Source organism: Cynocephalus volans, chromosome 1 (genome assembly GCF_027409185.1).
Source record: "Cynocephalus volans isolate mCynVol1 chromosome 1, mCynVol1.pri, whole genome shotgun sequence".
In the NCBI taxonomy this organism is placed as follows: Eukaryota; Metazoa; Chordata; class Mammalia; order Dermoptera; family Cynocephalidae; genus Cynocephalus; species Cynocephalus volans.
In genome coordinates, this window is record NC_084460.1 from 302,376,262 (window position 1) to 302,498,157 (window position 121,896).

A 121,896-nucleotide genomic window follows, 5' to 3' on the forward strand; every position below is an offset into this window, starting at 1 on the left:
ACCTCTCACCGTATACTAAAATCAACTCAAAATGGATTAAGGATTTAAATATACACCCTGAAACAATAAAACTTCTTAAAGAAAACATGGGAGAAACACTTCAGGAAATAGGACTGGACACAGACTTCATGAATACGACCCCAAAAGCACGGGCAACCAAAGGAAAAATAAACAAATGGGATTATATCAAACTAAAAAGCTTCAGCACAGCAAAAGAAACAATTAACAGAGTTAAAAGACAACCAACAGAGTGGGAGAAAATATTTGCAAAATATACATCTGACAAAGGATTAATATCCAGAATATATAAGGAACTCAAACAACTTTACAAGAAGAAAACAAGCAACCCAATTAAAAAATGGGCAAAAGAGCTAAGTAGACATTTCTCTAAGGAAGATATACAAATGGCCAACAGACATAGGAAAAAATGCTCAACATCACTCAGCATCCGGGAAATGCAAATCAAAACCACATTGAGATACCATCTAACCCCAGTTAGGATGGCTAAAATCCAAAAGACTCTGAACGATAAATGCTGGCGAGGTTGCGGAGAAAAAGGAACTCTCATACACTGTTGGTGGGACTGCAAAATGGTGCAGCCTCTATGGAAAATGGTATGGAGGTTCCTCAAACAACTGCAGATAGATCTACCATACGACCCAGCTATCCCACTGTTGGGAATATACCCAGAGGAATGGAAATCATCACGTCGAAGGTATACCTGTTCCCCAATGTTCATCGCAGCACTCTTTACAATAGCCAAGAGTTGGAACCAGCCCAAATGTCCATCATCAGATGAGTGGATACGGAAAATGTGGTACATCTACACAATGGAATACTACTCAGCTATAAAAACGAATGAAATACTGCCATTTGCAACAACATGGATGGACCTTGAGAGAATTATATTAAGTGAAACAAATCAGGCACAGAAAGAGAAATACCACATGTTCTCACTTATTGGTGGGAGCTAAAAATTAATAAATAAATTCAAACACACACACACACACACACACACACACACACACACACACACACAAAACCGGGTGGGGGGGAAGAAGATATAACAACCACAATTACTTGAAGTTGATACGAAAAGCAAACCGAAAGGACATTGTTGGGGGGGGGAGGGAGAAGGGAGGGAGGTTTTGGTGATGGGGAGCAATAATCAGCCACAATGTATATCGACAAAATAAAATTTAAAAAAAAAAAAAAAAGATTTATTATTCCTGATGATTTTCAGAATTGTGTCCCCTGTTGTCACAGCCTATAAAATAGTCTGAGCAGCTCCAGTAATGGTTGTATCACAGAAAGATCCTTTTCACAGTTCAAAATTGGCAGATATGATTTGCAATTTTGCATTTGCACAATTGACTGATTGTCCTCTCATTTAAATTAAGAAGAAAGGAACTTGCTAGAAATTTAAATTTTGATAACATGATAAATTTGCAGAAAAGGGAGCCCGGAAAATCGTTTGCTTCATCAAGATCTCTCATTAATAAACTCGTATCTATCGTTTACATAAAATCACAGCAAAAACACATTTGCAACGTGAGTTTAGTTTGCTGCTCCTGTGCCACTGTCACTCTACTGCGTCTGATCAGCAGAAAGTTACTTTAAAAGTTTAGAGGCTTTCTACGCTAGCATGTCAAGGGCACCCCTTCCTGCTTTTCCAATGAGGCCCCTTTCATTTGGTGCTGGGCCTGGTGTGGTACACAGGCCCTGTGGGGGATTCCACTCCCCCAGGGGCACCCCTGTGTCCTTGCCAGCCACGGGGCCTTCTCGCCTACCTGGCGCAGTCGGGGGCGGCCAGGCCGCAACATGTGTGGCGGGTGGCGGGGGCCAGTGCAGGCTTCAGCTCGTAGCCCAGGATGGGCCATGTGGAGCAGCATGAGCTGGGGGTCGTGCCCTGCGCCAGGCACCATGCCATCCAGTGCAGAAGGTAGGGGAGGGCCAGGCGCTGGTTGGTGGGGAAGGCCACCATGTCGTCCAGGCCCCAGCGTAGCACGTCCTGCACCGGGGACTCGTCCAGGTGCTCAGCCATCAAGACCAGGTGGAAGTGCTCAGCCACCTCCTGCATCACCTGGGCCAGGCAGCACCACGTGGGGGTGGGGGTGCTGGTGGGAGCCGAGGTCGAAGGCTGCCGGGCTGCAGGAGGCTGCAGAAGGTGCTGGTGTCCTCCAGGAAGTGGCCCACTCACTGAGCCTGGGCAAGGCTTCCTTACAGTAGGAGGAGGCTGGCTCCAGGACACGGGTGGGGACTGCAGGCTGGCGAAGTAGAAGGTGTCTCTGGACATGACCCGCCACACCTGGGGAGGGAAGGGGGCGTGCTCACTGAGGACAGCTGGCTCTGGGGACAGCTCCCAGGGCCCAGCGTCACCTTGGGCTCAGCCCAGGGGAGCTCCCTTCCTGTGGCTCGGCCGCCCTGGCTGAGCATCTGCACACTCAATCCAGAGGCACGTGGGGAGGCGGAACCACATCATCCAGGGCCGCCTTCTGGGTCCTCCCTGGACTCGGGGTCCACCAGACCACTTCCCAGGACCTCCAGGAGAGGAACGGCCACCCCGCGGCTCTCTGCCCTGCAGCTGCCTTCACCTCCAGCAGGCAGGCACCCAGCTCTGCAGCAGAGAAGGGGGGTCTACACCACTCTGGGCAGAAGGGGAGGCTTTTCCAGATGTGTCCCTGTAGGCAGCCTGGTGTCTCCTGAGGGCCCCTGTGCAGGTGGGCTGTGCGGAATGTGCACAGAATAGCAGGTGTGCAGGTGGCATCTCATCAGTGTGCCGTGCGTGTCATCCCCCCACCTCCCACATCTCAGGGTCCAGGGCTCATCTCCGTGGCTGGACCCTCAGGCACTGGCACGTGATGTCACACTGAGGGCTCAGGCCACTGGAGAAGCCCTCGGCATCACTGGCTGAGAAGTGGCAAGGACAGAAGAAACGGGGGCTTGGTGGGAAGGGAGAGGCGAGGTGAGCCGCGCTTTATCCGAAGCGGAACAGGACAGGGGTGATGCTGCTGTTGGGGCTCTTGACCTTCAGGAAGAACAGGTGGGTCCTGGGCCTGCAGTCAGCTGCTCGAGAAAACTCAAAGAGGCCGGGGCTGCCGGGAGCCAGGGCTGCGACCCCAGCATGGCCAGAGCTCAGAGCATGGCCCTGTGGTGACATCGCATCTGCCCTGGGCATCTGGGCTTCAGTTTGTCACCCCGGTAGCTGTGTCTGGGCACCACCCGCTGGAGTCATCAGCAACTGGCCTGGATCATAGTCTGGGCTATCTTCCAACCAAGCTGTGTCTGCAGGTGGCTCTCCACAGGTACTGCGTGTCACTGTCCACTGTGGAGTCAGTATGCCCTGGCCAGGAGGGAGCTGACCCCAGGTTCCCCATTACACTGGTCATTGCCCTTGTGGGGTGCACTGATAGTTTCCCAAAGTCCCACTCTCCAATGGGGTGAGGAGTCTCCCCTGGGCTGCTTAGAAGCCTGACCCCCCGGAGTTCAGTGCCCAGCCCAGTGGGGCACTGCTCTGTGTCCAGGGGCTGTTTAGGGTGTTATGTGTTTGCTGGAGTGTGTGGTGCACAGTGTCCTGTTGATAACTAGCCAAGAGCAGAGGGGCTGTGAGGTGTCATCTCCTCCCCTTAGAGCACCTCTCATGACCCCAGGTGCCTGCCCCTCACCTCTCCTCATGCCTCTGCTGGTTCTCCTGTGTGGACTCCCCCACTCTCTGCATCCCTAAACATGGTACATACTGCATAACACAAAAAATATATGTAAATAATGTGCAAAGCAGAGACCAAACACACCTATCACAACAATAAGTGTAAATGGATTTAACTCACAACTAAAAGATGCACGTTTCCAGAGGCTCACAAAGAAAACCCAGTCCTATCCCATGTACAGAGACATGTTGGATAGGGTAAAAACAAAGGGATGAGAAAATGAAAATGTAAAGGTTGAGGTCGATATCCCAATACATGATAAAATAGCTCTCCACCCAAGTGTATTAAATGAGACAAGAAGGATACTTCACAATGTTAAAGGCAACCATCTGCAATGCAGATATAATCGTTATGAACATCTGTGCATCACATAACCGGTGGGCACCATCATGAACCAGGAGTGAAAGATGCTCAGAAAAATAAAACCATTCTAATCAAAGGGACTCCACACAGTACTCAGAGGAAAGTTAAATGTTTTGCATGTTTGCATCAATAAAAATAGAAGAATGAAATGAAATAAATCAAACATTTACTTCAAAAAGGTAGAAAAGAATAGCAGTATCAGCTGAATGAGAGCAGAACTAGTCTGTTGGCCATCCTGATTTGATCATCACATACTGTGCACCGCACTGATAGTCAACTCTCCCCACAGGGATGCATAACCAATTGCGTTTCAATAAAAAACCAAACAGAAAAAGAAAAGCAACAAAAGCAGAAAGTACTGAATTAAAAGACAAAGAAATAAATTAAGAACTGGTTCTTTAAAAACTTATAATAGATAAGATATTAAATTACAGACTAATTTTTCCTGTGATTAATGCAAAAATAATAAAATGATTAGCAAATATAATCCAAAAACATGTAAAATAGGAATGTCCCAAGACAAGAATACAGGAATGTTTCAATGCTGGCCATTCTCTAAATAATTCACTTCGTCAACAGCTGCGGTAATAAAATCATGGAAGTATTTCTATCGATGCTAAAAAAGCATCTGAGAAAATACAACATCCATTCGTTGTTTTAGAAAAAGTTAACAAACTTGGAACTGATGGATCATTCTGTAAACCACAGACACAGCCCAGCACACGCAGAAGCACATACCATCCAGCATGTCACTTAACGGGAAAAGAGCCCAGTTGCTCCTGCTAAGTCAGAAAGAAAGCAACAACTCCAGCCATGTTGATAGTCAGCGTAACCAGACAGCAGGAAACAATTCGAAGCACGTGAACTGAAAAGAAGAAAACACATCAGTCTCTATTTGCAGGTGATATGGCAGATCATATATCGGTAATACTGGAAAAAACAGAATTAATGCAAAATCTAAAACAACTCAATACAGTAGCAGAATATAAAATTAATAGTCAAAACACAGTAGGCTTCATCTAACAAACAATAAACTAAGAAACAACAATAACAGCCAAACTGTAGTATGCCTATAAATAACTTCACAAGGACTATGCAAAGCCTATACAATAAAAACTTAAAAGCGTTCTCGAAAGACACAGCAATAGACTTGACAGGATGGAAAGACATCGCTTGTGCTTGTATAAAATACCCCAACGTCCTAAAGGTGCCAGTTCTCCCCAAGTTAATAGATCAATGTTACATGATCCCAATAAAATGTCAGGATTTTTTTTTTAAGCTAGACACTAGATTCTAAGATTAATACAAAAAAATAAACGAGCAGGAATAGGGTTTTTTTTAAAAAAAAGCTCTACATAAAACAAGCAATAAGGTGGGATTGGCCCATGAGACCTTCCAGCGTAACTCAGAAGCTTCCCCAGCACAGAAGGGGGTACTGGAGAGTGAACAAAAAAGACATTCCATAGCCGGGCCCTGCACGTAGGACACTTAGTGTCTGAAAAAGGGGGCACCTCCCATCACGGGGTAAAAGATGGATGTTTTAGTAAGTGGCACCAGGTGATAGCCATTTGGGACAAGATTGGATCCATCCCTCATACCAGATCAAAATGGATCGGAGACCTAAGTGTGGAAACTTGAAACATGGGTGAAGTTATTTTTAAATTTGGGAATAGGGAAGGCCTTTCCAATCATGACACAAAATCCGGAGGCACGTTTTAAAAATCAACACATTTAACTACATCATCATAAGTTGTGTATATGGGAAAAACACTATAATAAAGTCAAAAGACCAAAGGCAAGCTAGGGAAAAAAATTGCATTCCTTATTGCAGACAAAGAGTAAATACCCCAATGTAATAAATAAATACATAAATAAATAACATAAAAACTTTTAAAAAATATTTTAAAAACATGGGCAAAATAGAGCAAAGCACAAACAGAAACTTCAGAGAAAGACACGTACACGTGGCCCTCAAATATATCAAAATGTGCTCAAAACCACTCACAGTAAGACTTACATTAAAACTATATTAAGATTCCAATTCTTGTCTCCCAGGTTGCTAAACAAACGAAAAGAATGCGCAGCTTTTTTGCACACTGTGTGCGCAGCCTTGGGGAGTGCAGCGCAGGCGGACATCGAAGGTGTCGGGCAAACAGCTGCAATGCTGTGCGGATGTGGTGCCTTTGACTGCAACATGTTTCCTTGTTTCTTCATGAACTTTGTGATTTATTTTTTAAGTTTTTGCTGAGTTTTATGCATTTGAAACACAACCTCTCTTGCAGTCTTTATGGACTGGCTTCGTAAGGAGAAGACCTTCACCAGTCAGCCCGCTTAGAGATGCTGGGACCCCCTGGAACCTTTTTTGGTGGGTGCGGCTTCTCAGGGCCTGCGCTCGGACCTTCCCAGGAAGAGGCCTGCAGTTTCTCCTGCAGGAGCTCAGGAGCCCTTGCTCCCTCTGGTGTCTGCTGCGGCGCTGCAGGCCCTCTGGAGCAGCAGCAGCAAGCGGCCCCAGCTCTCCTGTGCTTTCAGCAGCCCGCAGGCTTCCAGCCATGCTGCAGGGTCAGCAGAGACAAAGGCAGTCCCTGGGGCCGCCCTTGAAAAGCTGGAACGTTGGGTGCCTGTTGCAACCTTCTCTCCCACATCCCCCCACCCCGAGGGAGAGCCCACGGGCTGAGCAGAGCTGTGCCAGCTTGGGCGAGTGGCCATCGAGGGGAAAGGGAAGAGGCTCTTCATGCCCAGTTCAGTGCGGCCTTCGTAGGCTGTGCGCACCTGGGTGCTGCAGCGGGCGACTGGTTTCTGCAGCTGTGCCAGCTTGGGCGAGTGGCCATCGAGGGGAAAGGGAAGAGGCTCTTCATGCCCAGTTCAGTGCGGCCTTCGTGGGCTGTGCGCACCTGGGTGCTGCAGCGGGCGACTGGTTTCTGCAGCTGTGCCAGCTTGGGCGAGTGGCCATCTAGGGGAAAGGGAAGAGGCTCTTCATGCCCAGTTCAGTGCGGCCTTCGTAGGCTGTGCGCACCTGGGTGCTGCAGCGGGCGACTGGTTTCTGCAGCTCTCATAAGGGCGTTTTGGTGCGTGTCCTGCTGTGAAGTCTGTTTCTCTGTGGGCACATGAGGACCGGGCTTTCTCCCGCACTGTCTCGCGGACATCACACGCCTCGTGCTTATTTTCAGTGCCCCTCACAGTCTCGGGAAGGTCCCTGTCTGGATGACAAAGGGTCACCCTGCTATGAGGGTGAGCGGGAACGGGGCAGGGCAGGGGCGCGGGCAGGTCTGCTCCGAGTGCTCCTCCGCGTGGAGCGCTGGTCTCGGAGGACGAACAGCGGTGTACAGTCCGAAAAGAAATAAAGGGAAAAGACAGAGCAAACCCTCAAGTTGAACAGGAACGGACACCAGTGGTGCCAACTGCACACCCACCGTGGACGTAACGGCAAGTAGAGAAGAGCTGTTTCAAGCAAGTCCGAGCTCAGGTCTCCGACTCCATCCCCATGAGATTTGTTCTGAAAACCGGAGTCTTCACCAAACATGCTGATCGTTAGTGGAGACGTTACTAAGCGTTTTGAAACAACTTTAGGGGCTCGCAGGTTAATGATAAAGCAAACATGTTAATATGCTAGTGTATTACGAACCAAGAAAAACTATACAAGATTGGAATCAAAGAACTTGATGAATGATAAATTTGAGCTTGAATTGAAATGTTAATAAAAGCTGAGGATTAAATGTAGGCCTGGTCCTGTCCTCTGAAAGGTCAAGGGCAGCCTAGCAGCCACGATTTCGGTTTCTCGATCCCAAGCCCCGCTGGGAAGAACCACAGCCCCTTGGACAAAGGGCTGGTTCCTGGTCCAGGGCAGGACAAAGTGAGCCTGGACCTTGTTTGGTCCCGGGAAACACGAACGTTGCACAGGCTAGGGTCGCGTCACAGGACACGGAACCCGGCTGACGGGCCCCACTGTCCAGGGACAGGACAGGGGTGTAACGGTGGCATTTTACAAACCATGAGTTCTCAATAATACTCAGAAGGAGGCACGGGGGCGCGAGGGCACAAGGGGAGTTTGTGGGGAGCTCTGCTGTGCTGGAGGATGGCACAGGTCAGCACAGAGGAAACGGGACATCTGGAAAATGCAGCCTCCCCACCTGCGCTGCCACCATGGGCTCTGGCAGGATTGTCGCATTTCTAAAGCCTGAATGAAGGGTGCTGGGGGACCAGGACGTCACACTCATCAACCCATGGCCCACAGGTCACTCATCGATGGTGGAGGGGAAATGTCCCTTTACCGAGGGGCCTCTGACTGTCACCTTCGTAACTGCCCTGACCATGGCACAACTGGATGTGCTCCTGCCGGAGCTGCCCACAGCACGCCCCACAGCACTGAGGCCTTCCTGCCGCGTGGGTGTGACTCACAGCCATGGAGCCCCCAGCCACCCTACTGCACCCTGAGGCATGCAGGTGCTAAAGGACAGGGTGGGACGCCCCCACAGAGACCGGGCACAGCCAGGGCACGGACACGCTCCAAGGATGCTGGGCTGACCCCTGGAATGTCAGGCTCATGAGGAAAAGCAACAAACCCTGGTGCGGGGTGGCGCCGCTCCATAGGAGGGGTGAAGAGATGCTGGTGCAGGGGGCCGTGTCGGGTCCTGGCTCGGCAGGACACACTTCTGAGGTGACTAGAGGCCGGGACTATGGGCCTCTCCTGGGTTACTGCTGGTGTACTTGGGTGACAAGGACACTGTCTGAGTTGAGAAAGTGGACGTCAGAGCTTAGAGATGTGACAGCAAGGCCTTGCAGTTGCGACTGAGTTTAACGGAAAAACCTCAAGTTGAGAAGGTATCTGTGCACCTCTGGATTAAGTGACAAAGGGTCAGGAGGGTGCGCTGCGTGCTCCAGGCCATCACCCTTCTGACATGGCTTCTGTGACAGCCGCAGAGTGCATGATCCTTTCTGTCCACCACATCCTTCGCTCCTGTCAAAACTTGGAGCTTAGGGACAGCAGCAGCCCTGGGAGTGTCATTTGCACCTGATGAAACTCACTCAGGCTCACAGTGGAGCAGCATGGGTTGGGGGATGAAGACCCTGAGCACCTGTGGTGGGTCACAGGGGAGCCCCTCACCTCTGATGAGCGTGCGTACCCTCCTCCCAGCCCGCACACCTCCCAGGCAGCTGACTGCCCGTCCTGTGCACTGGGGTCCTGACACCCCCCAAGCCCGGGGCATCCTTGAGTTGCTGCGGGGCCCGACCACGCACCCTGGGGGCTGCCCCAGGCTGTGTCCACCCCCTCAGCCCCTGTCCTCCTTCCCCAACTCTGACTCCGGCCTGGCCCTTCCCTGGTCACCCCCCTCATTCAGGACCTGGCCTGGGGCTGCCCTGTGGCCGGGCCGCCAGAGATGCTACTGGGAACAGGGCTTGGGGCTGGTGAAAGGGAAGGGACAGGGGGCCCACCTCCAGTGGAGGACGGTCCCCACCAGCTGAAGAGACACGTAGAAGATGCTAAGGATAGACAGGAGGACGCATGGTCCACCCAGGGGGCTCCCGAGCATTGACCCCACCCTTCAAGGGGAAGAAACCAAAGCCCGGGCAGCCCTGAGTCGCTCCTGGCCCAGAGCTGGGATCACAGGTGCAGGGTCTGACCCCCGACTGGGGACGCAGTTGGCCCTAGCTTCCTCAAGTGGGAGTGGTGACCCAACTAGGACAAGCGCTGCCTTTGACTGGGGGCTGGGGTCCTGGAGCCAGACCCCTGGGGAGATGCCCCAGCTGGAAGCTGTTTAGCTGGGGGAGGCGGTTCCTGGGACCTGCACCTAAGTGGGGTGGCTTTGTCTCCCTTCCTAGTTAGTGTTGAGGCAGGATGGGAGCAGGGAGGGCGGGGGACCCTGAGACCCCACTGGGGAGGACCCCATCCCACCCCACGCCCGCCACGTGATGGGATCCACAGGGGCTTTGCTTCTGAGGAGATCCAGGTGGGCTGCACAGCAGCCTCCAGTGGCGTCCCCAGGAAGGTGGTGGATGACTGGGGAGAGCTGCAGGGGCCCGGGACCGGGGGTCTAGGGAAATGGGCTTAGAAGCTGCGCACGTCCAGGCTGCTGAAGATCCCGCCCTGCAGGCACTAGGATCCTCTTCACTGTTTATGTCCTGGCCCCGGGTCAGGGTCTGCGCACCACGCCCCGCCGGGTCCTTCTGGCTCCTGCCCCTGCCCTCTGGCTGAGCCTCCTCGGCTGCTCAGGAGACCCTTCCTCCCACCTCCCTCGGGCGGTGTGCATGACCGCACCGTCCTCCTCTGCACCGCGGCCACCCGGCCCAGCTGCCTCATGTTACCCTGAGGGACATGCCACAGTTACCCTGAGGGAGCCCCAAACTCTGCGCAGCCCAAACTGAACCCGGCCCCCATGCATCTCCCCCTGTTCCACCACTAGCCCCTACAATGTCCCCTCTAATGTTCCGTGGCACCAGGAGGATGTCCCGTGGCTCCAGGGTGGGAGGACTGCTGTCCAGGCATCCAGGCCAGACACCTGGAGGCCTCCCTCACCCCCTCTCCGAGCCTCCCCCAAACCTCATCATTCCTAGAGTTCTGGGGTCTTCCCTCCTCCGTGTTTCTATAGCCCCCCTTCTCACCACCTGCTGCCAGCCCCTGGCCCAGGCCCCCTCTTCCCCTGGAGGTTGCAGTGGAGTGACTTTGTCCTGGGACCCAGCCTTCAGTGACCCTGTGCACAGAGCAGGGCAGGAGGGACTGACACTGAACACAGGGCACCCACCCGTCCTGGGGGCTGCTTAGGGAGGGCACCACAGTACAGGGGTCTCAGTGATGTTTGGTGGGAGCTGAGGAAAGCCTTGCAGGGCCGTGCCTGCTTCTCCTGGGGAATCCCCCTCAGGGTGGGCTACAGGATGAGGTCCCTGCTCAGGAGCCACTGTGGATGGATGCAAGGGGCATCCTGGTTTCCAGGCAACAGCTGAGGGAAGAAAGGGACCCTGCTTGGGGACAGGACATGGGGGCAGAGTTCAGGGCGCAGTGAGGAGCCTGCCCTCTGTGAGGCCTGCAGGCACAGTGCTGGAACTTTCTCTGCAATCCCCCAGCAGCCCTGTGACAATCTGACCTGCCTGCTTTGAAGGCAGAAAGTGAGATTCGGAGCAGCAGAGTGGCTTGCTCCAGGTCTGTAGCAATCAGGGCCAGTACTAGGGGGTCCGAACAGGGGCTCTGAGCCCTCCCCGCCACCCCTCCATCCTGTCCCAGCCCATCCTGCCTATCGCAGCCCACACTTGCCGAGGACTGCAGGGGCAGGGGAGGGGGTGCAGCCAGACCCAGACCCAGCCACACCCACCCACCCACTGGGGTCACCATCGCCACCTGCAGCCGACCTTCACTGCCTCCTGCTCCCAGGTCCTGCCTGCTGCTCTGCCACTCTCCACAGACCTTGGACTCTGGCCCCCTGACCCCCACCCCCAGCCCTCCCACCCTGACCCTTTGCCTTCTCCCCAGCCCCCCAACCCCAGCCCTCTATCCCACCCCACTCTCCCTGACACCCTGCAAAGACTCTCTGGTGCCCCCTGCTCAGAGCCCCCCTCCTCCACCCCCAGCTGCCTGACCCCTCCTCACCCCAACCCACCTCCTGGACCCTGTCCCGGGGAGTTTTAAAATCTGTTGAGTAAATACCTAGGACTGTGATGCTGGGTCCTGTGGTAAGACTGTGTTTAGTTGTGTAAGAAAGTGTCCCACTGTCTTCCAAAGTGGCTGTGTCATTCTGTGCTCCCACCAGGACGCGTGACCAAGAGCTGCTGTGGGTCCACACCACCTCGTGGCGCCAGCTTCCTGGACTTTCGCCACTCTAGCAGGCGTGTAGTGGTATCTCATTACTTTAATGTGCGATTCCCTGCTAACATATGATGTGCAGCACCTTTTCATGTGCTTTTTTGTCACCTTGCCAGAGCCTACCACAGAATTAGCCCTAGAAAAGCCACTTTGTGGAATAAAAATGCTAGCCATAAAAAAAAAAGTATTTTTTGTAATTTTTATAACTTTGGTTCACAGCATGGCTCATGAGAAAGTGCACCAGAACTTAGTGCTTGGGGAAGTGAGAGAGCAAGAGCTAGTCAGGAACTGGCAGAACTAATCATTCTTCCTTCGGAGTCACAGCTGCCTGGGAACAAGACGACATCCTGCTTGTGGGAGCCAGTTAGCGCCCACGTGCCGAGGAGGAGCTGAAGAGTTACAGAAGTGACCACGAGACAAGAAAGCCTGAAGTCTGCAAGACTGCTCACAGACGGCAGCCCCTCGTTGGGAGCAACCTCCCCCTGTTTCCCACACTTTTCCCTTTAAAACCCTTTGCTCGGGCTCCAGAGACTTTGACATGGTTTACAGTCTGACTGTCTCCCAGGCCTGCTAATGAAGCTTCCACACCTTACATCAACCTCGGACTCTTGAGTCCTTTGTCTCTAGCAAAGACAGCAGCCATACTTGGCTGCAGGTTACAATCTGTATATCTTCATTGGTAAGATGTCTGTTTATATTTTTTACCTATTTTTTTAATTGGTGGAGTGGGTTGAATTATGTCCCCCAATTGTGTCCCCCAAGTTTTATGCATTAGAAACTTAGCCCCCACTGTGACTGTTAATGGGAATCTTGTTATAGTCATTGAAAGGTGGAGCCTTGAAGAGGTGACTGGATTGTAGGACTGTGCAGTAGTGAGTGGATTAAAAGTGGTGGTCAGGGGCGTGGTTCTGAGGGCTTTAAAAGAGGGCAAGAGACCCGAACATCAGGGCCCTCCAGACCCAGGCGCCCCAACAAACTTTATTGTCACCAACAAAGAAAGCCTTCACCGGATGTGTTCCCCAGACTTTGGACTCCCGGCCTCTGAAACTTAGGAACTTCTGAGATGGACTGGGAATCAGCCTAGAGGTGGGGATCGAATGCAGCAGCCTTCGTGGACCTGATTCCCCCGAGACCCGACCTCGGACCAGCTTTTTCATCAGAGAGGTGGTTGTACAACGAGCCGAGACCACACGCTCTGTGCTGCCTCCACGCATCCCAGCAGCACGGGCCAGAGCGCACGGAACAGGGAGAAGTCCAACACGGGAGGTAGAAGCTCAACAGACACCACACACCCTGCGGTACTGCCCCGTGACCCAGCAGCCCGGCAGAGTCCAAGCTGACCAGAGAGGTGGCTCCCCGGAGAGGCCCAAGACCGGAGGCAACCACACACACAAGGCACTAGTGGCCAACTGAGTAGTTACTGAGGTAGCCATACCAAATTGGCAACCACAGCAACATCTCAGTCAGTTAATAGTGTCAAACCTGTGGACTGTGAAACCCCCTGCCACAATGAATAAACATCAAAGAAAAGATTCCAGAAATATGAAAAATCAAGAAAGTACACCACCAAAAGATAATAAATCTCAAGCTCTAGATCCTATAGAACATGAAGCCCTTGAAATGACTGACAAGGAATTGCGAGTGATAATTCTAAGGAAACTGAATGAGATACAAGAAAACTCAGCTAGACATCATGATGAAACGAGGAAAAGTATACAGGACCTGAAAGAGGAAATGTACAAGGAAATCAATGCCCTGAAAAAAAATGTAGCAGAACTTGCCGAACTGAAGAAGTTATTCAGCGAAATAAAAAACACAATGGAGAGTTTAACCAGCAGGCTTGTCAAAGTTGAAGAGAGAAACTCTGAACTTGAAGATGGGCTGTTTGGGGCCGAGCCCGTGGCGCACTTGGGAGAGTGCGGCGCTGGGAGCGCGGCGACGCTCCCGCCGCGGGTTCGGATCCTATATAGGACTGGCCGGTGCACTCACTGGCTGAGTGCCGATCACGAAAAAGACAAAAAAAAAAAAAAAAAAAAAAAAAAAGATGGGCTGTTTGAAATAACACAAGCGGACAAAAAAAGAAAAAAGAAAAAAGAATCAAAGGCATTGAAGAAAATCTGAGAGAGATATCAGACAACCTTAAGTGCTCAAATATCTGAGTCATGGGTATTCCAGAAGGGGAGGAAAAAGGGGATTGCATTGAAAACATATTCAACAAAATAGTGGCAGAAAACTTCCCAGGTATAGGAAAAATCACAGATCTTCAGATCCAGGAAGCTCAACGATCTCCAAACATATTCAACCTAAAAAGGTCTTCTCCAAGACATGTTATAGTCAAATTGGCAAAACTCAAAGACAAAGAGAGAATCTTAAAAGCTGCAAGAGAGAAGCGTCAAATCACTTATAAAGGAGCCCCAATCAGGCTAACATCAGACTTTTCATCACAAACCCTAAAAGCCAGAAAGGAATGGGATGACATATTCAAAATACTAAAAGACAGAGACTGTCAGCCAAGAATACTCTACCCTGCAAGGCTATCCTTCCGAAATGAAGGACAAAAAGTATATTTCTCAGACAAACAAAAACTGCGGGAGTTCACCACCACACGACCACCCTTACAAGAAATTCTCAAGGGAGTACTGGGTTTGGTTCCTGAAAAATAACTACCACTGCCATAAAAACCCAAGAAAAATCAAAACCCATTAGTGTAATAAAAATGGCATCCATGAAGAGAAAACAAACAAATAAAAATGCTATCTACAACCTAAGGAACCAACAAACACAGAAAAGAAACAGTAAATCAGAAAGCAAGGAATAAAAGACACCTAAGACAACCAAACAACAATCAATACAATGCTAGGAAGAAATCAACACCTTTCAATAACAACTCTTAATGTAAAAGGCTTAAATTTCCCAATCAAAAGACACAGACTGGCTGACTGGATTAAAAAGGAGGACCCAACTATATGCTGCCCTCAAGAGACCCACCTCACCCATAAAGACTCACATAGACTAAGGGTGAAAGGATGGAAAAAGATTCACCATGCAAACAGAAAAGAAAAACGAACTGGAGTAGCTATTCTTATATCTGACAAAGTAGACTTTAAACTAAAAACCATAAAAAGAGACAATGAGGGACACTACATAATGATAAAAGGACTGATCCATCAAGAAGACATAACAATCATAAATATGTACGCACCCAATGTTGGAGCAGCCAGATTTATAAAACAAACTCTATTAGACCTAAAGAAGGAAATAGACACTAACACCATAATAGCAGGGGACCTGAACACCCCACTCTCAATATTGGACAGATCATCTAGGCAAAGAATCAGCAGAGAAACACAAGATCTAAACAATACTCTAGACCAATTGGACTTGGCAGATATCTACAGAACATTCCATCCAACAACCTCAGAATATTCATTCTTCTCATCAGCACATGGATCATTCTCCAGGTTGATCACATATTAGGTTACAAATCAAGTCTCAACAAATTCAAAAGATTTGGAATTATCCCATGTATTTTCTCAGACCACAATGGATTAAAACTAGAAATCAATAACAAACGAAACTCTGGAAACTATACAAACACATGGAAATTAAACAGCATTCTACTTAATGACATATGGGTCCAAGAAGAAATCAAACAGGAAATTAAAAAATTTATTGAAAATAATGAAAATAATGATACATCATACCAAAACATGTGGGATACTGCAAAAGCAGTATTAAGGGGGAAATTTATTGCATTAAATGCTCACCTCAGAAGAATGGAAAGATGGCAAGTGAACAACCTAACACATCACCTTAAAGAACTAGAAAAACAAGAACAATCCAAACCTAAAGTTAGCAGACGGAAAGAAATCATTAAGATCAGAGCAGAACTTAACGAAATTGAAACCCAGAAAACAATACAAAAGATCAATGAATCAAAAAGTTGGTTTTTGGAAAAGATAAATAAAATTGACAAACCATTAGCATGGCCAACAAAAAAAAGAAGAGAGAAGATTCAAATAACAAAAATTAGAAATGAAAAAGGTAATATTACAACTGATTCATCTGAAATACAAGGAATCATTCGAGACTACTATAAACAACTATACGCCAACAAGTATGAAAATCTGGAGGAAATGGATAAATTTCTGGACACACACAAGCTCCCAAAACTGAGCCATGAAGATGTAGAAAATCTGTACATACCAATAACAATAAAGGAGATTGAAGCTGTTATCAGAAGGCTCCCAACAAAGAAAAGCCCAGGACCAGATGGATTCACAGCAGAATTTTACCAAACATTCAAAGAGGAATTGACACCGATTCTTTACAAACTATTCCAAAAGATTGAAACAGGCACAATCTCCCAAACTCATTCTATGAAGCAAACATCATCCTGATACTAAAACTAGGTAAAGACATAACCAAAAAAGAAAACTACAGGCCGATATCCTTGATGAATATAGATGCAAAAATCCTCACTAAAATACTAGAAAACAGAATACAGCAACACATACGTAAAATTATTCATCACGATGAAGTGGGATTCATCCCAGGGATGCAAGGTTGGTTCAACATACGCAAATCAATAAACGTGATACACCATATTAACAAACTCAAACACAAGGACCATATGATCATCTCTATAGATGCTGAAAAAGCATTTGATAAAGTTCAGCACTCATTCATGACAAAGACCCTCTATAAGTTAGGTATAGAGGGAAAGTATCTCAACATAATTAAAGCCATATATGACAAACCCACTGCCAATATCATCCTGAATGGGGAAAAGCTAAAAGCTTTTCCTTTAAGAACAGGAACTAGACAAGGATGCCCACTCTCACCACTCCTATTCAACATAGTGTTGGAAGTACTAGCCAGAGCAATCAGAGAAGAGAAGGAAATAAAAGGCATCCAGATTGGAAAAGATGAAGTCAAACTTTCCCTGTTTGCAGATGACATGATCCTATATATCGAACAGCCTAAAACCTCTACAAAAAAACTCTTGGAATTGATAAATGATTTCAGCACAGTAGCAGGATACAAAATCAACACACAAAAATCAGTAGCATTTCTTTTCTCCAATAGTGAACATGCAGAACGAGAAATCAAGAAAGCCTGCCCATTTACAATAGCCACCAAAAAAATAAAATACTTAGGAATTGAGTTAACCAAGGAGGTGAAAAATCTCTATAATGAGAACTACAAACCACTGCTGAGAGAAATTAGAGAGGATACAAGAAGATGGAACGATATCCCATGCTCTTGGATTGGAAGAATCAACATAGTGAAAATGTCCATACTACCCAAAGTGATATACAAATTCAATGCAATCCCCATCAAAATTCCAAAGACATTTTTCTCAGAAATGGAAAAATCTATTCAGACATTTATATGGAACAATAAAAGACCACGCATAGCCAAAGCAATGCTGAGCAAAAAAAATAAAGCTGGAGGCATAACACTACCTGACTTTAAGCTATACTACAAAGCTATAATAACCAAAACCATATGGTACTGGCATAAAAACAGACACACTGACCAATGGAATAGAATAGAGAATCCAGAAATCAACCCAGACACTTACTGCCATCTGATCTTTGACAAAGGCACCAAGCCTATTCACTGGCGAAGGGACTGCCTCTTCAGCAAATGGTGCTGGGATAACTGGATATCCATATGCAGGAGAATGAAACTAGATCCATACTTCTCACCATATACTAAAATCAACTCAAAATGGATTAAGGATTTAAATATACACCCTGAAACAATAAAATTTCTTAAAGAAAACATAGGAGAAACACTTCAGGAAATAGGACTGGACACAGACTTCATGAATATGACCCCAAAAGCACGGGCAAGCAAAGGAAAAATAAACAAATGGGATTATATCAAACTAAAAAGCTTCTGCACAGCAAAAGAAACAATTAAAAGAGTTAAAAGACAACCAACAGAGTGGGAGAAAATATTTGCAAAATATACATCTGACAAAGGATTAATATCCAGAATATATAAGGAACTCATCCAACTTTACAAGAAGAAAACAAGCAACCCAATTAAAAAATGGGCAAAAGAGCTAAGTAGGCATTTCTCTAAGGAAGATATCCAAATGGCCAACAGACATATGAAAAAATGCTCAACATCACTCAGCATCCGGGAAATGCAGATCAAAACCACATTGAGATACCATCTAACCCCAGTCAGGATGGCTAAAATCCAAAAGACTATGAACAATAAATGCTGGCGAGGCTGCGGAGAAAAAGGAACTCTCATACATTGTTGGTGGGACTGTAAAATGGTGCAGCCTCTATGGAAAATGGTATGGAGGTTCCTTAAACAATTGCAGATAGATCTACCATACGACCCAGCTATCCCACTGTTGGGAATATACCCAGAGGAATGGAAATCATCAAGTCGAAGGTATACCTGTTCCCCAATGTTTATCGCAGCACTCTTTACAATAGCCAAGAGTTGGAACCAGCCCAAATGCCCATCATCAGATGAGTGGATACGGAAAATGTGGTACATCTACACAATGGAATACTACTCAGCTATAAAAACGAATGAAATACTGCCATTTGCAACAACATGGATGGACCTTGAGAGAATTATATTAAGTGAAACAAGTCAGGCACAGAAAGAGAAATACCACATGTTCTCACTTATTGGTGGGAGCTAGAAATAAATAAATAATTCACACACACACACACACACACACACACACAATCAAAAAAAAAAAAAAACAGGGCAGGGGGCAAGAAGACATAACAACTACAATTCCTTGAAGTTGATACGACAAGCAAACAGAAAGGACATTGTTGGGTGGGAAGGGGAGAGGGAGGAGGGAGGGAGGTTTCAGTGATGGGCAACAATAATCAACCACATTGTATATCAACAAAATATAATTAAGAAAAAATAAAATAAAATAAAAAATTAAATTAAGAAAAAGAAGAGGAGAGTCTCTCTCTCTCTCTCTCTCTCTCTCTCTCTCTCTATCTATCTATCTATCTCTCTCTCAATCTCTCTCTCTCTCTCTCTCTCTGCTCTCTCTCTGCTTCCACCATCTTGCAATGTGAGACCCCTGGGTCACTGTCGCCTCCACCAGATGGACTTTGAACTTCTCAGCCTCAGAAACTGTAAGGAATAAATTTCACTTTTCTTTATAAATTACCCCGTTCCAGGTATTTTGTTATAAGCAGCAGAAACGGACTAATACAATTGGGCTCTTTGTTTCCTTATTGCTGAGTTTTAAGAAGTTTTCATACACTTGTGTTTTGGATGCTAGTCCTCTATCAGATATGTATTTTACAAATATTTTCTACCGCTCTGTGGCTTCCTTAACATTCTTTTAAGAGTGTCTTTGGCAGAGCAATTTTAATTTTGATAAAGTCATCTTATCAATTTTCTTTTTTATGAATAGTGCTTTTGGGGTTGTATTTAAAAATTCATAGCCAAACCCAAGGTCACCTAGATCTTCTCCAATGTTTTCTTCTAAAAGTTTTGTAGTTTTGCATTTTACCCTGAGATCCATTTTGACTTAACTTTTGCAAAAGGTGTAAGGTCTGTGAGCGGAGTCTTCAGTCTTGATTTGCTTTTGGTTTTTGCATACAGACATCCAGTTGTTCTGGCACCATTTGTTGCAACGACTGTCCTTTCTCCATTGAATAACTTTGCTCCTTTGCCAAACATTAGTTGATTATTTGTGTGGGTCTATTTTAGGCTCTCTGTGATTCTGTCCCACTGACCCATATGTCTGTTTTTTTGCCAATACCACACTATCCTGATTATTTCCAGGTTTTTTATGTGTTTGGGTTTTTTTTGGCACGTACAGGGATCCAAACCCTTAGACCTTGGTGTTATAACATTGCGCCCTATCCAACTGAGCTAACCAGCCAGCCCCATACTATCCTGATTATTGAAACTTATGCTAAGTCTGGAAGTCGGCAGTGTGAGTCCTCCAGCTTTGTTCTTCAGTAACGTGTTGACTGCTCTAGGTCTTCTCTTTTCATGTAAACTTCAGAATCAGTTTGTCAATATCTGACTAGTTTGCTGGGATTTTGACTGCGAATGCATTAAATGTATAGCTACAAGTAGGAAAAAATGACATCTTAACAAGTCTTCCAATCTGTGAACACACAATGACTCTCCATTTATTTAGATCTTTGATTCCTTCTGTCAGAATTTTGTTGTTTTCTACATACAGATCCTGTACATATTTTGTTTGATTTATACCTACTTATTTCTCTCTCTCTCTCTTTTTCTTTTTTGATGCGACAATAAATGGTATTTTTTTTTAATGCCAAAATCCAGTTGTTTATTGCTGGTTTATAGGATAACAATTGACTTTTGTGTATTAACTTTATATCCTGTGACCTTGCTATAATCACTTACTATTTCTGGGAGATTTTTTCTTCAATTCTTTGGCATTTCCTACATAGAAAATCATATCATCTGCAAACGAAGATAGTTTATGTCTTGCTTTCCCACCTGTATACCTCTTATTTCCTTTTCTTGTCTTATTGCACTTACAATTCCCGGTAGAATGTGGAATAGGAGTGGTGAGAGGAGACATCCTTGCCTTGTTCTCAGTCTAAGGGAAGAACTGTCCGGTTTTCTGTCATTAAGTGTGACGTCAGCTACAGGGTTTTGGTAGATGTTCTTTAGAGAGGGCACGTTCCCCTCTACTCCTAGTTTGTTCTCCTACCCTAACCGCAGAGTCCATTGTTATGGAGAAAGCTCTGGGCATATTTCAAAATGATTACTCGTCCTTCCCCTGCCAGAAACATGTGGGGACTCTTATTTGCTCTTCACCATGATACCCTGGTGGGGTTTGTGGTGGCAAACCCATGAAACTGTGAGGGTCCCCCCAAGCCTGGGACCCCAGGACTTTCTCAGCCTCCAGCTAGTCCACAGTCAGCCTCCAGCAATCATCAGAATTGCCACAGAAGTGCTCCTGCCACCGCCTGACTCCAGAAGCTTCTGCCTCCAGGGAGCAGGTCTCAACTGTGACGCTGCACTTGTCTCTCCAGACTTGGAGGTGGCGGTCTACACTGTGACCTCAAAGCTCTAATGGGTGTGAGAAAACGCACTGATTTTCAGTTTGTTCAACTTTTTCTTGTTGTAACTATGGCGTCATGACTTCCAAGTTCCTTACATGTCAAAGGTAATCACCTAATGTTTTTAACTTTTAAAAAAATCAAGATCCACAAAAGGTCTCTTAAATTTCTTTTAATCTATTGCTTCTCACCCTCCCACCTTATAATTCATTTGTGGAGAACAGAGGTCATCTTCATGTGCAGTTTTCCAGTCTGGACTGTAATGCTGCTGTCTCTGTGGGGTCCCTTTGTCATTGTCCCTCCCTTGTATTTCTTACAGTTGGATCTGGACACATGATCAGCTTTGGCTCCAGTTTTTTTAAACACCACCTAGGTGGGCTGTGCAGTTCCATAGAAGATGGATCTGTTCAGTTGTCTTTTTCGTGTGACATCAGCCACCACCGGTGCTTGCTGCTCATATACACTCATTCATTCTCTAGGGATCGTGCAGTGACAGGGTTCCAGGACCTTCCTATCTCTTCCTTGATTAGGAGCAATGCTTCTATAAAGAGAAAATTTCCCTCATCAGTTACCTGGCCACCCTAAGGTACAGTTTCTATGGGGAGACCAGATAATGCTTGGTTCTTTTTCTTGATTTACTCACTTCCAAAATAACAGGTTGCATCCTATGACCACCAATGAACTATTTTTTAGTGTCACTGTAAACTGATGGATTTAATCATATTACCTGTGTTTCAGTGGTCACATTTATTAGCCTTACTGATCTGAAAATTGTCCCCTTTGGCTAATGAGAGCCTCTTGAAGTTGAATCCTGGGTTCTTTTTGCCATAACCCTTGAAGTCTGATAATGTTCTGGTATGAAAAGATTTTCATGATAATCGTGTACAGTTCTTGTTCCCATTGTGGAATCGGCAATTTTTATAAGTTTTGGTGGGAGATTATATTTAGGCCGTGCGATCTGGGTTCCGCAGATGTTTCCTTGTTACTGAGCTGTTTGTTGGTTCTAGGCCCTTCAATAGACAGAACTGGAAAATGTGTATTTTTTTAAAGAAAAATAAGATTGGGGCCTGGCGAGTTTCTCAGTTGGTTAGAGCTCAGTGTTATAACCCCAAGGTCCAGGGTTTGTATCCTTGTACTGGACAGCCACAAAAAAAAGAAAAATAATGTAGTGGATTGAATTATGTCCCCCAAAACTCATCAAAGCTTGAATGTGTCCCCCAAGTTTTATGTATTAGAAACTTAGCCCCACTGAGACTGCTAAGAGGGTGGGAAATCCTGTTATGGCAATTGGAAGGTGGGGCCTTGAAGAGGTGATTGGATTGTGGGACCGTGCAGTAGTGAGTGGATTAAAAACGGTGGTCAGGGTGTGGTTCTGAGGGCTTTAAAAGAAGAGGAGAGTCTGTCTGTCTCTCTCTCTCTGCTCTCTCTGCTTCGACCATCTTGCAATGTGAGACCCCTGGGTCACGGTCACCACCACCAGATGGACTGTGGACTTCCCAGCCTCAGAAACTGTAAGCAATGAATTTCATTTTCTTTATAAATAACCCAGTTTCAAGTATTTCATTACAAGCAAAAGAAACAGACTAATACAGGTAGTGTGACTCTTGTACTTGATTCTCCTGTGTTAAACTGTTTTTAGCTATTCTAGCCCTTTTCCTTTTTAACGAATCTTGTAGAATCATCAGGTTGTTATCTGCAAGGAATTTTGATTGAGATTGTATTGAATTTGAATTGAGATTGAATTTATAGACAAATTTGGTAAGAGATAATATCTTAACAATATTGAATCTTCCAATCTGGAACATCATATATTCATTTTATCTGCTTTCTTTGATTTCTCTCAATGTTTTCTAGTTTTCAGCATACAGATTTTGCATATATTTTGTTAGACTTTTACCTACGTGAGTTTATATTTTCAGTGCTATTATAAATGGCATTGTTTCTTAAATTCAAATTTCCAATTGTTTATTGCTAGTATATAGAAATAAAATTCGTGTTTGCTTAGTGATCTTGTATTGTGCAAACTTGCTACGCTCAGGTATTAATTCTAGTAGTTTTTTTGTAGATTCTTTGGGATTTTCTACATATATAATTGTGTCATCTGGGAATGGAGACACCTTTCTTTATCCCACTTGGATCTGTATGTCTTTTATTTCTGTACCTCGCCCTGCTGCACTAGTCAGGACCTCCAGTACGATGTCGAGTAGGAATGACGATAAACGACTGCCTTGTCTTGTTTCCAGCGTTAAGGGTTTAGCATTTTTCTTTTTTTTTTTTTTTTGCAATTAAGTACGGTGTTAACTGTTGGTTTCTTGTAGACACCCTTTATCAGGTTAAGGAAGTTACCTTCTATGCCAAGTTTTGATTAACATCGCATGTTGGAGTGTGTCAAATCCTTTTTCTGCATCTATAGAGATAATAATATGGTTTTTATTTGATTCTTTTGTTAATATGGTGAATTTCATTAATCAGCTTTGGAAACCAACCTTGTATTGCCCTGGATAAGCCCCCTTGGTCACGATGTATTATCGTCTTTTCATATGGGTGGATTCAGTTTGAGGATATCTGCTTCTGTGTTGACGAAGGATATGGGTCTGTAGTTTCATTTGCCTGCGATGTCTTTGTCTGGTTTTGGTACCAGGGTAATGCTGACCTCAAGTTAAAACAAGTTATAGAGTATTTGCTTCTCCTTTATTTTCTGGGAGAGTTTGTGTAATACTGGTATTATTTTTTTCCTTGAGAGTTTAGTAGAATTCACTAGTTCGACCATCTGGGCCTAGAGGTTTTCTTTTATTGAAATTTTAAAACTACAACTTCAATTTCTTTAATAGACATAGGAATAGTCAGGTTACCTATCTTGAGTGAACTTTGGTAGTTTGTACCTTTTAAGGAATTCATTCATTTTATTGCGATTGTCCCATTTATGGGCATAACCGTGTTGGTGTTGTCCCTTTAACTTTTTTTATTGTCTGTAGAACCTGCATTAGGTTTCCTCTTACCTCACATTGCTAGTCTGTACAATGTCTTTTCCTCGATCATTTTAGCTAGACATTTATCAATTTTGTTAATCATTTCAAAGAATCAACTCTTAATTGATTTTTCTCTACTGGTTTTTTAGTTCATTTTAAATTTTATTGATTTCTGCTCTTTATCATTTCTATCCTCCTGCTTGCTTTGGATTTAATTTGCTCCCTTTTGTTAGTTTTTCAGAGGAGGATTGCATTATTGATTTCAGACCTTTCTTCTTGTCTGATATAAGCATCTGGTGCTATAAAGTCCCTCTGAGCATTGATTTAGCCGCTTCCCAGAAAATATGCTTTATTTGAATTTTCATTCAACTCAAGTTATCTTCTGATTTCTCTCATAGCTTTTTCCTTAATCCATGAGTTATTTAGTAGTGTATTATTTAATTCACAAATGTCTGTAGAATTTCCCAATGTCTTTCTGTTGTCAATTTCTAGTTTAAATCCCCTATAGTCTGAAAACATGGACGTAGAGTTCCTTCAGAAAATGTTAGTGAGCCAAAGTAGCCAAGACAAGCTCGGAAAGGGAAAGGCAGGAGGTGCGATCAAACGTCAACACACTCTACAGTTTATAGGGACCCAAAGAGGGGCTCCGTGACCAGAGCGGCACACGACGCTGAATGGAAAGCTCAGAAACAGACCTACTTACATATGACTTATTCAGCATGCAATAAAATGCCACCTCCAGACATGGAAAAGATTGGCTCATTCAATAAGTGTTGCTGAAATGATTTGAAAAAAAAATAAAATATACAAACTTGTCACACCAATTCACTTCACCTGCATGTGCCAGGTTAACGACGCGATTACATAAATGAGATCACTATTAGAAACAAATGAAGGGAACTTCTAAGGGGATCCCTGTATGGCGAAGTCCTCAAAACACCCCCAGGTTCAGAGGCTCACCAGGAGGATGCACAGGACCCAGCATGGGGTTGTGCTCGTAGCTGAAATTTATAAGAGCAAAGGACTTTATGCAAAATGTGCAGGCGGGAGGGCACAGGGGCTGGTGTGGAGGAACCGCGGTGCAAGCTTCAAGTTCTGCCCTGCAGTCAGGGGACGAGCTTCATTCCAGCAGCAACGCGCTGGCAAGTGTCACGTACCAGGGAGCTTGTTGGAGATGCAGCCCCACGGTTTTCACCGGAGGCTGGCCGTGTGGGCAGGCCCAGCCTAGACACACCGGCGTGCCGGACTGGGCAGGGGAGAGGAGCGCTTCACGAACACTGTCTCTGCACAGTCCCTGCACAGCGCACGCCTGTCATCATCCGGCAGTGGCGTGAGGGCCACGTTCCCAGTCGCCACCTGAGGACCCACCTTGCATAGGCCTTTTGTGGACAGCAGGCCCGAGCCTGCCGTGCTCAGCTCTTCTGCACAATTCCCAAGGTTAGAAACTTTGAAAAAGGACTGATAGACTTGACTCTAAGAACATTAAATATAATTTTATAAAGCAAAACAAAATATAACAAAAACTGAAAGACAAATTACAAAATTAAACTCAAACATATGACAAACGAATAATGTATGTGTGACTGGCTTCGGATTAGGAAGAACACTTGGCAAGACACAGGCAAGTTATAAAGGAAATAAACACAAGGAAAAAAATCCAGCAACTCAACGGAACAAAGGAAAATTGAAATATAACGAGGTACCATTTGTCACCTGTCACTAGGGACTCTGCTGCAGGCACGAGCTCAGAGTACTAGTTGGCAGCGTGTTCCAGCCGGGACTGGGGCAGGGGCTGTGTCAGAGCCAGCACAGGCCTGGCCAACCCGCACGGACCCCTCACCCCGGGAGGTCGTAGTCTGCAGGGCTGCGGTCTCCCAGGTCCTGAGATTACAGACTTAAAACTTTTCACCAACTGGGAGGAAGGTGCGCAGTTCCTCTCTGTACTGTTTTTCACAACTTCCTGTGACTCTACCATTATTTCAAAATAAAAAATAAAGAAAACAACCTCTTTTTATTCATTGCATTTTCTAATGTCTCTACAATGAATTACTGTATGAGGGTGCTTCAGAAAATTCACGGAAAAATAGAATTTAGAATATGGACTCTTTCCATGAGCGTTTTGAAGCACCGACTGTGGTGCCTTTTAGAATAAGGACCGAGGGTGCATCAGGCCAGCATCTGCACCTGCGCGGTCATCGCACGTCCCTGTGGGTGTGGTGAGCAGTTCGCATTTGCAAAAGGCTTAGGATCGGGCCTGACACAGACTAAGCACAGGATAAGGTTTGTTTTGTTTTAAATAAATGAAAATAATAAAATTAAGAAGTGAGCGTGCATTCCAGTTGGAAGGAGAAACCTGTCACCATCTCTTGCTCCGGCTCCACCTGGCCTTGCCCTTGAGCCTCCATGGAAGACAAGTATCCTCAGAAGGTTCTGGAGGACCAGGGAGTAGGACCAGAAGCGTGGGCTCTGGTGGCTGGTGCCCGCACCATCAGTGTGGCCAGACCCCAAGGCCTGGGACTACTTCTGTCCCCAGGCAGTGCTGACCTGTGCCCTGTGGGGCCTTGTCCACCCTCCCCAGCCGCTGCCCCTCCTGACAGGGATGCTCTTCCTTTGGCAGGTGGTCCCCCCAGGCCGGGGAGCCATCCAGGCCCTGTTGCTGCCTGCAGGTCTCTGCCCCATCTGGTCAGAGCTGGTATATGGCTGGCTCTAGGGAGCAGACTCACTTCTTAACGAGGGGGCGGCCACTGTCACTCCTGCACTGGAGGTGACCCTTCCTGTGCCCTTGGGGGTTCTGGACTAAAGCTTTCACAGCCTCCAGGATATTGAGAGGGCAGAAGACTCTGGAAATACCAGGCTTGGGGACAAAATCCACCCACTTCCAGGCAGTTCTAGGCAAGGGCCAGAGCTGTGTCCCCTGAGGAAGCTGCTAGTGACACCCCCAGCCCAGTCCCCAGGGAGGGCTGGCCTGGGACGCACCTGGTTCCCTTCTGCTCCCAGCTCGGTTTCTGGCCCCTCTTGACCTCCCTGCCCCAAAGCCTCACCCAGTCCAGGTCCCATCCCATGTCCTCTGTGAGCAGGCGTCTGGATGCTGAGGCCAGCACCTGGGAGGCTCCCTATCTCCCGTGTGAGCAGTGAGGTCCCGAGATGGCTCCAGAACCCTGGACCACGGCTCACTGGCCCTAATCTATCCCTCCCAGCCTGTGCTCTGAACATCCAGGGACCTTAGAACCTGCCCTGCCCAGCCTGGGATGGGCCTGAGCCACAGTGTGGCTGTCCCGAGCTCATGTGTCCACTGGGCCGTGTTGTGTCCCTGGGGAGCTGAACCGGGCCTTGGGGGCACCTGGGCAGGATCCAGCCAGACTCCCCGTCTTATCAGATGACTACCACTGGCTGGTGGTCCTGTCCAGGGCTCAGGAAGAGGGAAGCAAGTTGGCCCCCACCCCTGCTGCCTTCTCCTTTTTCCAGCAGCCACAACTTGGAGCTTGCCAGGCTCCCCACTCCACGACTTGGGCACCCAGAACCCATGAAGGACTGAGCTCCAGATCTGAGGGACCCCTCCCCTCCCACAGCTGGTGCAGAGGTTGCTGTAGTCCCACCTGCAGCCAGAAGATTGGCACCACATCTGGCCAGAAGGCCATGTCCTCCCGGGGCTTCTCAGCCAGCACAGTCTGATTCCTGCACTCTGGTTGTCCTGGGGGTGGCTAGCTGTCACCTGCCAGCCATAAAATGGCTAACTTCAGGAGGGCCTGGGGGGTCCTGAGGACTGGGGGCCTGCCCAGAGCCCCCTTGAAGTGCACAGGCTGCCGGCCCATCCCTTCATCAGCCATCAGTGCAACACTGCCCCCAAACTCCCACCATGGCCGCGGGCAAGCCCCAGGCCCTCCTGTGTGCAACAACCTCGCACCAGACCCCAAAGGCAGCCTGGGGGCAGGTGCAGCGTCCCCAGTGAGGCACCTGGGGCTGGTTCAGACAGGCGCAGCTAGGTGCTGAGGGAAGCTAGATGCTGAGTGGGTGCCCCAGACCAACACCCCCTTGCACCACTCGCCCCTCGGAGCTCTCTCACCCTCCCCCTCCCCAGCCCAGAGAAACCAGCTCCCTCCCCGCCTCGCCACTGGGGGGCAGGGTACTTAGTCTCTGGACTGTGCTGGGACCATTCGGGTCCCACCCAACAGGCCTAACATGCAAATAAAGCCACAGCTGAGACCCATGGGGTGTGCTGCATAAGAGCCACGTTTATTTCTTAATTGGACAGAGCCTTAAGTGCACACGAACAGTACAGGAGCCTATAGCTAACACTCGGGTGTAAAACATCAGGGGACTGGGGGCGTTACGTCAGGGTGGTGGTTATGACACAGGGTCCGGGGTGTGTCCACAGCAATCATGTATGTACAAGCCAGGGACGCAGCCTCCAAGCCACAGGGAGAACTCAGGGGACGGACTAGCTGCAGGGAGCACAGGCCAGCCACAGCCTCCATCTATCCCAGGGGACTGCGCGGCCCAGCCCCAGGGAGAAAGGAGCTTCCCTTCCAGGCCCCATGCCAGGTGGAGCTGGCAGAGGACCAGCTCCATGACCCTGCTCACGCCTGTGACAGCAGCCACCCTCAGGGAGCCCGAGGTGCCCATGGGGGTCCAGGGACCATGACTGACAGGGAAGGCCACTTCACCACAGCTGTCCTGGGTGTGTGTGTGTGTGTGGCCCGTGGATGAAACGTTGGCATCTCAGGGATCACTCAGAGTGGGGGGCCCTGGACTCAGGCCCCCTGGGCACCAGCCCCCTCTCCCGGAGGCCAGCATTCCCTGTCCTGGGCATGGAAGGAGCTCTCCCTCCCCAGGGGGAGGAAGGCCACCCCTAAACCAAACTGAGGCCACAGACTGGGCAGCATCAAACACGGAAACAAAACCATTTGAGAGCAGCGGCTTTCTGGATCTTTTCCTTCCTTCTGCACTTAGCAGGAAACAATAGCCACACCTGCACCTGGCTTTCCTCTCTGCACCACACGATGTGAGGACGCCCCAGACCAGCCCTCCATGTCACAGATGAGGGAACCAAGTCCCAGGGGGTTAAATGAGTTGTCGTCAGCTCATAGAATATGCAGGCAGTTTCAGGCAGGGCAGGCGTCAAGAAACCAGGTCTCCTGCCCCAGATAGATCACTCTGTTAGCTCTGGGCTTCTGGACCCTGTGGACCCAGACTTGGGAACTCCGTGGAGAGGAGGCTTCTGAGTGGGGGTGACTCCAGGCTCTATCCCTCGCCCCTGTCCCAGCTGCGGGTGCTCTGCAGGTTGGCTGGCCTGAGACACCTGCGCACTGGGCTGGGGGCCTCAGCCCTCAGGCTGGCTGACCTGAGTGGGCCACAGCTGGGCTGCGCCTCCTTCTGACCGCCTGGGAAGGCAGAGCCTTGGGAAGCCGACTCGTCCCCGGGCCACTCGCTCCATCCACTATTCCTCCCGCCCCAGCAGTTCCATCTCAGGACACGGTCCCATCACCTCCCCTGTGCGTCCCAGCCCACTTCCTCTGGACACCGTCTACAACGGGGCACACAGGCCACCTGGTTTCTGGACAAGGTCTAATTTCAGTCTGGGGTGTGAATCCTCATCTGGGAGATCAGAGAAAGCCACAGATCAGAGATCAGAGTCCCGTGCCTACAACCGGTTCCTACCGACAGGTGCTGCACCCACTGCGGGCGGGGCGGCCACTGGCACAGGCACCTGAGCCCAGCTGAGACAGGGACTCAGCCTCAACCCCAGCCATGCTGTGCCACCTGGCTCCTGCCCATTCACCCTGCCCCCTGCTGTCTGAGGCGAAAGTCGAGGGGCCTGAACAGCTTTTCCAAAGGAAAACCTCAAGCTGCAGCTTCCCACAAGGTACGGGAAGAGGAGGCTCACCCTGACTCCCGGAGCGAGGACCTCACATACGCGTTTCTTCCCCCAGAGGAGACACTGAGAGCACTTGCTCCTCGGGGACTGGAATCGGGAGAGGGCTCATCCCAACCAAGTGGCAGGAGCTGGCAAAGGTGGAGGAAGGTGCTGGGAGGGCCCAGCCCAAACACAACCTGCTCTTGGTGGGCCATGGCTGGGACGGGGGTCTTGCTGTTTGGTTACTGTTTTGCCTTGAGCTGTAGAGGCACCGAGGGGGCTGCAGGTGTGGGAACGGAGGCCCCTGAGACCGCAGGCCCCATGGTTCCTCCAATAGGCTTTTCTTGTTGTTTTGGCAGCTGGCCGGTACAGGGATCTGAACCCTTGACCTTGGTGTTATAACACCATGCTCTAACCAACTCAGCCAACCGGCCAACCCTCTCCAATGGGCTTTTGACCTGGACAGGACATACGACCACACTCTCAGCCCAGAGCTGACCCTGTCCCGTCCTGGGTAGCCCTCAGTCACTGGGGTCTACAAAGGGGATGATATGAAATGACAATGACAGGTCAAAACAAGAGCAAGGGGCACAGCCCAGATGCAGAAGGAAAGAGCGCCCCTGTGATGGTGGCTGCGTGTTGCTGACGCACCTGCCTGACCCAGACACACCTCACCCGGGGATTTTCTCACTGGGACTTACAGACACTCTCTGCCCTGGGGACAGAGAGAGGAAAGTCTGTAGGAAACCCATCAGCCACAGAACTCCTTCCCAGGAGCTGCCTGAAGCTCACTGCCTTTCTCACCGCAGCCGCAGGGGCTGCATCGGGGCCCCTCGATATCTGGACCAACACCCTGAATGCTGACCCTCCCTGCCACTCCACAGCCAGTCCCTAAACCAGTCCCCTGCCCCCGCTGGCCTGGACACAACACACAGCAAAGGGGAGCGGGTCTGTAAGGCTGAGTGGGGACCCCGACCCTGCTCCCTCTCAGTCCCCACTCAGGGCAGCCCCCAACGGCCCGGGCGTCTGTTGGCCGCACCCCAGATGCTCCTCATCCCACGCCCTGTCTGGAGGAGAAGCTGTCAGCACTGCCCTCACAGTCATATCTCAGGTGGCTGCCCAGGTGGGACACGGATCCCGCCTCCACCAGAAGGAGCACACACCACCCTCCATGCTTCTCGGACTTCAGGCATCAGGAGACCCCCCCACCCACACAAACCCTGGGACGGGGGCCTGCCGGGGCCGGTGTGCCCCTGGTGCCAACCACAGGGGCCCTGGTTCACCCGGACACCACCTTGCATGGTCTTCCAAGGTGACTGCTCCCACCCATCCGTCCCTAACAGGCCTGGGAGACGCACGTGGGAACACACAGCAGCAGGGGTGGGGGAGTCCATCTGAATCTTACAGGTCTACGTGGAGGCATTAGAAATAAATACTTATAAATAGGACACAGTCTTATAGTTAATTTCTGAGTGGGCCATTTCAATGTCACTAGCTAATGTATATTAATTATAAGTCTGTCTATGCTTAAAAAAATATTAGAACCACAGCGATGCCCAAAGGCCTGTGCCCTCTGGTGTTCCCGGCCCTTCCCCACTCTTTCCACCCAGAGCACGTTTTGAAAGATGAAACAACATGCGCAGCCTCAGCAGGCAGCACAGCAGTCATGTGGCGAGGCCCCCGGTCGGGGGGAGGGGGGCAGGTTGCTGGGCCCCACACAGGTGTCCCCAGAGCAGGGGATTCAGTCGTTGGCTGTCTGGTGGGGAAGGGCTGGGTGGTGGAGGATGGGGCAGAAGGGGACGAGGGCGGGGGCTGTCACAGCAGGGCTCCGGCTCACACCCGCATCTGGGTGGACCTCCTCCTGGAGAGCTTGGACCTGCGAGAGGGTCGGGAGACAAGGAGCGGTCAGGGCCAGGAATCGACTCCAGCCACGTCCTCCAGGCCCCCCGCAGGCAGGTGGCCCCCGCAGACCGCCTCGTGCCCCAGCGCCTGCTCCCTCCGCTCCCTTACCACCCGGAGCAGAGACTTAACCTCGCTTCCTGTCTCCGTGGCTCGGTGGGAGCCACTGGGCCCTCCTCAAGTCCTCTCCCCGGCCCCTCTCCGAGCCTCCGATGTGGGGGGAGCCTGTCCTCCCCGGGCCTGCTGCGGGCACTTGTCTTGGCTAGGTCAGGCCCACCCCGGAGAGGATGCACATTATGGAAACCTCCTCAGGGATTTATCACTTCACAAGCAGCAAGGACACGAAAACGAGCACCACCGTCCTCAGCAATGCCCCTCCCCACGCGCAAACCGCCCAGTACCATACCGTATGGTCCCGGCCAGGAGGGGGTTGAACGCGTACAGCCAGTCGTGCATGTCCTTGTCGCTGCTCGCCTGCAGCAGGATGCCACGGTGCGCCGTGCACACGGCAAATGTGTTGGGCGTCTGCAGAGGAGGCTGCCAGTGAGAAGGCACAAGGCCTCCCCAGCTGGCCAGCATGGGCAGGAGGGACAGGGGCACCACTGGGAAAACCTCAGGGACAAAAAAGCCAGAAAGACCCCACGCCAGACGGCCAAGTGGGAAAGGCTCTGCTGAGCCCACAAAGGGCTATGATTCCCTTCTGGAAGCCTCCACGGCCAGCACACCCTGTCCCAGGGCTACCCTCCACCACTCTGCATGCCACAGCTGCGTCTGCCCCTTGCAGGGTGTGGTCACTTCCCTGGAACCCTGTCCAAGCTGCATGGCTGGGCCCCATTCATCCCAGCATCTTCTCCCAAGTCCCTGCCCTTGGTGTGGCAGGCATGGGTGGCAGGCTGAACTCATGCCACCCATCCCACCACAATGAATCAAAAGTTAGAGGGCACCGTAGTTGCCTCCCAGATGGCCTGCGGAATCTTCTCTCCTCAGCCAGCAGAAAGAATGTCAGGGCTCCTGGCACACGCCCAGGCCACTGCTTGCTCAGAGAGGAGCGGGGACAAAGCCAGGGACCAGGGGAACCTACGGGGCTCCCACCACCCCCCTCAAGTGTCCCCAGGGGGAGGGCACTTGGGCACCAGACATTGCATAGGAGCATGTTAATGCTTGCCCCACCCACAGATGACAGCACCCATTGCCGCTATATGTCACCAAGAGTATGAGCCCCACAGGCAAGCAGAGAGACCCCACAGGGACAGCAGAGGGACAGTGAGAGGGAACCCCTGCATCTCTGCCTTCTGTGGGGCAGGACAGGAGGGCCTCAGCCTGGCAGTGAGTGGACGGGCCTCCCCGCTCCCATGCAGGGCCCACCACAGAGGACGCTGGCTCCTGCCCTCCCCTGGCCCCGATTCCCGTGCACATGCCCAGAGCCGGGCCAGGCCGCACCTTGAGCATGGCCTGCTGGTCCTCGCTGTACTCCACCTGGGCCGTGGACAGGTTGAGCACAAACCTCTCCACGGAGTCCCTGTCGCTGTTGTACATGTAGGCATAGGGGCGCCGCACCACCACGAAGCGCTTGGCCCAGCCTGCCGTGTGCGGCTCCAGGAAGTGCAGGTACCCCTTCTTGGAGACGATCGGGCTGTGGGGCAGGGACATCTGCTCGCTGGGGCCCTCCTGGGCAGTCAGCTGGGGCTGGGGGATCCAGCATGTGGCCCACTGCCCACCACCCCACGCCAGGCCCCCAGCAGTGCCAGCCACCTCGGAGGTCAGAAAGGGGGCCGAGGCATCCTGGGACAGTGGGCAGGACCCTACCCCAGGAGAATGGAGATCTGAACCACCAACCCATCTCTGGGCCTGTTTCCCCAGTTGTAAAATGGGGAAACAAGCAAAAAAGCTGAAGCTGCCCAGAGCTGCTCCACCATGCCCCATAACCATGAAGTTCCCAGCTCTGAGCTCTGGCTCTGACCCACCCATTCACCCTGCACTTCCTGCTCATGCCCAGCCACTGCACATGGGTCAGCGGAGGCCTGCCTGACCCACCCCCCAGGTCCAGAGATGTTCCCACCTTAGGTCAGGGGTGCCCGCCTGTCTCCTGCCAGTGCAGAGCTGGCTGGGCAGTGCTCTAGAAACACTCCTGTTTCAGGCAGGCCGCCACACACCTGACCCGAATCTCCTGGATGTCAGGGACTAGCAGGCGCTGGGGCTCCTTGTCGGCCTCCGTCACCTGGGCAGGGGAGGGGGGCTTCTTGGAGTCCACTTCCAGCAGCAGCTCCGGCTCGGGCTCTGGGCTGGCCGGCCGTGAGCACGGCTGTGGTGTCCTGGCAAGGCAGAGCAAAGCCACTGAAATCCTGCCGGGAGGCTGCTGGGCCAGGACCACCCGCCTGGAATTCATCCTTGTCAGAGCCACCACAGGGCAGCCTTTGGGGTCTGCCTGGCTGTGTCCACAGTGGGAGCTCCTGGGGCCCACTCTCCAGGGCAGCCAAGTGTCTGCCTGATTCCAGGACGTGCTGGGTATGATGTGAGGAGCCGGGGGACAACTATGGTGACCAGGCAGGCCGGGCCAGTGCAGTCAGTGCCCGGCTGTGTGAGATTCCACGCCCTTCTGCCACGGGCTCTCCTGCCTCCCCACCTCCTCGCCCTGTCAAAGCAGATCCTGCATCTCTTCATCTCCAAAATGAATATTTTTTAAAGCATCTTTGGTAATATTTTTTCACTTAAAAAAAAATTGTGGTGACATTTACACATCATCATCTCCAAAATTAAACCGAGGGTGACACACATTGTCAGGGACCGCTGGAGTGGAGGTAGCCGCAGGCATGGCATGCTGGACCCAGGGGCTGATGCCTTCCTCTTTCTTTTTTAAGAAAATTTGGAAATCTGGAGGCATTTTAAAACAAGTAAAAAACACCTGAAATCTCAAGAACCAGACATAAGCGCTGCTGACGACATGGGCATCTTCTCTCCAAACACCGCACTTAGGACAGTGACATTCTTGTTTGCCAAGTGGCCTCACACCTCCCCAGGTTCTGTTTTGAAAACTTTTTTCCTACTGAGTATTCTATGAGAACTTCTCTGGGTGTTTTTTGTTTGTTTGTTTTTCACCCGTTTCTGGTTTTATTCACATGGGGGTTTACATTTCTGCTTTATCAGAAAACCGCTTGGGACAGGTGGAGAAGGCACAGGAAGAGGGGCCACGGGCGGGGCGGCGCCATGCCAGCCCCTGCCCTAAATGCGTGTGGCCACCCAAGACTCCCAGCGATCCTGCCCCACTTGCTCTGTGCTCTGTGCCCCCAAATCGCAGCCATTGTCATCAGTGGGCTCCCGGTGCAGGAAAACTCTCCGGGAGCTGGAGCTCACTCACCTCAGGTCGGCGGCACCGTACCGCCCTTCAACCAGAGAGGGGCAGGTGGAGGAGGGGGTGAGCGTGGCTGCCCCCAGAGGGGACATGGATGGGTCCCGCAGCAAGGTGACAGACATCTCAGAGAGCTGCAGAAGAGAGACGGTGGCTTTTGCAGGAGACACAGGGAAGGGGGACGGCCTCCGGGCTTCCATGGATGGGGACCCCCTGCAGTGGCTGCTTCTGTACATTTTACCTTCTGTTTAGGACACCCCACCCCTCTTCCCAGCCTCAGTTCACAGGTGGCTCCCTGAGACCCCCGACCCTGTCCCAGACCCTGCACCAGCCCATCCTGCCCCTCTCAGCACTTTGGGCTCTGCGCTGTCAGGAGGGGTTCGAGGCAGGCCTGTCATCTCCTCAAGGGGTGGGTGGGTGAGCTCTGAGCGGCCGCCTCGTGCCAGCTCCATCCAACACCTGTCCTCCTGACTCAGAGTAGGGCGGCCCACGGAGTCTGTGGGACAGTGCAAAAGCCACTCAGCTTCGGGAGGGCACGAGGCCGCAGGATGAGGATTGGTCCCCGGGAGGAAGAACAACAGCCACGGGAAGAGACTCAAGCAGGACAGAGGCACTGGGCGAGGCCCAGGCCAGCCAGGGCTGGGACAGGAAGACAGCGGGAGCTGCAAGGGCCTGGCAGACTCCAGGCAGACAAAGCCCAGGCTCACGGGCCTCGGGCCCAGGGTAACCAGCCACTCGGCTACCAGGTGTCACTCTGGGCTGTGAGGGGTACGCTCCGAAGGAAACCCTACTGCCATTTCCCAATGGGGAAGGGGTCTTCCATGGCAGCCCCGTGGCCCTGACAGTCCCAGCCACCCACCTTGCTCTCGCTGGCGCTGATGCAGACATGGCTGTGGGTGTACTCGCGGTTGAAGGTGTGCATGAGCAGGCGCAGGCACTGTGGGGGACAAGCGCACCGTCAGGCGGAGCCTCCCGGGACCCGCTTGCCTGGCACCGTCTGCAGCCTCCTCTGCCCACCCCTCCCCAGACACAGGCAGACTGGCTAAGGGCTACATACAACAGTCAAGGTGGGCAGCACCTCCACCCCGCTGAGGTGCTGGGCAAACTAGGGAAACCCCCAGGGGCAGACCAGAGAGGACCAGCTCCAGATGGAGGTGGTGAGCACCCTCAGCAGGTGTTCAAGAGAGGGCAGGTCACTGCCTGGGGAGGAGGCAGGAAAAGGCCCCACACCTCCAGTGCAGGTGGGGGCAGTGGACAAGGGGACTACAAACCCCTCGTGCTCCCAGGTCCTGATAGCGCTGACCGGGGCCAGCCACAGACAAGGCTAGGTCACTGGAGTTGCCCAGGAATGGCCCAGGGCCCAGGAGAGACCAGGACCAGGGCTGTGCCACCAGCCAGCTCAACCTACCTTGACGGCCAGTTCCCGCTGCCTCTCGTTGGGAGCCTCCAAGAGTGATGGCCGGCCCTCTGCAGAGAGCGGGGAGGAGGCGCTGGACGAGCCGTGGGACTCGGAGTCCTCACTGGAGACCGGGGACAGCACTTCAGGGACTGGCCGCTGGGTAGTCTCCAGCTTCTCCCGCAGGAGCAGGTAGTGCCTCGTCTTCTCGACCTTCGGACAAGACCACGAGGTCTCACCTGCTGCACCAGCCAGGGGAGGGCAGGGGCCCGGGCAGCCTCAGGGCTGGGCTGGGCCTTGTAGAGCAGCAAGGCCCTCTGGTCAGACCCCAGGAGAGCCTGTCCTTCCCTTGGGCTATGGCCAGTGGCCCTCAGTGTGTGAAATGAGCACACAGATCCTAGGACCACACTGCTGACGGGACCCAGGTCCCTCATGGCCAGCAAACATGCTGCCTCCTTCCCTTTCCCGCTTCCTGGCCCCAGCACGTGCCCCGTGGGGAGCAGATAACACCTGTCCTCCCTGCACAGGCTCCTGGGTGGGGGCCATGCCACTCTACAGCACTAGTGGCCTTGGCAAAGGGCTGAGGGAGGGCAGGGGGCTCCGGGGCTGGCTCACCTCCTGCAGGAGGCTCAGCTTCTCCAGCTCCCACTGGTGGTCCAGGATGAGGCTGTCACTCCGGGGCCTCCAGCCTGCCAGGTTCTCCTCTCCCCGGACGTAGGCCACGGATGTGTCCAACACTCGCCGACGCCGGCGTTGCATCCCTACACAGGACGGACACTCTGTTCCTATCCCACCCACCCGCCAGAGCAGCTGTCCAGCTGCTGAAACCTCCTCCCCTTGAGGGACGATCAGCTGGCCCATGGTCCACCCCGGGGCCCACAGACCCACATGGCCCCACACGGTCCACAGGAAGCTGTCTAGCCCGGCATCCCAGGGGGCCAGTTAGACCCACCACCTCGGCTGTGACCTGGGCGGCCCAGGAGCTGGAAGCCCAACTCCCTTCCCTCACTGCCACCCCTGATCAGTCACTCCAAAAGCCATAAGGTGAGCACTTGTATTTGGCAGCCAAGGGACCCCCGCCCCTCCCAAATGGAAGCTTAGCTGAGGTCACTAGAGTGGAACAGAGCCAAGCAGGCAGAAACGAGGGCCCCGCCTCCTGCCCCAGCCGGGAAGATCAAGGTAGAAACCTACCTGGGCTGCCCGCGTCAGCCACATGGCACAGACTGAGCTCATACACTCCCGTCACGCGGTTGCTACAGGGAACAGAGGGAGAGGCACACGTCGTCACCAGGCACAGAGAGAGGGACACACAAGTGGCCTCTCACCACCATCAAATGTACTCTGGGCACAAAACCCACCACATGCCTAAGCCTGGCAGCCTGGCACGGGGCGGTGGGGAGTCAGGATCCCTGAGCTGCAGCCCCTGCTCAAATAGTCCCCATCCCAGATCCCCCTGAAACCCCCAAAAAGGATGTGTCGGACACCCATAGAGGCCTCAGCTCTGTCCCGGCCCATGGGGAGACAGAGGTGGTATGAGCACATTGGTCCCCAAACCCCCAGCATCTGGCATCACCAGTCTCTCCGGGCCATCGAGAGCCCCACAGGCCCTTCACCCCACTAGGCAGCTGTCCTGCTCCCAGGACACCCCAGTGACCCTCTCAAGTCCCACCATCACCAGGTGACCTCCCAGTGATCATGGCCTGCCTTCAAGACCACTGAGTCCTGACCCCCAGGCTCCCCCTCCCCAGCTGTGCCCTGGGTGGGCCTGGACACTGGGTCCATGTGACAGACCATGAGAGAGCCTCACTGAAGGTGACCATGGGTGCCCAGCAGCCTTGGCGGTCCCTGCTCCTGAGGAGGGCAGCTGCTCCCTCCTGCCCTGACACCTGATGCATTCCTCCCCACCCCCCACCCCAAGAACGCAGGGAAGAGGTCAGAGGCAAGAAAGCCCCTGGCATCTGATGTCCGACTCCTCTCAAGTACCGCCAGCCTCTGAGAGGAGCCACTCAGCACGCATCCTGCGGGAAGCTCTGTCCAGAGTGCCCCCTTCCCAGCCAGCTGCCCCCACACCCCGTATTTATCCAGCTCTTCCTTCAGGCAGTCCCAATGGCACAGATCCCATGGTCCCTGGGGAGGTCAGCCGGCAGGGCAGGTGAGCACCTCGAATCCCTCGACATGGTGTCAGGGTCTCCTGCATGTGCTTGTGGGCTCCACTGACCACCATCAAGGCGAGTGAGAGGGAACAAAGCACTGGAGTCAGCCAGGAGCACGGTAGGTCCTCCTCTCCCCAACCAGCCTGCGTGGGAGCTCAGGGCTCCCCAGACACAAGTCACGTGAGTGTCAGGCTGCTGGGGTGTGCCCAGGGCCACTTTCCATGCAGAGTTGGGCGTGGTCCTCACCATGACAGGGCAGTGGACGAGGCGGCTCCCGCTCTGCCCACATCGTGGGCTTACCTCTCCGAGGCCCGCAGACTCCCACTGCCGAATAGATTGCGGATGGAGCGCGAGGCAGGCAGCTTGGCGTCGCGGGAGTAGAAGACCATGCAGAAGTCTTTGGTGATGACGGCCGGCTGGGTGCAGTTCTCCATCTGTGATGAGCGGGCAGAGGCAGGGGCTCGGGCACAAGGACACCCCCAGCATGTCCAGGCTCGGCCACCCACACCCCCTTCTAACCTGCTCCTGCGGCACAAGAGCCCAGCATGGACTGGCAGCCCCAGACCGTCCCAGGGCCCCAGGCATGGCCTCAGACCCAGATGGAAGAGTTTCTGCTCCTGCTGCAGAGCCAGATACTGGCCAGATACACCACGAGAGCCGAGGCTCTGCCTCCAGGCAGCTGCCTGAAGAGTGGGGCCTCAGTGCACAGCCTCAGCTGCCTCACCATAAAATCAGGGTGATATACCCCAAAATATACATGAGGATCAAACCAGACCCTGTCTATGCATGCATGTTTTAATGCTAAAACACCACAGAAAATGTCTTCAGTTGGACTAGCATGTCACTCCTAAGCAGCTCATTGCTCTGTCTTCCTGAAGTTCAGCAGGAACCCTGCTGTGCACGGCCAAGGTGCACTGAGAACTGCTGGGACAGAGCTCTGCTAGCGTTTTCTCAGCCTGACCCCACCCCCATCTCATAAGGTGGCCACACACATCCCCGTGGCATAGCCAGCGTACTTGGGCTCTGTGGAGAGGTGGCATCGCCTGCAGACACCCCACCTCCACCATCCCCAAGCTTCCTTCCCCCTCAACTGTGGGGCCCCGCTGGAAACACCCACATTTCCAACCACCTCCCATGTGGCCACAGCCCACAGGCTGCAGGTCCTGGGAGCACGGTGAGTGGGGGGGGGTGCTTCTGTTTTGGTGCCACCTGGAGCACAGATGCAATGTCTGTGGGTGCCGCAGCCTTCCTGCAACCCCATGGACAAAATCTACACACTGAGACAATGGCAGGGTTAGTTGTGAGCATTACTGTTCCAAGTTCACAGATTTGACTCAAGGACTTGAGTTGTCCTCTGAGAAGCAAATGAGGTCATCTGGGGTTGTCCGGGGTACTCGGACAGGTACTCCCACTACCCCCTCACAAGCACCTCGAGCACAGGGGACAGGTGGTTCTGGTGGAGTGGCCTGGGCACAGGTATCTTGCCTCAATGTAAGCGGAGAGGGTCATGTAGATTTTCTCGCGGTAAGGGGTGACACGGTTCAGCAGGAGAGTGTTGTGCATAGAGCTGTCCCACGCAGCCTCAAACTGGTAGAAGGTCCTGCAAGGAAGCACAGACGAGGTAACAGACAATGGCGTGGGGCTGCTCTCAGCTGGGACAGGGACATGCAGGCAGGCAGACAGACAGAGACGCGAGGCGGCCTGCAGGGAGAGCTGCTGGAGTCGGGGCTGGAAGCCCAAGCGGCGGCACCAGGGAGGACAAACCTCTCCTCACGCAGGACCGGGGAGGAGACGGGTGGGGGCCGAAGTCGGGGCCAGGCCCCCCAGCCTCCATCTGAGTATGGAGGTGCCACCGTCTCTCCCTGGACCTGAAGGGGACCTGCCCGGGTTTGTCAAAACCCTCCACGGCCCTTCTCCTCCATCAGCCAACTCGCCTTCCGTCAGAGGAAGCCTCTACGGGGAGGATGCTTGGGGTGGGAACCAGGCAGCCCCTGTGGACAGCGCGACTGCTGCGAGCCCCGACAGCAGCGCTCCACCAGCAAGAAGGACACAGTGGCCTCCTCTCTGTCCCTCATCTTTAACCCGGAAAGACAATGATTGGAGTGTGTGCCAGCGGCCCACAAACCCCTCCCCGGGGCAGCTCAGGGCCATCCCAGGAGCCAGGACTCAGATCCACCAGGGGTCCCATCACACTCCTCGGACACTCCAGGGGCTCTCTGCCCCAGAACAGGGCTTCCTGTTACACGACAGGTTATTTTCAACCATCCGAAAGGCAGATTTCCTAAGCTCTCCTTAAGCCAGGTGCTCATGTGAGGGCCGGTCATATTTGAGCTGGAGAATCTGACTCGATCCACATGTGGCTGCTCCACAGACCCCTGGCAGCACCGGTCAGCACCTCTCGTCCCCGCCGTCCACCCAGCCCTGCCCAGTTCCCATCCAAGCATCCTACAGACAGTGCAGAGACATGTCAACACAAATGGCCGGGAACAGCACATGCTCCAACACGGCCAGGCACCTTCCTAGAGCGGAGCACAGGCTCACCGGGGCACACAGGCCACATTGGGGCACAGACAGCACTGCGCTGCCCCAGCTATGACACGGCACAGTCCGGGACATGGAACGAGGCAGAGGGACTGGAGCAGGGCTGCTGTCGGACACATGTCACTGAGGAGAGATCCAGGACAGGGTTGAGGACAGCAGCAGAGTACGGGGCAGAGGACAGGCAGACGTTGGAGGACAAAGGATCAGAAAAGCAAGAGGACAGACCAAGCGAGTGCAGAAGAGAAACGTGAGCTGTACCTAGTGTCATTTCCGAATGAAACGCTAAAGGTGGAGGCAGCCAGGACACACACATACACACACACAAGAAATGAAGACGTCAGAACGAGCACCGTCCGGCGGGCCCGGGGCAGCTGAGGAGGAAGGCAGGTGAGTGCCGGGTCCCACCAGCCCCAGGGGCTGCTGAATGCCCATCCCACAGCCCGCCAGGCTCTCATTGTGTGCAGGGCAGGGGTGCCAGGCCCCCTGGAGCCCCCAGCCCCGGCACTGCAGATGCCCCCTTCCCACAGGTCTGCAGTGAGAGCCTTGGATCCGGCCCCAGCTGCACCAGGTGAGTGCCCCTGGAACCACAAGGGAGGCATAGAGGGACCCCCTCCTCTCCTGGAACATCCCGGGGCCCTCTCGGGGCCCCTGCAGCCTGGCCCAAAACAAACAGCTCCAGAACACCCAGATTCAAAGCAGAGGAGCCGCTTCACAGCCACATGACCCAGCAGAATTGTTCCCACCTCATCAAGATGTCCCAAGGACTAAACAAGCTAATGAGCACGATGAGAACAGGGCCTGCCTGGTCCATGTCAGCATCACTGTCATCATCACGGCAATGCCCTGGGTAAGATGCAGCCCGAGGGTCTCCACAGTCCCGTGTCCTCGCACCTGGCTCAGTGCTGGCCCCTTTGTCCACCTGCCTCCACAGTCCCTAAAGGACCATGGGCAGCATCTCGTCCCCTCCATCAGCTCAGCTGCTCCATCATCTTGTAGACCCCCCTGTACCCGGTCTGCTCTACAGCAGGGGAAACAGGTCCAGGGCAGGGACGGGACCTTCCTAGGCCCTGCCACGAATGGCCGGGACCAGGGCCTGAGTGCCCAGCCCTCACCTCTGTCCCTCCCTCCAGTGAGGCCACCCCGAGCCCCTGCCTGCTGCTCCTACTTCCTAAGCCCCTCCACCTACATGCTGCACTCTGAGAACCCCATTTTAAAGAAAGGAGTGGCAGGCAGGGCCAGGCTGCACAGGCAGAGATGCTAGGCAGGTGGCACAGGGCCCTCCCTCAGGAGGAAGAGGCCGGTCAGTGCAGCTCTTTCTGCAGCAGAGAGGAGGGGCCTCAGGACTGAGGAGTGTTGGGGGCCTCCAGCCAGCATCCTGATCCAAGCAGCTGGCTTGAGCAGGGTGGGGCCTCTCTCATGGCTCTCCTCTGGCCTCAGGACCTCTGACCACTGCAGGGGTCAGGTCATGGGGGCCTAGAAACAGGCTCATCCCCAATTCAGCTCTGGGACAGGGAACTCAATGCTCAAACTGAGAACTCACTGAAAGAGTTTTGTTGACCAACACAATGGCGTACGCTGTGAAACACTATCTCCACCTCATCTCGCTCAGAGAGGCAGGACATTGTTCTGCCACAGACAGGCTCCAGGGACCTGGGCAGTTCTCGGTCCCCCACGGATTTGTAAAGTGGGGAGCACGTGCTTGCCCTACCTAACGGGAAGGGCTGTGCACATGGGCAGAGCCCAGGACAAGGCTCCAGGGGCCTCAGACTCTACCCACTCCGGCCAGAGGCTCAATGGGGTCGGTCCCATCCCTGCTGGGCCTTCAGAATGGGAGGAATCAGCATCTTGGGCTCGCCACCCGGAGCGCCTGGCTATTCTGAACGTGACCAAAAAGGACGCCTGCTACAAACGGCCCATCAAAGCCTGTGCAAACAAGGCCACTCTTCTCAGGAGCGTCACGGCCGTCGTAGGCAAGCAGCCAGGTGGGGTGGGCATCCTGACGCAGACAGGTTCACTGAGAACCTGAAAACGAACCCCCAAGCCTTCAACCCGTGATGCTCTGGGAAGTACGTCTCTAGAAAAAGTGTTACTTTCAGGGGTGGCCCAGGTTCACCAGAGCAGTGATCTGGGATGGAGTCCCCAGACTGCAGCCAGGACTGCACCTCCTCTCCCATAGGGAACATGATCCCAGCAGGAGACTTAACCAAATGCAATCACTCAGCTAAGAGCAGGGGAATGTTTTCTGCACTCAGGGTCAGGTATAACTCAGTACACAGCCAAGGGACACCACCCTCCATTCAGCCCGAGAGCTCTTGGGCCAGAATGGACCAGCAGCCTGAACCTGGCACTACAGCCTGATACTGGCATTCCACAGGCTAAGCCACAGCAGACAATGGACACACCCTCGAGGAGGCACAGCCGGACACCCCGAGGGCTGGGATGTGCCAGAGACAGAGCCAGGGCCGCAACCTGAGCCCTCCCTGCAGGTCAGCACGGGCCTCTCCACCTCCCTGAGTCCTGGTCAGCCCTGGTCCCTTCTTCCTAGCTCCTTGCCGGCAGCTGCGGGCTCCTGCCTGGCCTGACTGAGCCCTGCCCCTGGGCTCTGTCCTGTGGGGAAATATGAAGCTGGAAAACCTGGTCCCTACGCTCAGGAGCTCAAAGCCTGACCTGGGGACAAATACTCACTAGATCAAGACAGAGAAGGCAGAGATCTTAGATCTGCATAGGTGAGGAGGACATGGGCAGGGTCAGGAAGGCTGCCTGCAGGAGGCAGCATTGCAGCTGGGTCTGCTGCAGATTTGGGCACAAGAGCTGGGATGGCAGGTATGCCAGGTGGAAGGCACAAGGTCGACAGAAACAGGAAGCAGGGAGGGGGAGTGTGGCTGGAGAGAGGTGCGCCCTGCTCCCACCAGGTACCCAGCAAAACAGGGTATGGCTCTGGCCCAGGCTCCACCTGGCAGGCATTGGGGCTGCAGCCCAGAACAGATCTCAAGGTGATCTTGAATTTCACCGCTCTCAAAGGTCTGTATCTCAGGGCTCGGCCTTGGAAGTCATGGTCCCAGGAGAATGGGGATCCTGGAGCACATCTGGCCTCAGAGGAAATGCCAGGTGAGGATTCGGTCTGGCTGGGAGCCGACTCCCGGCTGTCCCCGGGCCTCTGTGCTGACGGTGCCGCCCATGCTCCCAGCTCAGGTAGCCAGCCCCTCCCTGGTGCCATCTCCACACTGGGACTGCCCCCCACACTCCCCCTCCCTGTGCAAGGTCATCGCTGGGCCCTGGGTGCTGAAGCAGGGCTGGCATGTCCCATCACTGCCGTGTCTCAGGACCAGGACAGCGCCTGCTTGGTCGGTATCTGCTGTGGGGATGAAGGGGAGAGGGGGCGGGGGAAGGATGGGGGGAGAGCACAGGAGAGTGCTCCATGGCCAGGCTTTGAACCTCCACTCTGAACTTCCTGGGGGCAGACCGTTCCTGATTTAGTCTTTAATCCCACAGGATGTGGCTCACAGGACTGGCTCAATTGTATGTGACGGATGAGTGAGCGAGTGCGTGCCGTGGCCTCACAAATGGCACAGCATGGAAGGACAGAGGGGAAACTGAGGAACAGGGCCTCAACGAGACCCTGCATCTGGACCCTTCCTGAAGAGGTTGGAGAAGCTTCAGGGCAGCAGAGCTGGGACAGTTCTTTGGGGAAACCAGACCCTGCGTGTGGTGGGGTGGGTGAGGATGACAGGGCCATGGGGCTCCTCGACGTCCTCGTCAACATCTCAGGGGAACCCTGGCTCCAAAGGGTCTGGCTGACCTTCCACTCGGAGCAGATCCACCCGGGCAGGTGGCATGGGAGACCCTGGATAAGATACAAGTAACCTGGGCAGACATTTAAGCCAAATCTCTGTTAAAATACGGATTATGTCACAAACACCCTTGCCCTCCACAACTCTCACGATGTCTCTGTGTCTGCATGTAAGGGAGAGAGCGACACCCACAGCATCTCAGTTGCAGCCCCATGAGCAAGATGGCAATGGCTGGTATAAAAAACAAACTTTTGCTCAGGAGCTATGCATTTTTACATTAAAAACTAACCAAGTAGCAATAATAGTGGCGCAACTCACATTTATAAAGTTACACGTGCCAGGCCCTGTGCTAAGAGCTTTCTGTGGATCATCTCATTTAATCTCAAAACCACCTGAGTCAGAAGCTCTTACTATGCCCATTCCCAGGGGAAGAAAAATAAGATTCCAGAAGGTTCCAGAAGGCTCCACCACTTGTCCACATTCACACAATCATCAAATGGCTCAACCAGGCTGCAGCTGTAAGGCTCAAGGGTCGCTGCCCACTCAGAGGTCTGGAATAAGACCCTCCCTCTGCCACGCCCCTCCATCTGCTTGTCTGCAGCACCACCCGCAGCACCGGTTCCCCGCCGTGCAGAACTGGGCCCTGGGCAGGAGGCTCCAGCCCGAGTCTTGAGGCTCTGACCCCTACCCTCTCCTTCCCTCCCAGTGCTCTGAGCTCGAGGCCTCCTCCTGCAGGCCAAGCCCCAGGCCTGCTGCCCACCAGGGACCAACAAGCTCATCTCTGGAATGGGGGACTAGCCACAGTAGGGCCCATCCTCTCCTTCTGGCCCAGGTACAGGGGCAAAGGCCTCACAAAGTCCAGGGAACTGACAAGGAGGCCCCCGCTGAGGAGAGTCAGCTTCCGCTCTTTCTGCCATGCAACTGTTTGGTTGCTTTATCTGGAGCCTTCCTGGAGGCGCCATGTGTTTGTATCTGGGGGAGTCTGGAACCAGCCTGAGTACTCCCTCAAACATATGGAAGTTATGGAACCTAAATGTTGGACAAACTCAAACTGGAACAAAATATAGACATCTACCCCCACACCATGAGGTCATACTGATGGGCCTGGAAGCTTGTGGGAGCCCAGGAAACAGCTCCTAAATTAGCTTCCCCTCCAGGAGATAAACCCGAGCAGATGGGCTCCTGAGCCCCAGATCATTCTGATGGAAACTGCCTGAGCCAGGCCAGCTCACCTCCAGGACCAGCTAGCATGCCTCCTCCTCTAGCAAGTGCGCCCAGAGCAAAAGCAGGGAGAAGGGGACCCCTATTTCAGGCCTTGCAGGGTTGTGCCCCTCATCAAGTACAGCCACCACCATAGTTGTCCACTGACAGGGTCTCTGCCTCACCCAGCTCTGGGCCCCCAGGGAGGGCTGATACAACCCTTGGCCTGCAGCAGTCTTTGGAAAAGATCTGTTCATCGAAATAGGTGAATGCACCAATGAGGAACCACAGCCCCTCTGCCCTGTGGGGTCCCCTCCCAGCCACAGTGGTTCTTGGGCTGCAGTTGCTTGGGGCAAGTCACAGTAACTATCACAACCTTGACCTGAGGAGGACAGGGCCTCAGAAGGTCCTGGCCATGCCCACCCACCATGACCTGGGGCTCCGTCTGAGAGGGGCTGGCACCTTGCACCTCCTGCTGTACAGCTTAAAGGCTTATATGATGTGCTAGAAGGTTTTCAGCTGCTCAGTTCATCGTTTCAAAAACTGACCTACAAGGTGACTGCCATGAAGCTCTGGCCACAATCTTGCAGGGCCCAGAAGGTGACAGTCTCGCCCTCCACCCACAACAGGCTTGAGTTCTCACTGGACAAAGTCTGGATTAGGGACTTGATGACATCCACCACCAGGGCCTCACTGACCCCTGACCAGGCCGGGTGGGCAGGGGCCTCACTCAAGCTGCGGAAAGAAAACCACAGTCTCTCCTGCCCAGGACCCACTGTGTCTGGTGCATTTGAAAGTGGGACAACGTCTTCATGAATTTACCACCTGCCACTTCCAAAAAGGATGTGTGGTGGTCATGGCCAGAGGAGCGTGGCTGGAGCCGCTGTCCCTCCTCTGGCCTGACCTGGTAAGGGGCTCGCCCACAGCTGTGGAATATGCTGTAGCGTGAGTCTCTGGTGTCTGGGTCCTGCCTGCATTCCCTGTGCTCCCGGCTCTGCCCACGATCCCTTGCAGGGGTGGGGCTGTTCCTCACGAGATGGTGCAGCCCAAGGCAGCCTGGCGAGTGGCCTGCATGCAGGGGACGCCTGCGCCCACCCAGCCGGGGGCATCGGCACAGGGCGAGCAGGCTGGGGGTGGTGGGGGAGCGGGAGGCCAGCCAGCGTCTAGGGAGGGCGGGGGACTACAGAAGCAGCCAAAATGAAAAGTGGGGGGCAAAAGGGACTCAGCCAAGGTGGGGGGAGCAATAAAAAAATCAAAACAGTATTCCAAGGAAGTGAAAATAAAGATGGGAGAAACAGGAGGGAAAGGTGAGCCAGTTTAGGAAGAATTCGAAAAGCTGGAAATCAAACTCTCAGGGTGGTGGTGGGTGAACGGGGAAGGGGAGGGAGGAAAGAAGAGGCTGAAATAAACCAAGGGACACAAATGGTACCTAGGTATGTCCGAATCAAGAAACTGCCTGCAAAACACAAACAATCACACGGTTAGTGAGGGCTGGCGGGGGCCGGCGGAGGCAGCAGCGGGAGGACAGCGGAGGGAAGCCACCTGTGGCCAACAGGCCCACTCTGACCAGGGAGGCTGCCAAGTGCAGGGCCTTGGAGCAGGGCAGGGGCCGAGGCCGTGGCAAAGCGCAAGGGCAGCCCCAGGCCCCGGGGCTACAACCAGGACTGGATTTCCTGAGCCTCAGCGTCTGCGGGAGAGAAAGGCCTCGGAGCAGTCCACCCATCAGGGGGCTCCGAGGATGTCAGCCACCATCCAGGGAAGAGGAAGGCCCTGGGGGGAGGGGCCCGCTGGCCCGGCCAGCCAAGCCACAGAATGGCACCTGCCTGGGGCCACTGGCTAAGCAGGGTCCTGATGGAGACCTTTCTGGGGCAGGGCTGGGGGTTGGGGGGCTGCACCAGCATGGGCAGGAGCCAAGCCAGAGGCCAAAGCAGCTACAAGCAAGGTCTACGCTGCACCCCAGGGACACGCCTTCCCCTGTCCTCAGACCTGGAACTGGATGGTCCCCAGAGCTACCCTGGGACCGGCCTCACTTCTCATAGCCCCAGGGAGCAGGATCGAAGCCCCTGCAGTGATGAGTTCTTGGACCTCCAGGAACAGGGTGAATCTGCCTAGCCAAAACCCACCGGCCTGAGGTCCAGCCATGCACCCCACCCGCCTCCCAAGTCACCTTCGGACTTAGTCATGGCCAAGCCCCACAGGGCACCCTGCATCAGCTGGGCTGGTGGGGGGAGGACAGGAAGACCCCAGAAACACAGCCCTCAGTGCATGGAGAAAGCCTGGAGACACCCCATCACCCACAATACTCCCTTTCTGCTTCGAGACCCCAGGAGTTGCTGCGGCAAAGGAAGGTCAGAGGTCAGGGGAATGAGCCTCTCCAGCTCCAAAGAGTCACTCAGCTTGGCAGATGGGCCCTCGTGGCCCCTGCCCTTCCCTCTGGGGTCCTGGTCCCCACCGCAGCACGGCACAGTGGCCCACACCCTACAGTAGCACCTGTGGGGAAGGGGGGGCAGGCCTCTCCGCACTTGAACAGGGTGTGTCTCGTGGCAACGAACAGGGTGTGTCTCGTGGCAACGGGAGAAACGAGGCCAGAGGAATCCCTGGAGCCGTGGCCCACTCACTGTCTGCCTCACCTTCCCTCTCCCAGGTGTGACCTCCCAGCCTGCCAGTCATGGTGCCAACTTCATGCGAGTACCCCCCCAGCACTCTTCACCCTCCTGTGCACGTGTGTGCAGGGCGGGCTCCTTCTCGAAGGTCCCGGGCAAAGCTGGCAGCAGGGCCACATCTCCTGCCCTGCCCAGGTCTCTGCCCCCACCCTGCTGCTCCCCAATGCTACTCTGCCCCCACCCTGACTCCCCTCTGAAGCCACCCACGTTAGCCCCGGTGCTGAGGGATGACCCCCTGACAGCCCCTCCCTGGGGTGTCTATGAAGAAACAGAACTCTGTCTGGACCCAGGAGTCAGAAGAATAGGAGATGACCCCCCAGGACCCTCTTTCCGGTGGACCCTGACTCTCCTTGCAGGAGTGAGGTCCCCTTACCGCCTCTGCAAGCACACCCAGCCCTCGGGACATTTTTCCTACAAATGCAGCCACCAGGAAGCTGTGGAGACACCCACAGCTCAAGCTCTAAGGGTCAGCTCTTGGCTTCTGCATGCTGGGCCAGGTCGAGCCGCAGGAGCAGCCAGGATGGGGTTCTGGAGCGCCTGCTTCATTTCCCCAAACCCTGGAGAGCAGCATCTCAGACACAGCCCTGCCAGCTGGATGTGCCCACCCAGCAGGCAGCTCTCAGCTGTCCTCAGCTGCCACCCCTGGTCAGCCTCAGAGGCTAGCTCTCTCTCATCCTGCCCATCCTGGCTAACCTTGATAAGGCGGCCAGGGACGTCTCCAGGGGCCCAAATGTCCCCTCCACTGCCCAGATGTCACTGGGCTGGGACTGCCCAGGCTGTGAGGATCTTGGCCAACACCGAGAGCTTGGGAAGGGACAGTCCACTGACAGAAGTTTGCGCCCAGCAGCACCCACAGTCAGGCCTCCTCCTGGGCTGCTGGACCAACAACACAGCTAGCTCCTAAACAGCCTGTGACCCCCAGGACACCCGCCAGAGGCCATGGGCCCACCCAGAGCAATGTGGTCCTCGGAAATAAGGCCTGCTTGTCCGTCCACAGCCCACACCACCCACCCACCTAGAAACTCCCAAGGTCAGGCCCTGGCTCATCTTCCAGCCCCAACACTGGCGCCTCTGCTGGGTGACAGGATGAATGTGAATGCGTGAACCAGCCACAACAGGGGACATGTCAACAAAGGAGCCGAGGGACCACCAGCCTCCCCTCACCACACATTCCTTCAGCTGTCAAGAGGAGGGTCAGGGACTGGACTCGTCCTGTGGCTGGACCCTGTGTGGCTGGGTGGCCGAGGGCGTGGCGGCTGGGAGCATGCCCTGGCTGCTGACCCGGTCCTGTCTCTGGCAGGGAACAGAAGCTGCTGCTGCCTCTCTTGGGACTCACCGGTCATCCTGGGCCGGCTGGATGTATCCAGAGGAGAGGATATTGAGAGACAAGATGTTGGGGTCGATCAGGGACTCGTCAGTTTCAGGAGTGTTTCGGATGCGACCTATGGGAAAGGCAAAGGGCCAAATGTCACTTCCCGGGAGGACAGGTAGGGACACTGGGCCCCACTGGCAGCCTGGCCCAGGCTCCCCACGTGGCTGTGAGAGCACCTGGTGAGAGGGACAGACAGGAGGCCACTTGGGGTCCTGGATGACAGTGTCCTTTGCCATGGTCACACCTCTGCTGCCCTTTCCCGCGGTCAGGGCTCTGTTTCTCAGCCATCATTAACACCCCCTCCCCTGACTGAGATCCCAATTGCTCGGAGAGAAAGCACCGGCCTTCCTAACTGTGGGAAAAGGAAATCTTAGCAAGATGAGAAGGAAGAAGGGTTCTCTCTTCTCTTTATACTCAGAAATAGTAACAATAGAGAAAAAAGTAAGGAAACTATGCGTGCCATAAAATCTCTCCTTGCAAGGGGACTTTCCAGCAGAGCCCTCTAAGAGGCCTGCACTCGGGGCTGATGGTCTGTGCGTCTGTGAAAGACTCAGAGCTGCTGTGAGACAGGACTCCTGCCTGCTGGCCTTACCCAATCATTTCTTGCCCTGGTAGTGATCGCTCTACTCACTCTGAGGAGCAAATGTGTGCACATTTTCTTTGTCAATGACTGGCCTTCCCTCCCCTCCGTTGTACATGGAGACAAAGTGGACGCCAGGACACAGCCAGGACTTTGTGTCAGCCACACTGGGAGTGCCCCACCCTGTTCCTGGAACTTTGACATGTGACTTTGGTTCTGGGAGAAGGCAGGTGCGGGCTCCTGGCAAAGTGTCCTTTCTCCCCTCCAGGGACAGGGTGTGGGGCTCATCCCCCATGCTGGAGGCAGGGCCCAGGTGGGGGCAGGGCTCAGCCGGAAGAAAGCAGCCAGAGTGCTGCCCCCAGCTGCGCCCTGCCTGCTCAGTCTGATCGGATGCCTGGCCCACAACACCCACGAGTCCCGAGTCCTGGGTCAGGGCAGAGACTGGGGACCTGATCGCTCTGTTGTCCACACCTCCACCCCACCCCCAGCCTTGAAGGCTCACCCACACAGAGCTCACAGTCACCCCAGGGCCTCTCCTGGACCCTCTCCCTTCTGCTGACCCCTCCCCACTGTGCCATCCATCTCCCAGGGCCTGAAAGTCCCACGGCCCTCCGGGGAGGCAAGCTGGGCTCAGGGAAGCTATGAACTGTGAGCTTGGGGTCCCAGGGCAGCAGAAGAGTGGCCAGCTGCCCCCCAGAAAGTGATCATCTGCTCTGTGAAGTGAGTCCAGTCACAAGTCTGCTTAAGGAACCCAGAGAGGCAGACCTCAAACCCCTTAACCCTGAGTGGGGGCCTTGGTGTTCACATCAGTGTCTCCCCAAATCCCTTTAAATAGCTCCCCTTATGCTCCTACATAAACAGGCACTCCTGTTTGCATTTTCAGAAAGGGAGGTGGGAGTAAAGGTGGGATCCTGGGGGTTGGACCGGGATGTCAGCATGTGGGTGCTGCCCTCCCCCCACCCCACCATCCCGTGTCCCCTGCCCTGCAGTGTGGCCAGGTGCAGAAGCCTGATATTTGCCTTTAAATCCCGTCACCGTTTTTAGGCTCGCCCTGAACAACATCTAAAGTGAGGTGTTCATGCTTGCTCCACACTTTTCCCAACTTGCATGAACTACACCAGAACTTGTGAAATAAAAGCATTTGTCCTGGTGTCCCCCGACCCTCCTTGCCCACAGCCCTGCACTTTGGGATGCAGGGCCCATTGCTCCAGGGTGGGGCGGGCTGGGCGGGCACCTCCAGCTGACCACTCACTCGAATGGAAAGTGAGAAGACGGGGTCTGTACAGTTTAGCAAGGAAACGCTTCCAGTAGACCTGCATTTAAAACACGAGGTCACAGAACGAAAAACTCTAAGACCCTTCGTGATTCTTCTGGGTTGAATTGTGTTCTCCCAAAAAAAGAGATTTTGAAGTCCTAGCCCCAGTACCTCCAAATGTGACCTTATTTGAAAGTGGGACATTGCAGCCACAATAAGTTGAGTCAAGATGAGGCCATGCTGGGGTGGGACGGGCCCCTAATCCAGTATGGCTGGTGTCCTTATGAGAGCCATGCAGAGGAGAGAACTCCACATGGAAACAGGCCTGCAGCAATGCACCTACAGTCCACCGCCCAAAGCTGGAAGAGGCAGGGGAGGACTGTCCCCTACGTGCCTCTCGCCAGCACATTAACTTTAGACTTCCAGCTTCCAGAGCTGTGAGATGATAAACATCTGTTGTTTTCTGCCACCCAGTTAGCAGGCTTAGCTACAGCAGACCTGGCACACGAGTGCGTTGCTTAAACGGAAATCCAGGAGTCATCACTGGGCCCAGGGCTCTCCTCGACAGGCGAGGGACTGAGGCACAGAGGGGTTACGTGATTTAGCCAAGGTCACACAGCAGCAGGGGCAGAGCTGTGGTTAGAACCCAGGCATCCGGCCTGAGGTCCACACTCTTCGCACCAGCCCAGCCCCTGCCCCCAAGGCAGCCCCCACCCGCTTGACTCACCCACGACCAGCTCGCGCACTTCCTTCCAGCGGATGTGGCTGCCTGTCTCATGCAGCAGTGTCACGGTTATCCGCCTCTGGATGCCCTGCCAGGTGCCAGAAGAGAGGACATGGTCAGGCGGCCCAGGGCCACGCAGGGCAGGGGAGGGGCACAAGGCAGGGCAAGGGCAGAGAGGGCTTCATACCTGGTGGAGGAGGAAGGTCCCCATGCATGGCATGCCCCCACGGTGGTCCACCACGGCAGGGATGTAACTGGAAGAGAGACACAGGTGAGGGGCGGGTGGCTGGCCCCTCCTCCCTGCCCCACCCACAGCACAGGCTTCTGGCCCTGGAGTGGGCAGGGGTGAAAACAGGAAGAGATTGGCCGCTTGTTCTGGTAAAGATCGGGGGGCCCCAGGGTCAGCTGGGGGCAAAGACGCCCAGTGTGCCACCTCAACCACCACCCACCCCAGCGTCGCCCACTGCACTGGGAGGGTGTCCGGCAGGGAGACAGGTGAGGCTCACCCCTCTGGGCATGGTCTTTGCAACAGCCCCAGCAGTCTCCCTGCTTCCCCTGCCCCCTACGACCCACACCCCACAGCCAGAGGGTCTGGATAAAGTGGCAGCACAGCTCCTCAGCCCTGTCCCTCTCGGGGCAAGAGCCAAAGTCTGCAGCAGGCCCCACTCAAGCCCGTGAGCCCATGTCCCAGCTGCTTCTCGCCCCAGCTATACCCCAGCCGTAGTCCAGCTCCAAGCTGCTCCCCAGAGCACCAGGCAGGCTACCTCCTCTCCTTCAAGTCTTTACTCAAATGTCCCTCGATCACATTGTAATCTCCACGTCAGCCACCCCATCCCCCAGTCCCCGACCCACACCCCTGGTTTGTTGTCCAAGTGCTCAGCACCCCGGGGGCCACCAATTCACATCTTTGTCTGTCCAGCTGCCTCCCCCATGCCAGCTCCTCCAGGTAGGGGTCTTGCCTGTTCTAGTCCCCAGGCCTGGCATAGGAGGTGCTCAATAAACACCTGCTGACTCAGTGCTGGGAGCCCTCCGGCTGCTCAAAGCCTCGTCCCCTCCACCCCCCCAACCCCTTAAGGCCCAGCCCAAGCCCAGCATGGGCACCACCACAGGCACTCACTCGCCATTGGCCTCCAGCTCACAGATCTCGAAGTAGACCAGCAGGTCGTATTTGCAATGGCAGGGCCCCGGGCTGGGCCGTGTCAGTGTGCTAAGTTTGGTGGCAGGCACTGGGGGGTGAGAGGGAAGCATGTGCTGGTGGGAGACCTGAACCCCCACATGCCAAGAGAGGAGGCCGGGGGTGGGGTCCTCAAAGGCCACTAGGACACCACCCCCCGTCATCACACTAAGAGAAACAATCAGCAGCCCCATCCCCGCCCCAGGCCTGGGCACAGTGCGGCCTCAGCAGCCTTGCACTGGACTTGGGACAGATGTGACTCTCACTTTCTTCATGCCCCAGGTGGGGGAAGCGCAGGGCCACACACACCAGGGCACAAGCCCTTGAAGAGGGCAGAGGCATGAGACCCGAGAACATGCTTGCCCACACCAGCACAGGACCCCGCCTACCTGGCTTGGACAGAGGCATGACCCGAGGGAAGTGTCTACGCGAGGGCCTCAGGGGACTGCAGAGAGAGAAGCACCAGCATGAGGCGACCCAGCAGGCTGGTGTCTGCAGGACCCGGAGCTGGAGCGGGCAGCCCAGGGCAGGAGCCGGCAGAGGGAGGCAGCAGCTGCTGACCCAGAGCCCGTCCCTGCCTCCTTTCCTCCCACCAGGCCCAGGAAAGCCCCAGTTCTCAGGCCTCCACCAGTCTGGATGGGAGAGGAGGCACCCTCAGGACCCCAGACCCCAACCGAGGCCTCACAAGGTCACAGGAAACTGGGGTGAGGGTTAAGCTCTGGTTCCCAGTCCAGGGGCTCCAGAACAGAGCACTCCCAAGGATGGATGAGGCTCCTGGGGCCGAGCACCCCCAAAACAAAGTCTCTTCTTTCATGGTCCTTCTCTTCCCCGACACCCTGCAGTCTCCTTAGCTGAGGGGAGGGAGATGGAGATGGAAAGAAAAGGAGCCCAAGACTTATCCACGTCCTCCCTGCACTCTGAGCGGGGGTCTGGAGGGGACAAAGCTCTCCCCTTGGGCCACCCCTGGACACTTCCCATGCCCCACCAGAGGTCAAGTCAAGGTCTGCCAGTGAGGCTCTTTAAGAAAGCCCCTCCCCAGTTCTGAAGGGGAGAAACCAGGTGCAGGCCCAGAGCTCTGAACCCTTTCTTTGTCCCGCTGACCCTGGTAAACAGCCTCCTGCACAGACAGGGAGGCGGGTGGGTTCTGCAGGCTCGAGACTGAACTGGGCAGGGGCTTGGGGGGTGCAGCCCCCAACCCCACAACTTGGGTGCTGACCTGAGCACATCCTTGCAGAGGGGCGGGAACGGGTGCTGCTGGTAGTGGCCGAAGACCTCAAATACAATGGGCTGGCTCTTGATGTACTCGATGAAGGACTTGGTCACCTCCACCGCAATCTGGTGGGTGAGGCGGGCGGGAGGGAGGAAGGAGAGTCGCTTCAGCAAGTGCTCAGCCTCCGCGCAGAACCAAGCGCTTCAGGCCAGATCTGGGGCTGGTCTGACCCACCCTCTGCCACAGCAGGGGCAACACTGCTCACCGGGGCCCATCTCGCCTGGCCTCTGCTCCCAGCACACACCCCAGTCAGAAAGGGCCACGTGGCTCAGCTGGCCTTTTAGAACACAGAGCTCGAGCAGGTGTTTGGGTCCCACCCACCCGCCAAGAGTTACAGGGTGTGGGCTAGACTGTGTCCCCCCTGCAGTCCAAAATTCACGTTGAAGTCCTAACTGCCAGGGCCTCAGAAGTGACCATATTGTGAAATGGGGCCTTTACAGAGAAGATCAAGCTAAAGCCAGGTCATCAGGGTGGGCCCTCGCCCAGTATGACTGCTGCCTTTATGAAAGCGGGATGTGGACACAGACACGCCCAGAGGGAACAGAAGGCGGCTGTCCGCAAGCCAGGGAGAGAGGCCTCAGAAGCGCCAGCCCTGCCCACACCTTCAGCCTGGACTTCTGGCCTCCAGAACTGCAAGACAGTAAATCCCCCTGTTTTCAGCTGTCCTATCTGTGCTACTTTGTTACGGCAGCTCCACCAATGAATCTGCCAAGTCTCCACGCTTCAGGCTGGGCCCAGCCTGGCGGCTTTAGCTTCCCTGCCCTGCAGCCCGTCAGCCCCGTTCTCCAGCCTCGCAGAGCAGCTCCGCCCAAAAGGCCTGTCTCTCCACCATCCTGGCAGCCCAGCTCGTGACACTCTCCTGCCACTGGCTTTCCCAGCTTCTCAGGATTGTGCCCGATGTCCTGCCTCTTTCCCACACCCAATGCCCAGGCCATGGCTGCCCTCTCTGGCGCCCCCAGCCCCCCGTGCAAACCCCAGCCACCACTGCACAAGACCCTGCATGAACATCTGCCCACAGCTTGCTATGGGGGGGGGGCCTTGGGGGCTCATATCTGCCCCCTCCACCTAGTTTTAAACCTGCCAAGGGCCCCTAATGCTGGAGGCCCAGTGTCCTCATGCCCGGGGAAGCTCCCGACCCACGGCTGGTGTTCGGAGAGGAGCAATAAATGATGGGAATAAGAAAGCTCCACTTCAGGGGCAGCCTGGGGTGGGGGTGGGGGGCTCCAGACGTACATTTTGGACGTGGTAGAAGCCAAGAGGCGGCCCCCTGCCTGTATTCTTCAGAGGCTCGGTGGAGAATGCCTCATCGTGGCGGTGAATGAAGCTGCAAAGTAGAAGGAGACACTTGGCTGGGGGCAGGGACTTGGGACGGGGACCCACGGCCTGACTGTGCGAACCAGCATTGTGTGGGGTGCACATGGGTGCGTGGGGCCTGTACGCTGGGCCGACACAGCCCTCAACTCAGTGTGTGCCTTGCTAAGTGCCTAGGCTCTCAGGCTGAGAGCCCCCGGGCAGCCCAGGGGACTCAGACAGCGGGGCTCACTTGAACTGGCAGAAGATGTCGGCATATTCGGCGGAGATGCTGGAGGCCTGCAGGACTGTCACACGGAACGTGAAGGTGCTGCCCAGGCGGAGGTGGTCCAGGGCAGCGTCCAGGGGCCCATCCAGGGAGGCTTTCTCGGGGCTGTCTAAGAGGAGGCCCTCCGGAGGCACCGCTGCCGGGAGCAGAGGGGACAGCAACAGTACCTTCAGGCCACACTCTCTTCAAGGAACAGGGGTCAGGGCGGGCTCAGGAGCCCAAGCCCTGGGCAGCAGGGCTGTGACCTACCTGAGCAGGTGTTGTTGTTGACCTCATCTGCTGAGGGCCCCGCATCAGCGCCCTGGCCCTGACCTTCCACAATGCGCAGTTCTTCCTGGGAGGTCCCTGAGCGGGACATCCCTACCACAGGGCAGGACTCGGACTGGAACTGTTGGGGGAACCAGTGTCGGAGAAAGCCCTGAAAAATGGATAGCTGGCCCGGGATGGGGCTACCGCAGCCCTGTCGAGGGCCCAGGGGATGACCGTGCTGCCCAATCCTGGCAGAGCCTGCATAGGCCTGTGCTCGGACCTGCTTGGGCCCCTCCCCTGGCTTCTCCTCTCTTGTTTTCAGGTCACAGGTAAACTCTTTCCCCTCCTGTGCATCCCCAACACTGACGACCCCCTCTCTCAGAGGTGCTGGGGGCAGACACATCACCCTGGGCTCAGGACACTGGGCACTGAGGTTCCGGGTGATGGGGCGGCCAGGAGGGTGCAGGTTAGAAGAAAGTCTAGGAAAGGAGAGGAAGGCACCGCCAGTGCACACCCCGCGGGGCACCGTGTGGAACCTCCTCCTCCACTGTGTCCAAGAGCAGAGAAGGGAGCCTGGGTCTGGTCCAGGTGCTGCTGGACACAGCACTGTCCCTTCTCACAAGGACCAGGGTGGGGGTCCTAGGCAGGTGCCCTTCCTTGTTCTCACTGGAGTGTCAGGCAGGGAAGGGCAGCTAACGGGGGATGGAAATGCCCTGTCCTTTGGCGACCCATAGCAGAGCCGGCCAGGAGAAGGGAGGCCAGGTTCTCAGCGTCTGTTCTGGAAGCTCATGTTTCATACTGGCTCTGCCACTTATAGGAGACCCAGAGGCCCATGGAGGTAGACAGGCAGATCCAGAGGGTAATGGCAAACCAGGGAAGGGGCATGTGGTGTCTTTTAAACATCGAGGAGGGAGAGGGAAGAACCCTAGGACACATGGCCCACAGGGCAGGACTGGAGGACCAGGGGGGCAGAGCAAACAGGACCCAGAAAGCAAATGGCACCTCAAGGCCTGGGGTTGGGGTGGGAGGGCCCCAAGCCGTGTACAGGCCAAACCTTGCATGGTACCTTCTCGAAATGCTGGTCATCAAAGGAGATTTTAGCAGTTCCCGACTGGCGGACACCGGAGCCATAATCGGGGGCCTCTTCATCGGCTGCAAGAGGAACCGAGCAGATGGTCGCAGTCCAGCCCATCCCCCACAGTGGGTAAAGGCAGGGCTGGGCCAAGCTGCCACGGGGTTGGGGCAAGGGGTAGCCTACACCACTGACCACAGCTCGGTAACACCAGGGCCCGTACCCCTGCACGCTGACCACCAGCCTCCCTGTCCCCACCCCACATGCAGTCAGGGGTCCTCCCAACCTCTCCCTCCCCTCACTGTGCAGAGCCGACCCCACTGGGGCCTGCTGGCTTCACCTTCAGAATCACAACATTTCCCCACCACCCACGTGAAGCTACCATCAGTCGTCTGGACACTTAACAGTCCCCCTGCCCCCTCCACTCACTTCCCCGGCCCGCTCACCAAATGGTCACATGCTCCCCAACTCAAAGCTCTCAGTGGTTTCCCACTGTGCTTGGGACAAAACCCAAACCCTTTTCCTGTTGCCTACAAACCCCTGACTTGGCTTCTGCCAGCCTCCTCAGTCCTCTGGTCTGGGCCTCCGCTGGTCTCCCTCATTTCTGCACAGGCCTCGGGGGACTGTCACGCCACCCATGTGAGCACTAATGCTGCCTGGCTCTCCACCCCACTGCCCAAGGCCCTCGAGCTCTGTTCTGCCACAGTCCAATGCTGGCGAAGGCCTGCCCACAGTGGGGCTCGATGCAGAGAGGACACATCAACTGATCTCAGCCTGCAGCCACGGCAGGATGCGTGTGACCTGTAACCTCCAATGCAGGGGTCGGTGTCTCTGCTAAGTTCTCTCTCCACCACCAGATGGAAACATTAGGTGTCGCCCAAAATGAAACAATGTAGCTGTAGGACCATGAGGCCCGGAACCCAGCGCGGGTCAGGAGTAGAGCCCTAGCCGGACCCAGCCTCACGTCCCCCGTGTCACCTGGGGATAGCAGGTGCTATGGATGCGCACAGGCCTGGGCTCAGAGCTCCTGCACACCTTCCTAACTGGTGACCATCATCAGAGAAGTGGGGGACCCCCTCAACCCCACAGAGTGCAGGACAGCGACCCTGGAGGTAACCCTTCCCGCACTGCTCCAGCTCAGGACTCGGGTCCCTCACCAACCCCCACGAGGACCCCCAGAGGCCCCTTCCCACAAGGGCTGTGGCCCGGCCCGTGGCCTCTGGTGAGGTCCCTTTCTCAAAGAGGTGGCTGTCGGGGTAGGGGCCAGTGGGAGGAAGAGGTCAGGATGGCTTGGCTCTGCCCAGTGAGGGTTAGAGCTGCTGGAGCAGGCGGGGGCGAGAGGCCTCCCTGGGGGAGGAGGTGGGTGTTCCTCATAAACACCCACTCCCCAGCAGAGGCGTCGGGCGTGAGTGGGGCTTGCTGTCTGGGCTTTCCCTAGAGCTTCACCCTCGCTCCCATCCCAGGGCCCCCCGACAGGTCCCCTGGGTTCAGCACCGTGGCATCACAGGGGCTGGATTACCCTGTACTAGCAGTAACGGGCATCTTGGCTGCTAGAGGTGCTGTAAAGTGCATTAGAAGTTAAGGGTTAACAAGAATTTGACAATAGGGTCAAATTAACTAATTTAACTAATTAGGTGGAATTAAAATCACCTAAGCTGGCCAGGCTATCAGGGCAGGGGACACTGGCCATCTCAGCCTTCTCCAGGGCACCCGCCTCTGAGCTGCCCCAGCTGGCCTGCAGCCACGCCCCCTCTCTCCACCCGCCCATCTGTCTGCCCACTCTCCCGCAAGGTGCCCGGTGGCCAAGGATAAGAGAGGAAAGAGAGTCAGTCCCCCGAGGACAATAGAGCATGGCGGGGGTCGGGGCAGAGGGCAGAGAAGGGCACCAGGTGCCCTGCTCTGGCCTGTGGCCTCCTGGTCAACCCAGCACTTTCACATCTGTGTCCCAACTGAGTTTTCCACATTCCTGCCAGGCAGGAATCTTTAAAACACGATCCCTCCACAGCTGAGCATGCATGGCTCAGGCGTTCTGCAGCTGGGCTGTCGAGGAGGGGCTGGTCTCCACCTCCCACGACAGAGGAGGCTTGTGTCTTCAGGCCCATGTGTGAAGGGAGGGTCTACAGTGGCCAGGGAGACGGGGTGTGCCCAAGAGACCCAGGGAGCACCAGTGAGGGCTGCCCCGGGGTAGGGGGTCCAGAGCCAGGGGCCAGAGATCTGCCAGCCCTTCCCAGGGCTGTGGACAGGGGGATGGGCGCGAGCTGGGAGACAGCACCCGCTCTGCACCAGGCTACAAGGGGGAGCCAGGTGGTCTCTGGGTCCATCTAGAGCTACCTGATGGAAAGGTGGGGTCCTGAACCAGAGTGGGCTCCCATGGCCCAGGAGTGCCCCCGCCAACAAGGGAAGTCCAAGAGGCCACAGCCAAGAGCTGGGCCTCTCCCTGCTCCCAATGGGACTTCCCCTTCATGCCCCCTGGAGGCCCGCAGCCTGGGGCCAGCTGGGAAGGGGTGTACAAACAGCTTCAGGTTGGCCCCAGGGTGACCGGCTCCACACTGACCCCTGCGTGATGCCTGCAGAGGCCCTTCCCTGCCAGGGCCTCTGTCCGCAGGGCCCCAGTGCCACCCACTGCCAGCTGCCCCACACACACCTGAGATGGCCTGGACAGCCACACGGAGGAAACCCTTCACTTCGCCCTTCTCGCTGACGATGGCCACGCGGTGCACCAGCGGCACGGGGTACAGCAAGTTGCTCAGGTACACGAAGGCCCTGGGGGAGCAGAGGCTGCTGTCACAGGCCACCCTCGGTGCTAGTTTCGAGCGCAGCGGCGGCAGCACAGCCCGGCTCACAACACGACACAAAGCTGCACAGCAGAGCGAAGCCATGGGACAGCTGGGGGCGGAGCGTAGCGAGGGCGGGCGGGGGGCAGGCGGGGTGGCGGGGGGGGGGGTCCCCAGGTCTGCGGCGCTCGGAGCAGACGGGAGGAGGTGGAGGGAGAGAGAGAAGGAGGGGGGCCGTGGGCACAGGGTGCAGCCGGCCGACCCGGACCTGGCTGGCTGAGAAGAGACCTGTGCAGGGGGAGGTTTCAGCCTGCTTCAAAGGGGGCTGCGGGGCCTGGGCCGGGCCCTGCACCACACACTGAGCTAGGACCCTCACCAGGCACTGCTGCCCACCCGCTCCCCAGGAGCCTGATGCTCAGGCACTCGGCAGGCAGGAGCACCACGGTGAGGCCACCGAGACTAAGCGCCCTCACCTGGGACGGAGGCTGACTGGATGAAGGCCTGAAGACACCCCCAGACCCACGGCGCTGCCTGGCCTGCCCCGTCAGCGACCAGAGAACCAAGAGCCCTTCCTTTCCCAGGCAGCTCCATTGTATGACCCCAGCTAGTGCCAGGACCAGCCGGGGCAGATGCCAGTGGCTGGGGTGGCTGCCGCATTCCCTGAGCTGGCCAACATGCAAGTCACACAGGCAGCCAGAAGGAGAAGACGCCAGAAGACCTACATCACCTGGCCAGGTTGGGGGGCTGTTGCGGCACAAAACCCCCCACCGTTCAGCAGCACCCCCTAGGAGTGGGGGCACCTGGCACAGGTGAGCCGCACTGTGGCGAGGATGGCCGCTCAGCGCAGACTCCACCCAGGAACCTGCCCCCTCGGCCTGCCACCGCCCTCCAGGCACACAGTTGACCAGGCAGCCGCTGCTCCGGCCCAGAGGCACAGACATCAGCAGCCCTGAGCTCCCAGAAGGGCAGGTGGGTGGACAGCACAGCCTGGGTGCGGAGGGGCAGGATGCAGACACGGGAAGGTGGGAGGCAGGGGGAGGAGGTGCAGAAGATGGGAGGTGAGGGGGCAGCAAGGCAGGAATGGGAGGGGTGGGGTCAACAAGGGAGAGGCGGCAGAGAGGCGGGGGTCTTAGCCGGGGGGGGGGGGCGGGGGGACAGTCTGCTGGCCAGCTGGGCACTAACCAGGTTGCACAATGGAGCAGGGAGGAGATGGGGTCACCTGCCCCTCTCAGGTCAGACGCCACCCAGGCTGCGCCCCCGGCCTCGCCCCACACCTTAAGCTCTGGAAGAACACCCTGCTCCAGACAGGTGCAGCCCTGAGTGCTGTGACCTCAGGCAGCAGGGAAGGACCCTGCCTATGCCCACGATTCCAGAGCTGGTGCAAATGAGGGAGCGAGTGGGACAGAGGTCCCTGCCCGACACAGCCCTGGCACCCTCTCAGGGGGGCTCCAGTTCCTGCTTCCCCTCCCCATCCCCCTGAACTCCGCGCAGCACCAGCCTGGCTCTCCTTTGCAATCAAATCCACCAATTCTGCCTCAAAAGTCTCACCGAAGCTGCCTTCGCTGGTCATCATCACCAGCCATTCCCCACCCCTGTCCCCATGGCCCCCACCCAGAAGAGTCCTAGGGCACAGGTCAGGTCAAACAGACCCCCACATACCTGGTGATATTCAAGCCCCTCGCAGGGGCATCTAAACCCACAATGGGCCAGCCTGCCTCACCCCCCGACCCCGCCAAGTTCCAGCCACAAGGGCCAGTCCATCCCTGGATGTCCAGGCCCGTCCCTGCCCCCTCCTCAGAGGCCCCAACAGCTCAGTGTCCTGTCAATGCCTCCCTCACAGCTGCCTCTGCTGGCTGTGACTTCATACACCCCTCAGTGTATGAAGGGTCTCAGCTTGGGACAAGGGCACAGCTGCCTTCATGGGGGTCTGGAAGTCTCCCTGGGCTGCCTACTGGGGCAGAGGAAGCCCTGACTGCTTCTCAGTGTCCCTCCTCCCGCAGCATAGCACCCCCTCTGAACCCCAGAGGAGTGCCGGCCCCAGTCACACAGAGTACCCAGTAGGCAGGGACCAGCCAGCTGCCCCTCAGGATGGGGACAGGGGTGGCCTTCCCTCTCAGGGCACCCAGGTTCCTGGACTTGCTTAAAAGTGGGGGCAGGGAAAGACTGCCATGAACTAAGCAAAGTGATGCACGGGAGTCAGAACAGGTGAGGGCCCTGCTCTGCCTCCCCAACAGCTGGCCACCTACCCTGGTGGAGAGCTGAGACCAGGCAGGCCAGCCCTGCCCTCCAGCACCTACCCCATCCTGGCACATGGCCTCTGCAGAAAGCCCGGTGCAGGGGGCAGAGGGGTGCTGAGGACGTGGAAGGTCTGGGCACGGGCTGGCTTGTGTGACTCAGGGCACAGCAGAGGTGACCCACAAACTGAGCTCCCCAGGACCACACTACAAAGAGGTCACCCCTCCTTCTGAGCCCACAGGGTCCCACACCAACCCACCTCCTGACTCTTCTCCACTGCTCCCAAAAGGCAAGATCCAAGAGGGTCTGAAGCAGTGCGTGGAGAGGTAAACTGAGTCACGGGCAGGACTGGGCCTGGGTCCCACAGCAAAGCTGCTACAGGTAGGCCTCATCCTAGCATCTCCACAGGGCCCCACTGCTGACACACCTGATCTGAAGCTGACCATGGTCTCCACAGTGGATGCTCCCTGTCCTGTTGCCACCCCATGGGCCCAGGAACCTGCAGCACAGTTCAGATGCGAGCCTCCCGCAAATCAGATGGGGCTGGGCTCAAGGACAGACCCGGGCCCCTCATGTCCCCCAGCCTCAAGTCATCCCACTGTGAAGCCACATGGCAGCTGCAAAACTGAAAACTCCAGTGGGGAATCACAGCTGGCAGTACCTCTGAGGCTCCCTCGGGGCCAACACATGGCAGGCACGTGCGCCCCATCTCGTCACTGGGACACATCCGAATCAATGGCACATCTTAGCCTAACTAGCTGCACCCTTCCTTTCAGGGGTGCACAGAACAGATCTAACAAAACGTGGCATTGGTACCCCTTTAACAGATGAGGAAACTGAGGCACAGATTCAGGAATGGCCAGGGCCTGGCAGCAAGGCCCGAGCTGGGACTCAAACCTGCAGGTTGGCTCCTACTCAGCTCTCAACCGTGTGGATGCCAAGCTCCATGGCCTACCTGCTTAACTAACACAGCTAAGTACGGAGATCAATTCTTCTGTGGTCTTTCAGAATTTCCTCACATCAAAGGGAAACAGAACCCACTGCTGGTGTCTGAGCTGTCTGGCAGAAGGTAGCCAGGACCACCCCAGAGGCAGGGACTGCCTGAATGGGGGCCTTAGGGGACCTCTTGGTTGGAGGTTGGAGTTATACAATGAAAAAAACCCTGGAGTCTGGGGCCAAACCCTCCCCCGTCCTCTCTGAGCCTCATGACCCAGCTGTGGGCAAGTCTCAGGGCGCTCACTCCAGGGCACCCAGGATGCCCGGAAGCAGTCTCTGGATCTAGCTGCATGCAGCTCCAGCGCCGGATGTTCCAGAGGCAAAAGAAGCCTCACTGGCTTCTCTTTCCTCCTGCTGCCCGTCCCTATCCCACTGGAGATGGTGACAGACTAATTCATCCAGAAGAAACTGAGGCACAGGGTCCACCGGCCCCGGTGGCGGCAGCAGCTAAGGGGGCTGCGAGCTGGGCCTGGAAGACACCCCCACCTATGCAGATCCCACCCAACGCATGCACCAGGGCACAAAGTGCTAGGGCTGGGTGGTGCAGGGCCACACTCGGAGCCTTGCCACACTCTGCCCAGTGGGAACAATGCTCCAGGGTCTCACACCCCTCACAGGCCAGGCAGACTACACCCCCAACCTGCCCTCCAGGTCCCAGAGACAACCCAGCATCATTGCCTGCCATGGTGGGGGCCACAACACAGCCCCAGCCCCGCCCCTGCTGGCCATGGCCACACCACACCCACCCACCCACAGAGCATCTCCCAGGGTCTGAGAAATGCCCCCCGCACCCCACACACAGGGGCACCTGCATGGGAGCTGAGAGAGCAATGGCTTCACCAGCCAGGGGGCACAGCCCTCTTGCCGGGTCAAGGTTGACCCACCCCATCCTGGACAGTGCTCTTGGGCTGTCACCTCCTCTCCCCGAGACCCTCATCCCTCTTGACCTCCTCTCTCCCTTGCCCACCCACCCTCTCCTGTGCCACCCACCTTCGGGAAGTGTCTAGTCCCAGTGGGGAGGGTTAGCTCGGGAAACCAGAGCCCCCAGGCCCACGTCCTCAGCCTGGGCAGCAGTCGCCACCTACCCACTGCTTCCCCAGTTCACCTGGTGCCCCAGACCGCAGAGATCCCCAGAGGGGCTGACGCTGGCCTAGGATGAGGGCCCTGGCTCCCGTGCTGGACGGGCCTTGCCACAGAGGCTGGTGTATCTTGAAGCAGACTGAAACCCGCCCCCGAGAGAGGAGGCAGCAGAGGCAGGCAGAGCAAGGGCTGAGCACGCAGCGGAGGGAGGAGGCGGGCGCTAACCACAGATTGGTGAGGTGCAGAGACGCATGCTGGGACCCAAGGGAGCCTCTCGAGAGGGGGCAAGAGTGGGCGCCCCAATTTTGCTTAAGCTTTGGAGAGAGAGCCAGCGGCTACCGGAAGGATGAAGGAAAATCAACATGGGGTCCTTCCCAGGGTCTGGGCCTGCACAGCTGCTGCGCGGGAGAAGCCAGTTCTTGCCAAACTAAAAGGATTGGGTGATTCCAAATGAAGCCCTTCACAGACCGCCCCGTAGCACAGGGCTGGCCTCTCATGGATGACTTTTGTTTGGTTTGGTAGTTTTGTAAGATCTCAAATCCACAAGGGGGAAACAATGCTGGAAGGACCCAGCTCTTTCTGGCTGAGACTGCAAGAGCCCACACCCTGTTTCTCCCAGTGTCCTTGTCCCCACAGGTCCTAATCCCTCGCCTACTTGGCACCTGGAGCCGCTCCTAGGGCCCAACAGGTGCAGGCCTGGCCCTACAGCCCGGGCTTCCTAGGAGAGGCCTGCGTGGAGCTGGCCTCAAGGCCTACAGCCCCCTCTCGGGCCCAGCAGAGCAGTAAATCCTGAGACCTGCTGCCTTCCACGAGGGAGGGGGTTTCCACCCCAGCACCTCCAACCCAGGAGTGGAGCAAGCCCTGTGCACACCCGTGATCTGGGTCAGCCTTGGCCTTCAGCTTTCAGTTCTGGTGCCCCAAGCTCAAGGCTTCCGAAAACTTCCATCGGCCTAGCCCAAGGAAGGAATCTCAAACCCCAAATACAAATATGTAAATTATAAAACAAAATGTGTGAATTCAGCTGTTTCATAAGTCAAATTTCCTACTACTACTACTAGGTTTCTAGATCTTTCCTTCACCTGTCTCATTTCTCTTCAAGATCATAAAAAGCATGGATGGTGACTGTATTTGCCAAATCTACCTGTAGGGTGGTGCCCTCTGATCCACCTCCTGACCTTGGCCTCTCTTGTCCATTCGAGAACGGTAATAACCAGCTCCTCTCTGCAAAGGGCACATCCTGTGAGGGCACTGGGCCATGTGCCCCCATCTCTCGCCATGACAACCTGGAAGGTCAGGAGGGACGGAGCCGCCCTCACCTTTAGATGGACGCACAGTGTGCCCAGGCCCCAGGGCTCACCACGCTCCTGGAGGGGTCCTTCCCAGGCCCTTCCCTGCTCTTGGGACAGCTTCCCGAGTTCTGCTCCTGCCCCACAGAGAACGGAGCAACACCAAGGGCGGACTGGGAGCCTCCATCTCCTCTGGACACCAGTGGAGAGAGGTGCCGCTGCCTCACCTGGGACGAAGCTAATCCCCAGGACGATGGACGAGGGATGAACTCAGGCATCGGGTGCCTGAGCCAGCAGCGCCCACGTCTGGGGTTCCTACGGCCTCTGCCAAAACAGTCCACCTGCTGGGCCTCGGCTGTGTGCTTGGGGCACTGCCTCTCTTCTAGCTGGGACCTGGGCGCCCCCCGCTGGGCCAGTGTGACCGTCTCCAGGATCAGCCCCCGGCTCAGGGACGCCCGGGGAGGGCTGGGGTTGCGCCCTGGCGGCGGTCAATTGCGCCCGCAGCAGTGCTCCTGAGCAAAAGAGCTGGTTCCTCCCCAGCATGCGGCCTCGACCTCACCAACCTTCCTACTAAACTGAACAGGGGGGGCCGGTCGTAAAACGGGTCCCGGCCGTCGCACAGCGCGTGCTCCGGAAAGACGTCGTCCTCCAGGTCCTCCTCCTCCTCCTCCTCCTCCTCCTCCCCCAGGCTCTGCTCCTCGGCAGGCTCGGTGGCGTCGGAGTCGGGGCTCGAGAAGGTGGGGGAGGGGGTGAGAGCAGCCATGCGCTCGCTCATGCATGTGTTGAGAAGAGGGTGGCTGCTGCAGCCAGAGATGACTGGGCTGAGGTTAGTGCGACAAGACAGAGAGAAGTTAACACCAGCTACTCGCAGGGACGCGCAGGGGCGGGGCAGGGTGGGCGGGGACGTCTGTTTAAACCAAACCAAACACACAGACCATTGAGAATGCTGCCTTAAAAGATGAGAGAACCAAAAACGCACTCCATCCCCAGGCTTGGAAAGACCCCACAGGGGTGGTCAGCTGGAAGTCCCCGACATCACAGGTGAGACTGAGAACAGGGGTCCTGGCTGGGCATGGCTGAGGCCGGGTGAGGACCTCGTGAGCTTGGCCATGTGGAGGCCTCAGAATACCACAGCCACGTGGGGCACGGGCGATGGGCACAGGCCCCGCACGGGGAGACCAGGGAAAGGAGGCAGCGGTCTCTACAAATCGGTGACACAGCCCTGCCTCCATGCTCACACCTTCAAGGCCACCAGGTGATCTGGAAAACCTGCCAAGGCCTGTGGACACTTAGCAGCCCATGTGTTCACACATGTGGGTACGTGGGCCTGGTGGGTGGCAGTATGGAGACCCCATCCCAGGCCCCTGAAATAAAGGGCCTGCTAGTGTGTGGAGAGCTATGACCGGGATCAACCTGGACCAGGGCAGGACAGGGCGGGGACTGGGGGGGAGAGCATCTGGCAGCCCCTTTCTCACGTCGGGGTGAGGCCAGCCTGGGGTGCAGGCATTAGAAGGAGGCCCATCCCTGCCCCACTGCCGTCGCCCACCCCACTCTCTCTCTCTCTCTCTCTCCCCCTCTGTTAGCTGGGAAGGGCAGAGGCGCCCACCTGCCCACCAGCTGGAACCAGGGGAAGCGGTCATAGAAGGGGTCTCCGCCGATCACCACGTTGTCGCAGTCCTCAATGACGCTGGAGGGCACCTTTGCTGCCCGGTCACACATCTCCCGCATGAGGTCCAGGCGCTGCCTGCAGGGGCGGCAAGGGGCAGTGTGGGCTCAGGCCGAGCTCCCAGCGGCATCACATGCCTCGTCCTCCCAGGACAGCAGCCAGCCGAGCTTCAGCCGCAGCCCAAGGTTGTCAAGGCTCAGGGGTCAGCTGGACAGAAACCCTGCCATGGCCCTCGGGACTGGCCACCCACGAGTAACGTTCCTTCCTGCTCCTGCCCAGCCCTAGTGCCTCCCATGTGGCCCTGCAGGGCATGCCCTGAGTCTGCCTCCAGGGAGCCATGAGTGAAGTTCAACTTTTCTTTCAAAGGCATGCCCTCCCCCTGTGGCCCCTCAGTCACCTTCATAAATGAACACCCAGAACCAACAGAATGGGTGTGTGGGGAGGCAGAGGCAGAGCCTCGGGAAGACTCTTGCGGTGACAGTGGGCAGATGGCGGCTGACTCCCAGCTGTCCTCCTCGCCCAGCCCCTCCTCCGCCTTCCCTGCACTTGGCTGAGGGCACCTCCTCCCGCAGGTGTCAGGACGGAGGGCGAGCGGGTTCCTTCCTCACCCTCTCCCCGCCTCTGAGCTCCGCTGGCTGCAGCGACACCGAGCCCCCGTCAAGCCCTCTGAGCTTGTCCGCAGCCTGGCAGGTGCCCCCCATGGCCTGCCCCCACCTCCCGACAGCACCATCATGACTTAGGTGTGCCCAGAGCCCACTCGCCCCATCCACATGTTCCTCCATAAGAAAATGCCAAAATGTACTTTTTGTGATAGCAGGGGACTATGAATTCTGTAACACTGGATTCTATTCGCTTCTTTTTCCTTTTGATTTTAAAAGAATTAAAGCAGCAGAAACAGCTACCTCCACAGGTGCCCACTGTGAAACCTGTGCCCATCTCTGTTTCCGTGGCCTCAGCATCCCAGGCCCAGAAGGAAGCCCCCACCCGCCCCGCCATGCCCCTCAGCTGTCCCCAGCCACACCTGAGTTTCTCCAGCGTCCAGTAGTGGGTGGCTCCATTCTTCTGGTCCTGGACCTCCACGGCCACGATGGTGCGGGGAAAGGGGCGCGTCTCTCGGTCTTTGGCGGCCTCTGGGGGCAGCAGGTCTGGGGGCAGCGGCGAGTAGAGCGTGTCCGTGAGCAGGACAAACTGGAACTGGACCTGTGGTGGGCGGAGGGTGACCCCTCATCAGCCCCTGGCGGGTGGGAACCGTGTCCCAGAAGGGCTTCCTTCCCACCTCCCAGAGATCTCGGCTGCACGCCCCACAGTGGCACCCCAGAGCCTTCCAACCAGCCAGTGGGGGTGACCACGTGGTCCCCTGCCTGCCCACCTGGCTACCATCTCCTCTGAGCAGGAAGGCGAGGCGTCCACCCTGGCCAGTCCCAGGCCTTCCTCGACTGCCCACCCCTCTGGGGGCCGGGTCGGGCAGGGCTGCTCCCCCCACCCCAGGGCAGGCGGAGGGGCCTGGTGCTGAGTCCTGGCTATGAGCAGCCGTCCCTGCCTTGCACGGGTGACAGACAGAGCCAGCAGGGCAGAAGCCCACCTTCTTCTTCAGCTCAACACTGATGGCGTTGGCCTCCTTGAGGAAGATGGCGTTGCCCCACAGCAGGTCCCGCAGGGACGTGAACTGGTACCACTTCCACTTCCGGAATGCCCAGAGCGCCAGCTCACACTCCCTCTCTGTCCACTGGACTGTGGGGAGAGGCCACACGAGGTCATCGCAGGAAGGCCATGACACCACCTACCACACCCCGCCCTCTGGAAGGTCAAACTGGGTCAGTCACTCCAGGGGCTGCCCAAGCCAGCCCTGTGTCTGATGCTCACGTGGCTGAGGGAGGGTCAGCCATGCAAGAACATTGAAGGCCACCGCAGCTAGAGGTGGACAGCAAGGGCAGGCTGGCCACGCAGGAGGGACGGGTTCAGGCCCCTCTCTCCCAGGTTCTGCAGCTCTGGACAGCCACCCCTGCTGCGGGCCTGGGCCAGGGGCTCCATGCTTGGGTCCCTGACTTCACACTAACTATTCTGGGTACACAGAAAAAAAAACCAGCAAAAAGATCTGCCACAGCCAGCAACAAGAAAAGGCTCCACAGGCTCCGAAGAAAAGAGGCCATCAGCTCCCCACGCATGAGCATGACTGAGAGTCAGGCTGAAGGTCACAGTAGGGGGGACAACACTGCCAATGACAGCCACAGGAGCCATTTGGGGACAGCAGTGGGACGGGGGACCCACAAGAGAGGAGGCAGGAGACAGACTGGTGCTGCAGGGGTGGGGCTAATCCATACGCCCTCTCCCAGCACCCTCACCTTCCCTGTCCACAGGGCCCCGCAGGGACACAGGAGGGACCGGTCCTTGTGCCAAGGCCCTGCCCCTCCTCCCAACACATCCCCACTGACCTCCAGCTGTCCCTTCCCATCCAGAGACCCAAGCTTTGAAGCAGGGAGGAGCGTAGTGGGGCAGACGCATTTAGAGGACAGGAGAGAACAAGGTCACACCAGCACAAGATGTTGACCAGCTGGCCAGAGGCTGAGATGGACTCAAATCCTGACTCGACTCCACCAGCCTATGCTGCCTGTGTGCTGCCCTCACCCCAGGCAGCCTGAGTCAGCTGGGTTGGCCGCTGAGCAAATACTCAGGAAGGCAGTCCTGAGGCGAGGGTCACAGTGGGCCTCGTCCTGGGTGTCCACAAGCCACATGGCCAGCAGGACAGGGTGAGTGGTGGCTCCTGTCAGCAGCATGTGTGTGCACACCCATGTGCACACTCATGAGCACATGTGTACGTGTTTGCACACAAGTGTGCGTGTGTGTGCACAATGCGTGTGTGCACGGAGGTGCTGTCCACCCCTGAATCCTGCCTCAATGGTGCTTCGGGGGATAAGGACCCCAGGGCACAGGTGACAACCAGCTGACCCCCAGGGAGGGGCCTGGGGCTGCCTCTTCTCCAAGGCCCTTCCCCAGCCCAAGGCCCAGGCCCTGCCCCCTCCATGCTCCGCCCGAGCACCCTCACCTTCGTCCTCTGGCTCGTCCTCCTCCTCGTTCACCTCCGGGTAGTACCTGGAGCCCATCTGCTTCTGCAGGGCCTCCAGCTTGCTCTCGTAGTCCTGCAGAAAGATGCTAGCCGTGTGGCTCCACCGTGGGGACTGAGGCCCTCCACAGCCCTTCCTCTGGGCCTTTCATCTGCATCTAGACGCAGCCTCACCACATCCCCCTGCTCAGGGCCGGGCCAGGCGAACAGAGCGGGGAATGGGAAACCCCTTCTGGTGTGGCGGGGCCTGGCGGGGCCTGGCGGGGCATCCTCACCAGCCTCTGCTGCTCCAGCAGGTAGGTGGCCTCCTCCCGCTCCCGGCGGTACTGGTCCTCCAGCTCCTGAAGCCTGCAAGGGGCAGCAGGGTGAGCGCGGGCAAGCAGGCAGGCGTCACATGTGGCGGGGGCCGGCAGGCGCGGGCCTCACCTCTGCTCCATCTCCTGCTTCATGTCGATGCCCTGCTTCTCCAGCAGCTCACGCTGGGCGAAGGCCCAGTCCACGGGCTCGGCGGGAGTCTCTGCACAGGGCGTGCGCTCGCGCTCTTGCCGGGCCTGCTCAGGGTGGTTGAACCGGAACACGTGGCTCTTGCCCATGATGATGCGGTTTCCTGGGAGATGCAGGCAAAGCCAGCCTTGGGGCATTCACAGGTCTTGGGTGGCCTCAAGGGGTGGGGGAAGGGGAAAAGGGGGTGCAGGCACTTCCTTGAACTGGGCCTCCCAGTGCCACCCACCATGGGAAGGCCCCCAACCCCTAGGAGCAACCTCACCTGTCCCCAGTCTCAAGCCACTCCTTCGCTGCCCCTCACTGGAATCTGCATAGGCCTCCTCACCCTCCCCCTAAATACACCCCTCAGGCTGCTCTCCACTCAGCAGCCAGTGACATTTGCAAACCATAGATCTGGGGCCTGTGCTATGCTCCAATGTCCCCACAGTGCTGCGCTCCGCAGACCAGCCTCGCCTTCTGCCCTTGGGCCCTGGTCACCCACACCAGCCCCAGACACTCCTATGCACACAACCAGGACACTCCCTCCCTCCCTGAGACATCCAGCGTGCACCCCCAGGGCTGAACATGGGCCCCCCGCAGAGCACTACTGCAGGGTGCTGCATCACAGGCTGGAAGGGCCCTTCTCTTCCCATCTGTCTCCCCATAGACTGGAAGCAGAGCCGGGCACCAGGGTCAGGGGCCGCGAGAGGCCAGTGGCGAGCAAGAACTGGCAGGCAATGAGCACAGGGAGGCACAAAGTCTCAAAATCGGGGCCTCTGGGGCGTCGGCTTCTGGCCAGCCCCTCCCACCCCTCTTCTTAGGGCCCACCCAGTGTGCAGGGCCCTCCAGAGCAGAGACGTCCCACCAGGCCAGTGCCAGCTGTCTTCAGACAGCCCTGCCTCCACGAGCTCTCTTTGGATGGCCTCCAACTTCCTGAGGAACCGCAGCTCTGCCGCTCCTCCCACGCAAACCCTGTGTCTGCGGGTCGGTCCTCCCTCTGGCCCCCTCACTGGCCCCTCAGCTGGTCACTTCCTCCGACTTCCCTGTCCTGCGGTCCACAGGTGGCAGGCTCAGACACCAGGAGGGAAACTCCACGCTGGCTTCTCCTCTCAGCCCAGGCCCTGCCCCGAGCCCCGTGGGCCCCGGGGCCAACCCCGAAACAAGGAGAATGGGGACATGGTCTGTCTGAGCTGCCGTTACCAGGCTGAACCACACAGCTTCCCCACTGTGGACATGGCAGTGCCGGCATTCAGAGATCTGGTGCGTTTCTCCTGCCAAAGCCTCTCTAGGACCCCCGAGGCAGCACCTCTGAGCCCCGGAAACTTCTACTGGAAGCTAAAAGCCCTTCAGGGGTGAGCAAATGGGTGTCACCTCCAGCCTCCTGCTCCCTCTGCATCCCCCAAGCTGGGGTGGGGGAAGGGTCTTCCTCATTCCAAGCCAAGAGCTCAACCCTGGCCAAAGGGGATGGATGGTCCGTTCTATGTGACAGCATGGCCAGGCTACAGCCCCGGTGATCCCGTCAAACACTACCATCAGACACACTCTGTACACGTGGTCCACATACAATCAGCTGGCTGCAGGTAACGGAGAGGACCCTCGATAAGGGGGGGTGGGCTTCATACCATCACTTGAAGGCCTTAAGAGCAAACAGGCTCCCCAAGGAGGAGGAAGCCCCACGTGCATTCTGCGAGTCGCCCGCTTCTGCCTGTGGATTCAGACTTCCCCGGCCAGCCCCGCAGTCACATAAGCAGATTCCTTGCAGTAAGTCTCTTTGTGGGTAGGCACGCGCGTACGTGTGGGTATGTGTGTACACAGTCTCGATAAGTATCAGTCTACTCTACTTGCTTCTGTTTCTGTGGTAGAACCCTAATCGTACACGCAATAATTACGTCACTCAGGAGAGCCACCTTATAGATTTTGGCCTTTCTAAAGGACTTTAATGCTGCATTTTTTAACGTCGGGGGCACAGTCCCCACCCAGCTGACCACAACACAATGCCTTGGTTCAGGGAAGCATCTGTCCCCCTGCCCTCTGCCCCCGCCCAGCCCCACCAGGGCAACATCCAGAGCCTCTTCCTGAACAGGTCCCACCTTGGCCCCCCACTCACCCCACAGCATCAACTCGGTACCAAGGGGTCCCAGAGTTCTGTGGAAGGGCCTGCCACTGGGTGTCCCAAGAGGGGGGCAGTGAGGAGCCATGAGAGATGGCAAGGTGACTGCAGCCCCTCCCCAAGTGCCCCATGGCCCTGCAGAGCTGCGGTTCCTGCTGGAATCAGGTGGGCACGGGAGGGGCCTCACCCCACGTCCTGGCCAACCCACAGCCCCTCACATGCCCAGGCGCACCTGACCGCAGGATGCTGGGCTCCGTGACTTTCTTGCCGTTGACATAGGTGTCTGCCCCCTCGCAGGGCTCCAGGGTCACCACGGCTGCAGGACAGGTTGGGGGGGCACAGAGGAGGACCGTGAGAGCCATCACCTGCAGCGGCTCAGCTCACCTAGCCCCCGTTGTGGCCCCACCCAGGCCACTCTCCTTCTAGCCATGTAGCTGCACCACTGGCGACACCTTCTGTGGCCTCAGAGGAGCCTGAGGGGTCTCAGCCCACTTAATAGAGGAGGAAAGTGACCCCAGGATGGAGACACATGTGCCCAAGTCTGAGTCAGGGAGCCCTGCTGGGCCTGACCTCCCAGTCCCTCTGCAGCCTCCAGTAGCTGATGTGTCCCGAGGGCTCCCCTCTGGGCTTTGTGCCCTCTCACACAAGAGATGGCAGGGTCTTTGCAGACAGAGGAGAATTCTGGGAGAGACAACCACCCCCAACACTGTGTAGGGCCACCATCCTGAGGTGGCCAAGTTGGGCAGCAGGCTCGGTCATCAGTCTGCAGATTAGAGGCTGGCCACATGCCTGCCTGGAGATGCCCTGAGCTCAGGGGCCATGGGCACTGTGATGGCACCCTGATGGCAGGCCCATCACCAAGATGGGCATCAGCGGGTAATAGGACTGCCTTGCGTCACCTTCAGGAGGGAGGCCAGTGGGAATGGACAGACAGCCACCCTACCACCAACGGGAAAGGAAAGCGTGGTCTAAAAATAGTGTTCCACCCCAGGTCTGGGCTCACTCCTTATGCTCTCTGTCCTCTGCCCGTGGACACCACCCACGCTTCCTGGCCAGCAGCCCTGGCACAGGGCAGCCCACCCATGTCCCCTGCTCAGAACCCCACCCATGACCCCACACCCCCACCCTTCATAGAGGCGCAGCTCCCTAAAGCTGCACCCACCCCTGGCTGCAGGAGGCACCAGGCCATTTCCCAAGCACCTTTCTAATGGAAGTTGTCACCAAGACCATCCCCAAATCTCACACATACACACTTGTCCTGCCCAGAAGTGTAACTCAGGTCAGTTCAGAGCTGGGAAGCTAAGAGATGGCAACAAGCCAACCTGGGGCAGACCCAGCAAGCCTCACTTGGGCCTCAGAATCAGCAGCACTGGCGCAGGGGCGGGCGGAGGCGGGTGGGCTGCAGGGCGCCGGTACCTTCAGTGCCTCCCCTGGAGTCGCTCCGGAAGACACAGTGCTCCTCCTTGATGAAGTGCCCGCTCAGGACGATGTCCTGCCGCCGCTCCCCGTCTTCCCTGCCCACTCTGCGGGGCGGGGGCACCGTCAGCAGCATGGCCAGGACTGGCACCCCATGATGCCGCCCCCACCCTCCTGCCCCTGCTGGCAGCTCCCAGGGTGCGTGTCCCCGTGGATGCCGGAAGCGAGAGTGGGCAAAAAGTTCCTTCTGTGAGGGCAGCATGGGCTGGTGGGGACGGGGAGTCCAGCCCCTCCCAATGACCCCTGAGGCCCTTGCCTGGCTGGGAGGCCGCCCCCCACCTGGTGATCCCATCCTTGATGTAGTAGAGCAGGCATTCGGACATCAGTGGGTCTTCGTTCAGGTTGACCAGATGTGGCGTCTGGGAGGACAAGGGGGTCACTGTCCTAGTGGAGCCGGCGCCCAGCACTGGCCACCCCATCTGACCTCCCCCAGGCACCAGACCACCACCTGTCCCAGGCCTGGCTTCTCAGGGGACACAGCATCCACCTGGCCTGGCAGAGAGGACAGAAGCTGCGAAGGGAAAGGCCCCCCGCGCGAGAGCCTTTGACGGACACCCAGGACCTGGAGCTCCCAGCTCAGCCGCCTCACCAGCTGGTGGCTCCCAGCCAGGAAGACGCAGAACAAAGAAAGCCCTCGGCCCCGGGCCCAGCCACCTTGACAGTGGCTGCGTGGGTGGGGGCCTGGCCTCCCGCACATGGCCAGGGCGAGCACAGCACCCCAGCACTTCATGGGGAGCTGGCCTTCGGGAGGGGCTAGGAGCCGCCACTCTCAGTTCTTGGGATCCCGGGTGGGCTCTGAGTCTGTGGTGAGCCCCTGGACACACAGGCACCAGCTGGGTCCCAGCACCAGTCCTGTACCTTGTCCTGTGGGGCCCTGGGCACCAGGCTCTGGACCCTAAAATGGGGCTCCAGGACCCTGTTTCAGCTGCAACAGCCCAGGAATGTGGGCTCCCCAGTGGGATCCGAGAGCCTAGAAGGACTAGGACCCTGGCCCGGGGGGGGAGGGGGCTGGGCGTGGGGGCTGGGGAGTGGGGAAGTTGTGACAGATGTCCCTGCCGATCCCCACGCCGATGCCACTCCTGTCCACAGCTCCACCAAAATCTGGCCAAGTCCAAGTGACCACCTCCCACCAGCCACCTGTGTGAAGACTGCCCTCTGTTCCCTGCCCCACCCCGTCCCTGGGTCAGCCACAGCAGGCCCCGCCCAGGGGGGCCCTGGACCCCCATTTCCCTGCCTCCTTCACTCTCACCCTGGGGTCTCTCTGGGTCCCCACACTCCCTGAGCTCAGGAATGCCCTCCACGTGTCCCAGGCAAGAGTCCTGAAACATGGCAGAGGCACCGGGCTGGGACTGCTTCCCGTTTCCCAGCTACCCCCACTACAAATCCCACAGTGCCCCCACCAGAGCCCCAGTGCAGGGTTGTGGAGACCTGGTCATCAGACACAGGGGACAGACCATCCCTGCCCTGAGCAGGCAGGGTGTCAAGCCAGGAAGGGCCAGGCTTGCCATTGTGGGGCTTGGGGGGTGGGGGTGGCCTGCAATGTCAGGACCCAGCTGGCCTGTGCACTTCTCCTGAGTCCCAGGAATACCAAGTTTCTCAGGTCAGGGGTCCCTGGTGGTCCTACTCCTAGGCAGTGCCACCAAGGGAGCCAAAGGTCTCCAGGGTGCCTGGTCTCCTGAGGGAGCCCCGCACACCCCCAGGATATGCCCCACCCCTCCAGGAAGGATGTCCAGGGAGCAATCCAGTCCAGACAAAACCAGAGGCCTGTCTGGAAGGTGTGTGGAGTATCCCATGGGACACCACCGCTCCTGCCCTACCAGCACAGGGACCTGCCGTGGTTCCCCTCAGTCTCCTCCTGCCTCTGGGCCTTGGCACGTGCTGCTCCCAGCCCTGGACCCTCCCAAGCTCTGGTCACACAGATGACCATCCACGTGTCCAAGCCCCCACTGGACATTACTCCACCCAGCACCTGGTGCAGGGTAACAGCAAGCCTCGGTGGACCCAGGCAGAGGTATGGGTGGAGTGCCCAGCAAGGCTGGGGCCCCTCTGCTATCTGGGACAGACCAGACTCCTGGGAGCCTAGGGACATGAGTACTGGAAAGAAGTCTCTTTTATATAATGCACTTCCCATTTGGGAAAGTTTAAGCTGGCACGTGGTGGCTTGGATGGCCTGGCGGGGCCCACAAGGATGCCATGCACCTGGGCCCCCTTCCAAGGCCACTCTCCACGCTCCCCAGTGCTACCATTGGAAAGGCAACGTCTTGATGGGCCCAGCTGAGGACAGGCCAGTGCCCAGGAAGCCACCCCTGCCAGTGTCCAGCCAGAGTTCAGCTTCCAAGGGGCTGGACTGGTCTGGCCATGTCTGGGGTGGTTACGTGGGGTCTGGGCAGTAGAATCAGCAGACAGACTTCCCCCAAGTGTGTGCTGTGTCCCACCTGGGCTGCTGAGGGATGCGGGATCATACACACTGAAGAAGCTGCCCAGGAGTCTCTGTTCCATTTGAGGGACCCCAGCTGGGACCAGTGTGTGAGTTGGGACTGGGCGGGAGAAGGAAGTCCCTACTGGAACCCCCAGGAGGCAGCCGGCTCCCAGTTCCACGTCCAGCCGAGCCCTGCCATGAGCAACGCAGGCTCCAGGTGGGCCCAGGCCCCACACTCTCAGGTCTCCAGCCTGAGTGTGGCTCCACAGCATTGCTCCAACCTTGGAGGGCCCAGTCTACACCTGAGACAGCTGAAAGACCCATCTGATGTCCCAAAGCCACCAGGAGCCCCACCATGAGGACATGGGGGCCATGCCTCCCACACCAAGGAAGATCTGACTGTGGTTGAACATGGCCACCACAGTTTCTGGGCCAGACCCCTGCCACACTCCCCCGTCTCAGGAGCCTCTCTGGCCTCCATCAAGAACAGCGTATCACCGGCCTGTCCATGTCAGGGCAGCACCAGGGACCTGGGACCAGCTCCTACCTTTTTGGGAGAGAACACACCCAAGGTACCACCATCTTCCCTCATGGCCACGCCCATCTCAGCCAGCAGCGCTTCCCTGTGGGGACAGAGCTGGGGTCAGCAAAGGCTCCACCAGGCCTCACCCCTGACTGACCAACTGACCCGGAGCCAGGCCTCTGGCCACCGGGGCCCATGGGAGGCACCCACGCTGCATCTGTCCCATCTGGTCAGTGAGTTAAGACATCCACTGATGGGACTGACCCTTTTGCACTACGTCCACCCAGGGGTCAGGTCTACCAGGCCTCAGTCGCCAACAGTCAGCAGTTCACAAGGTGGGGGTCACTGAGTGAGAGGGGACAGACCTGTCCTGTGATGAAACACCACAGCCCCAGGGTGTGGAAGCCCAAGGTTGGAGGGCAGGGCTCGGTGTTCATCCTGCCTGGGCTGTGCTGGCCGTGCCCCTCTCCCTGGGCCTCAGTTTCCCCACTGCCCACCTCTCCATCCGGATGGCTTCTGTCCGCCGTAGCTTCTCCTCCCAGGTCTCGTTGAGCTCAGCTATGATCTTTTCTGTTTCCTGGGGAGTGAGACAGAGCAGAGTGAGGGTCCGGGGCTGGGGCCAGGCTGGGGGGCTACAGAGCCCAGATCCCTTTTTGTATGAAAGATTGAGGGGAAGCTCAGAGGACATGTGGCTTTCCTGTGGACACGCCCAAAAGAACAGGAAAAAGACAAAATAAATCTGGAGAGAGACAAAACATATGCTTCTGGGAGACGCTGAGCGGTGGTTCCCAAAGCACGGCCGCCTGTCGCTGCCGCTGAGAGCCCGCAGTCCCCATCCCTTCTGAGGACATGGATGAAGCTTCCCAGCACCAGCATGGTCTCTCCATTTCCTCCCCACCCACACCCCAGGTGGGGCCCCTGCTCCAGGGTCACCCAGCTCCATCTCACCCCCACCTCGTTCCTCGGGCCAGCCTCGGCAGGGCCTCTCTGCCTTTATGCCCTCAGCACTAGGTCCCCAGGGTCTGGGGCACACCCCTGCAGGCCTGCACTGAAATGGCTGTTCCCCGAAGGAACATGTGAATGGAAAATCTAATACCAGTCAAGCCCATCACTGGGGGTCAGGGAGCTCAGCCCTGGGCATGGGGGCAGGCAGGTGACCACTCACATGCAGCTGTGAGCACAGACAGCCCGGAAGGGGCTCAGGATCCACACAATGCCTGCCTGCCCATCCTTCCCAGTGAGTGCAGGGTCTGTGGGACACGGGGCAGAGCTGCCACGGCCTTGACAACACCCGTGGAGGGTGCTGGGGGCTGGGAGGGAGAAGACCGACTCCACACCCAGGGACTGCGTGGTCACTGTGCTCAACCACGCGCCAGCTCACGGATTAGAGTCAGGGAGGGGAAGGCTGGGTGCCAGGCATCCGGTGCTGAGAGTGCCCCCTCCACACTGGCTCGCGGGGCCACAGCCATCCAGACACGAGGTCCGGGGCCTTCACGGGCACTTCCTGCCCAGCCGCAGAGTCTTGTGCAGCCCACGGCCAGGGGACCCCTGCGTGAGCTGGGCTGCCCTAGCTGCAGTGGGCAGGCTGGGGACAGGCCTCAGCTCACCTCGGTGGCTGTACGCCAGGCACCTCTGCCGCTGCTTCCCTCCGGCCCTGCAGGGATGGGGTGTGCCCCAAGGAGGATGACGCTCAGCCCTGACATCCGGATACAGACTTTTCTCATTCCTCTAAGCCCACCCAGCTCCAGAGGCCTCAGCCAGCCCGGCCCTCACCTTCAGCCTTTCAATGGCCTCCTCGCTGCCCGGAGCAAACAGGATGCGCTCGTGCAGGCTGGACACGGAGGCCGCGCGGCTGGACAGGGCCGAGAGCGAGGATGAGGGGCTCATGCCCACCAGGGCGTTGGTCACTGTGGAGAGATTGTCAGGGGCTTGATGCAACTCCACCCCGCCACAGTTACGGTTATTGTTCTCAAGGTCGAACACATCTATGGGGAGGAAGGGAAGGACAGGTGGACAGACAGATGGGAGGAAGAGAAGAAAGACAAGTTGGGAGACAGCAGGAGGTGGGGCCCAGAGAGGGCAAGACAGAGCCGCGGGCGGGCGAGGCGCGGCAGACCCGCCTGGTGGCCCAGGACAAGCACATGCAAGGCCCTCCTGCCGTCCCTCGCCTGCTGCTGCGCCACTCGCCCTCCCGGCAGCAGCACGGAGGCCCCTCAGCACCCCCTGAGCTCCATGCCACGCCGCCCTGTGCCAGGGTTTCTGCCGCCTGGCGCCTGCATTCCAGGCTGCCGCCTCGCATCTGAGCCCTGCCTGGCAGCGCCCTGCACCCAGGACCCCAGCACTCATCCTCATCCTCTCTGTGGCTGGGCTGCCCACCCCTCACACCCACCATTGGCCTGGGTAGCCATGCACCCTGAGCTGCAGGGTGGGGCCGCACTAAACATCCAGCCTGCTGAACACAGAAATCGGCCCGAGGCCATCCTGGAGAAGATGAGCGCAGGACTCTCCAGAGGGAACCCCCTACTCCTCCACCACGAGGAGATCTGGGCCCACCACCCCAGGGCTCAATCACCCTCAAAGCCCCAGAACTGGAGCTGCGACGGCCCCTCCTAGCAGAAGCAGACACACAGCAGAGCAGCCACAAACCTAGGACAGCACGGGGCAGGGGGAAATTGAGGGTGCCCTATGGTCCCCGGGCCAGGGAACCAGCCCCAGGCCAGAAGAGGCACCAAAGCTGGGCAGGATTCGGCAGTGTCCACATGACAGCTCAGACTTGTGGCATATTCAGAGAGAAGGGACCTGGGGTGAGAGGGGGCAGAGGGAGGCCTGAGCCAGAAGCCCAGGGACGGGCCTGTCCAAGCCTTGGAAGCCGACGTTCTGGCCTTCCCAGGCTTCTGGGCATACTGAGGGGATCCACTGTTAGCTTGAGAAGAACCTCAGCTACGCCCTGGCCTCCCTGTTGCTCGCTTTCCCGTACAGGCCACACAGGGATGAGCTGGGAACACGGGCCCGTAGGCAGGGGCGATCCCACGTCCACCAGGAGGTGTCTGTGAGAGAGAGGGCTACTGTTCTCTGCCCCACAAAGGAGGGGAAAGCAGAGGAGGCAGCGGGGGTCACGCCTCCCCACCCGCCCTCGGGCTCGCCCCTCTGGCCAGTGCTGCCCTAGGCCCCCAACGGCGAGGCTGGAAGCAGAGATGCGCAGAGCAGCAGAGGGGAATACACACATTTGGGTCCTCCGGGCACCGTGTTGGCTACGGGGGAGGAGAGGCGTGGGAGAGGGAGGAAAGACAGAGAAACAGAAGAACAGGTTTGTCTCCAGAGAGTGCCGGTGCCGGGCAGCCAGGAGCGGGGTGGTGGTGACAGGCAGAGCGGTAGGGGTCTTCGGTGTGGAGACACGGGGGCTGCCACAACCCCAGCACCATGGTCTGCCCATGGGGCTTCCGGGGAAACCATCTCTGGCCCTCCTCGGCCAGTACCAAACCCCAACCATGCGGTTCCATCCAGGCCAAGGCCCCACCGCAGCCCTCCACCCAGAGGTGGCTCTGCCCAGAACACAGAACAGGGAGAGGGATCTGGGCCAGAGGGGCCGCAAGAGCAGCTGTGAGCGCCCCAGCCCACCGCAGGCAGCCGGGCAGTGGTCCCAGGAGAGGCCCTGAGCCTGAAGCCCGCTGCCCTGCCTGGGGGATGCATGCGGACACTCACTGTCGGTGATGTCGCCAAGGCCCTGGGCATACAGCAGGTCCCGCAGCCGGGTCACCTCGTCCTTCAGCTCACGGATCAGCTTGTTGTTGGGGTCCTCGTTGATGATGGCATTGCAGCGGATCTGCTTGGCTCTGTCGGCATACCTGGGCAGCAAGGGGGGTGTGGGCTGGGCTCAGCAGCTGGTCCAGGGGGCTTTGGCACAGCCTGGTCCTACACAAGTCATTGGGGTGGCCTCTGGGACCAGTGGCCAGAGGAGACCAAGGGTGGGGGCATCACCCTGCTCTGGCTTACCCTCTTGGGGAAACTGAGGCCCAAGGGGAAAAGAGTCAGGGTAGTGTCCTCTCCCCCCAGTGAGTCTTTTGCACATGGACCTGGGTCCGTAGGGTGGAGGTGGCAGGTCAACTACCGGGGGGCGTGAGAGTGCCCTCATGCATATGTGTCGGCCCGCCCTGCACATCAGCAAACACCACACTGGACACACACCCTTTGCTCTTTGTCTGTGGGGTGTGCATGGTTAAAAGAGGCCAGAGACCACTGACTCAAACAACTAGGCAGCCTCCCGCAGGGCCGGGGGCCCAGGCTCCTACCCCAGGACTCCCACCCCGCAGCCAGAGAGATCTTTGAAGATACACCTGAGCTCCCTTTGCTCATTAAAACCCCCCAGTGGCTCCACAGCCAGTGCGTGAGTGTACACTGCTTAGCCTGGTGAGCACAGTCGTCCCTTTCTGGTGCCTCAGGGGCCCTGGGCTGCCTGCGGCCCTGAAGAGCAACCAAGGGGAGATGGGAATGAAACAGGCCCACGAAAGCCCGGGAGCCCCAGAACAGTCGCTTCCGACCTCGCAGAGTCCAGGCCCTAGAGAGGCAGCCCCCCACTGCTGCTCCCGACTCAGGCCTGGAGGGGTCCATTCCCGCCCCAGGACAGACGAGGGGACCAGGGCCTGCCTCCCAGAGAACGCACCTCAGCGTGCTGAGGGTCTCGTCATAGTTGATGTCAGCGGGGCTCAGAGCTGCCACCATAGCTGTCCTCGAGTTACCGCCTGTGGGAAGAAGAGCAGGTGGTGCCCAGGGGAGGGTCGAGGCCCCACTGCTGCGTCCACGCCCCCCATGAACACAGACAGCAGCAGGGCCTGCCTTGCTGGGCTGCCCTTCCTCTCTGCACCACACATCTCCTTTCCCTCTCTTCTGGGTAGTGTTTTTGCCACATTTGGGGCCATTTTACAACAATCAGACCTCCTTTCTCCATAACAAAGAGGAAAGTTGCAGAGGTATTTACTCCAAGACAAAGACTGTTTACGTCCAATAATATTTCACACATTTTTATCGTTTTTCCTTTGAAATACTTTTTCAGTACTTAACATCAGATTCCTGGCTTCAGGTAACAGGCTGGGTGAGGACAGGGACTGTCTGATTTCTCTTCCGATGCAATCGCGCTTGGGCTCTGAACGCAGTGACTGCTGGGCAGCAGGTGCTGCAAGGCTCAGCAGCCGGGGCAGTCCTGACAAGGTCACCGCTGGCCCCACCCCATGCTCCAGGTTTGAACAGATGGCCTTGCCTGCTTGACCTCAGGGACCTGCATCCTCAGAGCCACATTCCTGGGGGGAGGCTGCCCAGTGAGTCTCTGTAGGACTGTGAGGTGAGGTGTGCAAGACGGGCACAGTGCCACACCAGGCCCCGGGGAGGGTTATACAGGAGGACTCCCCCTACCCCTGCCTGGGGCTGAGCCTCATCCCCAGCCCACACCTCAGGGGAAGAGACACACCTTCTCGTGACACTCTGGTCCTCCCTCAGCAGAGCCCAGGTGCCCCAGCAGCTCCCATCAGCCCCCTGCTCCACCATGGGCCTGCTGTGGCATGCAGTGCTAGCCCACACTGGGGATCGGCCTGGCTGGTTGTGGGGTGCAGTCGGTCAGCCTGGGACCTGCGTGCCTCAGCCATGCAGTCAAGGAAGGCTAGGGCCCCCCGTCCCCGGTGTCTACGTTCAGTAGGGCAGCCCAAGACTCAGTTTACCTCCCTGGGTGTCAGCCTCTCCAGCTGTAAACATAGCCAGGGAGGACCCCAAGGTTATTTCTGGAAGGGATGGGATCTGTGTTGGACACATTTCAGTCTCCATCTCCCCCTCTACGTCTCTGCTCAGAACTCAGGCAGGGAGAAGGGGGATTTACGGCAGCCCCTCAAAACCCAGCAAGTAAGCAGGGCTCCCCGGAGTCATGGAGTCCCAGGTCCCTGTGTCAGACGGGGAAAATGAGGCCCAGAGAAGGGTGAGCACTTGGTCTTGGTGCCTCAGCTGACCGGATCCAGGAGTGCTGACACTGCAGGCATGTGTTCCATGGCCCCCCTGGCCAGGCTGGTTCCCCAGCCTTGCTTGTGTTAACCCCCTGCTGGCTGCTGGCCCGGCCTCCCCTCCAGAAAGGCTGCACCCTGAACTGACAGGAGCCTCCCAGGTCACCTTTCAGCCTCAGCCCAGGAAGGGTGAGCACCCCCCGCCCCAGGCAGGAAGCATCCTGGCAGGTGGGCACCTAGGCAGAAAGATGGGCACAGCCCAGGGTGGGAGCAAGCAGACCTGAGAGATTCCTCACCCAGGTTTTCCCGGAGGAGCCAGGTCAGCACAGAATCTCGGTAGGGAATGAAATCTGTCTTCTTCTTTTTCTTGTTCTGCAGGGGAGGAACATCCAAGGTCAACCCTGAGCCCCCTGGAGGGGCAGGGAGAGAAAGAAGCGAGTGCAGGCCTGGCCATCGGGTCCCCAGAGCCGAACCCCAGGGCACCGCCGTGTTCTCAGGCCACCCAGGCGTCTCCCCGCTGGAACCCCAGGGCGCCACCCCCAGGCACCTCCACTCTGGGCCAGAATCAGGGGTTTGCTGTCACGTCCCTCAGGCTCCTCCCTAGTCCATCCCTGCCGTGTGCCTGGGCCACTCGGCTGGAGCTGAGCCCAGAAGTGCTGACATGGCTGGCCAGTGTGTCCTCCCTCTGCTCTGTCAGAAGGACCGATCTGAGCCCATCACCACTCCTTAAACACCATCAGTGACTCCTTCTGACCCAAGGGAAAAGGCTCCACTGCTAAATGCGGCGTTCCAGGCCTCCATGGCCTCTGCCAGCACCTGTCCAGCTCACCTCTCCACTTCCACACGGAATTTCCCTCCCTGTCCCTCATCAACCTTCCTGCCGTCCTCCTGCAGCCACCTCACAAGCCTCTCCTGTTATAATCTGTCCTCCCCGCCTCTCCCCTCAGAATGAGGCCTCCTCCACACTCTTGTTTCCCTGACTGAATGATTCCACGAACTGCGGAGGTTTAGTTACTTTCCAGCGTCTACTCCTTCATGGTCGCATTTGCTTAAGAACGATCTGTGAGCATTGCTGCAGCCTGCAGATAGGACCCCTGCACCACCAGCGCAACTCAGGGCGATGCACACAGGCGCCGCCTGAGCGCTGTGCCAGTTCTCTGGGCACAAACACATGTGTCATCGTTCTTTAGGATGAGCCCTAGGAGGAACTCCACTAGCTCCTGAGACACGCTGGAAGCTCTTGAGACGCGCGCCCACGGTGGGTTCAGAGATGCTGCGCCGGCTTCTCTGCGAGCAGGGTTTAGGGGCATCCTTCTCACAGCAACTCATCAGCATTGAGGGATTTCTGCTTTTCCTTTGAAACTTGGTAGAAGACGCACTATTTCTAGTTAGCTTTTCGATTATTTAATTCCTGAGGTTGAATTCTCTGCCATGTGTCACATTTCCTGTTTGCAGAGTAAATGCCCTACAATCACTCAGCCACTTCAGCAAGGAGCCCAGCAGTCCTCCTTGGCTGCACTGCTCCCTGTCTGGCTCTCATTTCAGCCACCAGCAGCCCCTGTCCAGTCATGCGCTGCCACCTCCCAGACCACCCACTGCTCTTCCTCTCCTCTGCCTTCCCAGCCTCCACCGTCTCATGCTGGATCATTGCGACACTGACCTTCCATTCTCCTGAATGCCACACCAGGCCATCACGCTCCCGACCTATTCATTATGTGCAGCAGGTGAGGGACATGTTCTAGACTAAATCAGACTGAGAGAGCATTGCTAAAAACCCATTCACTGCCGCCCATTAAACCACAATCACCCAGCTTCTGACAATGAGCTACGGACCTCAGGTCAGGCCCCTGTCCCCTGTCCAGCCTCGTCATCTACGTGCCCCCATGCTCCCTGCTCCAGGCACTGTTCTTCGCCCGGTTCCTCAAAAACTCTCTCATTCAGTTCCTAAAGGTGTTTCTACCACAGTCCCTCAAATATTTCCTCACAGTCCTTCACACATTTCCCGCACGGATCTCCCACATCACCGCGCAGTTCCGCAACGTTCACGTGTGGACCGGACAATTCTTCACACAGTTCCCACACGGCGTCTCAAAATTCCTCACACAGCTCCCCACTCCACTTCCAAACTTCCTCTCCCACTTTCACCGTTCCTCGGAGTTCACACACAGCTCCTAACAATTCTCACAATGGCACAGAGTTCTCACACAGTTGCCCGCACACCTCACACTTCCCCCAAACCATGACCGCCCCACACAGACCTTCACATGTTCACACACAGTTCCTTACAATTCCTCTCACAGTTCCCCACACAGTTCTTTACACAGTTGCTCACACAAATTCCCACAAACGGTTCCGCGTACAATTCCCACTCAGTTCGCCACCGTTTCACACACGTCCTCGCGCACTTCCACGGTTCCTGACACACTTCCCCACACACTTCTGCACAGACTTCCTCACAGTTCTCTCACAGTTCCCCTCAGGTCCTCACATAATTCCTCAGATTTTCACTCACAGTCCCTGAGACATTTCCTCACACTGTTCCTCCCAGTTTCTCACATACTTTGTCACACAGTTCCTCACACAGATTTCTACATAATTTCTCACACAATTTCACACATAGTGCCTCACGGTTCTCTTTCCCACACAGTTCTGTAGTAGTGGGAAAGCATAGCTTTAACCTACACAACTTGCTTCTGCAAACGCTTGCTAAAACGGGGAAACATATCTAAAGACATTTTAAGTAAAGCAGCTTCTAAGAGGTCAGGCAGACCCGGACACACATTCCGGGAACCAGCCAGTCCCAAGAACTAACCAGCCTCTTATCTAGAGGACACCTGGCAGACCCCAGGGAAGATAAACGATTGAAAACTGCGCCGTTCCTTATCGGGGTGCTAGCCTGTTGAGCCTGACTATAAATCTTAAGGTGCCTCAGCTAATTAACAGTTCGTCCTGTTATGAAAGTCTGTCTGAAAAAAACTGTATAAAAACTCTGGTGTTAAACAGCTCGGGGCGGCTTTTGTCCGAAAGGCGAAGTGACCCCAGCATGCTGGAATATAAAATTCCTCTTGCTTGATTGCAACGCTCTCAGTCCCGTGGTCTTTGTGAAGTGAACCACTCCGGAATGTAGGATTTGTGCTTGATGCACGGGTCTTACGGTTCCCCACACAATTCCTCAAAGTTCCTTCACACTGTTGCTCGCTCAGTCCCCCACTCACTCCAAAGTCCCACACAGTCCACACACTTCCTCACAATTCCTCACACTGTCACACTCACATTTCCTCAAAATTCCTTATACAATTCCACACAGAGTTCCTCACAATTCTCCACACAATTTCTCAAACTTTCTGACGTAGTCCATCACATAGTTCCTCATGCATTTCCTGGGACAGTTTCTCACAGTTCTTCAAACAATTCCCCACACGGTTCCTCTCGGTTCCTGACAATCCCTCACACAACCCTTCACCACGGTTCTCCACACAATTCCTGACACAGTTCCTCTCAGCTCCTCACAGTCCCTCACACAACCATTCACCACGGTTCTCCACACAATCCCCACACAGTTCCTCTCGGTTCCTGAAGTCCCTCACACAGCAACCCTTCACCTCGGTTCTCCACACAATCCCCACACAGTTCCTCTCGGTTCCTGAAGTCCCTCACACAGCAACCCTTCACCACGGTTCTCCACGCAATCCCCACACAGTTCCCCTCGGTTCATGACAGTCCCTCACACAGCAACCCTTCACCACGGTTCTCCACACAATCCCCACACAGTACCTCTCGGTTCCTGAAGTCCCTCACACAGCAACCCTTCACCACGGTTCTCCACACAATCCCGACACAGTTCCTCTCGGTTCCTGACAGTCCCTCACACAACCCTTCACCACGGTTCTCCACACAATCCCCACACAGTTCCTCTCGGTTCCTGAAGTCCCTCACACAGCAACCCTTCACCACGGTTCTCCACACAATCCCCACACAGTTCCTCTCGGTTCCTGACAGTCCCTCACACAGCAACCCTTCACCACGGTTCTCCACACAATCCCGACACAGTTCCTCTCGGTTCCTGACAGTCTCTCACACAGCAACCCTTCACCACGGTTCTCCACACAATCCCCACACAGTTCCTCTCGGTTCCTGACAGTCCCTCACACAGCAACCCTTCACCACGGTTCTCCACACAATCCCGACACAGTTCCTCTCGGTTCCTGACAGTCCCTCACACAACAACCCTTCACCACGGTTCTCCACACAATCCCCACACAGTTCCTCTCGGTTCCTGACAGTCCCTCACACAGCAACCCTTCACCACGGTTCTCCACACAATCCCGACACAGTTCCTCTCGGTTCCTGACAGTCTCTCACACAACAACCCTTCACCACGGTTCTCCACACAATCCCCACACAGTTCCTCTCGGTTCCTGACAGTCCCTCACACAGCAACCCTTCACCACGGTTCTCCACACAATCCCTGACACACTTCCTCTCGGTTCCTGACAGTCCCTCACACAGCAACCCTTCACCACGGTTCTCCACACAATCCCGACACACTTCCTCTCGGTTCCTGACAGTCCCTCACACAACAACCCTTCACCACGGTTCTCCACACAATTCCTGACACAGTTCCTCTCGGTTCCTGACAGTCCCTCACACAGCAACCCTTCACCACGGTTCTCCACACAATCCCCACACAGTTCCTCTCGGTTCCTGACAGTCCCTCACACAGCAACCCTTCACCACGGTTCTCCACACAATCCCCACACAGTTCCTCTCGGTTCCTGACAGTCCCTCACACAGCAACCCTTCACCACGGTTCTCCACACAATCCCTGACACACTTCCTCTCGGTTCCTGACAGTCCCTCACACAGCAACCCTTCACCACGGTTCTCCACACAATTCCTGACACAGTTCCTCTCGGTTCCTGACAGTCCCTCACACAGCAACCCTTCACCACAGTTCTCCACACAATCCCCACACAGTTCCTCTCGGTTCCTGACAGTCCCTCACACAGCAACCCTTCACCACGGTTCTCCACACAATCCCGACACACTTCCTCTCGGTTCCTGACAGTCCCTCACACAACCCTTCACCACGGTTCTCCACACAATCCCTGACACACTTCCTCTCGGTTCCTGACAGTCCCTCACACAGCAACCCTTCACCACGGTTCTCCACACAATTCCTGACACAGTTCCTCTCGGTTCCTGAGGGTCCCTCACACAGCAACCCTTCACCTCGGTTCTCCACACAATCCCTGACACACTTCCTCTCGGTTCCTGACAGTCCCTCACACAGCAACCCTTCACCACGGTTCTCCACACAATCCCGACACAGTTCCTCTCGGTTCCTGACAGTCCCTCACACAGCAACCCTTCACCACGGTTCTCCACACAATCCCCACACAGTTCCTCTCGGTTCCTGACAGTCCCTCACACAGCAACCCTTCACCACGGTTCTCCACACAATCCCGACAAACTTCCTCTCGGTTCCTGAAGTCCCTCACACAGCAACCCTTCACCACGGTCTCCACACAATCCCCACACAGTTCCTCTCGGTTCCTGACAGTCCCTCACACAGCAACCCTTCACCACGGTTCTCCACACAATCCCTGACACACTTCCTCTCGGTTCCTGACAGTCCCTCACACAACAACCCTTCACCACGGTTCTCCACACAATCCCCACACAGTTCCTCTCGGTTCCTGACAGTCCCTCACACAGCAACCCTTCACCACGGTTCTCCACACAATCCCCACACAGTTCCTCTCGGTTCCTGACAGTCCCTCACACAGCAACCCTTCACCTCGGTTCTCCACACAATCCCCACACAGTTCCTCTGGTTCCTGACAGTCCCTCACACAGCAACCCTTCACCACGGTTCTCCACACAATCCCGACACAGTTCCTCTCGGTTCCTGAAGTCCCTCACACAGCAACCCTTCACCACGGTCTCCACACAATCCCCACACAGTTCCTCTCGGTTCCTGACAGTCCCTCACACAGCAACCCTTCACCACGGTTCTCCACACAATCCCTGACACACTTCCTCTCGGTTCCTGACAGTCCCTCACACAACAACCCTTCACCACGGTTCTCCACACAATCCCCACACAGTTCCTCTCGGTTCCTGAAGTCCCTCACACAGCAACCCTTCACCACGGTCTCCACACAATCCCGACACAGTTCCTCTCAGTTCCTGAAGTCCCTCACACAGCAACCCTTCACCACGGTTCTCCACACAATCCCCACACAGTTCCTCTCGGTTCCTGAAGTCCCTCACACAGCAACCCTTCACCACGGTCTCCACACAATTCCCGACACACTTCCTCTCGGTTCCTGACAGTCCCTCACACAGCAACCCTTCACCACGGTTCTCCACACAATTCTTGACACAGTTCCTCTAAGTTCCGGACAGTCCCTCACACAGCAACCATTCACCACGGTTCTCCACACAATCCCTGACACACTTCCTCTCAGTTCCTGACAGTTCCTCACACAGCAACCCTTCACCATGATTCTCCACACAATCCCCACACAGTTCCTCTCGGTTCCTGACAGTCCCTCACACAGCAACCCTTCACCACGGTTCTCCACACAATTCCTGACACAGTTCCTCTCGGTTCCTGACAGTCCCTCACACAGCAACCCTTCACCACGGTTCTCCACACAATCCCCACACAGTTCCTCTCGGTTCCTGACAGTCCCTCACACAGCAACCCTTCACCACGGTTCTCCACACAATCCCCACACAGTTCCTCTCGGTTCCTGACAGTCCCTCACACAGCAACCCTTCACCACGGTTCTCCACACAATCCCCACACAGTTCCTCTTGGTTCCTGACAGTCCCTCACACAGCAACCCTTCACCACGGTTCTCCACACAATCCCCACACAGTTCCTCTCGGTTCCTGACAGTCCCTCACACAGCAACCCTTCACCACGGTTCTCCACACAATCCCCACACAGTTCCTCTCGGTTCCTGACAGTCCCTCACACAGCAACCCTTCACCACGGTTCTCCACACAATCCCCACACAGTTCCTCTCGGTTCCTGACAGTCCCTCACACAGCAACCCTTCACCTCGGTTCTCCACACAATCCCCACACAGTTCCTCTCGGTTCCTGACAGTCCCTCACACAGCAACCCTTCACCACGGTTCTCCACACAATCCCGACACAGTTCCTCTTGGTTCCTGACAGTCCCTCACACAACAACCCTTCACCACGGTTCTCCACACAATCCCCACACAGTTCCTCTCGGTTCCTGACAGTCCCTCACACAGCAACCCTTCACCACGGTTCTCCACACAATCCCCACACAGTTCCTCTCGGTTCCTGACAGTCCCTCACACAGCAACCCTTCACCTCGGTTCTCCACACAATCCCCACACAGTTCCTCTCGGTTCCTGACAGTCCCTCACACAGCAACCCTTCACCACGGTTCTCCACACAATCCCGACACAGTTCCTCTCGGTTCCTGACAGTCCCTCACACAGCAACCCTTCACCTCGGTTCTCCACACAATCCCCACACAGTTCCTCTCGGTTCCTGACAGTCCCTCACACAGCAACCCTTCACCTCGGTTCTCCACACAATCCCTGACACACTTCCTCTCGGTTCCTGACAGTCCCTCACACAGCAACCCTTCACCACGGTTCTCCACACAATCCCCACACAGTTCCTCTCGGTTCCTGACAGTCCCTCATACAACCCTTCACCACGGTTCTCCACACAATCCCCACACAGTTCCTCTCATCGTTTACCACACAGTTCCTCTCACAGTCAACATGCAGTCCCTCAAAAGTTCTACACATACTTCCCATGCAGTGCCTCAGTTTCTCACACACTTCCTCAGTTCCCACGCATAGTTCCCCACATCATTTCACACACTTTCTCTCCCACTTCCGCAGTTCCTCGCGCGTTCCACACAGCTTCTCACCTTCTTCGCACGATTGCAGAGTTCCTGCACAGTTCTCCACACGGCACCTCACACTTCCCCTAAACAGTTCCCCACCAAGTTCTTCACACAGTTCCACATGTTGTTCTTCACAGCTACTCACAGTTTCTCACACGGTTCCGCTCACAGTCCTTACACAGTTCTTTACTCGTCACTCACAGTTCCTCTCACAGTTCCTCATGGTTCCCGCACACACAATTCCCACATTTCCCCACATCGTTCCACACACTTCCTCTCACATTTCCATACAGTCTTCACACAATCCCCTCCCCCCTCATGCAGTTCCTCACAATTCTTCACAAAATCCCACTCAGTTCTCCGTTTCTCACACTGTCCCACACAGTACCTCACACTTCCCCACACGCTCCTTCACACAAGTTCCCGCACAGTTCCACACATACTTGCGCAGTCCTCACAGTTCCTCAGACAGTTCTACACCCACTTCCTCAGGTCCTCACAATTCCCCCCACGGTTTGCCACACAGTTCCTCAGGGTTTCTCACAATTGTCCACACAGCTCCACATGCTTCTGCACAGTTGCCCATTCAGCTGCCCACACCGTTCCACATTGTTTCTCATAATTCTTCACATAAATCTTTAAAACCGCTGACATCGTCCGTCATACAGTTCCTCACGCGCTTTCCCAGCTTCTCACAGTTCCCCACACAACTTCATACAGCTCCTCACACAGTTGCTCACACGGTTCCCACACAGTTGCACGCACAGTCTTTCCAACAGTTCCTCTCAGAAGTCCTTACACCGTTCCTCACACAGCCCCTCATGCTTCCCCACACAGTTTCCCACGATTCTTGAGAGCCATTTATTGGGGCTGAGGGCGCTCTGCTTCCAGCCCCCTGCCATCGGGACAGAAGACAGTAGCTTACCTTGTTGGGTCCAGAGTCCTGAAAAAGAAAAGACAGAAGAGTCTGAGCACCTGAAGTGAGGCTGGGGCCCCAGGGTGTCACAGAAGGGGAGGACAAACTGGTTCCAGAGGGTAAAAGTATAGGGCACATGCCAGGTGTCCATCACCCCATGCCTGGCCATGGCTGGGCACTCTGAGCAGGACAAATGACAGTGTGACCTCTCAGGCCACTGTCACCCAGTGGTCTTCCCCAACCCCAACAATTTCAGAGTAGGGCAGGGTCTCTGGCCTGAGGCCTGGGTGCCTTGGAGAGTGGGCCACGCACCTCTCCTGCAGGGCCCAGCAAGCCCAGCCTCTCACCTCCGAGGGCTGTGGGCTCCCTCTGGATGGCCTGGATTGGGCCAATGGAGGTCAGAGCTGACCACAGCCCTGCCCTCCCAGAAGGACACCAGCCAACACATTCACCACAGCCCACAGTGACCCTCAGAAGGCCCCGTGAGGAAGGCAGCACATCCCCATTTTGCGGGTGGGGAAACTGAGGCTCCAGGGAGTGACAAGGATCACTACTCCATCTCCAGCCTTGTGACACTCCCCCCATGTCTGGGCTTTCCCTTAAACCCCAGCTACTCCACCAGAGACATGGCCTGGAAACAGTAGGACGGGCTCCCGGCATCCTCCAAGGAGGACAGGACGGGAGGCACCCCCACAGCCATCCCATTAAAGAAGCCTGGGCCAGCTCACCATTTCGGCCAGAGCAGAGATGACCTTTCCCAGTGTGGTCAGGGATTTGTTGATGTTGGCTCCTTCCTGTGTGCAGAGAAGACAGTCGGCACGTCAGGAAGCCTCGGGGGCCTCTTGCTCCACAGTGATCCCCGGGGGCCTGGGGCTGAGGGCACCGGGCCCTGACTGCTGACCTCTGGGGCCACTAGGGGCAGGGGATGTTCCGGCAGGAGGCGCCTCAGAGCCCCCACCGGCCAGGCAGGGCACTTTGCCCAGCGTTTCTCTGCGACTCCTTCTGAATCCCAGTAACATCTCCGCCACCCCCACTAGTACAACTTCCAGAGCCCCAGCCCAGCCATCAGATAATGGTGGGCATCAAAGGGGGGCTCAAGAAGATAAAGCCTCTCCTTCCTGACACCAAGTCTCTTTCAATGGGAGGGTGGCCCCTCAGGACGCTGGCCAGCTGGCTCACTGTCCCGCTGCTGCCTCACACCTGTGTTCTTCTGGAGGGAAAATGTAGGCGCTGCTGGGTGCGCAATCGCTGAGGGCCCGTGTTTGGAGAGGGGCTGCTTCCCCACCAGGGTCTCTGTCCCTGCTTACCTGGAGCTGGTGCACCAGGCACAGCCTCTGGTTACTGGAGCCAAAGGCTCGGCCCATGCACCCCTGCTCTGCCCAGGCTCACCCTTCGGGGTGGCCCCAATCCCCCTCCAGCCCCAAGCAGAGCCCTCCTTCCCAGCCCACCCTGGAGTAGGCCATGCCTGGATACCTGACCCTGCCGGCCAGGTAAATCAAGGCACATAGGGGCCCACTGCTCTCTGCTGGTGTGATGGTCTGACCCCCACCTTGAGGCGTGTGCCCTTGGCACCCGTGGAGTCAGCCCGCTCGCTCCCGGCCAGGTCCACCAGGCTGACCTTGCTCACCTGAAATGACAATGTGTCAATGCAAGAGGTGCTGCGAGGCCACTACAGGGGGTGCCCTGCCCCCTCTGGGCACACCTCAAGGGCCACTTGGGAAGCCATGGAAGCCCCTCCTCTGCAACGCATTCTCCGACCCCGCAGAGTTTCCATCTGCGCCTCTGTCTGCAGTGCTGCCGACGCTCTGCCCGAGTGAGGTGCGTGGCCACCTCCCCCAAGACTGCTCACCCCTCGAGCAGGTGAGGCCATCTCAACACATGGGAACACCCCTCACAACAGGGCGCTGTCTCCCCACGGTGGCTGGGAGGGACGTCCTGTCACCATCACCGTTTGCATGGACGCACTCATCGTCTGTGGTGGGATTTGCACCCAACTACACCAAGGGTCCAGCCACTGCTGCTGTCTCGTGGGGTGCAGCCATGCCTAGAGCCACCAGGCACCATCCGGGCCCCCAACCGAGGCTCCCTCTGCCTGGGTTGGGGGCACATGCATTCAGGGAGGCCACAGCTGACAGGGCAGGACTCGTCCAGGCATTTAACAGGCCATGGACACCAGCGGGACCCTCTCAGTGCCTGCTGACAACAAGGACAGACAGGCAGCTGCAGCCAGGCCAAGTGGGTTCCAGCTTTGCCCTGAGCCTCAGCTCACCACACCGTAGTCAGGAGGACGGTGCCAGGCTAAGGTGACCCCCAGCACCATCAGAGACTGAGTGACAGTAACTTTGCCCAGCCCCTCTGTAGACCCCAGGCTGCTGCTTGAGAGCCCTGCCCGCTGGGAGATGGCCTGGATGGCAGGGATGACAGGACCAGGGCTCTGCACCTGCCCTGCTGCCCCCAGGAGCCCACACACTGAGTGTCTGGGATAAAGGCCCAGGAGACGAGGCCCCCGCCAGCCCACTGAGAATGCCAAGGCATTCCTCAGGGAAGGGCATCTGGGCAGGGGAGGCAGGCAGGGCTGTGGCCACTCGCACAGTCTCTCCTTTGTGCTTGCGGGTGCCGGCGCCCACTGGGAGGCCCTGCTCCCAATCCAGGACCCCAGCTCTCTGATGAGGGTGGGGACCCCTGTTCCTACCAGTCTGCGCCAGAGCCCGTAGGCACCTTTGGGACTGGCACTCACTGGACCCACCACCCACCTTCACTACCACCCTCTGAGAACCTCCTGTCCTGTGGCCTGCAGCCCCCACTGTCATAACTAAGACTGCCCAGCTGGCAGGAGGCAGACCCCAGGTCCACAGCCCCTTTACTCTGAGTACCTTTCACACCCAGGTGGCCCCACACACTGAGATGAGGTGGCCTCAGGCCTGGCCAAACTCTCTCTGAGGCCTCTGCTGGGCTGGGGATGTTCAGTGCCTGGTGACCAGCATGAGGACACCACCCATTCCTCACAGGCCAGTGTCTGGCTTGGTGTCCTCGTCCTGCCCTGACCAGCCTGACCCCAACCCTCCATCCTGACACCCGCCACTGCTCCCAGGTGGCCGCCGCCTGCCAAGGCCACACGCTCACTTTCTCGGTGGTGATGTTGGTCTCGGCATCATGGCGCTTCTGGGTGAAGATGATGTTGAAGACGGCATGGGAGCGGCTGCTGGTCTCATTCATGTTTGTGGCTGCCACAGTCCTGAGGAACAGGAAGCCACATGCGGCTACCCCTCGACCCTTGGTTGGGCAAGAGGGTTCCAGGAGGTGCTGGCCGCTGGACCAGTCTCCCGGGGCTGCCCCGCCCGCCTGGTGGTGGCTGCGCCTCCATCCTGCCCACCGTGGCGTCCTCAGCCCCGGCTCGGGCCTGGCACTCGGGGGGTGGGTGCAGCGATGAAGGGGGTGCTTCCCCACTCTCGGGGCTCAGCAAAGGCCAGGTATCGCCCAGCTGGGCAGCAGCCCTTGCGGGCCTGAGGCAGGAAGCCCCACACAGAGGAGAAAGGAACACCCACCGCCCATCCTGTGCCACGGCCCACACCAGCTGCTCCGGGAGCCCGAGGACCCCGCCACCTCCCCAAGCACCCAGCCCCCGCATGGAAGGTTCACAGTGAGGGTGTGCTGAGGGCCCGAGGCCTCTCGCGGGCTGACTCGTGCCCTGAGTGGCCTCAGGCACATCCTTGGGGACCGCCGCACAGAGCCCATCAGGAGAGCGGTGGGAGCCCAAGGACCTGCCCGCCCGGAGGGAAGGCAGGGCTTCCTCAGAGACGAGCAGCCACAAGTGCGGGGCAGTGGGGACACAGGCACGGAGGGCGGCGTTGCCTCCACACACCTGGCCTTGTTCCCTGAGTCCATGAGGTCCTGGATGTCATTGTAGGAGGTGACGGCCAGCTTGGAGAGGTCCTCCACGTAGGGACCCAGCAGCGGGTGCTCCCTCACCCGCAGGTTGCCCTTGTTCTTGGGGTTCAGGAGGTCGCGGACACGCTCACAGTAAATCTCCATGTAGCTCACCTGCAGGGCAGAGTGCCACGCCATCAGGGACCCCGAGGTGAGGGGGTGATGGCTCCCTGCCTGCGGCCCTGGCATGCGTGCGCAAGGCAGGTGTCAGTCCATGGCTATCCTGGGCTGTGTCACACGCCCAAAGTGGTTACGCCAGGGCCACCTCAGCCACAGCACAGTCGGGCCCATGCAGCTCTGTCTGTACGTCTGTCACGGAGGAGCGGCTCACTGAACACCTGCCAAGTGGAGGCCTCCCCATCACCCTCTGTGCCCTATGAGTCTGAGTCCCGCATGGGCGCAGTTGTCACGTGCGCAAGCGAGGGACAAGCTAAGGGCGCAACCAGTGGCAGGTCTCACTTTAAGTCAGAGGGGCATTACCAGTCGTGCCTGAATCCCCCAGCCCCACCCTGAGGAACAGAGGACAGGCGGGCACCCGGGCAACTTACCTCCACAGAGTAGGACATGTTGTCGTTGCTTGTGTCGTTGATTCGAGAGAAGAGGTCCTCGCAGAGCTGCAGAGACCGAGAGGCTCACGCTCAGCCAGTGAGGCTGGGGGCTGCTCCCGGAGCCCCGTCCCTCGAGGAACTGCACGCTGCTGCTCTCCCCAGCCCCTCGTGCACCCTCACGTCACACAGTCCATCGTAAAGTCACCAGGAAGGCCTGCAGCCAAGGAGCCGGCATCCTCTGCCCAGCTCAGGGGACCCCTGGCTGGTATCTGATCTTTCCTGTGGACCATCCGCTCCTCACCCAGCCTCGTCTGCACAGAGGCTGGCTCCACCATCCCACAGACAACCTGGCATTCTCCCCTCTGACCAGGTGAAATACTGACCAGCTCAGGTCCAGAGACCTGCCTGGGGGGACAGGCTGGGGGCAGCTCTCAGCATTTGGCACCCTTTGTCCTAAGCACCTCTCCCTGCCCAGACCACCAGCCCTCACAGCCCCCCAGAGAACAGCGGCCCTCCCAGCCACCCTGTGACGTGGTGGGCACTGGCCAAGGCCAGGGCCCCTCCTGCAGCCCATCCCAGGGCCTGGGTCTCCAGGCTCTTCACAGGCCACGTCTGTCTCCCCCCTGCCCTGACCCTGCCTCCTCCCCGCTCCCTTCCCTGCTGCCTCCCATGCCCCGCGTGCCTGCGGGATGATGCCCTGCTGGTCCTTCTCCTGCTTGCCCATCATGGTGTAGGACTTGCCCGCCCCCGTCTGCCCGTAGGCGAAGATGCACACATTGTAGCCCTCGAAGGCGTGCTGCAGCATCTCCTCGCCGATGTCCCGGTACACCTGCTTCTGCGAGGCGTAGTTGATGTCCTCGGGCTGGAGGGCAAGGATGGGGTGTGGCTGCAGGAGGCTGGGGGCGCCCGAGGCTCTGCCCACCGTGTCCACTGAGAACAGGTGGTGCCCAGGGCCTCGGGGTGCCAGAGGCAGCACCGTGGGCAGGGACACCTGCCCCCGTCTCAATCCTGCCTGGGTGGGTAGGCGGCTTCCTGGAGGAGGGACCCTCCGTGTCGCAAGTGAAGGATGAAGGGCAGCTGACCAAGCCAGGCCAGGGCAGGACAGAAGGGCACTCTAGCAGGGGGAACAGCATGTGCAAAGGCCCAGAGGCAGAACCTCGAAACCAAAGTAAGTCCAGAGTGATGGTGGCAGGGGTGACAAGAGCTGGGGTTAGAGGGGGAGCAGGGTTCGGAGGCCTGGGGACCCTGTAGGCCAGGCCATAGCCTGTTCTGAGGGCAGTGGGGTACTTTAGGCAAAGAGACAGCATGGTCGGGTCGAGGAGTCGCCCTGGGAGGAGGACGGATTGGACAGGGGAGGCAGAAATGGGGAGCCCTGGGGTCGTTCTGGGGGCTGTTCCAGGGGCCAGGCGCTCAGAGCTGTGTAGGCAAGGAGCTGGGGCGGCTGGATGCCTTCTAGGATTCCAGAGGCGGTGGGCGATGGGCAGGGATGCGTGTGGACTGGACGTGGAGGTTGCAGGTGGAAGAGCAGGGTCTCCAGTCTCCAGCATCCAGGGTGCTGGTGCCAGGGGTCAGCTTTGGGAGTTCTGCATTTGGGGTGTTTGGGGAAGTGGAGCTCTGGCCCTGGGTGACTGACCACCATGAGCTGAAGGCCCCTCGGTCCCTGCAGCTCACTGGTCACTACCTCAGCTGGGGACAGGGTGTGTCCCAGCTCAGGGTGACCTTCCAGGGGAGCCAGGTGGGGTCCTCACCCCATTTAGAGGGGAACATGCCACTCAGAGAGGCTGAAGGACTCCTGAGGGCCATGTAGCATCCTCCCGACCCCCAGCCCCGGCTCACCGAGGTGTGTGACCAGTAGGAGTAGTCGAAGCTGAAGCTCTTGGGCGTTTCCTTGGGCTGTTTGGGGTTGACGATGGCTGCAGGGAGACAACACAGCATGGTGGTTAGTGCTGTGCTGATCAGGGCCCCAATCAGCTGAGCCTACACCACCTGAGGGAAGAAGGTGGGGTCCTCAGGTTCTCTGGCCCCAGACAAGCCAGACCCCCAAATTGGAGGGCTCCCAGCCCCGTTCCAGGCAGAGGAGCCATCTCTGCCCCTCTCTTTATGGTGGACCATGCTGCCCACAAATGCCCAGGGTCCGGCCTGCAGGGCTCTTGTCTGCAGCCAAGTTCACCAAGCTCATCCTGAAAGCAGCCCAGGGTGTTCCTCCTGCAAACCCTGGGCCACCCGCAGCACAGGTCTGTGCCGCTGCTGCTCTGCACACACGTGCCCTGGAAGCACCTGGAGGCTGGGGCATCCCGCCACCTCTGTGCCATTCCTGTACAGCTCCCTATCCCTGCTGCAGGGGTATCCACTGCAGGGAGCATCACCACGCTCCCGTCCTCCCATCGGCGGGCAGTTAGGCTCATTCGGAGTTTGCTCTTGTGAATGAAGACCTCTGGGACCATGCTCTTCAGGGGCCGCTCTCATGGCATCACAGTGTCTGTCCCCACTCCCTCCTGCGCCAAGCATCAGGCCCAATCCCAGGCAGCCTGAGCAAGCCATGATGCAACCACTCATGACACGTGCCCACGAATGTCCCAGGAGCTGTCCCCATCCCCCATGAGGCTCGCGAGTGCCCCAGGAACCCAGAGCACCTGCCTGTAGCCTTCCATCCCAGCCCCTCATTTCTCAGGCCCTGTACAGGTCAGGACGCACAGGCAGCATGTCCTGGTGGCCTGGCGGAAAGGACCTCAGGCCACTCTGCTCACTGCCCTCCAGAGCACTCTCTGAACCTGATGGTGCTCTGTGTTGACAGAGGCCCCACCGGGCCAGAGGCAGACGCCCCCCACCCGCAGGCATTCACATCCATGAGGGACATGGGCCAGTCCTAGTCGGAAGGACTCCCAGGCCCTCTGGGAGACCATCTCGATCCCATCATCAAATCTGAAGAGCGAAGCCCCCACGCCACCGGCCCGCATGCCACGCCTGGAGATGCGTCCCGACCGTCCACCCCTTGGACTGGCACGCCTCAGCTGAAGGGGTCTGGGGGCCTCATCTTTCTGGGCACAGCACAGCCTCCAGGACGTCCTATGCCCCCACCTCCAGTGCATGTCCAGGGTGACCTGTTGCCAGCACCAAGGAGAGCAAGAGACCCCCTACTTATGAGTTAAATTTGTGTCCCCAAGAAATTCATATTTTGAAGTCCTAATGCCCAGTATCTAAGAATGTGACCTAATTTGGGGATGGGGCACTGCAGACGGGATTGGTTAAGATGAGATCCTACTCTCCATCCGGCACAACTGGCTCCTTATAAAAAGGAGAAATTTGGAGACAGACACACACACAGGGAGCAGGCCATTAGAAGATGAAGGCAGAGGTCGGGCGAAGCTTCTACACGCCAAAGGACGCCAAAGTCTGCTGACAGCACAGGCGTCCTGGGAGCCGGGTCCCAGAGCCCCAGCTGGAGGAGCTGTGGGAAGTGCCAGGCACCCCAGGAATCCAGCAGGAGGGAGTGGCGACTGACCATGGCAGCCCTGTCCTGGGAGCCCAGAGGATGTCACATCCCTGCTGCCTCCGGAGCAGAGGCAGACAGGAGGGTGAGCTGCCCTGGTTTCAACCTCTGCTGGGACCTGGGTGGCAGCACCTGTTGCAGCCACCGAACCCAAGCACAGATCATGCCCACGCCATGGAAACAACCATCAGCACCCTCCTGCCGGAGCAGCCTGAGCTGGGACCTCTGCTGGCTCTCACAGGGGGCCCGAACCCCCTGCTGAAGCCACCAACTCCCTGCCTCTGTCCCCTTCACCTCCGTGCACCTCGGGCCAGGGTCCCCAGATGGGTCCAGACCCCCCTTCTTGTCCAGCACTGGCCCTGCCCTGGGGCGCCAACCTTGTTCCGGTGGAGTCCTGGTGCTGGGCGTGTGTGTTGTACCACACGTGAACTGTGAGCTCCCTGAGGTGGGGGCCTCCCGGGACAGGGCACAGGGAGTGCCCAGCATTGCTGGACAGGGAGGGGACGGTGGTCAGCCAGGGTGAGTGAGTGGGGATGGAGGTCACGGTCTTAAGCTAGAATGGTCCATAGGGAGAATCCACTGTGGGGCCTCCTGCAGAGTCACTCGGGCCCTGAGACCTGCCTGTCCCCTCCCCACCCCCTCCCCAGATCCTGCAGTGTGGCTGGAAACACCCTCTGTCATTACACAGATGGGGTCCCAGACCTCAGAGAGGGATGTGCACGCTCCCGATCACATGGTGCACAGCTGATCTGGAACCCAAGGTCCACCCACCAACACCTCCGAGTCCTGGAGAGGGACCTGCCAAGGCCTGTCCTCGCTGCACAGCGGCTTCGAGACAGTGGCCTCTGCTGGGGAAGGGGCTTCCCTTGCTGGGTCTCCAGCTTTTTCCTGTGCGGGTTAAGGGGTGAGGAAGTCGGCGACTGGACCAGCCAGTGAAGAGCCCCCAACCCCTCCTCCCTGGCTCAGCCAGGCCCGGGAGCTGTTGCCCTTCCAAGGCGGGGCTCACCTTCCCGGGGCCCCGCCCAAGGCCACCCAGGGCCTGCAGCTCAGAGGGGAGGACAAAGACGTGGGGGTGGCTGGCGTGAGCAGGGAGGAGGAAGAGGGACTGAAGGGAGGGTTTTCTTGGAGCCTGAACTACCCAGCAGCCTTGAGCACAGATGGTCCCCACATTCACGGGGGAAGCCCTAACGCTAGCAGATGGCATCCAGAGGTGGGCCTTTGGGAGGTGATCGGGGTTAGGTGAGGTCGTGGGGGTGGGGACCTCGCAGAGGGAGTCATGCTATGTAAGAAGATGAGGAGACCAGTGCTGGCTGCTCCCGCTATGAGGTCACAGCCCTTGTGCTGCGTGTGGAGAGGAAGTGGCATGTGGCCCTGCTCCCTGCATGGCACGTGGTCCTGCTCCCTGCGTGACGCGTGGCCCTGCTCCCTGCGGTTCCCACGCGGCTCTGCCTATGAGCCACGCAAGCACGACAAAAAACATGGTTGGCTCACAAATTGCTGGGTTTGGTGCGTTCAAATAAAGAGTATTACTTATCCAGGGAATGACTAAACAATGGCGAATTAAATTTACTTCTAAGTGCTCCCAGTTTCTGTGGAGCTGCAAGTGGCACACTTTAGAGAACCAGGCATCTCCTCGTGTTTGGAGACCCCAGGAATATGCCCCCAGTTGGGAAGGGCAGGGCAGTACGGACTGGCCGGGCCACCAGTCACCCCACCCTGACATCCTCCCCAGGGCCTGGTGGGGCCCGAAGAGCAATGACACCAGCCAAGGCAGCCAGGCCGCTTTCATTTATTCGTGCCACCTGAGATGTCACCAGGGAAAGTGGCTCCCTGCCCTCCTAGCGTCCTCCCCTCCTCTCACACCTGTCTGCACATGGCTGCCCAGCTCAGCTCCTCCCCTGTGTACCCCAGACTCAGACTCGTCCTTGTCGGGACTGCCACCCACCACAACACCCTGCCCCCTCGGCCTCCAGGAGTAAAGTCTGTCCCCCGCTCCGACCCAGTCCTCACCTCTCCTGCAGGCCTCCCTGCCCAGGTGGGAGGCGCCCACCTCTGCTCTGAGTCCCCTTGGCCCTTCACCCAGACTTCGGATATGGCTTCCAGCACTTCCTACTGAAACGTCACTCCAGAATGAACACAGCTTCCACAGGGATTTTTCCTGATTGCCCACCTCCAACACTCTCCCTTCCTCTCTCTCTCCCTGTCTCCCCTGCCCCCACGAACACACACTCAGGCCACACAGGAACTGTAATGGGTGCCCAGATGCTCTTTTACACAAACACAGTCTTACTCTTCAGCTCTGTGCTGTCCTGTCCCCCTTTCCCTCAACGTTGTTTGGAGTTGTCCCGAGGCCTTAAAAACAAAGCTTTTGACAGTCACGCTCAAGTGCATCCTCGGGACACACCTGATGTCCCTTGACCAGCTCCTGGCTGGTGGACATTGGGGCATTTGGGCACTGGTTTGATAAACACAGTGCTGCGGTGAACATTCCTGAATGCACCTCTGAACACTTGCTGGATAATCTTCTTAGTGGCATTTCCTACAAGTGACCTTACAGGGCCAGCACAGCACATCCCACACCCGTCACCAGGCCACTCCCAGCGATGGGCCTGGGCGCCTGTCTCCCACCACACTCATACACGCAGACCCACCAAGCCTCACAGTTCCCAGCAGTGGTCACAGTTCCCACCTGGAGGTCACAGTTCCCATCCAGAGGTCACAGCTCATACGAGAGTTCACAGTTCCCACCCAGGGGTCATGGCTCCTGCTCAGCCCATGGCTTCAGTGCTTTAAGGCCAGGGTCACACCACCTGAGCACTTTCTCAGGCCACAAAGGGCTGGGCTGGAAGGGTGAGGAAACCAGCCAAGTGGCAGGAGTTGCCGGATGAGCTCCCCGACTTCCAGGACAGGACGACAGAAGCCCCAGCAGGGCTGAGCCCCCACTGCGCAGTGGCCACACCCTCATTAACAGCCCTCATCAGCTCCCTGCCAACCGCCCCCTCCCCACGGTGCCTCCTGGGACCACCTCCCAAATAAACCCTTTGCCTCCAAATTCTTGACTCAGGGTCAGCTTCTAGGTACCAAACAGAGGGGCGACCTCTAACAATCACGATGAAACCGAGAGCACGCCAGGCCCCACGCCCAGCAGCCCCACAGGAGTGCCATTACCCCGGACTTAGGCAGGGCCCCCACAACCACCCACTGCTCAATAAAGCACCAAGGAGCTCCACAGGCTGCTGGTAAGGTCACCCCCAGTCCAGATCCCACTCCACAGGACCTAAAGGTGCCCGAGGCATCCCCAACGATGCCCGAATGCTCACCCCTCTACAGGCCCGGGAGGTCCACCCGAGGGAGGCACCAACCACCAGCTGTAAGTGCCCCTCTCTCAGAGAAGCCCCCCCTGCAAACCCGGTAGACAACAGACTAGGAGCCATACAGGGGCAGGGCACCTCTGAGCAGGCTAGACTCTGTCACTACCCCATGCCCTGAAGGCAAGGTGGCTGCTGATGCCAACTGCTTGGCACAGCTGGCACCACTCGAGTGCATGCATGACGGTGGCGATGGCAGCTGCGTGAAAGACTCCAGGCACAAACCACCTGGCTGAGCCCAGTCACCCACAGAACCGTGGGAGACAGTGACTAGTCTTATTCTCAGACATCAAGCTTTGGGGTGCACTGTTAATCAGCAGAGATAACCCAAACCCTGGTTCAATTCATAGAGGACCCAAACAAGCCCCTCTGCCCTGGGTGCCAGAAGCAAGGATGACGGCCCCCCTTCGTGGGAGCAATGATGGGCGGGGGGCATGGGGGGCTGCTGTGTCCTGCTTCTCGGCCTGGGTGCAGGGTCCCCATGGGCTCAGACTGTGCGAGTTCACTGAGTGCACACTACGAGCTGTCCGCCTCTCTGCACGTCTGTCACACTCCAATAAAAACGCTGATGGTAAAGGAAGAGCAAAGGGGGAGGCTCAGGGGCCAGGCCTCTCCCTCCTGCCCCCAGCGCCAGACCCGCATGCCAGGGCCGCCTCAGGGCAGGTCTGTCCTGATGTCCTCGACATGTCGTCCTCTCCCTTACCCCCTCCTAGCCGTCCTGTGGGCTCTAGGCCTCCTGCATGGCCGAGGTTTGAGGATGTACAACCAGACACAGAGCAAAAAACAGGCAAAAGCAAAAAATCTTAAAAACCCAGGGCAGCTGAGATAAAGTGAAAAACCAGTAACTGTGTGTACTGGCTTAAATACCGTCCCCCCAAAATTCACGTCCCCTGAGAACCTCAGAATGTGGCCTTACTTGGAAATAAGGTCCTTAAAGATGTAATTAGTTGCTAAGACGAGGTCATACTGGACTGGGGTCAGCCCTAAATCCAATGACTAGTGTCCTTATAAGAAGGCCCCACGAAAACACAGAGACACAAACAAAAGAGGCCAAGTGACAACGGACGTGGAGCCTGGAGATTGGAGCAGCACAGCTGAGTCACGGTGGCCGGGGCCACCAGAAGCTGGAAGAGGCAGAAGGACAGTCCCCAGTACCTCAGAGGGAGCGTAGCCCCTCTGGCACCTCGAGTTCAGGCTTCCGGCCCCAGAACCGAGAATAAGCTGCCAGTTTGCTGTAGTTTGTACAGCAGCCCCGGACACTCACACGCCATGTAGACAAGGGGTGACGCTGCTCTGGGCGGCGGGCCGGGGGCTCGTCGAGTCTGGCCTTAGGCACAGGGCCACGGCCCCTCTCGGGTGATACTCACTGGTCGTGCTCCCGGACATCTGAATGATGCACTTGGAGTCGCGGCTCATTTCCCGGGAATTGAAGGGGCGGACACGCACCGCCACCTTCACCGAGGCCCCGGCCATCTCTGCGGCCTCCGTCAGTCCCTCCAAACAGTGGTGGGAGCCCCCGCGAGGGCAGGAGACACCTTGGGAAAAAGAGAAACGTGAATCAGAGGTAATATCGGAAGAGACAGAGCGGGTGCTCCGCTTGCCGGCTGAACCCACGGGTCCTCGCCACTCCCCTCCAGACCCCACTAAATGACACACGTATGGGGACCAACCCCCAGGATGAGGAACCGGAGAGGAGGCAGCCACAGATGAAAAATGGCACTGATTTTAGAGAGCAGAAAGCCGTGAGAGAGAGAGCCGACGAGCCAGTGAACCTGGCCCAGCAAGCCTGGGAAAGCCAGAAACCAACACGAGAAACCAGAAACAGCCTTGGTGTGACCATGGAGGTGACCTTCAAGCCCACGACAAGGTCTTCAAGAAGGGCTCCCCCTGAGGACACAGGCCCAGGGTGGGCTCCACGCGAGGTCTGTGCCAGGCCCCAAGAGTGGGCGCTGGCCCAGGATCAAAATGTCAGGGACATTTTAAAAAGGAACAGTGTTCCAGAATGCCCAATCACACCCTCCGTCCTGGGGCACCAGCTGGTTGCCACATCCGGAAGTAGAACGGTCTCTGGATTCTCAGGAAGGAGAACTTGACTCAGCAAGTCAAAAGAATGGGGCACACAGCCCTAAGCATGACCTCCCGCTGCTCACAGTCCACACCAAAGGAGGCGTGGGACATTCCTGCATCCGCGTCACACAGAGGACAGGCAACCTGCCCATCATGGCGAATTTGGTGCAAGCCGGGGGTTGGGGGACTGGCCCTGGTCCTGCCTTTATCCCTGCTGTGTGATTCGGCCCCTGGGACTCAGTTTACCGATCTGTGACCTGATATGGTTGAGGTGATGACCCCAAAGTACTTTTGCCTCTTGGCCCTGGGACACTGAGGAAAGCCAAGGAAAATGCCCTGCAGAGCAGCGATGAAGCCACCACTCTGAAGGTTTCTGCAGGGTGCCTGGCAAGACACTGCAGTCGTTTCACTCAAGGGGGACCCAGGGTCTGAAGACGAGGCTCCTGAGAACAGGGAGAGGGACAGGCTCAGGTCAGGAGGCACTGGTTACAGGAACAGCCAGATTTCCAGGAAACAGGATCCATTCAGCCTGACGTGAAGAGAAATTCTCGGGGCTTCCAACCACTGCTGTCTAAAACTCACTTGGTTGCACACTAAGTGGTGAGCCCCCCATCACTAGAGGCATCCAAGTGGAGCCAAGGCTGGGTCCCTTCGAAACTTTCCGACACTGAGATCTCATGAAATCCCCTGTTCTGAAAATACAACCTTCTGCCTCATCCTTCCTGCCTGTAACTGCCACCCTCAGGAGAACTGGTCCCAATGCCACCTTCCCACAGTGCCCCCAGCCTCCTATCCATGAAGACAGGACAGGGACCCATCTGCCCTGTGGGTACCCCAGGATCAAGGGAAGGAGAGGTGTTTCTGCAGATGGAGGGGGGCACTACATGGCCCAGGCCCAAGCAGATGCGGGCTCTAAACTCCCCAACATGCAGTGCCAGTTCCCTGGCTCCCCGGGACTCTGCAGAACAGGCTGGACATGGGCAGGACGGTCCCTAAGGCAAACAGCTCTTCCAGAATGCCAAACCACCCCACAACTGAGGTGGACCAGTTCACGACGAGAGCAAAAGCCCAGGGGCGGCTGGACTGTGCCTGCCTCCCCACCATGGCCCATACAGCCACAAAGTGCAGCCGCGTCGACCCCACTGCTGCCTCATCCCTCAAATCCCAGAGTGACTGCCCAGGCGTGGGCCAAGGGATGCACCTCTCTGAGAAGCCGTGTTTCCTCATGTTGAAAAACTTTGCACTTTTGAAACTGGAAAAAGTCTTAGGACATTCCAGCAGTGTGAGAGAAGTGAGGGGTGAGCTGGTGAACCCCCGGCGAGAATGCAAATCACAATGGGATTTCCAGCAAGCATTCAGCGCTATGTCTGTGCCCCCAACAAAAGCCTGTATCCTTTGACTCAGTACCCCTGAGTACGGAGACAGGAAATAATTAGAAATGGAGAAAATATTTACAAAAGCAGGTGTTCGATCAGACATGGCAAAACTTTCAGCTATCCCCAAATTTAGCTGTATAAATTCAGTGCAATTCTAATAAGCAAAATATGCCAACAGGATTTTCTGTGGAATTTGGCAAGACAAGAGAATTTTGAAAAATAAGAAAAAAGAGAAGGGACATCCTTTACCAGCTACCGTGTGAACTAGAAAGCAGCAATAATCCCAAAGTCTATAAATGACACACGTGCAGAGAGATCGATGGAAGAGACCGAGCATGGGCACAAGCAGGCGCACATGCGCACACACGTGCACACACGCGCACACCACGCGCACACGCCCACACGCACACATCCACTAAAGGAAAAGGCGGCATTTTAGGTAACTGGGTTGGCTCAGTGCTGGCACAATTGGCTATCCCCTACTGAAAAATCAAGCTCAAACTTCATCTTTAAAAGCATCACAAGAACACAAGGGGGCTGTCCGTGGTGCGGGGGCACAGAATGCGTGTGATGTGAAGTCTGGAGAGCAAAGGACTGTGCTTCCAGGCAGCACGGCTGGCGGCAGGCCAGTGCTCCCCGCCCACAACCGGAGAAACTGGACAAGACTTTACGGTCTGTCCAAAGTACTCCAAGAGCTACTGAAGCAGCCCAGCCCCGCAGGCAAGACTGCAAGCAGGGGCAGCCGAGACAGAGGACGGTAGCTGCAGCACTCTCGCTCGGGCACATTTGCATTCTGGGCACGGGGCAGGAGGCTGGGGTCTGTAGTCTCCCCAGACAAAGGCTGTTGCTGAGGGACGGAGAGAGTGGCAGAGCCTGTGGTCGAGAGAAACAGACTTGAGAGGCCCAGACCCCAGGAGAAGGGGAAGGTGGGGAGCTGAGTTGCACAGACGTCCAGCTCTCCCCTTAAGGCAGCTGCCAAATTCTGAAGGTATGAGGGGCAGAACTTAAAACCCAAGCAGAAAGCCTCTGAGAATCACAGAGGAGTCTCCCGCAGTCTCGGGTGTCGAGGGACAAAGATTTGTGTTCAGGATCCTCCACGAAGACGATCCTAAGTGATCACGCCAGGGTCTGAGGTGAAAGCCCAGGCAGGTACAACACCCAAAGCAGGGCAGAGCCAGAGGCAGGCCGAGCCTGGTCAAGCCTGCACCCTGCCCTAAGTCAGCCTGGTCTCTGCCTGAATTCACGCCAGCTGCCTGGGGAGAGAAAAGGTGAGCCATCTCTGCTGGGAACAGCGTCACCTGGAGCCTCTCCAGTGTTTTAATAAGCAATGTCTGACAATGAATCAAAAGTTACAAGGTATGAAAAGAGACAGGGGTATATGATTAAAAACAAAAAGGAAAAATAAAGAAAAACACAAAGAGGAAAAAAAAGAAAAGAAAAGACACATACCTACACATGATCCAGATCTGAGTTACCAAACAAAGACTTTAAAATAACCATGACTAATATGTTCAAAATAAGCAAGAAAAGGATGGAGAAAATAAATGGAAAAATGGAGAATTTTTGCCAGAGGGTTAGAAACTATAAAAAAGAATGAAATGGAAATTCTAGAACTGAGAAACACAATAACTGAAATTAAGAACTCAAGAGATTAGATGAAGCTGTAGACGGTGTTAATGAACTGGAGGACAGAAAATATAGAAAATTAAAAAACAGAGAAAAAATGGAAAATGCAGAAGTGAGAGTCAAAGAAATACAGGACACAGTGAAACAGTCTAACTTGCACATCATTGTAATCTAAAAGGAGAAGAAATGGAATGAGGGACACCATGGGCTAAATCTTTTTGTCCCAAATTCCTATGTTGAATTCCTAACTCCCAAAGTCATGGTGTTAGAAGGGTGGGTCTTCGAGATGTTTTTAGGTCATGAGGGTGGAGCCCTCGCAAATGGGATTAGTGCCCTTATAAAAGAGGCCTGAGAGAGACCCCTCACCCCTTCTACCACATGAAGACACAGTGAGAAGGTGCCATCTATGAGCCAGAGAGCAGATCCTCACCAGACACAAAATCTGCCTCGATCTTGGACTTCCCAGCCTCCAAAACTGTGAGAAACAAATTTCTGTTTTTCAAAAGCCATCTAGTTTATGGCATTTTGTTATAGCAGTCTGAATGAACTAAGACAGGGAAAAGCAATATTTTGAAAGATAATGGCCATGAATTGTCTAAAACTGCAGAAGCATGTCAGTCCAACGGATTCAAGAAACTCTGCAAACACAAAGTAGGATAAACACAAAGAAAAGTATACTAAGGTATATCATAATAAGACAGCTGAGTACCAAAGATGAAGAGAAAAATCTCAAAAGCAGCCAGGAAAAAAAAAAAAAAAAAGACATATAACCTTTAAAGAAGCAAAAATGAGAATATAATTGACTTCTCAACAGAAATGATGAAAGCCAAAAGACACGGTTGCAGGGTCCCAACATCACCATGTAAGTGGTAGAAGTAATCGTTTATATTAGATTGTCACAGACACACGTTGTAATTGCTAGGGCAATCATTTAAAAAGTAGAAAATAATGTATAATTGACAAGTTAATAGAAAGAAAACTAGAAAATTTTAAAATATCTTTTATTAATCCAGTAGAAGGCAACAAAGGAGGAGGAAAGGAATATAAAAAGATTGGTCAAATAGAAAATAAAGAGATAGGATTGTAGATAAAAGCCCAACTCAATTGGTATGGACTAAATACCCCAAAGAAAACATTACAATTGTCAGACCAGATTCAAAATATATATATATATATATATATACATATATACATACACATACCCTTTAAATACAAAGACACAGAGAGGTTGAAAACAAAAGGATGAAAATTTTTTGTTTGCTCGTTCTATCAGCTACTTAGAAGGAAAAATATATATAATACATACTCTTTCAACGTACACATAGAACATTTACTAAAACTTGCCATGTGCTCATCATAAAACAAGCTTCAAAAAAATTCAATTTTTAAATTAAAATCATAAGATTCACCATAGAATTAAGCTATATACATCAATGCCCCCCCAAGCAAAAAAATCACCTACAAAATCCCGCAATTGCTTGGACGTTAAGCAATACAATTCTAAACAAAGAAAAAAAAAATCACATTGGACATTAGAAAATATTTTGATATGAGTGACAACAAAGATCTCAAAACTGTGAGGGATCCTGTGCAAGGCAGCTAGAGCGAGACTCACAGGGAATCGGGCAGCTGTTGTCCTGCCCTCATTCCCAGGCTGATTCAGACCCCAGCTGGGGCAGACTTTCAGGGAAAAAGACCCAAAATTCATCTCTTTTGAGTCTGCTATGTCAGTTACCGCAGCCAGTGTGCTTTTCAGTTTCTAAAATGTGGTCACTCTGTTTCCACCGTGGCCTTCACTCAGCAGCCAGAGGGGCTGAGGAGGTGGGGTGGGGGGAATAAACACATTATTGAGCAATATAGAGCTAAATTTTTAAAAGACAGCTAAGAGAGTTGAAGGAAATTGGTGACAGGGAGAAAAGACTGCCTGTTTTCCAAACAAATTTTGTAGATTGGGGCTTGATTCTTCTACGTTGTGTTCATACTTAACCTAAAAAGATCAGGTAAAATAAATAAACAAAAAGACCTCATTTCGTTTGACAAATACTTGTGTGTGTGATGACAAAAATCAGTTTGCTCATTAAAATTAATATTTCTCAGCAGAGAGAAAAAAGGATGAATGGGAGACTTCCACTTCTGGCAATGTGGTGGATGAGCTGCCCTCCATTATAAAGCACTTAGAAACTCGGGATAAATGACAAACATCAGAAGAAAATAAGAAAACGCCTTGATGGGAAAAAACAAGAAGAGGAATGAGCTGAAATTAGGTGCCAAGCTTGCAAAGGTGATACAGGTGTTTGCAGATACCGGGAATCCAGGGAACTGGGTTTCATCTGTTGTGGGGGGATGGGAGGCATGGCTCCAAATGCACACTAACTCAGGATTGTAACCAAGTCACCACCAAAGGCTGGATCCTTCAAAGCTGCAACAACAGTGACATGGAAGGCTGGGGGAAAGCTATTTGCCATTAGAGGGACACAGGAATTAGTCTAAATGACTCTCAGCTCCAGGTGGCAAAAAAGCAAGTGTTTCTGAGAATCTGAGGCCACAGGCCTGTCCTCATGCAGTTTGGGTTTCTAATTTGCAATATCTGTTTGTTCAGTGAAACCCAAGTTTGAGAAATTAGCTCAGAGTAGTGAGTGGTTCTCATGTGCAGCACCCAAAGCACCTAGCAAGGGCAAATACAAACCCGCCCTGGAAAATGCATCCTCTCCCCTGGTCCCCAAGATTCCCACAGATGAAGATCAGCCAAATGTAAGCTCCCAATGAACATAACCAAACAATAGAAAAGCAGTTCACTGTAAACAAGAGTCATGAAGGAAAAAAGAAAAGAAAAAAATTTTTAAAAAGCAGGATTAGATCCTCAAGAACTTCACATACTGGAACTGTCAGACATAGATTATAAAATATGTACGCTTAAATGTTTACATAAATAAGTAGCAATGTAAAATAATGAGGTAAAATATACAAAAGAGCCATGCAGAACTTTTAAAGATGAAAAAGTAATTATTTACATTTTAAAACTTACTGGACATATTAATCAGCAAATTAAATGAAGCTGAGAATAGAATTACTGAACTGGAAAATGTGTCAGAAAAAATTACTCAAAATAGTCCCAGAGAGACAAAATGATGAAAGCATAAAACCAAGATTAAGAGTCATGTAACATGAGGAATACACTAATTTATTTGGCAGGGATTTTAACCCACCTCTCACTAATTGGTAGATTAAGTAGACATATAATTAATAAAATATAGAAGCATGAACAATACAATAACCATGAACTAATGAAATACATGGGCTCTTTTTCCAGAAAATTTGAGAAACATTCTTTTCCAACACATATGGAACACTTAAATATTTTACCATGTACTAGGCCATAAAGCAACTCCCAATAATTTTCAAAGACTCTATCAAATGGATCATGTAATCTGAACATAGTTAAGTTAAAAATTAATAAAAGATAACTAAAATCCACATGTTTAGAAATTTAAAAAATAAACTTCCAAATAACTAATGCACCAAAGAAGAAGTCACACTGGAAATATAAAAATACTTAATAAATGATAACGAAAATACTACTAGTAAAATGTGTGCAGTTTCTACTTCCAGCCTCAATGGAGTTGCAGGGACCAGACTTAACATCTCATTGTAAACAACAACTAGCAAATTAGATAAAATATATGGAAATAACTGTTTTCAGAAACTAGATGACAGGCAGTGCAGTACTGTGGTCCTTGAGAGAAGGGAAACATACCAGTGAGCCCTGTGATCACTCCAAATCTGCCTGGAGGCCACCTACAGGTCCCCAGGAGGTAGGACCCAAACACCCTGGAATCTTAGGGTGTTGAGATGGAGATCCCAGTTTGTGTACGTTGAGGCAGCTGGAAGTTGTGAGTCAGAGTTCTGGAAAGGAAAGAACTGCTCAGTAGAACTACAGAAATCTGCACAGGTCTTCTTGAGTCTTTGCTGAGTACTAGTTTCTGCCCATGTAATCCAGACACAAAAAGACTGGGCTGTTGCAAGGTGAGCAATTCCCAAAGCTCACACAAAGGAAGGAGATATCTGTGATCCAACCAGCCAGAATGAAGAGTCCTCTTGATCCTTCTACCCTAGGTTCAATGGAGACCCCAGAGAAGTCATGCCCTCGTTGTGGGACTAAACTATCACTGCAGGAAATCAACACTAGACCAACTCTAGAAGAGTTTAAAAACAGGCTTTGACTGATCAAACTGGTCCTCAAGTTAGTTAAATCCCTGCCAAAACAAAGCCCAACGTGCTCTGAAGGGAAGCAAATACAATTCAGAAACTCTACAATATAAAAGTCATATCTACCATCCAATCAAAAATTACTAGACACACAAAGAACCAGGAAAATGTGACCCACAACCAGGAGAAAAATTAGTAGAAACATGAATTTTCCTACAACCATTAAAGCAGCAGACACTTTTTATAGACACATAGACGCATTCTACCATACACTTAAAAAAAAATCATTCCAATTCTATACAAACTCTCAAAGAGAATAGGAAAAAGAGAGAGAAACACACAGAGAAATAATATACTTCCAACTCATTCATTGAGGCTAATATATCTGACAACAAATTAAATAAGGCAAATTTGAGAAACGAAGATTATAGGCCAATTTCACTGATGAACTTAGATACAAAAGTCCAAAAAGTTAGCAAGAAATCCAGCAACAAATAAAAAGGGTAATTAATACAGATAGGCTTATTCCAGGAATACCAGTATGGCTTGACATTAGAGTATCTAATACTGTAATTCACCACATATCAGATTAAAGAAGGAAGAACATATGATGTCCTCAAATACTGAGAAAGCATTTAATAATTTTCAAGACCCATTTATGTATGATTAAACTCTGAGCAATATTAGAATAAAAGAAAACTTTTTTAACCTCCTAATAGCTATCTACTAAAAACCTACCCAAACATCACACTTAGTGGTAAAAGAGAATAAACATTTACTTTAAATTAAGGAACAAGCCCAATGTGGGGACCACTTCTATTTAAGACTATAGTGGCATTTAACCCTGCTTCTAGCCAGACCAGTGAGACAGGAAAAATAACAAACAACATAATATGATTGAAAAGGAAGAAACCAAATTGTCATTATTTGAAGACTATTTGCTCATCTACACAGAAATCAGGAGGATCCATGGCCAATTTATTTGAATTAGTAAGAAGGATTTCCAGGATTGCTGGAAATCAACCACACTGCTATACACCAGAGACAAAGAATTAAAACACACTTTAAAACACCACTTAAAATAATAACCCAAACTATAAAGTACCTAGGAATAAATGTCAGAAAAGTTACATATAATTTTACGAAGAAAATTTTTAAATTTTACCAAAAACATTACAGAAAATTTAAATAAATGAAGAATTATAACCTGTTCATCGAAAAGAAATCTCAGTATCTTAAACATGTTGATTTTCACCCAAATTAACCCCAAAATTCAATGTAATTTCAAATGAAACCTCAAGTTCTTTTGTGAAACTTGACAAGTCGCTTCTAAAACTGTGTATAGAACAGTAAGATGCTCAGGATACCAATAACAAGTTTAAGAAAATCAAGGGGGCAGAGGGCAACGTGCCCCACTGATCTTAAGACTTAATATAAAGCGATAGTATTAAGACAGGGTGGTATTGGGTCAGGAACAGAAAACTACCAATGCAGCAGAAGAGAGCCCAGAAACAGACCTACGTAAACAGAGTCCTTCTGATGTCTGACAAAGGTGGCTTCACAGATCACTGGGGTGCAGAAAGCACCATTGAACCAGGGGTGGCAGACATCCCCTTTTTACATCAAAATAAACTCCATGTGGATTAAAGACCTAAATGTGAACAAAAAAGCTTTGGAAGAAAAGGAAGAATGATATTTTCCTGCTATCCTTTAGCAAGGATTTCTTAACCCAGAGGAAGCACCAAAAGGACAGGTCTGACCATCGAAAGATGCCGTTAGAAAGGCAAAGAGAAGCCCACCCACCGCAGAAGACGCCTGCAACACACTTAATCCAAAGGATTTGTGTGCAGAATATGTAAAGAACAGATAAAAATAAGAAATGTTTAAAAATCACAGAAGAAAAAAATGGGCAAAAAGATATGAACAGGCAACTGACATAAAAAAGTACTCAAGCACAACAGTAATTAGGAAAGCACGTTTCAGAACTGTGTCCGCCAGATCCCAACACGAAACAGTCGGACAATACTAAGTGCTGTAAGGACAGGGCAGCTGGAACTTTCGTGCTCAGCGTGGAAAAGTGAATTGCTGTCACCCCTTTGGAAATAATATGGCAACATCTGGTAAAGTTGTGGACCATGTGACTCTGCAGCTGTGCAATGAAGGGCGCTGCACATATTCACAAGGAGAAATACTCCAAAATGCAGCACCACATTATCTATAATCACAAAAAGAACGCAGACAGCCTAAATGTTCACCCCCTGGAGACTGGACACGGACCTGTGGTCTCTTCTCACAGTGGCTGAAGCAGAACACGCGGACAGTGGGGTACGCCCACTTGGAGTTTCAAACGCGCAAGCAGTGCTGCGGAGCTCGGGACAAATAATGAAGTTCCAGGAGTGCTGAGCACCAGACGCGGGGGTGGTGGATGGGTCAGGGGTCTACGGACTGGGTGCGGCCAAGGCAACTCGACGTACCTGCCGTGGTAACATGGAGGGAGCCTCCCCTGCCTCTACGGCCCCATCCGTGGTCAAGGGGGGTAAAGACAGACCCTCCCTCTGCCTTCCAGGTGGTGTGAGTCAGGTGAGATGCTGTGTGAACTGGGAGCGCTCGGTTAGTGCTGGGGGTGGGGAGCACGTGGGAAATGCTTTGTTTCTGCAGCTGGTGGGGACACATGGCTGTTATTGTAATACTCTGTATTCCTTTTTGTATGTCCTGCCAGGTAATGTCATTTTTAAAAGATTTAACTGCTTCAAGAAGTCTTGTTGTGAAGTGGAGCAAGCAATCAACTGACCTGGGAGGGACTGGGTGGCCCTGAGGGTGGCCAGAGCGGCCAGCCTATGCTGTGGCCCATGGCAGAGGGTGGGGCTGAAGATAGGGGGTTGACACACCTTGGCAACATCCAGCCTGTGAGACCCCTGGCCTCGCTGTGCACCACCACCCTGAATTTGGTACTTAGCGTTCCCAGAATTTCATTATTTACCCCGAGCTCTGCAGTACAGCTGGTGTGTTTGAAGCTCTGCATGGGTTGCACCCCACTGTAAGCGTGTCTGCCTCTTGCTATGCGAGGCGTGCTGGGGGAGGTGGCACAGGCTCCAGGAGGGACAAAGACAAAGACAGGCCAGATGACCATCAGGCCAGAGACCCCATGAAATCAAGGGCAGAGCACACTAAAGAATCGGCCCCCAACATCAAAGGGCATGGGAGAGGCGTCCCCCAGGAGTCAGCCTCCGTGGGGTTTGTGGACTCAGGAACAGCAGTGGGGGCCCATGGGGCTCAGGCTTGGGCCCTGGAGGGGTCCAGTGGAAGGCAGGAGTGAGAAGTGAGACTAAAACAGAAACCTCACCCCCATTCCTGGGCAAGTGGAGGGCAGAGCTGCCCACACCCCCAGGCAAACAGCTAAAGGTCTCCACAGAAACGGAAGCAAACATCGGCAAGGTACCCCACAGTCTGGTACTGGGGGGCAGCATGGCAGCCAGCTCCCACACCTTCACTGCCCACCCCCACACTGAGCTCCAGTCGGAATCCCGCTGAGAGGGACTCGGCAGCAACCCTCCCTACGACCAACAGCTGTCCCCAGCACAGGAACAGACCAGCAAGGCCACCCACATGCAAAGAGCAATAGAGCTTCAGTGTAAGATCGGAACAAACGAGCAGTAAACAGGCCCTGAAGGAATGAGATAAGCCACAGAGCTCAAGAAAAACAAGCAAACAAACAAAACCTCTATGAACAGGCTCAGAGCATTTGGAGAAGGGACTACACTGTCAAAGCAAGAACAGGATGCTATGAAATGGGGACAGTCAGAGTCAAGGGAGATGGAGCTCTCAGAGAGAAAAAACATAAGAGCTCAAGGAGACAGAATCAACGAAAGAAAAGGCATCGACACAGAAGACTAACCCACGAATCCAAGGAAGAAAACAGAAAACACGGAAGGGGAGAACATTAAGGACAGATAGAAGGAGACAACCCGTCTTCAGTTTAAAGGGCCTACTAAGCACCAACAGAAGCAGAAAGCCATCTCAGACCCATCCACATGATTGGCTGTAACACCATGGAAAGGAACAGATCCTAAAAGATTCCAGAGAGAAGAGGGGTTGCTGACAAAGACTCCCCTTAAGCACCTGGATGCAGAAGACAGCGACGACACTGCCTTCAAGTTCCGAGGGAAACGATTTACCCAGCAGAAGTGCTGCCAGACAGACACCCACCCAGCGCGAGGACGGAGCAGAGCTGCTCGCACACACTCAAGGACTCAGCACCCCTTTTAGGAAGTCACACAAGGATGTGCTTCAGCAAAACAAGACAAGAAACCAAGGGGTCCACTCCAGGGGAGGTGGCAAGCAGCCTCTGGACAGCTAGAGAGCAGCGGATTACAGATCCACCATCCCAGCCCGGATGGAGACGGGAGGGAGATGGCCCCCGGGAACAGGGTGCCAGGAAAGAGGGGACTCGGCAGAGCTGCAGAAAGGTGAGGACAAAAAAACTCATTCAATAGAAGAAAAAGGTAACCCAGATCTAAGGAAAATAAAACACCCAACAAGAATGTCCCGCTAAGCACAAAGCTAACGCAAGACGGACGAGGCCCTGAGGTTCCTCCCCCGGTCCGGGCCTGGGTGGGTACAGTCACTGCCTGTCCTGAAGCCGCAGACCTCCTAGTACCAGCTCCTGGCTTGAGCTGATGACAGATGGGGAGGGACACAGGCCCACCTGCGGGTCACTGGCAGGGTTGAGATGAGGGCAGGGATCCTGATGCCCCTCTAGGGCACTCATGGGCACCATCCACCTCCCTCAGAGGGCAGGCCAGAGCTAGGCTCATGGGAAGGGGGCCTGCAGGAGCAGTCTGGGGCATCTCTGGTCCTAGAGCTGCTTTCCAGGAGCCCCATGTAGAACCAGAGGGAAGGGTACACCTGCCCAGCCAGGCTCAGGGAACAGTAGGACCTGAACAGGAGACATAGGGACCCACAAACAACCCCCACCCTGACAGGGTGGCCACTGCTCACCCTGGGCTGCACCAAGAAATGGACCACATGGGCTAAAACAATGAGCTCAACAGTGGAACAGCACTTACTGAGTCCCTGCTGTGTGGGGATGGGGGTGGGGAGGGAGGAAGGAAGAGTGGGGGGGGTGGCGGGGAGTGGAGGGGGGTGGGCAGAAAGCACTAGAAGAGCAGACTCTTTGGAGTCCAAGGAAGCTGGAACAGAACCCCAGGTCCTCTTTCACAAGTCACATGGCTTCTCAGGAGCCTCAGTCTCTGAATCTGAAAAACAGGACCACCCCCAGATGTCTCACTGGGGTCTTGAGAGCAGCAGAAAAGGGGAGGCATGTAAGCGCACCATGCAGCCTGCACCCAGACCACTGCACTATCCTCCTCCCCGCCCCCACCTGCACTGGGGGAGGAGTGACACGTGAGGGTGGAGGCTCACAGCAGCTTCAGGCTGGAGGCAGCATTTGAGGGGGGCCTAGAAGCCTAATGTGGAGGTCAGGTCGAGAGTGCTCCAGGGAGGAGAACCAGGCAGGAACAGGGACTGCGTGTGTGTAAGGGAGAGTGTGTGAGTGTGTGTGTGTGTGTGTGTGTGTGTGTGTGTGTTTGTGTGTGTGTGTGTGTGAACATGAGTATGTGTTCATGAGACTGTTTGCATGTGTGTGAGTGTGCATGTGTGTTTGTGTGTGGTGTGCATGTCTGTGTGTCTGTATGACTGTGTGTAAACATGTGTGTTCATGACTATGCATGTGTGTGCATGTGTGTCAGAGTGTGTGACCATGCATGCATATGAGTGTGTCTCTGGGTGAACACAAGCAAGTTCATGAGACTGTGTGTGTAAGTGTGCATGTGTCTCTGTGTGGTGTGCATGTATATGAGCGTGTCTGTGTGTGAGTGGACATGAGTGTGTGTTCATGATTGTGTGTGTGCATGTGTGTCAGTGTGTATGAGTGTGCGTGTGTCAGTGTGCATGTGTGTCAGTGTGTCAGGTGTGCATGCATCTGTATGTGTGCATGTGTGTCTTTGTGTGTGTGTGTAGTGTGCATGCATCTGTGTGTGTGCATGTCAGTTTCTGTGAGTGTGCATGTGTCTGTATGTGCATGTGTGTCAGTGTGTAGTTTGCATGCATCTGTGTGTGTGCATGTCAGTTTCTGTGACTGTGCATGTGTCTGTGTGTCAGTGTGTAGTGTGCATGCGTCTGTGTGTGCATGTCAGTTTCTGAGTGTGCATGTGCCTGTGTGTGCATGTGTCAGTGTGTGGTGTGCATGTCTCTGTGCATGTATGTCATTGTGTATGACTGTGCAGGTGTGTCAGTGTTTGCATGTGTGTCAGTGTGTGCATGTGTGTCAGTGTGTGGTGTGCATGCACCTGTGTGTGCACATGTGTGTCAGTGTCTTTGAGTATGCGTGTGTGTCAGTGTGTGGTGTGCATGTCTGTGTGTGCATGTGTGTCAGTGTCTGTGAGTGTGCATGTGTGTCTGTGTGTCAGTGTGTGGTGTACATGTATATCATCATGTGTCTATGTGTGTGAGTGAACCTGAGTGTGTGTTCACAAGTGTGTGTGTGAGTGTGCATGAGGAACAAGGCGGCTGCTCCAGCTCCCCAGGGCACTACAGGGAAGGAGTAAGGAGTAAGAACAGGAGGCCTGGCCAGGCAGGGTCCTGGCTTGCCCTCCCCAGACTCCTGGGGAAGCCTGAGATCTGAGAAGGGTGTGGCACACAGAGGGACCCTCCCCCAAGGCCACCTGAATCCCCAGGCATGGTGGGAGTCAGGGTTCCGCCTGCCAGACGCAGGGCCAGGGATTAGGGGATTAAGTGCAGGGTGCTGTGGCTTTAGAAAGGCAGCAGCCCCGCCCACTTGGCCTCTGCAGCTCCACACATCACATCCAGATCAATCTCCACACTGAAAACTGGGCCCACACTGAGGCTAGCAGCAGGGGCTGGGGGAGGAACCAGCAGGGGTCAGGAGGCTCAGCCTCAGCTGGCTGCTGACCTTGATAGTAACCTCCACCCTTGCAGTTAGTGCCCCCACCTGCAGCATGGTGAGGCCAGCCTCAAACAGACCTTTCCTGGGTCCCCAAGGCACTGGGGGGCAAGGGTGCTGGGGGATCAGAGAGTCAGCCAGCTGCAGGCCAGGATTTTGGTTGGGCTCAGGAGTTAAACAGCAAGCTGGCTATGTCAGGTGGGGCCACCTGCCCCCGCCCCTGACTCAGGCCAGGGTACCAAGGGATCCAGATGCAAGGCCCCAGGACCCCAAACCCTCCTGTCATGGCGATAGGCCAAGTGGCAAAAGCCATTACCTGATGGGGCAGAACCCAGCAAGGGCGCAGGCCCAGTATCTGCCTGGCTGGGTCTCTGGGTACCCGGGCCTCTGTGGAGAGGTTTGGGGCAGGGTGTGTTCCAGCCCCAGCACAATTCTCAGAGATATTCCTGGGAAGGACGAGGTGGTAGGTAGCATGGTGAGCCCATCCTCTGGGCCTAAGAACACTAAATGCAGCAGTGCCCCGGGGAGCACCTGTGACTCCCCATGAGGGAGACTACCTGCCCATCCCACCCGCCACTAGCTGCTAAGTGGCCCGAGCCCACCAATCTCTACCCCTAGTGGTGGCTCAGGCCTCCCCTGGTTCTTAGACACACATGGCCTCAGGCCTGAAGAGCTTGGCCAACCTTGGCACATGCAGGAGTCAGTCCATCCTAAAGACCAGGGTGTGGTTCTCAAAGCTGGGAGCCTCTCCTGGACCCCAATCCAGTGGCACCAGGACTCCTTGGGAATATTCTCCCTGACTCTGCTGCACCAAGCTCATCACTTCGGCTGGCCTGGCCTGAGCTGACTGGTTCTGAGGAGATCCCCCCAGCCCTCTCCAGGGCCTTCTCCTGAGGTTATGCAGCCACCATCTCCCCCTCCCACCATCTGCAGAGCCCATGGGAGGACTGCCCTGCTCTCCTCCCAAAGGATATGTTCAGCCCTGGTCAGCAACGGTGACTGTAGAAAGGAATAAGGGGCACTGGCTGAGCCCACCCTGCCCAGAGGCCTGGGTTTGAATTCCATCTCAGCCACTCACCAGCTCTGGGCTCTGGCAGAATCCACTTGTCTGTGGCTGGCACAGCCCAGGAACCCCAGGTGGGACATTCCAGCAGAGGGGAAGGGGGAAGAAGCACCCAGTAGGGGTAGCACCCAGTGTGAGGGGAGGGGCCGGTGGACAGTGAGCATCTTGCAGACCCTCACCACAGGGGTCCTCCCTGGGAGCCTTGGGGCTGGGAGACTCTGAGTTGACAGCTGATCCCAGCCCCTCTGCTCTGTGGACCACGCCCTAGGAGAGCCTCCTGCCCTTCAGATCCATCCAGCTTGGGATGCAGATGCTGGCCTCGGACCCAGCACCCTCCCCAAGCTTCA

General features: G+C 55.7%; 1 protein-coding gene across 17 annotated transcripts; it reads right to left on the reverse strand.

Annotated features, from left to right (window-relative positions):
• Positions 1-31,571: 31,571 nt before the first annotated feature.
• KIF1A (kinesin family member 1A) lies at positions 31,572-105,723 on the reverse strand. Of its 17 annotated transcripts, none has more exons than XM_063108465.1 (48): positions 105,618-105,723; positions 99,229-99,305; positions 98,075-98,254; positions 97,393-97,458; positions 96,780-96,958; positions 96,041-96,152; positions 94,467-94,544; positions 93,646-93,711; positions 92,927-92,944; positions 84,389-84,464; positions 82,772-82,850; positions 81,814-81,956; positions 79,885-80,018; positions 78,609-78,688; positions 78,136-78,211; positions 75,449-75,528; positions 75,110-75,216; positions 73,926-74,009; positions 71,527-71,707; positions 71,376-71,448; positions 71,083-71,176; positions 69,622-69,770; positions 69,061-69,239; positions 67,980-68,117; positions 66,937-67,170; positions 60,647-60,765; positions 57,997-58,082; positions 56,931-57,069; positions 56,646-56,817; positions 56,336-56,426; positions 55,049-55,167; positions 54,222-54,277; positions 53,776-53,884; positions 52,846-52,912; positions 52,662-52,746; positions 50,064-50,169; positions 47,494-47,520; positions 40,018-40,132; positions 38,833-38,966; positions 37,571-37,632; positions 36,995-37,140; positions 36,392-36,592; positions 35,843-35,920; positions 34,993-35,117; positions 33,791-33,949; positions 33,078-33,270; positions 32,044-32,162; positions 31,572-31,614 (listed from the first exon to the last, which is right to left on the reverse strand). In XM_063108465.1, exons 1-48 carry the CDS (start codon positions 105,721-105,723, stop codon positions 31,572-31,574), a joined length of 5,340 nt encoding a protein of 1,779 aa, XP_062964535.1. The 17 variants fall into 17 exon arrangements, with proteins under 17 accessions (XP_062964535.1, XP_062964529.1, XP_062964598.1 ...); XM_063108459.1 differs by having other exon boundaries at positions 66,937-67,194; XM_063108528.1 differs by lacking the exons at positions 47,494-47,520; positions 66,937-67,170 and adding exons at positions 41,332-41,355; positions 81,336-81,362.
• Between the last annotated feature and the right edge of the window lie 16,173 nt (positions 105,724-121,896).

Excerpts from the sequence above, each read along its gene's own strand:
- KIF1A (XM_063108456.1), bottom strand. The coding sequence starts at position 105,723 with ATGGCCGGGGCCTCGGTGAAGGTGGCGGTGCGTGTCCGCCCCTTCAAT. Across the intron at positions 81,363-81,813 it reads CCTTGGCGACATCACCGACA|CCAACACGGTGCCCGGAGGA; the intron begins GTGAGTGTCCGC and ends CCTCCCCCGTAG. Across the intron at positions 38,967-40,017 it reads CCCTCTCCGCTTACATTGAG|ATGGAGAACTGCACCCAGCC; the intron begins GCAAGATACCTG and ends CGCTCATCACAG.